Source organism: Mauremys mutica, chromosome 7 (assembly GCF_020497125.1).
Source record: "Mauremys mutica isolate MM-2020 ecotype Southern chromosome 7, ASM2049712v1, whole genome shotgun sequence".
NCBI classification, from domain to species: Eukaryota; Metazoa; Chordata; order Testudines; family Geoemydidae; genus Mauremys; species Mauremys mutica.
In genome coordinates, this window is record NC_059078.1 from 74963473 (window position 1) to 75090244 (window position 126772).

General features: G+C 41.4%; 2 protein-coding genes across 2 annotated transcripts in view; one reads left to right on the forward strand and one right to left on the reverse strand.

Moving 5' to 3' along the window:
* Positions 1-50967: 50967 nt before the first annotated feature.
* On the forward strand, positions 50968-110841 carry CDHR1 (cadherin related family member 1). Its single transcript, XM_045025425.1, has 17 exons — positions 50968-51028; positions 51774-51869; positions 61612-61757; positions 63143-63193; positions 64822-64911; positions 65607-65693; positions 68744-68860; positions 71023-71166; positions 75360-75438; positions 81920-82020; positions 83880-84083; positions 87459-87611; positions 90414-90578; positions 92652-92719; positions 96816-97044; positions 98078-98332; positions 110290-110841. The coding sequence occupies exons 1-17, from the start codon at positions 50968-50970 to the stop codon at positions 110839-110841; spliced, it is 2598 nt and encodes an 865-aa protein (XP_044881360.1).
* An 11859-nt stretch (positions 110842-122700) lies between these two features.
* Positions 122701-126772, reverse strand: part of LRIT2 (leucine rich repeat, Ig-like and transmembrane domains 2) — a 4130-nt gene continuing 58 nt past the window's right edge. Inside the window, exons 1-3 of the mRNA XM_045024895.1 lie at positions 126721-126772; positions 125579-126360; positions 122701-123663 (exon numbers count right to left, since the gene is read on the reverse strand). The exon at positions 126721-126772 is cut by the window's right edge and continues 58 nt beyond it. Coding sequence (XP_044880830.1) covers positions 122855-123663; positions 125579-126360; positions 126721-126772 — 1643 coding nt within the window. The 3' untranslated portion in view covers positions 122701-122854. The remainder of the gene's footprint in view (positions 123664-125578; positions 126361-126720) is intronic.

The following is a 126772-nucleotide window of genomic DNA, read 5'->3' on the forward strand; positions in this document are numbered from 1 at the left end:
TCAGATCATACTGTCACAGGTGAAGATTCAGTAGCCCATTTAGTGAGTCTTTCTTTGTTAATCTCAAATACAGTTACCATATAAATCATAACTTTTATTATATTCTATTGAATCAATACAGCTATGTGCAGGTGTATTCAGTTGGCTTTTATATTGCTCTATAACTGTCCTTTTTTCTATTAGGAAATATTTTATTTAAACTAAGATGTTTGTTACAAGCCGAGGAGGGAATTAAAACAGACTGGGAGTAATTTTAACTGTTCTAGTGAACTCTGGAGCACTGACATCAAAGGAAGTAACTAAGATAGCAAAAACCAAGAGAAAAGATGGGTGGCTGTCCAATCCCAAGACAGTTATAGGCAAGGCTTGTAAAAATCTCACTGGTGTAAGGATGATTTTTGTGGAAAACTGTTGGACCTAATGGCAGCCAATATCACTTCCTTGTTGTACAAAGTTAAACACAAGAGGAAGCAACCTCTTTGGCAAAGTTTGAAGTTACAGAGGCTTTGTACATAGTTCTTAGCCTGTACATAGAGAGAGAGAATATGGCCACATCCACTTCTTCAGCCTTAATTTGGATGGGGAGGGAGATATTTACTGCCCCCCTTCCATCCTCACCACCACTGGAAGAGATGTTTTAATGGCAGCCCTTGTGAACTATATTTGATTATAGTTGAACTGCAGTGGTGCATATATGACGGGTGACTCCACAATTGATTTCATAATCAGTACAGTCCTGTACTCTCCAGGATGTAGTGACTATAATAGGTTTACAAAAGACAAATCAGTGTAGAAACTGCATCTCTTCATATAATAAATGCGGGTAACTAATTCTAATTGGTTTGCCTCCTTGACTAACACCAGGTCCTAAAGTAAGATAAAGAATTTCATCAACGTATGCTACTTATTGGACAAGAATGAACAGCTAGCTGCCTTTGCCAAAAGAAAATTTGAGAGCTTGCTGTTGTACTATTCTGATTGAATCTCACCCTGCACTCCTGGATGAAGACTCCTAGTCTGTACATAAATTAAGAAAACAAACATGCTGTACTTTTAACAAGAACAAAAATATTACAGTTGGTATATTCAACCACTAACAAGTTTGTCTGCAGGGGTGGGGAAGGGTAGGGTAACTCTTGAGAAAATTGGTATGGGAAGTAAAAATGCTTTTGCCCATCTCAAAATACCAGTTGCATTGCTCAGGTAAACTGAGACAGACAGCATTAGTGACTTATTAAAAATTAACTACAACTGTATTTGACATATTCTGACAACTATTTCACTATAAGATTAATCCTGAATATCTTAATTTAAAGTGAGAAAATTCAGATGCTATGCTATCCTAGCTGTCCTTAAAGTAGCAGATGTACTTGTTCTGTTTTGTTCTACTACACAATACTGCATTCCAAAAGCCCAGTACAAGTGAAAGTTGTGATGCTGAAATCACAAGTCGTGTTTTCATGACCTCTTTAGTATGTACTTTACACAAGTATCTCACTGGTTTTGATCAATAAATCTTCATGTACTGCTCATCACATGGAATTATGTGCATAATCCAAGCTAGTTCATAAATTTGTTACCAATAGTTCTTTCGTTTTTGACCTTACCAATGAGGAGTGTTGAGACATTGGAACATAAGTAGTACTCAACACAATCTTCTGCAGAAAGGATATTTTTCTTTGTCCAATTATTTCTGGTAAATATTTGATGCAACTCAAATTTTTAGTAGGAAACAACCTTAGCTGCTTTTTGCTATAGCTCATGGATGTTTCAGAAAGTATGTAACTCATGTGAATAGCAACAATATCAAAGCAGATACAGTTGAAGAAAAACTAGATTGTTTTGTGTAAAATGCTGAGTAATGGAATAATTTTACCACTCATCAAAAAATAAAAATTGAATTCTGCCAAGCCTATCCTACATATTGGTTATTCAAGCGATCTCAGATGACCCAAAGAGCTCTTACAGCTACATAAATGTATTTTCATTTCTGATACCAAGTTATGCAATGTTTAAGTGTGTAAAGTCCCAGTGCTTAAACCTTGACCCCCATGTATCTATCTCATCTACCTACATTCTTATAGCCACTATTCATGCTTCTATCTGAGCACCTTCAGGGATTATTCAAACCTGTCTCAGGTAAGCACTCATTGAAAGTTTCATCTGAGTAGGGATGTAAGAATTTGTCCCTTTGTGATTTACTTAGAGGGAGGAGGAATCCCTTGGCTGAACAGACTAACACTGTTATAAACACAACAAGGAGTCCGGTGGCACCTTAAAGGCTAACAGATTTATTTGGGCATAAGCTTTTGTGGGTAAAAAAAACCTGACTTCTTCAGATGCATGGTGCATCTGTTAGCCTTTAAGGTGCCACCGGATTCCTTTTTTTTTTTTTTTTTTTTTGGTGGATACAGACTAACACGGCTACCTCCTGATCTTGACACCATGCAAGGCATTGTTATAAGTACTGATTGGTGACAGAACTTTGATCGGTCTTCTGCTGTGGAAACAGAGAGCCCCAATCCTGCAAAGATTCGAGATGGGGAGTAATGTTACTCACCAGAGTAGTCCCAATGATTTAGTGGGAGGTGCTGTGTCTTCAGCAATAACTTTGTAAAAGTAATAGTCTTAGTATGAGACCATAAGGATTTTTGGTTTTCATGAAGTTAGAACATGTGAGGTTCAAGAGTGTTGTGTAGGGTTTCAGTTTGCAGTTTTGACCAGTAGATGGCGAGAGTGGAGTAAAGAGGAAAAGGTGGTATGCATATTCATTAAAGGGGCAGGGCTTTTCCTCTGTATGCTATATGCCATAGTCTGCAGCAGGGGGAGAAAGTGGAGAAAATGTTTCTGACAAGTAGCTGTGTATGAAGGCAAGATTATTAGTGAGTAAGTGACTGTTGTAGATCAGACTCTCAATAATGCTGAGAAAATCTTATAAAGGTAAGACACAGGGAGCTGTCTTCCTTCCACATAAAAATCCACTGGCACCAGCAGTTCAAGGGATTGAAGAAGCTTTGGAACTTTATCATAAAGCCAACCTGAAACAAGATGGAAGAAGAGGGGATGCAGGAAAAATAAATTCTGCGCAAGCCATGCAACTGGGAGAAGAGCAATACATGAGGTTTCCTATCTCCAAAATCCTCCCCGATCCAGGGAAACACCAAAAAAAAAAACCAGCTCACAATCCAAAAACTAAACTTAAATAACTTCTATAAGAAAGTGAAGCAAAACTGTCTATGCAGGCGTATTTGGGGAAGAGTATGCATGTGCATAGAGACAAGGAACATGGTTTTTAAAAGCACCGAATTGATTTAGGAGGTTAAATCCTATTGAAACATGAGCTCCTATGTCACTTAGGTACTTTGAAAGTTTTACACATTTTGGCCAACTGGGGGATAGTTTGGTCAAAAGAGCAGTAGAGATTTGCTTCTGGATTGAGCTGGGGTCGTCATCATTTTCCAGGGCCTGTTCCAGACCTACCAAGGATTAAGTGAAAAGATGGAAGCGTCCCAAAGTTCTCCCCTGACTAGAGTGTGAGACTAGTATTGCCAAACCCACGTGTTCAGAAATGAGTGAGACCCACCCTCCAAATCATGTGATTGTTAAACAAGAACCCCAAATGTATTCTGTATCTTCTGTTCTTTTAACTTTTAGGTGATGCTCAGGTCACATTTTCAAGTTCTCTCTAAGCATGATGACTGGAACTTTGTTTTTGAAATACAGCTGAGATTGTTATGTATCCACATGAGCTCAGGAGCAGGGGCTTTAAGAAATACACCAAATGCAAGACTTGTGATAAAATGTGAAAGTTGGTGACACTGAGATGTACCTGTACTTCACCTGGGAGCGCTCTCCCAAACAGGTTGGGAGGGCTGAGACCGCTATTTGTGCCAGGGATATGAAACAGCTGGACTATGATCTTGTTAAAATTGGAAATAAAAAAACCTTAACTAGTGTTTTGGGGAGAGGCTGAAGAAATTGCACAACAAATGTATTATTGATGCAATCCGAGTGCAATTCTGTGGAATTGGTAAAGTTACATCCGGGATTAATTTGGCTCATTGTTTTCAATTTTTGAGGAAATTGCAGATGATATAGTTTCATTTTGAGGAAAAGATGTAATGAAAGTGTTGAACATTGTAACAAATAGAGTTTTGGAATCAGGGCTACAGTGTAAGAAAATGCAAGAACAGCACTTTCTCATAGCCATTTATGGTAAATTAAGAATTACTTGGACAACTCCCCTGGAGTACTCAATTGCGCAAAGTTTCCCTCTGCCTTACTCTGAGTTTCTCCGAAGCATAGTTTTTATATCTTTGTAGAATTGCCTTCTCTGGAGCTCAGATATGTTATAGAATTGATTGCCTATGTATTACCTTGTAGTTCCCCTCTTCTTTGTGTTCTGTTTGCGCTCTCTCCTGGCAGCTCCCTCTTAGTTTTGTTTATATATCAAAACTATCCCTCCCAATTTGCCAGTTTTCCATTTGCTTTGTACTCTAGTAGGGTTTTGTCAAAAAAAATTCACTAATTTTTAACCACTGCTTCAATCTCTGAATGAGGGAATGATAGTATTGTTTCACTCATTTTCTTAAGCAATTTCAATTTTCCCTTTATTTATAACTAGACAGATTATTTGTATTACAATAGTAGCTAGAGATTCCAACTGAGATCAGGGCTATAATACCTGGCTTCTAAAGGACAGCGGTGAACAAAAGTTTTGTGCCTATATCATTCAATCCCAGTCCAAAAATATTCATGAAAGATATAGTATTTAAAAGATGAGAGCTAAATAAGAAAGCTCATTTCATATGTTATGCCTTATAATAATGCTAACAAGGGTTTAAAAGAAGCACAAGCAAAGCTTGCTGGTTTCATTCATTGGCACCCCATGCTTAAAGCAAAACCTATTATTCTGGTTAGTAAATTTAATAAATAATTCTTGAGATCCAATCTGCTTGGGACTCATAAAAAATAAATACAAGAACTGACCCTTCTGTAGTAGTCGGGATGATCAGAAGTATCTTGGTAACCATCTGGTTATGCAGGTACTTATAGCCATGTTCCTACTATGGTTCGTTCTTATGTACAATGAAGAAAATGCATGCAGCCTAAATGTGAACATTTTTCCTGTCCTCTCTTATTAACCATGGTTACAAAGACACCAGTTATCCTTTACTCTCCATCACTGAGAAATCTAGTATTGTTCCTTGCCTTTTTCCTCAATAAGTTGGTAAGAGAATGCAAAAGCTTCTTGGGTTGAATTTAAGAAGATGTGCTGTCAAGCCTAGTGGTCAGTTAAGCCTAGTTAAGAATTATGCTGTCAAGCCTAGTGGTCAGAGTCCAAATGCCAGCAGTAAGGTTTGAGGCAGAGCCAAAGATCAGAACCAGAGTTGGAAACCAAATGCCACAGCCAAGGGTCAAGACAGTGTCAGAGTCAGGAATCAGGCCTGAGTCAGAGAGAGATTACCAGGAGGGCAGGAGAAGGGCAGGCTCTTGGCTGGAGCTGTGGTAGAGCAGAACAGGAGCAGAGTTTGGCAAGATAGACAAGCTCAGGGAGGCAGAGTCCATGGGCATTTGAACAACCAACGAGGAGCTGCTGCTGAGCTTAAGAATTGGCTTTCTAGCTTCCTCAGCCAGTTGGGCAGGGTGCTCCATCAGGCAGCCTAGCTGGCTCGGTAGGGTGCCAGGAGTACTGAGCAGGCACATCTGCAGTGCCTTACTCCTGACATAAACTAAATGGTTTTATAACACATCTTTCTTGTAGAATAATTCAACTGGCCACTGCTTGCTGTTTATCTGAAGTGAAATTACCTGTTCCAGGAAGTATTACATCTTGTAATTAGAGAATGACATATGCCCGGGGTTCTGCCAATTTAGCAGGGTTTGGGTTTTTTCTTTGCCTAAATTCATAAGCTGCTGCACTCCCAGAGCTAGCTCTCTGAAGAGAAAGCACAGTGCAGCTGTCACCCTTCAGGGCTTTGAGGAAGACTAATCTTCATGTAAATAGTTTATTAAAAACTCAGATCAATTTGAAAAGTGATGGACTGATAGCAATGGTTTGAGGCAGGGTTAAAGTGGGAAGTTTCTCATCACCACTCCTGGCAATATACCTCAATTCTGTTAGTGCAACACACCTGCTGATCCTGTGTAGACCCATGAAAGGGCCAGTGATCCCATATTGCTTGGCAGTTTGGGTAACATGCTGTAATGCACTCTTTTTCGCATATGATCAGATATCCAGAATTTGAAGCTAGATCCTGAGAGGTGAGAGGCTAATGCTGTCACAGCTCCTATTTTTGTATGAATTTTAACTCGTTTTCTTTCCCTATAAAGAAAGGTAATCTGAGGAGTATTCTAGTCCTCCATTTATTATTACTGTTTTGTTTTTTGTATTGAGGTAGCACCTAGGAGCCCCAGTTGTGGAGCAGGACCCCATTGTGCTAGACATGGCACTAACACAACAGACAGTCCTTGTCCTGAGTGGGGAAAGAGAAAAGTGTTAAAGATAGTCATAAGTAGTCTAGAGTTTAAAGCCAGAAAGGACCCATCAGATCATCTAATCTGACCTCTTGTATGTCAGAGGTCACAAACATCACCCACACTAAACCTAACAACCAGAATTAGACCAAAGCAATACAGCTCACAGAAGACTAAACTTTTACGTGTCACAAACAAAGGATAGGAGGGACCAAGCTGCACCAATGCCTGCGGCCCCTGCAAGGGCAGGGAATTGATTTATTTAGAGAGACCCAGGTAATCTTTGTTAGTGCCCCAGACTGCAGAGCTATGCTAAAAAAACAACAAGCTGGCCCTGCCAATCTGACCTTCCTTCCAGACCCCACATGTGGAGCTCACTTAAACCCACCAGTCAAGCACCTGAGAGAGAATTCTGATTACCACCTCAGAGCATTGGCTCACTCCACCCAGTGTCCCATCACTGACACAACTTTTGCAGGTCAGTTGGCTTTGTTCATGAGCAAGATTTTTAATTTAGGTGGAAATTTGGGGGGGAAATTATATTTTGGGAAATTCCACGGAGGCACTTGTGGAACATAGCCTTGCCTAAATCTATCCTTCCGATCAGAATAATAAATAAGGGACTTTTTTTCTTTATTTCAGGGCCATTCCCCTTATTATTCCCCTGTAGCTTAAATTTTACTTATCAGTACATCTGTTTCATGAAATTCTCACATCCTCTTACAAGTTCTTCAAAAAAACATAGTTGAGCAATACTGCTTTAACAAGCACCTTTATTTGTACTTTATTATTTGAAACATTTGTTCTGTAAGGATAAAGCTTTTTTATTTTAGAAAAGCAGGGCTGGACCACTCACTGGGATTGATAATGAAATACAGACCCCTTTACTTCTGGGTCACCACTTCACCTCTAGATCAGGTCAGTCAGTAGTGGCCAAAAGTTGATCTCATTTGATGTCTGTTTCAGTTGCCCTTGTGGAACAAGAGTGGTGATCTCAGTCTAGTTTTCAGTGAACAGGCATCCACAGCACGAAATCTATCACCTTAATCAGAGTGAATTGGCACTCTTGTTAGTAGTCTCACCAGAGGGGACAACAAATGAATGGCCTGTGGATCATGAACAGGGATTTCTCCTGGTCTCACAACCAGTATTGAAACACGTTGGCAAGACAACATGAGAGGTATGTTCTTCTGTTTCCAGATCCATTATGTAGCATTTATCTATGTGTTGGTTACATATGATGTCCACAAGCTCAAGTTTTTTCAGCAGTAGATGTCAAACTGTCAATAGCTAAAACAATCATGGCTAGCAAAACTCATAACTTTCAAGAAGCAAACACTGTCATGGCACTCTTTTGAAACACGCTCTAGCATTTAAAATTCATATTAATTCATTTTAAGTGGTGTCTTGATCATTGCAAAGGAATGGCCTCACGTTGTTAAATTACTCATTTAAAGAAAAACAGCTTTTCAGTTTGAGTTTAGCTCTTCTGTGCATTATAACAAAGGGAAAATACCTCACTGGGGCAAAAGAATTGTTCGGTACATTAATACAGCTGTTTGTGGCAACAAGCTTGTGATTGTTAACAAAAGTACGGTGATCGGTGTTATAACTAGAACTAAAAACAACAGACAAGGTAGCAGCTCCAGCAACCCTAACTATCAGCAACCCTAACTATCACCCCTTCCATATTAATGCTCTCGATCAGAGTACCTAAACTGAGAGGTGAGATGATTAGCCAATATGTTTTTCTTTTTCTCAAAGAACATGTTCACATCTCTGTATCACTTTTTTCAGATCCAAAAGATATGTAGATGTAATTAGGTAACATATCATTCACTGCTCTTTGAGGTAAGTAGTTAACTACTTTCCTATCACAAGAACTTGGGCTTGTCTACACTGGCACTTTGCAATACTGCAACTTTCTTGCTCAGGGTGTGAAAAAACACACCCCTGAGCACAGCAAGTTTCAGCACTGTGAAGTGCCAGTATAGACAGTGCACTGGTAGCTATTCCCCTCGTGGAGGTGGGGTTTTTTTGAGCTCTTTAACGTTGCTAGTGAAGATGTGCCCAAGGGCAGATGTATTGTGTAATACTACATGAAGACAACGGTGACAATTGACATTTGTAGAAGGCACCTCAGTGTGATGAAAAACTGATTAATAGATCTTTTGTGTAACAAAAGATATCATTGACTAGCTGTTGGGAAATGTTGGAGGGTTTGGTCATGGGATATAGAGCCTTTCATTGTCAGCTCATCAGTGCAAATCCAACTCCAGGGTAGTAACAAATGAAAGTTGTGATCATCTGATAGCTCTCATGTCTCATAGGAATTGAACTTGTGGTTCAGATGACAGGTTTCCACAGCAACAAAACACAATTGCTGCTAATAAACACCCATCTTGACAATTTCTGCAGAAATAAAGCTAAGGATTCACTGCATAGAAAAATTACATTAGTCTTTCAGTGTAAGAAGTCACCCTTCCTGCACTGTGGAGGAGCTGTGCTGGTTTCATAGATAAAGATATCATTCCCATATTTGGCTCTTTGTGTGAGCATTACATTGACTAATACTGGAAATAACTTGAGGATATTGCACCATCCTCTGATGAAAAGATCTAGAATAAGAAACGGATTTAATTACAGCATAAATATATGCCAAGACTCTAATGGTCCTTGGCATGTACACTATAATGTGAAATTCCCTTAGCGGGAAAGGTGGGGAATTTATAAGAAATTTGGGATTACATGTAATTAAAAATCATATCTATAGCACTATAAACTTACATGAAGTTTTACAAACAGTTGGGTATGTTTCCTGTCCGGAAGATATAAAATAAGGCAAACAAAGGCAAGGCACAGTCCAATAGTGTGAGAAAGAGAGGAGTTGGGAAATTAGAGGTGGTGAGTAGGTGAATTCTTGGAACAAGGGAGTTTCAAGAAGGGAGTGAACTGGAATAGGGAGAGAGCCATTGGCAGATGATAATAGGGAGAATGCCCTGTTAGAAAGGAGGCAGAGAGTGATGGAAAGAGATGAAAGGAGCAGTAAAGCAAGGAGATTGGGGGGAACAGGAGGAAGTCAGAGCAAAACATACAGGGAAGCAAAATTATGTAAAGCCTTGTGCATGAGGATGAGGGACTTAGGTTTGATGCACAAATAGTTAAGATGGCTAGATGGGGCTTCCAGAGTGGGTGACCTGGACAGATATTGGAAAGATATTTTAAACAGTGCCCTTTAGAATAGACTGGAGTGGGAGAAATGAGGTCAGAGATTTATTACTACTCCAGGCAACAAGTAGCCAAGACCTGGGCAAGGGTTTACCAGTAGAGTAATGAGGAAAGGGCAGAATGGGTGGTATCAAAGGGCAAAAAGGAACACAGCACATTGAGAAACTGGGTGTTGCCGGCACAGAGTGCCCGAGGGGGGGCAACAGCAGGGTTCGTTGTCTGGTGTGCATCGCCCCAATAAACACACCAGGGTGGAGAAGCTAACACAAGTTTATTTGAGCTCAAATAAGGTGCAAGGGAGAAATAGCAATCTCAAATCCTGCACACCCGCCCACAGACGGGGTCCCAGTATTTATACCCCCTTTGTTTTTCTCTTTCTGTACTTTCCCACTGTGTGGGCTACTTTCTCATGCATATAACCTTGATTACAGCATTTGCTTTCCGCCTATTTTATCTAGTATTGGCTGCATCTAGTGCTAACTGGCCTTGCAGCTGCTAGCAGTCAGCACATAGCACAGGAGGTTACAAAAGTTTAGTAAGGCTAACAGAAGCGCTTAACATGGAGGTACTTTAGTTCATATAGGCCTAGAGTAAGAAGACTTCATCAACACTCGTGGTCTTCCATCCTCCCAAGTTACCTAGATTTATGCCTAGTGACACCAACATGGGCATGGCGAGAGGAAAATAGAGGATGTGTGCCCAGCGGATGGGAAAAATGCTGAAGTTTTCATTTCAGGAAACAATTGCTGGAGGAAAGAATCTCTCTCTCTCTCCAAAACTTAACTTGATGGCAGCATTCTCCATGGTCTCCTCTCTTCCTGAACCACTGCATATGTTATGAGTTTCTGGTCATGGTGCATCATGGGAGATGTAGTCTAGCTGGGGAATCCAAGAAGAATGAGGGAATAGGGCACCCAAACTAGAACTGCCATAAGTAAGGCTACAATTTAGTCACTGTCATTTTTAGTAAAAGTCATGGACAGGTGTCGGGCAATAAACAAAAAGTCACAGTCCCTGACCTGTCTATGACTTGTACTATAAATACCCCTGACTAAATCTCAGTCCAGGGCACCACCTCTGCTGCTCGGGGTGGGGTGAGGGGGCGGATTGCTGCCACTGCTGCTCGGTGGGGTCAGGGGAGCGCTGCTGCTTGGTGGTGGCGGGGGACAGCCCGGGGCACTGCTGCTGCTCAGTGGTGGCAGGGGGCGGCCCAGGGCGCTGCGGCTGCTCAGTGGGGGGGGGCGGCCCGGGGCGCTGCTGCTGCTACTCGGTGGGGGCGGCCCAGGGCGCTGCTGCTGCTCGGTGGGGGTGGGGGGCAGCCTGGGACGCCTCTGATGCCGGTGAGGGCGGGGCAGCCTGGGGCCCCGCTGCTGCTGCTATGTGGGGATGGGGGGCAACAGCCCCAGCTGCTCAGGATGCCCTGGGGTCAGCCGAATTGGCCACTGCAGAAGTCCCAAAAGTCCCAGAAAGTCACAGAATCTGTGACTTCCGCAGCCTTACCCATAAGACAATGCAGAAGCATTTCGGAAATTACATTTTTCAGCCAAAATCTGAAAAATGTAAACTTTTAAGTTTTTGGCTGTTTGGTTTTTTTCAATGAAAAGTCAGGATTTCTTCAGAAAGCAGACATTTTTTCATGAAAAATTTCATTGAGTTGAAAACCCAATTTTCAGTCAATAAACAGTTTCAACTGAGTTTTTTTGACCATCCTTAGGCAGGATATGGAAGAGAAGAGGGGGAGCAGGACAAAGGCTGGTGGTAGAGAAACAGATACAGGAATAATCTCGATAGGGGTGTCAGAGGAAACGGTGGAAGTACGTGAGGGTGTAAAGAGTGAAAGGGTACAAAGAGAGGAGGAGAGAACCCAAATAGAATTCTGGAGAACACTAACAAGTAGGGCACAATTAAGGCTTAGGACATGCTGCAGGAGCAGCCAGCTAAGCAAAGCATAAGCAAGAGAGCAGAATTATACGCAGAAACCAAGAGAAAGATGAGGAAAGGGAGAATAATCAACTGTGTCAAAGCTACAGACAGATCATGAGAAATAAAGGTTAGAGAAGTGAGCTTTTCATTTGCCGTGGAAGAGGTCATTGGTGTCCTTTGTAAGAGCAGTTTTATTGTAGTGGAGAGGGCAGAACCCAGATTGTTGATTCTGAATGAATTGAAGAAGAGGAAGTACAGAAACTGATATTAACGCCATGCTCTAGCACTGTGGAGTCAAAGGGGAGAAAACCGATAACTTGATCCCCCTCGCCTAGTAACAACCATTGTGAGTTTACTTTGGTTTCTCCCCACCCCAAGATGAGGAATACAGGACTAGGTTTGAAGGCAGAGGGAAAATGGTCAGAAGGGAGAAAACAATTAAAAATCCCCACTCAGGCTGGAAAGCAGGCAGCATGAGGCAGCTGCCATTCCCTCAATTCCCTGTGGGCAGGCAGAGAGGGGGAATGGGTGGGAGGAACCTTGACTCTACTCCTTCCTCCAGTGCATCAGCCAGCACTTGTTTCCTGCCCTGCTCAGCACCGATTGTGGTTATAATCTAGTTCTTTTATGTTTAAGCAAACTGTGTCTCTAAACCTCACCCATCATCTTACCACGATAGATTGTCTCTTATAAACATCTTACAAAAAGGTGTTTCTTCCTTTTAGGAATATAAATTGGGAGCTGCTGCAGTGTGTTTAAAAGGAGTCATAGTTCTAGCACTATTTCTTATAGTTTAATGATTTAATTAAACACACAGGTCTGGGACTGTCCAAGTTTGCTGTTGGAACTAATTTACTGGTAAGCATCAAGTACTAACATGGCCTGATTTCTTTTATTTTTTAACCTCTTATTTATTGAATGCCAGTCTTTCTTTGTTTGCTCTGTATACAGGAAATGGCTAGTAAATTGGGTTAAAGCTCCAAAAGATCCTTTGAAGATTACATTTATAGGGCTTTGTGGTGTACATGCCTTTTATGAGTTTTTCTCCTGTACCCTTACATTTTAAAGGCATCTAGGCAAGAGTGGCAGAGTTGATGCAGCACGTCACAAAAAGGGAGGTGCTGTGCTCTCATTGTGACATTATTTTTGTTCTTTCTTGTTTTACTGTTTTTTCTCATGTTAAGTAATTCAGACTGGAAATATATGGTCACCGTGTAAGGAAAAAGCTAAGAGGACTATGGCTATGGCTACACTTGCAGATGTAGAGTGCTGGGAGTTAAACCCTCGGAGACAACAGCAGGGAAAGCGCTGCCTTGTGTTTACACTGTCAGCTGCAAGCGCAGTAATGTGGCCACATTAGCAGCTCTTGCAATGCCACAGAGAGCAGTGCATTGCGGTAGCTATCCCAGTGTGCAAGTGGCTGCAGCATGCTTTTCAAATGCGGGGGTGGTGGAGTGTGACAGGGAATGTGTTGTGTGTATGTGGGGGGAGAGACAGTGTGTTTTGGGGGCAGAGAGTGTGTCAGCATGCTGTCTTGTAAGTTCAGACAGTGGCAGAGGGAAACCCCCACATCAGCCCGCACCCCCATCCCCCACCTCTCTCATGCACACACGCCTGCCTCCGCTGCAGCAGCATTCTACAGTAATGGTTTGCTTTGTGTCCCAGAGCAGATAAGCATGCCGGATGTCAGAACAGAGCTTTGAAAGGGGCTCTCCGTATGCCTGCAGCCGAGTTCAAAACAATGACCAGAGTGGCCACTTGACTTCAAGGGATGTTTCCAGAGGCCAATCACAGCACAGTAATGCAACACATCATCTACAATGACACCCGGGCATTTCAGCCAGGGCGCAGCAAGCTCTGTGCTTCTCGTTGAGGTGGATTACAGGAGTGCTCCAGTTGCAGAGTCCAGGCACTCTAAGTGCCTTGCCAGTGTAGACACCTCAGGAGTTAGGGTGCCTGGGACTGATTTAATGTGCTCTAACTTGCAAGGGTAGCCAAGCCTTAAAGCTTAGTCTCTCTTACACTGGTGTAAATCAAGAGTAGCCCTATTTAGGTCAATGCAATGACACCACATTAAGTTGGTTTGAGAGTAGATTCAACCAATCCAATTAAGTTCAGCTATGACTTAATTTGCATAGCTGTCTGCACCGTGAGCCTTGTTTTCATTCTCAAATTTCTAATTCCTACCAACAGAAATAAGGTGAATTTTCTATTGTCTACCTGTTCTATTACTAACTAGAGAAGTGGTTCTCAAACTTTTGAATTGGTGACCCCTTTCACATAGCAAACCTCTGAGTGCAACCTCCCTAATAAATTTAAAATACTTTTTTATATATTTAGCACCATTATAAATGCTGGAGGCAGAGCGGAGTTTGAGGTGGCGGCTGACAGCTCGCAACCCCCCATGTAATTACCTCAAACCCCCAGTTTGAGGACCCCTGAACTAGAGAAACAAATCTTGCAAGTTATGTTATCTAAAACTAAAATAAGTAGTTTTATGTCATGCCAACAACAGTCAAATTCAGAAAATAGTTTCAGTTAAAAAAAGATGTGAAAAAAGTCAGTGTTCCATTTCAACATTTTTTAAATGACACAGTTGACTTTTCATTTCAAAACAATGTTTCATTTTGAAAATTTATCTATGTTGTGTTTTTTTTTAAAGAGTAAAAAACACTCAAATGAAAAAAAAGAAAAAAAATAGTTTCAGGTTTTGTTCAACCTAAAATTAATTTGTTTTTGTTTTAGTGCGGAAAAGCCAAAAAATGTCCATTTCAGGTTGAATTTCCATTTTTTAAAATGTTTTTGGTTCAGCAAAAAAATTAAAGCAAAAATATCAGTGATTCACTCGGTTCCAACTGAGTGCTCTGTAATTTCCGAAGCATTTCTTATCCACTTATTACATTCCATTTATTTCTTTATGCAAAATCTTTGCTTACTGTGCCATTATTATATGTTCAAAGCTCTGTGGGTCTGATCTAAAACCCATTGAAGTCAAGTGCTCTATGCTTATATTATTCTTACACTGGAAAACCACATGCTCATCATCTGTAAATAAAACCTCTTATACTAAGGTACCCATTATGTGTCCCAAGACCAAATGTGGGCTGCAGACCACCCTCTGACCACTGATTCCCTGGAAATGCAGATTGCTAGCCAGCTGCAGGGTTTTATTTCTGTGTACATAAGCCACAAACAGTTTTTATTCCCCTTGCTAAGAAGACACATTTCAAGTGAATATTGTGGTGCCCTTTTATTTTTGATTAAAAACAATAATGTAAATGTACGTAAAGTAACAGGATAATGATATTTAGCTCTTATATAGATCTTCCCATGAAGTGGTATTTCACAACACAGATGGGAAGTGGGGGCACAGAAAAGTTAATGGAGAGTTTAGCAAGTTGTGGGGTGCGATGTTCATTCTCTAACCTCTGTGACTTCCTGAGCTGGGGGAGCAGGTTGAACAGTGCCACAGAGATGCATTTCTCACTCCACAAGCAGAGGGGGAGAGCCTCTCTTCCACACTGAAGAGGAACAGACCCTAAATAAGAACAATCTGTAGTAAGCTGTGAGGCCATCAGGAAGTGTTGTGCTCTCCTCCGCTGTCTCTAGGCTCTCCCCAAGCCAGTTCTTTCATACAAGTTTTTCTGTCTATTTTTTGATACCTTGTGACTTTGATGCTTTGTCAGTCTTGAATTTTTCTTTAGTATCTATCAACGTAATAGCTAAATTCTCTCTAAATTCAATTGTTTCTAGCTAATTCTCTTGCCAGTCTTTTTCTTGTACTCTTCGGGATACTTCTGCTTCCCTTTGATTTAAAATGTTGCTCCTCTTCTGAGACCTCCTGGCCAGGAGTATATTTTCTATTTCCTTGTCTATCACAGGCATCCTGAAAGTACCCATTACTGCTAATATTACTCCCTCCTCCATGTTGTTTTTTACTGCTTGGAAATCCCAAGTCTCCCAGTGTTTTGCAAAATCCACATTTATTCATGAGCTTGGCCTGTAATTTTCACGGGCGAGAGAAAAGGTGAGATAAGAGTTTGAACTAGATGAAAAATCCCTAAATTTCCTACTTCATTAAATATCTGCTTCAGAAAATCATCTCAACTTGATTTGAATAGAACGCCACAGAGAAATGCGCCTCTCTTCCTAGTACTTAATTCTATCCCCATTTAAGTAAGTATCAAAATTTTAGCTGACCTCAGAAGAAATAGGATCAGATGCCCAGTGATTTCCCAGATCTTAATGATTTTTATATCTTTGGTATATTTTTTCCTGGAGAAAAATGCCAAGTCTATTTGCTCTCTTTTGTCACTACAAAGTTTTGGCATATCCAGTTAACTGAGAGATCTTTATATGTTCTCTCCAGAAGCTGCAGATTATGACAAACCTGCTCCATTGCAACTACAGCAGAATCGCCTATTGCTTTCCTCTGGTTTTGTTTTAATTTGACCCGCAGGGAGCTAATTGCAGGAGATGCATGCTGAGCTTGATTTTAACGTACTTGGGATGTCAAATGTCCCTGTTTTCTCACCATGATCATAATGTCTTTGTTGAAGGTGAAATAACACATATTTTGCCTCATTATCAATATTACAAAGCTCAGTTTGAACACCAGAAGGAATTAAAATGTTTTGAAAATTTGCATATTGAATCTGAAGGTCCTTAATTTTCTTCTTTGTTTTATTTTCCTTCTTGACCCTTTAATTCTGAGAGGATTTAGCAATAAGAAATGATTCCCATAATATTGATGGCAATGTCACTTACCAAGTGTTGCTTTCTAGAAAATCTAAAACTTCAGCTTTTTTACTTTGGTTCAGAAAAACATTCCGATTCAGGAAAGCAGTTAACCATGCTGTTATTAAGCAAGTGCTTTCCTGAACTGGGTTTTGAATGACTGTACTGCATAAAGGTTGAATGGACACTCTCTTGAAATACTTTTCAGCAGCACTTATGGTCAGCACAAACAAACGCACGCACACAAATCAGTTTGAAACTGAAACTGAATTTCTTCATTTTTTCTTGCTGAGATGAAAAGCCAAAATAATTTTGTTCAGGTCAAACAAAATGTTTTGAATGTCAATTCAAATCAAAGTTTCATTTTGAAAATGTTGTTTTGAATCAGCATTTCATCTAGACAATGCTGATTCAAAATGAAGTCTTGAAATGGTTCATTTTGATATTTTTTAAACAAACCCTGTGAACATTTGATTTTTTTTTCATTTTTTCCACTGAAACTATTTATTTGAATTCAACTCACATTCACTAATAGATTCAGTGCTCTCCCCCACCCCGTGCATTTTTTTTAGTGAATTTACTATTTGCTGAAAAAAGTCACCCAACTACAATCATAAGTAATGCAGCCACCCCAAACTCGTGCTGATAAGACCTTCAGCATTAAACCATATAGGTGTTTCTTTTTGTGGATTCTAAGAGTGAAAGACAATTAGAAAATAGTCTCCCCATCAGTTGTTATAAGCTCACCATGGTATCTGCCTGCCTTCCAAGAGACATCAAATAAAAATATTTTTAATCTCTGCTAGCCAGAGCAAGTTTAAAGTTATTGCTGGGATTTTTCAAAATGTATTTTTATTAATTGAAGTCAACAGAACTACATTATACCAGGCAGATAAAGCATAAAGATGCTGATGTGATTGAAAGGGTTATTTGGGGAAAGTTAAATTGAAGAGATTCAGCTCTTAAACTATTTGATTTAAAGCAGTGCTCTAAAATATGAGCTAATTCTGCTCTCAGATTAGCTTTAATCTAGAACAACTCACTGAAGTCAATGGAGTTATTCCATTTTTCTGTTGGTGTAGCTGAAACCAACTGTGAAGACATTTCCAATCAAGAGTACCTCCTACAGTACCGCCTGATGGTTTAAATGTAATAGCTTTGCTTTTGTCATTTATGATGCAGTTTAAAGAAAACAAAAAAATTGATTTGACTAATGGGGTTAGTGGGTTGGGTTTTGGTTTGGGTCTGTCCTTTGAAAGGAAGTGAGTTCCTAGAGAAGAGAGACAGTACTGAGAATTGAGAACTATGAAGTAAAAGATGAGTTGCAAAAAGCCATGACTTTGCTTGTTCCACCATGATCCAATGATCTAAGTAGTATAGGGATAAACCTATGATTGTTAAAATCAAAAGCAAGACTCCCAATGAGAGTGGTGCAGGATCAAAGTTTATATGTGTACCCTTGTGCTATCGGTGGACAAGCTGAGAATATAGCACTGTTAAGCAGCAACAAGCCTCTGCTGTCCAGTTTTTCTTCCTCAACAACATTAACTGAACTGTAGAAAGCCTTGCATCATGAAAGGCTTTAGCAGTGATGCAAACTGAAGAGTTTACGGCAGGCTGAACCAGTAGAGTTTTGGCTGTCTAATTTGCACCATTGATGAGGCATGAATATTTGTAAAGCACTTTGAAAATAACATTGCTATGTGGAGTAAGTGCTGTTACTTCTTTTATTTTTGTTGGTGGTGATGGCAACTCTGGCAAATCTCAGTATCAAACAATGACAATTAGATTTTCTAGATATATCAAGATACATTAATCAATGTTCTTCCACACTGATTTGACTAGCAAGCTCTAAAATGCATATAAGTAGGTAGTCAGATTTGAAACTGTAACACTTGAACACTGGCGATAGGTCAAATCCAGAATCTGGATTCTGAACCTCCTTGAATTTCAACATATGTGTATGGGAAGAGACATCAGAGTCCCTGGATTGGAAATGTCCACTCTAGTTTCATTTGCAAGCAGATCCAAGTCCTGAAGGAGTCAGTGTTCTACTTCAGATTCTAAAGCAGCTGAAACCTCATAAGAAGAGCTGGTCTCATGAAATTTCTACCATTTGAAGGACAAAATTTTCAAGGATAATGTTTGAGATTTTGCCGCCATCGGACCCGAATCCCCACCTGATCTCAAGCTGAATACGGCTCCACAGCTCATCCCTTCTTAAAACTGGAAAAGACATTCTCAGTACATGCCTTCTGGACCTTGATACTCTATTGAGTTTGATGGATATCTTTATCTCAGCTGTATTTGCAGATACATAATGATGCAGATATGATAACTATCGAGAAGTTAATAATAAACTCAAAGATACACTGCTTGATCAGAAGTCTTAGTATTTTGTTGAGCTGACAGCACTATAGACAATAATTTTTATGTAGACACCAGGGTGATTTTTTTTAAAAGTTCTTCCAGTACTAATCACCTCTCAATACTTCTCATCCATAGCTCACCCAGACAATTCTCGAAGCATCCATCAGAGCTTACACAATGTTGTTCAACAAAGCTGGTACAGTCCCAACAAAAGAGGGGTCCAAAGCTGAAACCCTGAATGCTCTGTGCTCAAAATCCAGAATCCTAGTGTTGTACATTAGGCCAATCTCTAATGCAAATGGGACTTCTTGGCAGCCAGTCATTTCTTACCTTGGGAAGGGCTGGTTCTTTCTGTCGCCTGAAGGGAAATACAAAGGCCAAATCCCCACCCATTATGAGCACAGCATTCTTCCTTTAGTATACCTTATAAAAGCACCAGTTTATATCTGAAAGCAGACTAAAACATTGCTTCAGTCTCACTTCAAAGAAACTGCCTGACTAGCTGGAAGAATGAAGCTCTTCACACTCTTTGGCTTGCTGTCTGTCTTGATCCTGTGCCTCAGTGTTTTCTCTGCAGAAGGTACAGTAACCTCCTCCTAGCCATATCCGTGATGCTTTTATTTTTTTCTAGTCTTACATATTTTCTATTTTTAGGCTGATTTCACAGTCTCTAAAACTACCAACACCTGGTACTCTGAGATGAGCAATTAACTTTGCAAAGGAGTTAGACCTGAAGAACTTGGTCTTGTACCAGAGCTTTCCATTTGTTTTATACTGCCATCTCTGCACTGCAGAGCCACCTGTCTTGCTCTCTGTTGCACAGTGTGTAGTATGCTAGTTTAAATCTTTCATCAGCTAAGTAACCTATTGTTGTGTTTCCCAGAGAACACCTGTTTGGCAGTACTTTCATGTGAACGCTATTATAATCATATATTTTCTGATTAGTTCACACTGTGGTGTGCACAACAGGGGGCAGGCAGGGATATGCCCTCCCCAAAAATCAGTGCGGTCACAGAACTCCTCTGGCCCAAGACCACTTTATTGCAAAAGCAACTGTTAGAACTAGCACCGGTCCTAGACCAACGATGGGAGAATTTCTGAAAACATTGGGTGTACATGTGGCATCTCCTGCTGATCCTTCACCTTTCTCAGACTCTCCTCTCACCCTCCAGTCCTCAGACTCACTTCCTGTCCTACAAGTTCACCTACTTTGCACCTTGTGACTGTCTCTGTAATGGATTTGAATGAAGCATACTGTATTAAAAACAAATCTTATTGTACAAGAGCTTGGTATGCACTGTTCTGATCTAGTGATCAAGGAAAAAACAAGGTTTAAATGGCTAGGTCTCTTCAAAGCAATTCTCCCTACTCTCCAATGTGCACTGAAAATCTATCATTTTTTTGCCTAAAGCAGTTTGTCATGCATTGACTGTATTGACTGCCAACATTTGACTTTCCAAGAGAGAGAGAAAATCTTTGTGATGTACTTAGCCAATTGTATCAACTAGCAATGATGGATGAGCAGCAAACTCCATTCCTGTTTCCTGCTGGTGATCAAGTTCTACACTGAAGCATCGCTTCTGATGACCCTTTTACTACGTGTTCTGCTTCACAGTAAAGCTCCAGCTATCTTTGCTCAAAGATTTTCTATAAATGAAATAAAATCAGTATCTATAGATTATATTCAGATATACACATGTGTATATACTCCATATCCTTTTGGTAACATGTTATTTTTCATCCATAGGTCAGGACAGACAAAAACTCTGCTGCAGATGGATTAAAAAAACGCGCACAGGTAATAATATATCTGAGTTTTTTAGGTAGATTAATTACTTGGTATTTCTAAATTAATCATAATACCTAGCACCATAGTACTTTTTATCTGTAAATCTGACAGCACTTTAGCAAAGGTAAGTAAGCAATATTATCCTCGCTGTACAAATAGGGAAAATGGGGCACAGAGAGGTTAAGTGACTTGCCAGTATCATGCAATAAATCAGAGGCTGAGCTATGAATAAAAGTCATGTTTTCTGATTTTCAGTCCTGTGCCTTATCCAGTGGATAACATTGCCTCCACTTGAACATGTTAATTGCTAGATAAGTTTTAGTGTTAGTATTAGCTCAATAGAAAGAGGAACAACAAAAAACTCTAGTATTACTGGTATGAGATGTGTGTGCTCTTCTCAATATAATCAGCTATCCTCAAACCTTCAGTCTTCTACAGGAATTTGGATCCATCACAATATCACCATGTGTAGTTCACCTTTCTTTCTTCCATGCATAGTCCTTTATCAAGCTTTTGCTTTTTCTCCCCATCTCCCAGCTAACTCCTGTCGTAATAAGTTGGAGTCTTGAGCTTTGGCACAAGTTTTAAAAGAGTGGGTGTATAAGAGAAATAAAAATATATATACATGAGATGTAAGCATACCTTTTTCCACAGCATAAGAGTGAGTAGAAATGAAACCACTTTAGGCCAGAGAATAAAACAATCAGAGAAGGCTAATTCACTCCTGGTTTAATGTGTAAATACCATGTATCGGTACATGCTATGCAAAAAGTGTTGCTATTGTTTTGAAGGTAGGTGTAACATTTTTCTGATATCAGTGTTTCTTATAAATAAGAAAAAAAGATAACCCACAATGGCAAATAGGTCATTCTGTGGTTTGTATGGTCCTTCTCTTGTCCTTTGCTCAGGTCCCTCTTAAATGTCCACTGAATTCTCAGTGCATATTTTATTATAGATTAAATAAAGCACATCTCTGTAAATCAAATAATTTTATTTTGTTTCTGTTAGGCTTGCAGCTATTCCTGCACCCTTCAGCTTACAAATATCCAACTCAGCCTTAGCAGGGAAGTTAAAGAATTGTGTGGGCAGCAGTGCACTCATATTCAGATAGAACTGAAATATTTATAATAAGATGCATTTCCTGCTGTGACACACTGAGAGCACGTTCCGTAGGGAAATGGGAAAGGAACATTGTTTAGCATGAGCAAGACATGGAAGTATTCACAATTTTAGCTATCTTGGTCAGTAAGACACACAAACCAAGATTTTCAAAAATGAAAAATGCTGGCCACTCACCCTCACCCTCTAGTTGAGCACCCAAAATCATTAGTCATTTTTTAAAAGCTTGACCATAGCTCTATGGTATTTTTGAGGGTATTGGTGTTTAGTGTCAGAAGCTGCATCTACATTTGGAACTGGGGGTGTGATCCCCAGCTTGAGTGCGAGCACATGCACTAGCTCTCATAGAGCTGGCATGCTAAAAATAGCAGGTGTAGGGTATACATGGGGTGGGTAGCCCATGCTACCACTCATCACTGCCGTGCTGTTGCAGTCACACTGCTATGCTTAGTGCAGTAACTCGATGACAGTTCGCCCAACTATGGCTACTTGAGCTGGGAATCACCCCCGCCCCAGCTACAGGTGTAGACACAGCCACAGGGTATGGCTACACTTACAGCTGTACAGCGCTGGGAGTTACAGCTGTCTTCATACAGCTGTGTAGGGAAAGCGCTGGTGTGTGGCCACACTCACAGCTACCAGCGCTGCAGTGTGGCCACATTTGCAGCATTTGCAGCGCTGTTGAGAGTGGTGCATTATGGGCAGCTATCCCAGCATTCAAGTGGCAGCAACGTGCTTTTCAAAAGAGGGGGGTGGGGTAGAGTGTGACAGGGAGCGGGGGAGAGAGCGTGAGTGGATTTTTGGAGCTGACACTGTGTGTCAGATTTTGCAAGCCAGGGAGCTGAACATTTCCTCGACCCCTCATTCACTCTTAACTGCAAATAGCCTGCAGACTAGATAAGCAGCTGCTCCAACGGACTCCCCCCCCCCCGCTGTTTCTCTCCTCAAGCAAACACTCATCCCCCTGCCTGCCTCATTCACAGCAAGGTAGTGGGTTATCTCAATTGATTGTTCACTGTCAGTTACAGATTGATCACAGCAAACAAGAGCTGTGTTTGTTTTTTAGATAAGCAGCTCCTGGAGCCCCGAGTTCACAACAAAACAAAGAGAGGCCTCATAGCAAAACAAAGAGAGTAATTTAGTTAAAAGCATTCTGGGATATCTCCTAATACCCTGGAGGCCAATAACAGCGCTGGTGTGTGGCCACACTTGACGAGCAGCGCTGCATTACCAGCGCTGCACTCGTTATACCCCAAGCAGACCAGGTGTACAGCCAGCACTGCAGGCAGGGAGTTGCAGCGCTGGATGTGCCTTGCAGGTGTGGACAGTTACTAAGTTGCAGCGCTGTAAAGCCTTCACCAGCGCTGCAACTCTCCAGTGTAGCCAAGCCCACAGTCAGGATCTCAGCGTAAGTATTCACATCTACAATTAAGCATTCACTTTGTGCATTCTCTTTTATTTGTTTAAAATTTCCTGTATTACCTACCCATTCTTGCCAGTAAGCTCACTTGTTGGGATGTTCACAAAATGTGAACATGCAAAGCGTGTATTGATGTATTTTCCCAGGTCTAGTTAACGATATTTTTGGCAGCTAAAGAAATATTTCCTAAAGAAGAAATACATTTTCAAAGCTGCTTTTCAAAACATCTGTCTCCATTTCACTAGTTAGTGAATGTGGTGGTTGACCCAAAATAAGACCCTGCTCTTGAGAATACTCAGTGCTTACCTTTCTGCATGTCAGTGGTCTCATTAACATAAATGAAGCACATGCATAGGTCTTTGTAGATCAATCTCTGTATTCTTTAGAAATCATTACATATATAAAGGGCAAGAGTAAATATTGCAGAATAAAGTTTTTAATTTTAAAATGTTTTCAAATTAATTTTGAAATTACCCTTTTGTTTACATTTCTTAAATTGACCTTTTGTTAAGGTTAATTTGTTTGTTTAGGTTTAATATTTCGTTAAAGGTTTTGTTAAGGTTTAACTTTGGTTAAATTCCAGTTCCATCTTATCTGGGTAGCGTGAAGATGTGATTCTCTCAGAAATGTGGTTTAATTATCGTGCAGAATGGAGCCAGAGGATTTTTTCCAGATACTGACTCAGTTACGCCCTGCAGCATTGCCAGTGCATTCCCAGGCAAGCCTGAACACACTTGGCAGTGTTACTCTCCTTTTCAGTGTAGGTCAAAGAGAGGAAGAGTTCATTCTTTGGTTGGGATAGGCGGGAATGGATGCTTTGTCCCAGTTGAATCTATTATCTCTCCAGAGCACTGAACTGAAATCTCCAGTCTTTGTTAATCTGACTGAGAAATCTTCTAAGGTGTCAAGTATCAGTGGGTAGCCGTGTTAGTCTGTATCCACAAAAACAACAAGGAGTCTGGTGGCACCTTAAAGACTAACAGCTTTATTTGGGCATAAGCTTTCGTGGGTAAAAAAACCTCAGTTCTTCAGATGCCTTCTAGGGTGTGAAGATCTAACAATTTCAAACTTCATTTGTAAAACAGTCATTTGCTCTTTCTGATTTGTTTTTGGAGGTGCTAATGGAGTAGAATGTCCCTCAGGCGAAGGCCTTTTCATTGTGCCCCTTTACAAATTCTTAGGTCTGCTGTTTTCCATGTGCAAATACCCATAGATTTCATGGATCACTGGAGAGGGCTCTGCTGGGAAAAAGAGGTCCATGGAAGGAGCTCCTCATAACAATCTACAAAGCCACCACATTGTCCTTAAACTTCTGCTCTGCCATGATGCCTACAAAACCTCATTGATGGTTAGACTGACAGCTGGTATGCTGTGACCTCTGCTTCTCGCATTGTTTATCTCTCACTGTTCCCTCGTGCTCCCCATAGTCTGTCTGTCTGTATCTTTCTGTTGTCTTTTGCCACATACTCAGATTGTAATCTCTTCAGAGTATGGGTTTGCTCAGTTCCCAGCACAATGGGCCTCCTAAATAATTATCAGCAGCTCCCCTTTCTCCACTGCTCAAAGTGTGCCTCTTAATTATTGGTTCACCTATACAAAAACACCAGATCTGAACCCACTCTGATCCTGATCTAGAGACAAACTTTAGTGCTCAGTCTTGTCAAAATTGGTCAGACCAGCATTCAAATATGATTCTGGAGCTGAACTTTCCAGCCTAGGCCCATCTCTTCTGTGTTCATATTGAATTACTGGGGTAATGGTAGATCTTGTGTCATAGCTTGCCTGCTGCTTTCTCTTTAAGTAAGTGATTTTTTTTAACTTTTTAAGACATTTTGAACAAAAACAAGATAGTTGTTCCTTAAACATTCCTTGATTCCTCAGATCAAGTCATTTTCCCCAGATCAAGTCATACTCATCTGAGGTTTGGTCTACGCTTAAAACTACCAGCATAGCTGTCAGTCAGAGGTGTGAAATAAACCACATCCCAGACTGACATAGCTATGCCAGCAAAAACTCCAGTGTAGACACAGCTATGCCGACATAAGAGTGCTCCTGTCAGCATAGCTAACATCATTCAGAGAGATAGTGTTTCTATCCTAGCAGAAAATCTCCTTCTATTGCAGTGTACGTTGTGTCTATACAGTTACCATAGGACCATGTCTGCAAAGGCCTTAGTGCAGACATAGCCTGAGACATCGGACAACCAGATCTGGGGATCCAAATGGAGAGTATGACTTTAGGGGGGAAATAAGCGACCAGTTTCAGATTAAATTTTAACAAACAAAGATCCTGATTTCCTAAATATAGTTCTAATACCAAAACTGAGGCAATAAAAATTATGGAAAATATAAAACGTTCAATATTGTCAACCAGATAGTTCATTCTAAGTGGGCTGGAGGGTGTGGTGGGGTGAGCCAGCATGCACCAGTTCATTTGCTGTGAGTCATGAGTTAGTCAGGGGTCATTTTGTCCCTATGCCCATCCAGTCCTTTGCCTTTCTGCGGAGACGGCCAACAACAATGACAAATACAATGGCAGTTTCTATGATGGGGCATCTGTCCATTGGGAATTAGTCACTTCCATCAGCCAAATGGTGAAAGACTTTGCATTCTATTATCAATCTCCTAAAATATCCAGTCATTCTTCTTTTGGATTGTGGAGTATATATAGTAATGGGATATTTTCAGATCACTGATGTTCTTAATGCTAGGCTGTCAGGGCCTGATCCAAAGCCTGTTCAAGTCAATGGGAGACTTTCAGGTGACTTCAGTAGACTGTGGATCAGACTCTAGTGTCGATTATTCTGATTTAGCAGGTTGGTATCCAAAGACTGAATTTTTTGGGACAAGGTAAAGGCTTCAATTTGTTCTGTTACTAAAAATGTACACATTTCTGCATGCTTGTAGTTAAACATTTCCTCCTTCTCTCTCTCCTTTCCATCTGTGTTTTACAGACATGGCTGGTCAACAAAAGAGACGCCACTGCAAACCATGTAATCACCCAAACAGAATCCCTCTGCCTCCTCGGAAAGCAGGACCGCTTCCTCAGAGTTAAAGTGAACAGCCTCAGCATCGCGTAAAAGGCCTATAGTCCATAGGAGTCTGTCTGTCGCCACATATCATAATGCTTTTATTTGGTCTGGGGCCCTCTGTGGGGGAACCATCCTTTCAGTAGACAAATCAGGAGTGTATGTGCTTTTCAGTCACTAATGTTCATCCATTCATAGCGTTCTCTCCTCTCCTTTGCATAAGATTAAAACTCTCCAGCTGTGGTGCTAAAGCCTTTCTGTGAAGTGAGCTGTCACTGGTCTTCAAGCTTTCTGCAGTTACACATCAGCCCTCCATTCCATTAGTGGATCTCTCCCAACAAGTGGTAGAGTGAACAGATCCAGCTAGAAAGCCTTCCACACCACCACTCTGTGTGACATAATTTTGGCACCTACATCTGTGCTGGTTGGGGAGGAGCAGTTTGTATTTCCTTTCGTCATTCAGTTTTTTTCCCTAAACCCACGTTTCTGGAAATGATTTATCTTAGATCAGCAAATGGATCACAATTTTAGACAGATGTCTGGGTGCTGAAATTTGCCTCTATGCAGAGGACCAGGATGAAGCCCATCAAGGCAACACTTAAGTCTTGCATGAGTGCTTAGAATTTGTGCCAGCCTTCTCCAGAAAGCTGAATTTCTTCCACGTGAGAAAGAGCTCCGCCTTTTGAGCAGAAGCTGATAACCACGACAGAGGGCCAAACAGGCCAATTTGAAGTATTCATTAAGGACCTGATATAAAGCCAGTGGAAAGCTTTCCACTGACTTCATTGGGCTTTGGATCAAGCTCTTAAAATGCAGACGCCTTCTCTCTAGGAGAATGGCATTACTTGGTTGATGAGCAATATTCAGAAAATGCCTTAACATTAATTATTTAACCCTGTTCTTTCTGAAATTCTAGGGCAATTGTTCCTCTAAGTACTCCTGAATTTAGTGTTTCATGGCACATAAACAAAAGCACATTTTGAAAGGGTGGAATAGAATGATACCAAGGCAGTGGAAAATTGAGGACAACAGAAAGTGCACTCAGACCTGATTGGCAGGGCTCCTTTGCAGTTAATTCTATAAGTACCGTGGTTCCCAGTTCAGACATTAGATGGATTCCATCATTTCTTACATTTACATTTTTGCTTGGTGTTTAATATTCTCATTGTAATATAGGCTCCCTATCTCCATGCTCAGGAACTAAAGAATTTGGCTTTCAATGGAGATAGACAAGTGCCAAATATCATTAGTCTCAGAGGTCAGAAATGTGAATCAGCTATTTGAATGTTCTAGTTCTTTGGCACATACGTTAATTTCAGTTTTGTCATTGTTTTGTAGTTTGCTGAATGAATCTTTCTAATACAAGTAAATGTAACACATGTATCTTGGATTGTGAGCTGTTTGGGGCAAGGAGGATGACTTATTGTCTAAAAATCACCATATACATTTATAGATGAAGAAATGATTTTAGTAGTAGTAACCAGTACTGGGATTCTGGTCTCTAACATTAGTTTAACTCCATTTGTTTTCATCTCAAAGCAAGTGACATGTTTCTCTGAAAAAATTAGCCCTTTAAAACAATGTATTTGAAAATTAGTGCCGCTGGGACAGATGATGATGGTGGATGCTTCCACAATAACCCAATCCCAGTTGATGGGAGAAGGGGAAGAAAGAGAGTTTGAAACTGGATAACAAAAACTTAAGTTCAAAAATACATTAGCAATAGTAGAAAAATATATTCTGTGGAATTTTTCCCATTAAAGGGCCTGACTCTGCAAACTCTTACACATGTGAGTTACTTTATTTACATCTATAGTCAAACTGAACTCAGTAGGACTACTTGCATGAATAAAGTTACTTGAGTGCAGGAACATCTTCAGCATCAGGCTCTAATCCTGAAAGGGCAAACTAAAGTATTTTTACTACGTAGTAGCATGCAACTAGAATCTGCATGTGGCATAAGTTACAAGTACTTGTTCTTCCCTTCCCATTCTTTTCTCTTGGATTATGTATGTTTGGCATTACCTAGATCTAAAAATATTTTACTTACTGCATTTAAAATAGGCCAATAAATATATTGTACAAAACCTAGGCTGACCAGATAACAAGTATGAAAAATTGGGACGGGGGTGGGGGGTAATAGGAGTCTGTATAAGAAAAAGCCCCAAATATCGGGGCTGTCAGGACATCTGGTCACCCTAACAAAAGCTATCCTAGCTTATCTTGCAAATGTATTAGCTTAAATATGTTTAAGCAGAACAATCATGTACCCTACAAGTTACAATAAAGATATTTTTAAATGAATAAATGTTGGACTCTGAGATTCTGTGATACCTGGAGTGATCCATAGGATAGTTCAATAACCAGAAATTTGAAGGAGGGTAGTATGAGCGGTAATATTAGAAAGTAAACATCATGACACAGGCAGGAGTCTTTACTGAAAAGGAGGAAGAAGGGTTCTGACTTCTTTCAAAAGCAGTTATTAGAAGAAATAAGATGGTATACAATCATGTTTCTCTTATACTTGAAGGAATGAAAAGAAGATTATTATGTAGCCACTGGTTATTGTGTGTTGTTTGTCCCCCTCTATATTCAGTCCACAGAGGATGAAAGTCTGTTACCTCTCAGTGCTCAGTTCTTTAGCTCAAGTTGTAGAGATTCATGATTTTAGCTTTGATGGTCTCCAGTTTGATTCCTGCTGTTGGCCAAGATGGTGGCATTTACAGCTGTGTCTGCTGACTTAACCACACTATTATACATGGATAACATTTCCTCTAATTGCTGTGCACGCTCATCAGAGTAAAGGAACAAAATCCATTCTCTTCTCCCTTACTCCACCAAAGGATAAGCAAGTTATAGTTCATATACTAATTAAGAGCAATGAGTGGTAAATTAAATATACAAGGACAAAAGGGTCAAAAAAAAACCCACTGCTTTTTGGTCAACAGGCCTTTTAAGTACAGAAGACTCGAGGGGTGAGATGGGGGCCAGGCTACCCCATTCCAAATAACACCAACTGTACAAAATCCCTGGTGACAGGAGGAGCAGACAAAGGAGAGAGGAAGTGGTACCAAGGTAAGACTGAGTCTCAACAAGAAGAGACAGCTGTCTCTTTAAGGATCCAGGGCCAGGAGCCTTATAATGAAGGGTAGAGTAAGGTTCCCCTCTCTCCCAATCAACCAATTAATTCCCCCAGCCAATCAAAACAAATCCCTATGGGGGAAAGCAGTACTTAAGACTCCCTGCTCTCAGTGAGGGAGGGCTCCTGGAGGGAGACACTGCTCTGCTGGTAAACTAGCAGCCCCCTGGAAGTCTTCATCCCAGGCTGTGGACGAACAATGAGAAACTACTCCAGCCAGAAGACACACTGGCTGCTTTCAAGGTTTGAGTTTAAAATAATTATGATTTTATAAGACATTGTCAGCCAGGCCACATGGGGCTGGTACCAGGAAATGTAAAGAGCCCACCAAGGAACAGACAGGCTCCAGGCAGTAAGCCCACTGCAGTCTCGATCCAGTTCACCAATGTACAGATACAGAACAAGAGTGCTGCCATCTTACTTCTCACTAAGAACTTGACCCAGAGCACAGTGAAATCAATAGAGAGACTCCCATTGATGTCAATGGACATTGGATCCAGCCCTAAGTGCTCTCCTTATGATTCCACTTCATGCATCATTGCTATGGCACACATCATATTAATAATCTCACAGTTGAGCACAGCAGTCCAACACCAGCTGAGCACAGCAGTCTGGGAATTTTTAAATGGTGCACTATTAAGAAAACTCATAGAATCGTAGGACTGGTAGGGATCTCTAGAGGTCTTCTAGTCTAGTTCCCCTGCACTAATGGCAGGACTAAATATTATCTAAACCATCCCTGACAGGTGTTTAGCTAACCTGCTCTTAAGAATCTCCAATTATGGAGATTCCACAACCTCCCTAGGCAATTTATTCCAGTGCTTAACCACCCTGACAGGTAGGAAGTTTTTCCTAATGTCCAGCCTAAACCTGCCTTGCTCCTTGTCCTATCCTCAGAGGTGAAGGAGAACATTTTTTCTATCTCCTCCTTGTAACGAAACTTTTATGTACTTGAAAACTGTTGTCATGTTCCCCCCTCAGTCTTGTCTTCTCCTCCAGAATAAACAAACCCAGTTTTTTCAATCTTCCCTCACAGGTCATGTTTTCTAGACCGTTAATCATTTTTGCTGCTCTTCTCTGGACTTTCTCCAATTTGTCCACATCTTTCCTGAAATTTGGTGCCCCAAACTGGACACTAGACTCCAGTTGAGGTCTAATCAGCGAGGGATAGAGAGGAAGAATTACTTCTTGTGTCTTGCTTATAACACTCCTGCTAATACATCCCAGAATTATGTTTGCTTTTTTTGCAACAATGTTACACTGTTGACTCATTTAGCTTGTGACCCACTATGACCCCCAGATCCCTTTCTGCAATACTCCTTCCTAGGCAGTCAGCTCCCAGTTTGTATGTGTGCAAGTGATTGTTCCTTCCAAAGTGGAGTACTTTGTATTTATCCTCTATTGAATTTCATGCTATCTATTTCAGACCATTTCTCCAGTTTGTCCAGGTCATTTTGAATTTTAATCCTATCCTCCAAAGCACTTGCAATCCCTTGCAGCTTGGTATCATCTGCAAACGTGATAAGTGTACACTCTATGCTATTATCTAAATTATTTACAAATATATTGAACAGAACTGGACCCAGGACTGATACCTGTGGAACCCCACTCGATTTGCCCTTCTAGCTTGACTGTGAACCACTGATAACTACTCTCTGAGAATGGTTTTCCAACCAGTTATGCACCCACCTTATAGTAGCTCCATCTAAGTTGTATTTTGCTAGTTTGTTTGAGAAGATCATGTGAGACAGAACCAAAACCTTACTAAAGTCAAGATATACCACATCTACCGCTTCCCCTCATCCACAAGGCTTATTACACTGTCAAACAAAGCTTGGTTTAACACAATTTGTTCTTGACAAATCCATGCTAATTGTTGCTTATCACCTTATGATCTTCTAGATGTTTGCAAATTGATTGCTTAATTATTTGCTTCATTATCTTTGCGGGTGCTGAAATTAAGCTGACTGGTCTGTAATTCCCTGGATTGTCCTTATTTCCTGAGCAACAAACATCCAGGAAGTTTACCCACCAGGAAGGGATGTTTTTCCTCATTCCATTGGAAAAACCTTAACTGATAAGCTCTTATCTCCCAAATCAGACAGCTGGACCCACCAGATATACACAGTTTGATGAGTCACTGATACTTCATTTGTAGAACTCTGAAATATTAGTTCCTCTCTTTCCAGTGCCTGTGGGGGAAAGCGAGCATTCCCCATGCAACTCACCCACCATGCTATGACTTCTTCTCACTGCTCTCCTGTGGTACGTTTTCTTTTTCACCCCAAAGTCACTTGTGCTCCGATTCAGAGCCTGTAATTAATACTGTAAGATTTAGTACTGAGCTATCAACTTTATTGATTGTGTCCTGCCTGGCTGATGATCTATATAGTACTGCATAAACACCACTAAGGGGTCCTGTCTTTCCAGGTGCTGAAGATTCTGATCTGGCAGCTATTGGCACTGAAGAAATCCCCTAAGTATGAGTTCTATCCCCTCTAGCATGTAGGTGCAGGAGTGAAAGCATTCTCTCTTTCCTGGAAAAGCAGAAAGATGGGTTTGGGAATAGGGTTGAAGTTTGAGCTCCTGAGTCATAGCCCAACCCTCAATATTTATTTTTGTCTCACATGCATTTCCTTATAAACGCCTTCAGGTGAAGGAAGATTAATGTCACATTTTCTACTTGACTCACCGTCTGTGCGGGAATGGCTAAGGACAGGGATTTGCTGTGGGATAATCATCTTATAGTCATAACACCATCTGTCCAGCCTACAAAAGTGTAAACCAACAAATTGGGTCACTGAGTGTCATTGAGAGCAGCCAAACTGAGAACATACTCATCTTGCTGTATGCAGTGTTGTTGTAGCCGTGTTGGTCCCAGGATATTACAGAGACAATGTGGGTGAGGTAATATATCTTATTGGACCAATTCTTTAGTGAGAGAGACAAGCTTTCCCATCATGACCACACACACACATTCTGGAATTGCAACATACTGGTTCCAATTTCTGAAGATGAGTCAAACAACCTGCTAGTCATGTTCCTGAGAGCTGGTTAGCACTTGTTATAGAAATACAAAGCAGATGTCCATGGGGGAGTTGAATGTCTTTCCTCCATCATGAGTAACTTTAAGACCAAAGTTGCAGAAAAGGAAGGAGGAATTAGTTTGTATGGAAAAAATAGATGCACAACATGTTTCCATAATTACAAGTGCAAAATGGGCTGTTGTGAATGGAACTAGACAATTATAGCCTGCTAAACTACCATTTGCATGTGCAACTGTGGTAAATGTAGTATTTGAGTACACTGAAGGGAACAAATATTTCCTGAGCCCTAGGCTCTCTGAATACAAATGTTAACTTTATCTAAATGTTAACCATCTTCCCCTTCCCTACTTATAAAATGGCTGTCTGCTATGAGTAAAGGGGCTTCAGTATTCAGCAATGTCAATCCAGCAAATTTTGCTATCCTAACACTTTTGAAAGGGGGACTATCTAAAGGTCATTAGGAACCAAGGCCCTCAATTAAAATCTATCAGAACTTATTTTTGATTGTACTTTTCTGAATTAGGTGGGCAGGAGGTTCTCCTCACTTTTGCTTTTTGTTCCTCCTCCAAAGGCTTTTTATTGTACTGACCCAGCCAAGGATTAAACACAAATCCCTCCAGGGTTTATCAAAGCTGTTCATGGGCAAACACAAAGGGCTACCTTGAATGAGGAGATGTTCCTCTTATAGTGTATTCACCTCCCAAGACAGGTCAGAGCCCAACACACTGCCAGCCCCCCACAAGAGATTGTTAACTGACCATCTTTCCAGCCTACACCTCCATGCCATGGCTACACTTAGAGCTGCACAGCGCTCCCGCGGCAGCGCTTTGAAGTGTGAGTGAGTGAGACAGCTCTCCCAGCGCTGCACGTACTGCACCTCCCTGTGGGGATTAGTTTACAGTGCTGGGAGCTGCGCTCCCAGCACTGAGGCACTGGTTACACTGGTGCTTTGCAGCGTTGTAACTTGCTGCTCTCAGGGGGGTGTTTTTTCACACCCCTGAGCGAGAAAGTTGTAGCGCTGTAAAGTGCCAGTGTAGCCAAGCCCTAATAGTATTAAGATGACTTCCTGGGTAATATTTGCATAAGGTCTAATCTGTAAAGTGAAGATTTCCCCCATAATTATCTTCCATTTCCCCCACCACAAGCTCCTCATCAATAATCCACAAGTATAACTTTGACATTTCCCCCCAATTTCATTGTGTACTGTGTTCACATGTTTCTCAGTAGATTTATTACAGCAGCTGAATAGGTAACTATGCCTCTTTGATGAGCCTACTGGAAAGTTCCAGCAGTGGTGGTGGTTGTTTGGTTTGTTTGTTTGTCTTTCCTTGTAGATCTTGCTCATGCAACCTTCCTGTGTAGCAGCAGGAAGAGGAGGCTTCCTTTCATCTTAATAAGGAAGAAATGCAATCGTTGTTAAGAAGCTGGAAAGGAATATTGCTGATTTCTGGTGAGTTTTTATTGAAAGAGAGTCATTTCTCTAAGTCCCAGCCAGAAATCATGTATGCTGAGTAAATGCGAAAGTCAGATTTAAGAGCTTTGGCTTTTCATATGTAGAATGTAGCTATTTTCATAATAAAGCATTAGGTCAGGTAAGTGCTGGCCATTTAACCATCTCCATGTCTCAGATGAACTAGTTAGGCTCAACAAAGGAAAATATGCCCTAAGAGAGAGTTGGGATATACTAGCACAGAGCAACTATATGCTCTCACTTCCTGACGCTTTATGGTCTGGCCTTTATTGCTTCATGTACCTACCAAGGGTGTGGCTGGGGTTATCTGAGTTTTATAGCTCCAGGGGTACAGACTCAGGTGTTATTTCAGTCAACTGTACATTATTGTGGTAGCTCTAGGGCCTGTTTCAGCAGGGGCACAAATATAAGGTACCAGGGACAGCAGTTCTATTCTTCTTGATTCCATTCCCACCCAACCTTTGCTGCCCTGAGAAACCAGCAGCTCCTCCTCTCTGATCACATTTCCTGCTGGTGAAGGTTTTTAAGGTGGTTTTATACTCATGCTCTGATCTCACAATAACATCTAAGCATGGATGGCTATGAAAATAAACTTCTTATATTAGGAACAGGAGGTACTGAAACCCAGTGCCATAACAAGGCAAGGCGAGTGAGGCACTTGCCTCAGGCGCACAAAGCTGACGGGTGCAGCTCTACCGCCGAAGGGAAGGACCTGCTGCTGAATTGCCACCGCTGCTTCATTCATTCTTCGGCGGCAATTCAGCAGCAGGTCCTTCCCGCCAACGGACTCAGGGACCCACCCCCGAAGAGCCTGGAGCCGGGCCTTGCCTTGGGCGCAAAAATTCCTTGTTACGGCTCTGCTGAAACCTGTAAAGGCTTCCTGGGTAACCTTTGCTGGAATCCCCTTTAAGGCCTTTCTATTACAGTTTTGCTTCTGAATATTAGCTAGATTCAAAACACTTGTTAAAAGATTGAATGCAATAATAAATATGTGCACACAGAAAACTTGTCTCTCATTAACCCCTACCAGAGCACAGGCCATAGTCAGTTCAGGCATCTCTCTCCTGTTCTTGTGTTCATCACAACTATAGTTAAACTTAAACCTTTTCAAAGGGAATATCAGTGGAAGAGGCGCAGGAATGTGAGAGAGAGGGAGTTAGTTCAGACCCATTGCACCTGCAGCTGATATAGACATCCTGGAATTAATTCATTTTATACCTGATCACTGTTTGTTTGTTTTTTCTTCCAGATTAATGAGAAAACAATTACTGAATTGGAAAACTGAGATTTTTAGAAATCTTTAAACCTGTCAAATGAAACTCCGATCCAGCCACATTTTATGCCTGTTCTTAACTTTGCATAAGTGGGTAGTCCCAGTGAAGTCAATGGGTTATTCATATGCATACTGTTAAGCACCCATAATTGCTTTAGAAAATCTTGGCCTTTCTGTTTAGACCCTTAAGCCATTCCCTTGACCACTGTGGCAGATCCCTGTCTGAATAAGTGCAGTGACTCTCAATCATTTGATTTTTCAGTTTTCACCATGGAAATGCTGCAGTGTTGTAAAGTCAGAATCACTATAAGATCTCATAGGAGATGAAAATGTGAAGGCAGAAGCCTGTGTTAATAATACAAATATCTTTGTTAATTAAGAAAAGTAGTAAGAAAAAGGAAGAGACCATTCAAAAGCCCATAAATGGGATGAAGTTTACCGCTACAGTATCTGGATGATTTTTACTAGTGTAAAAGTCCCTCGTTAAAAGTTGTATTTTGTTTTGTTTTTTTTAAATGTACTAATTTTTTGTAATGGTTATGTTTCTATTGCTCCAGAGGACACTAGCTATGGGTTTAGAATGGCTGAAATGGAGTATATTATTGATCTCTTATCTCCATTGTTAAACATAGCAAAGGTAAGCAAGTAAGCACTAAACCCAGATTTAACTGTGCCTCAGATAAAGTTGTATTGACCCTTCATATTCCGATAGTAAACATCTTTAGCTAAGTGACTGGAAGACAGAAAACAAAAAGCAGAATGACAGCCTCACCTGAAAGCCTCACCAGCAAAAGTGCATAAGCATGTGCTTAACTTTAAGGCATGTAGCCCCATTGACCCATTTTTTTAAATCAACTCTCTTTGACTTCTGTGAGAGTAAAGTTTGGCCAGTGCTGAGCGTTTTTTAAAATCCTGCCCTGAACCTTGAAAACGGAGATCAACTGGATTGTTGTGACTATAACCTGAAACTCTCTCTTTGGACTTATTTCAGAGTAGCAGCCGTGTTAGTCTGTATCCGCAAAAAGAACAGGAGTACTTGTGGCACATTAAAGACTAACAAATTTATTTCAGCATAAGCTTTCGTGGGCTACAGCTCACTTCTTTGGATGCATAGAATGGAACACACAGACAGGAGATATTTATACATACAGAGAACATGAAAAGGTGGAAGTATGCATACCAACTGGAAGAGTCCAATCAATTGAGATGAGCTATCTTCAGCAGGAGAAAAAAAACTTTGAAGTGATAATTGAGATGACCCATAGAAGGTGTGAGGAGAACTTAACATAGGGAAATAGATTCAATTAGTGTAATGACCCAGCTATTCCCAGTCTCTGTTTAAACCTCAGTTAATTGTATCTACTTTGCATATTAATTCGAGTTCAGCAGTCTCTCTGTGGAGTCTGTTTTTGAAGTTTTTTTGTTGCAAAATTGCCACCTTCAAGTCTGTCACTGAGTGGTTAGAGAGGTTGAAGTGTTCTCCCACTGGTTTTTGAATGTTATGATTCCTGATGTCAGATTTGTGTCCATTTATTCTTTTGCATAGAGACTGTCCAGTTTGACCAATGTACATGGCAGAGGGGCATTGCTGGCACATGATGGCATATATCACATTGGTAGATGTGCAGGTGAACGAGCCCCTGATGGCGTGGCTGATGTGATTAGGTCCTATGATGGTGTCACTTGAATAGATATGTGGACAGAGCTGGCATCAGGCTTTGTTGCAAGGATAGGTTCCTGAGTTAGTGTTTATGTTGTATGGTATGCGGTTGCTGGTGAGTATTTGCTCCAGGTTGGGAGGCTGTCAGTAAGCGAGTACTGGCCTGTCTCCCAAGATCTGTGAGAGTGAGGGATCATCTTTCAGGATAGGTTGTAGATCTTTGATGATGCGCTGGAGAGGTTTTAGTTGGGGGCTCTAGGTGATGGCTAGTGGAGTTCTGTTATTTTCTTTGTTGGGCCTGTCCAGTAGTAGGTGGCTTCTGGGTACTCTTCTGGCTCTGTCAATCTGTTTTTTCACTTCAGCAGGTGGGTATTGTAGTTTTAAGAATGCTTGATAGAGATCTTGTAGGTGTTTATCTCTGTCTGAGGGATTGGAGCAAATATGGTTGTATCTTAGAGCTTGGCTGTAGACAATGGATCGTGTGTATCCTGGATGGAAGCTGGAGGCATTTCATTATGTCCCTTTGACAGGCCTGTCAATATTATAATCCACATTAGCAGTAGTAACTTCTGTTAAACAAATTAGATGTTTATTTATTAGTTGATTGATTGGATAGCAACATCCCATTCCCTCAGAATAATAAACAATAGTTACGCAGGCAGAACAATAAAAGAGAGCAATTCTTGCAGGCATGGCCTTGGACATGCTCCTAAATGGAGTCATTTAACCAAAGCCATAGCACATTCCATTGCACCACATCCATCATTGGCCATGCTGCCAAGTGCCCTGGGGTATTCCAGAAGCCATCCACTGTTTCCCAGTCCCCGTCACATCGAAATAAATGGAGCCATCTCTGTCACTGATGTTTATCTTGAAAAATAACAAGACTGCTGAAAATGTAAGTGAATTTTGCAGGAGCCCCTAAAAATTCTCTCTCCTGCAGCAAGGTGTTCATTATTGAGCTCAAGTGGCAAATATTACCTTTTTCTGCAAGAATATAGACTATCACTAGAACACTATAAACAGCTAGCAAAATGTAATCAGGATGAAGCACATGGGAGCTGAAATGCCAGCAGAGATACTTCTGCCCCTTCCTCCCCTACCCAGAATGAATGATTATGCTGAAAGAACAGGTTGTGGACAGGTGGTCTGAGATTTTTATTGCTGCTACTTTGGCAAAATTACCAAGGGGTGGAAATTTAACCCTTTTGTGCCAGTCATGACCTATAGCTGCCTCACAAGTATGTTGGAACGTGTATTTGATTGTTGCATGAAAATAACTCTAGAAATGCAACATCTTTTTTCTTAAGCATTTGTCTTTTTCTAGTCTCCCTCTGTTTTGTCCTCCATTTGAAGTTCATTAGTTACTTTGGAAACAGGGACATCTCTGTTCTGGCTTCCTCCACAAGAGCTGTTTGCACCATGGTTTGTGAAATACCAGTGCTCCCTGATGTGATCGGAATACATTTTGGATACTGCAAGCAGAGAGGTCTAAGGAGCCAAGTGTAAGTTGTATTCATTGACAATCACTCTGTTTATTTACTGTGTTACCTAGGTGGATTTGTTGGTTCCTGATGTAGTACAGTGGGTATTTGCACACAGTATGTGCTAAGGTAGTGCTATATCAACAATCCAGTATAGCAACTTGCATCCAGAATGTTCCCAAAGAAGGAAAGTATGATGCATTTCCAGATTATGATCCAGCTGAAATATGAAGTGAGGTTTGAGGCATTAGAAGAGGAACCCATAGCTATTTTGCAATCTGAAATACTGATTGTAGGTGCTCATGTTGTACCTCGGCCTCATACTGAGAATATTTAAGTTATAAAGTGAATATTTACTCCTGCAAACTTTGGCTGTAAAGTCGTGAGAAGATTTACTTAATTGTAAGTGTTTTTCTGGTTACAGTTCTATTTAAGATTAACTGAAGTAATATATCTCATGTTATATGGCTCCTTTCTTTGCTCTTTCATCTTGGTCTAACTGAGTGCAAATAATGACAGGTTTCAGAGTAGCAGCCGTGTTAGTCTGTATCCGCAAAAAAAACAGGAGTACTTGTGGCACCTTAAAGACTAACAAATTTATTTTAGCATGAGCTTTCGTGAGCTAAAGCTCACTTCTTCTTCTATGCATCCGAAGAAGTGAGCTTTAGCTCACGAAAGCTCATGCTAAAATAAATTTGTTAGTCTTTAAGGTGCCACAAGTACTCCTGTTTTTTTTGAGTGCAAATAAACACTTTTACAGCCAGGTGGAACTCAAATTCTTTCCTGTTTAAAATCTCTTCTCACCAGACTTGGTAATATCTACACAGGGCAGTTCAATTAACTCTGTGGGGTGGGAGGAGAGGGACTATGGATTTTGTTTGTTTCTATTCACAGCAGTACTTCATTTGTAATGAAAGAGGTGCCCGGGATCAAGGAATTTTTTTACTTTCATAACTTATATAGCAAGCCGAGAGGTGCTAGGGCGATGAACTGCCAAGCTTAGAGGTGCTGGGGCTCAGCCCTGGCAAACTCTGGCACAAATTAAGCACTGCTTGACTGTTATTCTAGCTAGTCACTGTTAAATAAGGGAGGATATCTGGCATGTCTATTTTATGCTGTATCCATGGAACATATACAAGATACATGATAACCTGGAAAACATATGTTTAAAATCAAATCCACACATGTTGCAAATGTCTAGGGACCTCATCTCTTGTGGAGGGACTATTCTAAAACAAAACGGGGGCAGGGAAGGACCTATATGTGATCTCCACTGGGCTATAGGCAGCCTTTTCCTCCCAAGCAGGATAGTTGTGTGGGGCACAGTACTCCAGGTCAGTTATGTACTTTCCTTTTTCTTGCAATTGTGGTAGATGCCTTTGAGGGATGCTGTTGGAATCTGTCTCACTATAAAAAAAGCAGGCTCAGCAATATTTTTTTCTACTTAATGTCTGCAGTTAGGGGAAGTAGCCACACCCCCTTGTGGTGGCAGCAAAATAGCACAGCCTCTAGTGAATGAAATGAGATTAATGGGTATCTAGAGTATGTAGAAAGGACTTTCCTATTATCCCATTCACCTCCATTCCCTTGGTGTGTATGAACCAAGGATACTGTCATGGGTAGGAGAATGGACATATAGAGGAAGGGTACTGTAGATACAATTCTAATAGGTGATACTGGCAGTAGAACGTCTGGGCATAATCAGGTGAAGAATGTGAGTGAAGCCAAACAGCAAGAATTAAGATGTTTGTACAACAATGTGAGGAGCCTAGGTAACAAGATGGAGGAACTAGAGTTACTGGTGCAGGAAGTGAAACCGGATATTATAGGGATAACAGAAACATGGTGAATAGTAGTCATGACTGGAATGCAGGTACTGAAGGGTATGTGCTGTATAGGAAAGACAGAAATAAAGGCAAAGGTGGTGGAGTAGCATTGTATATCAATGATGAGGTAAACTGTAAAGAAATAAGAAGGGATGGAATGGATAAGACAGAGTCTGTCTGGGCAAAAATCACATTGGGGAAGAAAGCTACTAGAGCCTCCCCTGAGATAGTGCTTGGGATGTACTATAGACTGCTGGGATCTGATTTGGATATGGATAGAGATCTTTTTAATGTTTTTAATGAAGTAAACACTAATGGGAATTGTGTGATCATGGGAGACTTTAACTTCCCAGATATAGACTGGAGGACAAGTGCTAGTAATAATAATAGGGCTCAGATTTTGCTGGATGTGATAGCTGATGGATTCCTTCACCAAGTTGTTGAAGAACCAACAAGAGGGGATGCCATTTTAGATTTGGTTTTGGGGAGTAGTGAGGAATGGTTGTAGGGGACAACCTTGGTTCGAGCGATCATGAGCTAGTTCAGTTTAAACTAAATGGAAGGATACACAAAAATAGATTTGTGACTAGGGTTTTTGTTTTCAAAAGGGCTAACTTTAAAGAATTAAGGAAATTAGTTAGAGAAATGGATTGGACTGAAGAACTTGTGGATTGAAAGGCAGAGGAGGCCTGGAATTACTTCAACTCAAAGTTGCAGAGACTATCAGAAGCCTGCATCCCAAGAAAGGGGGAAAAATTCATAGGCAGGAATTGTAGACCAAGCTGGATGAGCAAGCATCTCAGAGAAGTAATTAAGAAAAAGCAGAAAGGGAATGGAAGATGGGAGTGATCAGCAAGGAAAGCTACCTTATTCAGGTCAGAACATGTAGGGATAAAATTAGAAAGGCCAAAAGCAATGTAGAGTTTTCCCTTGCAAAGGGAATTAAAACTAATAGTAAAAGGTTCTATAGCCATATAAATAAGAAGAAAACAAAGAAAGAAGAAGTGGGACCGCTAAACACTGAGGATGGAGTGGAGGTTAAGGATAATCTAGGCATGGCCCAATATCTAAACAAATACTTTGCTTCAGTCTTTAATGAGGCTAATGAGGAGCTTAGGGATAATGGTAGGATGACAAATAGGAATGAGGATATGGAGGTAGATATTACCACATCCAAGGTAGAAGCCAAACGCGAACAGCTTAATGGGACAAAATCAGGGGGCCCTGATAATCTTCATCCAAGAATATTAAAGGAACCGGCACATGAAATTGCAAGCCCATTAGTAAGAATTTTTAATGAATCTGTAAACTCAGGGGTTGTACCGTACAACTGGAGAATTGCTAACATAGTTCCTATCTTTAAGAAAGGGGAAAAAAGTGATCCGCGCAACTACAGGCCTGTCAGTTTGACATCTGTAGTATGCAAGGGCTTGGAAAAAAATTTCAAGGAAAAAGTAGTCAAGGACATTGAGGTCAATGGTAATTGGGACAAAATACAACATGATCTTTTAAAAGGTAGATCATGCCAAACTAACCTGATCTCCTTCTTTGAGAAAGTAACAAATTTTTTAGACAAAGGAAATGCAGTGGATCTAATTTACCCTGATTTCAGTAAGGCTTTTGATATGGTTCCACATGGGGAATTATTAGCTAAATTGGAAAAGATGGGGATCAATATGAAAATTGAAAGGTGGATAAGGAACTGGTTAAATGGAGACTACAATGGGTTGTACTGAAAGGTGAATTGTCACGCTGGAGGGAGGTTACTAGTGGAGTTCCTCAGGGATCGGTTTGGGGACCAATCTTATTTAATCTTTTTATTACTGATCTTGGCACAAAAAGTGAGAATGTGATAATAAAGTTTGTGGATGATACAAAGCTGGGAGGTATTGCCAATAAAGAGAAGGACCAGGATATCATACAGGAAGATCTGGATGACCTTGTAAACTGGAGTCATAGTAATAGGATGAAATTTAATAGTGAAAAGTGCAAGGTCATGCATTTAGGGATTAATAACAAGAACTATTGTTATAAGCTGAGGAGGCATCAGTTGGAAGTAACAGAGGAGGAGAAGGACCTCGGAGTATTGGTTGATCACAGGATGACTGTGAGATGCCAGTGTGATATGGCTGTGAAAAAAGCCAATGCGGTCTTGGGATGCATCAGGTGAGGTATTTCCAGTAGAGATAAGGAGGTGTTAGTACCATTATACAAGGCACTGGTGAGACCTCCTCTGGAATACTGTGTGCAGTTCTGGTCTCTCATGTTTAAGAAGGATGAATTCAAAGTGGAAGAGGTTCAGAGAAGGGCTACTAGGATGATCCGAGGAATGGAAAACCTATCTAATGAAAGGAGATTCAAAGAGCTTGGTTTGTTTAGCCTAACCAAAAGAAGGCTGAGGGGAGATATGATTGCTCTCTATAAATATATCAGAGGAATAAATACCAGGGAGGGAGAGGAATTATTTAAGCTCAGTACCAATGTGGACACAAGAACAAATGGATATAAACTGGCTATCAGAAAGTTTAGACTTGAAATTAGATGAAGGTTTCTAACCATCAGAGAAGTGAAGTTCTGGAACAGCCTTCCAATGGGATTAGTGGGGGCAAAAGACATTATCTGGCTTCAAGACTAAGCTTGATAAGTTTATGGAGGGGATGGTATAATGGGATAGCCTAATTTTGGCAATTAATTCGTCTTTGACTACTAGAGGTAAATATGCCCAATGGATTGTGATGGGATGTTAGATGGGGTGGGATCTGAGTTACTACAGAGAATTCTTTCCAGGCTATCTGGCTGGTGAGTCTTGCCCACATGCTCAGGGTTTAGCTGATAGCCATATTTGGGGTCAGGAAGGAATTTTCCTCCAGGGAAGATTAGCAGAAGCCCTGAGGGGTTTTTGCCTTCCTCTGCAGCGTGGGGCACAGGTCACTTGCTGGAAGGTTCTCTGCACCTTGAAGTCTTTAAATCATGATTTAAGGACTTCAATGGCTCAGACACAGGTTTGATACAGGAGTGGGTGGGTGAGATTCTGTGGCCTGGATTGTGCAGGAGGTCAGACTAGATGATCATAATGGTGCCTTCTGACCTTAAAGTCTATGAGTCTACGATTTAGTGCCATGATATCCTCTTCCAGGGAAGAGGTACGGTTCTCCTGCTGGTGGAATGGGAAAGGGCATGAGCCAAAGGGGACTCTAGAGATTAGCTTTGTTCTGCCAGCGAACATAGATTCAGTTCAGTGAGACTGTAGGAATGTGTGCGGAGCCAGAGGGAGGTTCGCACAGTGCTGGAAGGAGGGTTGAAGTTTGTTTCTCTGCTTTTCTTCCTTGTTCCCATTTCTCACCCTCTTCCAGCCCAGCTGGGACTGTGGGACAGCTGAACAAGGTACCAGTCCACTCCTCTTCCCAAGCCAGTCCAAACAGCACTCCTCATTCTTCCTGATGCCTGGGGCCAAAGCAGGGAGCCTGTCTGTTAAAGAGTCCGTAGAGTTGGGGAGAAACTAAGGAGTTTTTCCTGCACAGAAAATTTAGAGAAAATAGTTGTTTGTTTATTTTTCACTGAAAATGTAGACATTTCTGTTAAATATATATTTCTGTTAAAAAAATTCAATTTCAAATGGTACCTCCATGCTTCATGGGAGTTGTAGTTCAGGTCTAATACTCCCAGTCTCATTTATGGGCCAGGGATTTTAGCCAGACTACATCTCCCATAATGCTCCACTTTCTTTGTGTGGGGAGGAGAGAGTGTCTTAATAGTCCCTGGCCATGGTGCATCAAGAGAGATGTAGTTTGGCAAGAGGGCCCGGCCCATAGAAGAGAATGGAAGCTTAAATCCCCCCAAGTACAACTTCCATGAGGTACAGTGGCATCATTTTCAATTGAAATATTTTAGTTTTCAGATGAAAATAAAACTCTTCTCAGTTTAGGCATTTGGTTTTTCAACAAAGTAGTGAAATTATCCACAGGCAGTGGATACTTTTCACCAAAATCTTTGTTTAGTTTAAAACCCATTTTTCTGTTTAAAAACAAAACAAAACAGTTTTGATGGAAAAATGTTGACCAGCCCTAAGAGGCCGGAAGGTTTTGACTAGCCCAAAACATAACCTCAAGTTGCTAATTTTCAACGTACTGCTGCCTTTATTTATAAATTATACACAGTTTATTAGTGAAGAAATGGATCAAAATGCAATATGTTGAGCCAGTAAAAAAAAATCACAGATGGTCCAAAACAGAGAGTAATTAGGAAATGATTAAAAAGAAAAGCAGTAGCAAACCCCCACTCTTCAAAACTCACATATACTGAGGGAAACTAACCCTTTCATTAGTTAATTCCAGAGATTAAGATAATCAACTGTATCCTTCCTGAAGCAGTTTCAGTACATGACAAAAACATGTTTTTTTCCTGTTTTCTCTAAAGCAAAAAAGCCAAGAATTTCCAAAGTAACTAATAATTTGGGTGCCTCAGTTTTGGCTGCCCTACTTGAGAAGGTTGAGACCTGAATTTTGGACTCAGGTTTGTTTTTGGGGGGTTTGTTTTGTTTTGTTTTTTTAATCTGGTCCCTTTAAGGTGTCTTAAGTTGGACACCCAAAAATGGAGGCACCCAAAATCTCTAGTCACTTCTGAAAATTTTGGTCATAATTCACTGCCAGTCAAGTAACTTTTTTTTTCTTTCTCTCTGGTGTATCCAAGAGCCCTAAGGGAAAGAGAGGGTGTGGCTGGGAATAAACCCTTGCCCAAGCAATTCTGTGTCTTAGCAGTAGCATGACTTAATGCATCCCTTCTAGCTTCCCCATCCTGTGTCTGCAGCCATACTTGCCCCCAAAGCTCCTGAATAGGGAAGGCACAAACTGCTTCCTCTCAAGCAGCAGCACAAGGGTGAATTGGCCCCTCTGTATATATGTTAGGGCTCAGTGAAAATAATCATCGGATTATAAAATGTTTAACTCTAAAGGGTTTCTGTTTTCTTGTGATGTTACAAAAATGTAAGTTTTTGTGAAAAACATGCAAGTTTTGGACAGGATTTTTGCCTTGCGAATAGGATTTTTTTAAAAGTTCACCTAAAAATGGTCCCATTTTAGAGCAAAACCCTCAACATTTGGAAATTCCTTTTGGTCCAAAAATCAATTTTTGCATATTTCAAGAGAGGAAGGGGATTTTGCAAAATGTTGCAGAAATGCAAAACTTAGCAGGTGCAAAATCACCCACAATTAAATTGTAAAAATGTTCACCCAAAACATTCTTGAAAAATTATTCTAGTTTTGCACCACCCTAATTTTACTCCCGAGCCTTGAATCTTGGGACAGAGTGACATTGCTCTATCTCAGATATCAAGCTCTCCATTGATACGCTGGGTGCTGGTTGGTTTTTTGGACTAGTACTTTTTATGCTGTTTTTGTGGATTGTGCTTTTACTCCATATCAACCCTGGGTATGCTAAATCAGCTCAGCTGAATCAAGAGCAATATTGTCTAGCAATGTAGTGAAATGGGAACTTGCATGCAAGTACTGAAGTGAAATTTGTCACACCTACTGTACCTTAGCACTTCCTGCTGCAGACATGTGGAGAACAGCTTGAACCATACACACTCATGCAGTTTTGTGAGAGTTGTTAGTGAGATGCAGTACACGATTCCTCTGAAAACAATCTGATATACATTTGCAGCTACACCAAGCTGAACCATATAGGGCATAATTCTGCCTTGTCCTGCATGGATGTGGGAGGCACATCCTCCCCCATTCTCCCCTCACCTCCTCCCCGAACTACCAAATGGCTATCCTCTCATTCTCTAGGAAGGGACATGCCTGATAAACCTGGTGGCTTCAGTGGGAAAAGGTCAGGTTCCATCCCCTCCCTCCCAACTACTGGCACTGCTGATTGTGCTGCTCTGTGCCATTCTGCCTCACATAGGCAGAATGGCTCCAGGAACCTCTGCTTGGCCTTTACAGCTTCTTCTGCCCTTCACATGGCCCAGACAGGAAATGCAGGGTGTAGCCTCAACTCATTCTTGAGATTTTTAAATACAGTGCAGAGCGCACTTACCTGCTGAATTAACTTTAACACGCATAGTGAAGAAAAGATGCAATTTTCCTCTGGAAGTTTTCACCAGATGATCTGTCATGTGTATCCAGTACAGAAAGAGAAGGATTATGTAGAAGGTGGTGTTTCAAGCTATTTATTTTGAATGATTTAATATGAATATACATCTTTTCACTCATAAAAAGGTACAGAGATTAAAGCAGGTGTGTGTCTAAACCTTATCCAAGTGAAGGCTGCATTAATAACTTGCAGAAGACTGAAGGCCACATTTAGTCCACATGAAGCAGAGCAGAAAGCCGATACCCTCTACTCCCTTTTTTTGTTTGTGTCTCTCTTTAAAGTGTATACTTTAATTTAGCGCAGGTGAAAGGGACCAGATTGGCAACCAAGGAAAGCAAAATCCTGTATTTACCCACTGAACAGGTACAGCATGGGCAGACTTCTCTATAACATCTGGCTAATGTGATGTGCTCTGGCATGGAGTGACCACCTATGATGCTGAAAATATACTTTATCTCCATGCCCATTCAGCCTTTGGCCTCTATGCTGAGACTGCCAATGCAGGTGACAATTAGTGCCTCTTGTGGTGATGGTGACTAATCTGGGCACTTGTTCATTGCCCTCTGAACTCTAGTACATCTCCCTTCTGTGAACAAATAACCATCCAAAAGAGTCTCCCTATACCCCATTATGGGAACTGCTGTTGCAGAGAGACGCTTGAGAGTAATATCGTACCTCTCCTGATAAAAAGAGTTTTTATTTGTGCTTACTATGCTCAGATGGGCTGGGGCTTCAGGGAGGTTTTCATTCAACTGCAGGAGTGTTGACTGCAGCTGTTACCGATGTTACATCCTGTTTCCTCTGCTTTATTCGTTTGTCTTCCAGGGCGCTAGCCATGAGGTCCTGGAATGGGACATGCTCACACAGCAATGTTAGCTGAAATATAGTAGGTATTAGAAATGGTTGGATAATTGGTGGGAGAGAAGAAAGTTTCCAAAAATGTTTGACTTTTTTTTTCTGGTTTCCATCAATTTCAAAACATTCCACATTTTCCAACCAGCTCTGCCGGGTGTAGGTAGGGGAGGGTGTACACACAAAAAGGGTATTGGCTAGGGCAGGGCTTGGCAACTTTTCAGAAGTGGTGTGCCTAGTCTTCATTTACTCACTCTAATTTAATGTTTCACATGCCAGTAATACGTTTTAACATTTTTAGGTCTCTTTCTATAAGTCTATAATATAACTAAACTATTGCATGTAAAGTCAATAAGGTTTTTAAAATGTTTAAGAGATTTCATTTAAAATTAAATTAAAATGGAGAGCCCCCCGGACCAGTGGGCAGGATGTGGGCAGTGTGAGTGCCACTGAAAATCAGCTCACGTGCCGCCTTTGGCACACATGCCATAGGTTGCCTACCCCTGGGCTAGGGTTTCCAAACGAAATTAGGGGCACAAATCCATTCAAATTCAGTGGGAGTTTGGTCCCATGCTTCTTCATGTTTGCCTGCAGTCCCATGCCTGCGGGAGGTCCTCCGAAGCCGCGGGACCAGCAGACCTTCCGCAGGCAAACCGCCGGAGGCAGCCCGCCTGCCGCCCTTGTGGCACCGGCAGAGCGCCTCCCTGCGGCTTGCCACCCCAAGCACGCGCTTGGCGTGCTGGGGCCTGGAGCCGCCCCTGGTGCTAGCTACCTGAGCTGGCACCATTGCCCTTCCATTTGAGCTACATATGCCTCAGTTTTCTCAGCCAACCAACACTGCAACTGGCAGGCTGGTTTTCTTCTCCTCTCTTGAGTCACATGGTTCCTGCTTGTAGGCCATTTTGTATATGTTGCGATACTGTCACTGTTGGGTTAGTATTGTTGTTATTGTTAATAAGCTAACTTGTCTCACTGATAGTAATTATTTAACAGCACCCTAGATTTACACAGAGCCTTTGCTAATAATACTCCACTAATTTTAATGTAATTTTTACCATGCTGAGGCCTTACAGTTCACTTGTCCTGCAGGAAGAGTGTCCATACAGGAACACAATGTGTTCCAGTGGGATTCCCCCTGCAGGCCAGAAAACCCTGTGTTGGGGTTTAATGCTCGAGGACAGTGTGTTTCTGGTGCAAAGATGTCTCTCTTCTGGATTCTGTATCTTTGCTCTGGCTTCTGTTTCCCTGGCTGGTGATCTGCATGTGACTATCTGTATAGATAACAGGCTCTAATCAGCGGTGCCCTTTGTATTGTGGAAAATGCATAAAATAAAGTATATTGGGCCAGATTGTCCTCTCCACATCTGTGGTCAGAGAGGATGAAAACCTGGTGGATTCAAGCAGGAAGTGAGGCAGGCTGCGTCTTCAGCACCATCCTCCCCTGCTTCCCACACTGCAGAATACCCCAGTGGCTGCTTTGCAGTGACCAGGCTCCATGAGCAGAGAGGGAGCTGTTTTGTCCATGGAATTGTCCCCATGGAAAATCAGAGAATAAGGTCATGCTGACTCTCAGCATTCATTTCCTCACTGTTCTGAAACTCCCTCTGAGGGTGGTATTAAGGGGGAAGGGATAGCTCAGTGGTTTGAGCATTGACCTGCTAAACCCAGGGTTGTGAGTTCAATCTTTGAGGGGGCCACTTAGAGACCTGGGGCAAAAATCAGTACTTGGTCCTGCTAGTGAAGGCAGGGGGCTGGACTCAATAACCTTTCAGGGCCCCTTCCAGTTCTGGGAGATTGGTATATCTCCAATTATTATTTATTACCTTATCAGGGGGCAGCAGCTGCCAGCTGGATCCATGCTTCCAGATGCCTAGAAGCTTAAGGGAAAGGGTCAGGAGGTTGTGAAGCAGCTCAGGCCTCTGTAGAGGTGACCGTAGCTTCTGACTGGTCCCCAGAAGTCTATGTGTTTGTTGACCATATCCCCTGCCATTTCCTTGAGTGGGATGGGAAACACTTACTATCCACAGAGCAATATAGAAAGAACTCTGTCTGATCCTGTAGGAGTCTTTCCAGTGACTTCAGTTGGCTTTGGATCAGGCCCTGTGAGTAGCAACTTGAAGATTTTCCTGTTTCTTCTGCAAGAAGAACATACACGGGGGCAATTTAACCCTTTGTTCATTAAACCAAGCCTGGGAGTTCCAGGTAACAAGCTGGGCCGAACCCATGGCACTCATATGTTTCAGAAATAATTCATGTGCTTTTCACCCACTCATGGAGCCACATCCTGCACTCCTTGCTCAGGCAAAGGTCCCACTGAAGCCAATAGGAGTCTTGCTGAGTAAGGAGTCGGCGTTTGGCCTGTCTAAGGCAGCTGGAAAGGACAGAAAGCTTGTTCCAAATGCTTAGTTAATAATAGTAAAATGAATGGAATGATCACAAAAGTGCTGACAAATGGAGTACATCCACTGGGGCCCAGTCTGCAGCTGCTGCATGGTTGGGCCCTCTAGGACATGGACAACACAGTGCAAATTATTCCCACCAAGGATCAGTCCTACTCCCATCGGCAATGGCTTCCATCCAGCAAAGCACGGAAGTGTGTGAGTAATCCTAGTGAAGGTAAGCACATGCGTAAATGCTGTGCTTTGGATCCAGACCATGGGGTATGATTTAGAGAGAACTACCTTTAGGAAGAGAGAGATTATTTCATTCTCCATGATCAGTTGGTATTCTCTGCCTTTACTGAGAGCTCCTAGCAAGAGTGCCTAGATAGTGCAGTTGTGATGTGTGGGTATGGTGACGTGGCTACCTGTCCACTGGAAACTGGACTGATCTCACTAACGCCGTCACTTCCAATTCACTTTCAGTCCCAATGTATATAGTTCATGTCTGCCAGAAGAAAAAGTAACTTTGATCACACCAGAGTAGCAAAGTAGTTTATTTAAAAAAATAAAAATCCTGGGCAAAGAGAAAAAGGACTTGTGTTAATTTCTTGCTAACTTCTGAGGGGGTTGTTTTTTGTGTGCTGTTCTGTAAATTCAAAAACATCATTAAAATACATTAGAGCATTCTTAAAGGGAAAGAATTCTGCATCAAGCTGACAGCTAGAAGGCTGCTTAAACATCTCCCTTTAGGAATTATTACCATTTGCCAAGTTTCTCTTATGTTTTGTTTATATGCATTTTCCAGTGTGGGTTTCTTTCCCCCCGAATTTACTGAATATATATATATTTGTGTAGCATGAAATACACTTTTAACTGTATGAAACAGAAAACAAAGAGAAAAAAACCTATTTCGTTAATATTTTCTTTGGAATGCTTTTTTTTTAAGTTTCAGGGTGTTAATTATAAGTTATATACCAGCTATAAAAGATGCATCAAAAATTTAACTGAAATCCAGACATTTAGAAAACAAATCTTTAGGCCATCTCATGAATAAAAAAAACCCATTGCTGGCTTCTGTCTATGATATTTTCTGTTGTAATTGATGACTGTCCTCCTTTAAAGTATTGATATTAAAGTATTGATGCTTAATGTACCATGCATTTGTTTTGAGTTCCTACCCCTTTGTTTCTCAATGAAGCCAAAATCTAAAATAAATAAAAATCCCTCTTAGCTCTGAAAAGCAGAGGAGTAAATTAGAGAATAAGACATATATTTTTAAAAATTCAACTTTACCTGCCTTCTGGCTTCTATATTCAAGCAGTGAAGAATGGCTCATTAGGCAACCTAAACACAGTGCAAACAACCGATCCTGTGAGAATGATGTTGATTCCTCCCAACCTTGTATCAGAAATGAGTCCCACAGCTCCTTGCAAAGTAATTGGTCTAATTAGGTGGTAGGAAGGAGCTTCTTTAAATTCCTCAGAAATTAAGACGTGTCATCCGCTTAACATCTTAACATCTGTTACTGCCTCTTGCACATTTCACCACCGCACAGGTCTGAAGGAGACTTTGCAAGTCCCTTTAGACAAAAAAAACAAACCAAAACACCTTTGAAACAGAGAAGAAATTAGCCTTTCCTTCAGTGGGATGAAGCATGTAAGGCATTTCGCCCCATCTTTATTTCTCAATTTGGTGCATGTTTGCCTGGGTGAGTACGGCTTTCTCTTTGTTAATAAACAAATAGAAGGACATGGCATATCCTATAGTAATCCTTACTGATGGGATAATGTGGTCCTGAAATTGTTTCCTGAGAGACTGATCACTGTGCACGTTACCCCCTCCTCCTGTTTGCATATTTGAAATTTTGTTTCAAATGGGCTATTTTGATTTTTAATTGAGAGTGATTAGAATGACAACTAATTTGCTTTCTTTTTTTTTCTTTAACTTTATTGTCTGGCAGCAAGTAAGTAACTATTTAATTATGGCTTATTGCTCATTCAGTAGGTGTAATTTCAAAATATATTTAGAATATTGATAGGTTATTACTTAGCCATTGGCCAGGTGTCAGACATATACACACAGAGTGTATGGGAACTGCATACAGAAATGGTGAATGGGCGTGAAGGTTACTTTGCAACACGCCGTTTCTGAATGTTTGAGGCTCTTTAAACATATCCTGTTTAGTTCTTTTTTTCTACACTCATATTCTTTAAATGCTGCTGTGCGGTATTTATGTGAATTATTGGTACAACACCATAGGGGAGCAATTTAACATATATATAATTTAAAAGGTAAAAAGTTCATGAGTGTAATTGGATATGTTACATACGAACTCACATTATTTCCCAAAGGGCTCATCATTCTTTGTACACAGACAGAGGCAGGATAGGAAATCTAAGTTACTGCAGTTTATGAAATGCTTTTCTTTGGATTCTGCTTTGTTTTAATTGCAGCTCAGGCAAATTATGCCCCCTACTTCTTTGATAATGGAGCCAGCAGCACTAATGGGAACATGGCACTTCTCAGCCTTTCAGAAGACACACCTGTTGGTCAGTATCACAGTAAATGTGTTTAAATAAATTCTAAAATTGCTGTCCTTTGTTGCCTGAATCATTACAAAGGTATGGGAAAGCATACAATTTATTTTGTTACAGTGTCCATTAACATATGCCCAAAATGTTCTAGTAGCTTTGCCTTTGATGGACTTAAATGTTATTCTTTCTCTCTTTATAGACCTTGCTTCATTTAAAATGACTTGTTTGAATGCAAACTGCATTTTAAAATCGTTATTCTTCTCTCACACACTATTGGTCACCTGATTCAACCAGAGCATCCGAGCATGAGTGTTGTGAGGTCATAAATGATTTGTGATATTAAGAGAGATTCTTGTCTGCCCAGGCAGATGCTTATGGGAAGAGAACAGAGTTGTTGATAATTATTAATGACAGCTTAACTGTACATTGAAATGAAAATAAGAGAGAACACACACGAGGTTTTTCTTCAAATAATTATCATCCTTTTTATGTTTAAAGTAGAAATGGTTGAATATTTACTGTCACAATATTTTTGTGATTTTTTTTAACTAACTGGGGTAAAAAAAATCCCTTTTTTTTATTGAAAATTTTGGAGGTTCTATTTCCCAACCAGCTCTACCTTAAAGGTTTTATGGTTTAAAAAAAAATAGCAAAGCAATGCACCCAAATGCAGCACTGGAACTCTGTTTTGTGTTTACTCTTGTCTGGCTGTAGTTACTAGCTTTTGAATGAGCCCCATAAAAGGTAGGCACTATCTGTTCTGGTTGGAATTAAAGTGAGTGAGATTTTTAAAAAGTTCTCAGCCTGGGCCTAATTCTGCTCCCATTGTCATCAATGGCGCAACACCATGCTTTGGAAAATTTCACCCTAAAGTTTCTTTGGCATGTTTTGTAACAGGAGGTGTTTGTCATGGTGTGGTTGGGAAAAGTATCCCCAGCCCACTCTTGTTTGGAGTGCTATGTACTGGTTACTTCTACTCCAGACACATCTGCATTTCAGTGGTGGTGAAGATATAGCCAGTGGAATTTCACTCTAACAGGAAAGGACCAATGTTGCAAAAATTATCCTTCTCTTCCTTTTGGGATTGATGGCATGGATTCTCTTCAGTTTCTGCAGCTGTAGGACAAAGGGCCACTCCTGGTGGGGCAGACTCCAGCAACACCAGCCTGAGGTCTGGTCTACACTTAAGTTTTAGGTTGGATCATGAATTTTAGGTTAACATAGTTACATTGCTCAGGTGTGTGAAAAATCCACATCCCTGAGCAATGTAGCTATGCCAACTTAAACTCCAGTGTAGATGAAGGTAGGTCAATGGAAGAATGCTTCCATTAACCTAGCTACCACTGCTTGAGAGGTCAGTGGTCCTACAGTGATGGAAAAATCCTGTCCGTCGCTGTAGGCCGTATCTACACTAAGAGGTTATGGCTGCATAGCTATGGTGCCGTATCTGTGCTGCTGCAGTCCCCATAGTGTAGACGTAGTCTGAGTCTTCTTTACTCCTTCCTGGGCTCTGTGACATGAGGGATCAGAGTTTCTTCTTCAGCTCTTCCCACCAATGGGAGAGTGGCAACATCGACCAGAGAAGAGGGGAAGGAATGATGATCCTAGAAATGTACCATCTAGCACATAGCTTATAGTGTTAAGTGATGCATTTTCCAGTGGAATTAGCTCAGCTGGAGACTGCCCATGGTGAACCTGAGTTTCACTATAAGCAGACTGAAGCTGCAGAGCCAGTGGGAATTTGCTCTGACTCCAGCAATCGAAGGCCAGCACCAGTGTACCCACACCAAGTAAACCCCCCAGTGCAGTCAGGAAAGCTGTGATTTGCACCAGTGGATACTACCCCTGACACTCAGGTAGATCCCAGCTTTTCTTGTCTACACTTGGGGTTTGTTCTGGGGAAGCTACATCAGTGGCTGGCCAGTGACTACTGTAATCGAGGCAAAATCCCAACATAGACCAAGCCTACAAGAGGACTGAAAATCCATTAGTATACAATGAAGCAAAATGTGACTCTTGTGCCATTTCAGACAGGATGAAATTCACCCTGATGCTAAGGGTTCACTCAAAAATAATCAAATCACTTAAACCCCAGGTAGGGGCTGCAGGTTGGTAGATGGTTAGGAGCGGGAGAGAGAGGTGTTTTTTTGGCTTAGATCTCAGGTGGTCTCAGAGTCCCAGCTAGAAGTGCGTCTCTGATAGGCAATTAGCTAGGCTCAGAAACTTAAGAGGATGCTGGGCAGCTCTCATAAGGGGAGACATGGGATTGCTGTCCAGAAGCCAGGAGACGGTGACCCTACCATTTAAGTGCTTCTCCAAGCCTCTCTGGTCTGAGATTTCCTTGTCTGAGTGGGTTGGAAGTAGCGTGAAGACCTCTATTCTGGCAGTACTTTGGTATGTTCCTTTCCAGTCTTGCTTAGAACTTGGATGTGCCATGAAGAAAAATGAGAAAATAAAATCAAATTTACCAGCAGGCCAATTCAATGCATTCCTCTGTTACTAATTTAACAGATAGTCTAGATGTGTAATGGGTTGAAAAAACTCAGAGTAATTTCAATGGTTCACTGTCAAACAGGAAGGAAATATCTAGTGGGGTCCTGCAGGGAACTGTCCTATGTCCAGTGCTATTCAATATTTCCATGGATGACACCAATATTTTACGGATGACACCAAGCTGGAATGGGTTGCAAAGCACTTTGGAGGACAGGATTAGAATTCAAATGACCTTGAAAAATTGGAAAATTGGTCTGAAATCAATTAGATGAAATTCAGTAAAGACACTGTCAAAGTACTTCACTTAGGAAGAAAACATCAAATGCTAACTACAAAATGGGGAATAACTGGCAAGGCGGTAGTACTGCAGACAAGCATCTGGGATGATAGTGGATCTCACACTGAATGTGAGTCAACAGTGTGATGCAGTTGTGAAAAAGGCAAATGTCATTCTGGGGTGTATTAAGAGTATCATATGTAAGACACGAGAGGTAACTGCTCCTATCTCTTGGCACTGGTGAGACCTCAGCTGAGTACTGTGTCCAGTTTGGGGTACCACACCTTAAGAAAGATGTGAACAAATTTGAGAGACCAGAGGAGAGCTACAAAAAATGTAAAAGCTTTAGAAAACCTGACCTATGAGGAAAGGTTGAAAGAATTGGGCATGTGTAGTTTAGAGAAGATAAGGCTGAGGAGGGACCTGATAACAATCTTCAAATATGTAAAAGATTGTTATGAAGAGGATGGTGATCAATTGTTCTCCATGTCCACTGAGGATAGGACAAGAAGTAATTTGCTTAGTTTGCAGTAAGGGAGTGTAGTGAGGCGGCCTGGCTCCCGACGGCCCCAGAGAGGGAGGAACCGGAACAGCCACCTCAGTGGGCGGAGCCACTGCCACCTGTTCCCGCCCCCTGGAAGTCAAGGGGCGGGACAGGAAGTATAAAAGCCCGGCCTCAGCGCTCAGTTGGAGCCCAGCGGCCGGAGAGGACAGACGTTCCTGATCGGGCTCCTGCTGGACCGAGCCTGCCCCGAGCCAGGTACCCTGACGCGGACGGACCGAGCCTCCCTCGAGCCAGGTATCCTGACGTAGACCGACCGAGCCTCCCTCGAGCCAGGTACCCCGAGGTGGACTGGCCGAGCCTGCCCCGAGCCCGGTACCCCGAGGAGCGACCCGAGCGTCCCCCTGACCCGAGTCCGGAGGAGCAGCCCGACCTAGACCGCCTTCAGCACGCCGAGGAGCCCATGGTGTGGGACCCCGCTGCCGAGCCCAGCGACGAGCAGGTACCCGAGGAGGGGGAGATGGAGTGTAGCCCGGGGGTAGCCGAACCCTGTCCGGCTGAGGGCACTGACGTGCCCATGTCAGTGTGTTGCGGCCAGGATCCCCACTGACTGCAGCGGATCCACGCCGCTGCTAGGGCCCTGGGCTGGGACACAGTGGAGTGGGTGGGCCTGTGTCCCCCCTGCCACCCCACTCACGGGTGGCAGGCTCCCCCTCCTACCAGCGTTCAGGCAGAGAAGCCTGCACTTACCTGCTGGGGCTCAGCGCCTGCTACAAGGACCTGAGCCCCTGTATTGTTGTGACTGCTCAGCTCCTGGTACAAGGACCTGAGCCCTGAACTGTACCTGGTGTTGCTCAGCCCTGCCCGAGGGCCTGAGCCCCTTTGAACTATTGTGGTTGCCCCGCCCTGACCTAGGGCTTGGGCTTCGGACTGGGTTACTGCTCAGCTCCTGAGACAAGGACCTGAGCCCCTGAGACTATTATTACTGCTCAGCTCCTGAGGTAAGGACCTGAGCCCTAAAACCTAGTACTAAGTGTTTGGTGCCCCGCCCTGACTGAGGGCCTGGGCTTGCTAGTGCCCCTGTGTGTTCAGCTCCTGCTGAGAGGATCTGAGCTCAGAACTGCTGTGTTACTGCCCCGCCCTGATTGAGGGCCTGGGCGTAGCTTATTAACTTTGTTGTTGCTCAGCCTGCAGGAAGGATCTGAGCCCCCTGGACTCTTGTGTGCTGCCCCGCCCTGAGCTAGGGCTTGGGCCTACTAACTTTGTGATTGCTCCGCTCCGGCTACAAGGACCGGAACTTAGAACTGATTGGCTGCCCCGCCCGGACTGAGGGCCGGGGCCCATTGACTTTATTGGTGCTCAGCCTGCAGGAAGGATCTGAGCCTAGAACTAGTGTTTGCTGCCCCGCCCTGACTGAGGGCTGGGGCTCATTGCAGTAACCGTGTGCCTTTTGTACAGCCCCTGCCTGAGGGGCAGAACCCCGAGACCTTCAGAACCCGGAGACTGATTTGGGCCGTGTAGTGAGGCAGCCTGGCTCCCGACGGCCCCTGAGAGGGCACGGCCCCAACACCGGACTATTACAGGGAGATTTAGGTTGGATATTAGGAAAAACTTTCTAACTGTACTGATACTATAAGCACCTGAACAAGTTACCGAAGGAGGTTGTGGAATCCCCATCACTGGAGGTTTTTAAGAATAGGCTGGACAAACACCTGTCCGGGATGGTCTAGGTATACTTGGTCCTGCCTTGGTCAGCACAGCGGAGGCTGGACTAGAAGAACTCTTTATGTCTTTTTCAGCCCTACATTTCTATGATTTTATTATTCTAAGGCTCCCTCAAGTGAAGGATCCAAATGGGGCAGCTGCTTCAGTGCTAATGTGCTATTTATTGAGTGCTGCCTGTGTGCTGAGTGCTACACTAAGCAAAGATCCCTGCCCTCCCGGAGGTTGCAGCTAAAGGGCCAGATTGTGGCTTTATCAGTTACTGTTGTATTTTCCCCTGTCCCTATATGAATAATACTCTATTTGCTTCTGTTTATGACAAGAGGGGGCTGTTTGCTTGTACCCACTGATAGGATTTTGGTTGGATTTTTAATTTACTTCTTTTTCAGCAAGTGGAGTCAGCGTGCCTAGGATAGCTTTTTAATTGGCATTAACACTGTGCTGGGAAGTGTTCCCAGGGTGTTAATGATATGGAGAGCTTGTGCATGATATAACTCATCCAATATTAGGAGCTGATACTGAACTGGAAGAGAAATTGCAATCGAACAATTCAGTTTCAATGGCACATAACCAAGTGTATCAGTTATACCCGAAAAACCAGCTCAGGAAACAGTAGGGCATAAAGATCAATCAGCCCCATTGTTTCCTATTGGGAGACCTCAGAAATCTCAGACTTGACATGAATGTCAGTGTTTCATATTACCTTCAGCAGTAGAAATTTCCTGTTGCCCTTATAAGCAAGTCCCTAAAAGCTGCAGCAGGTAAAATGCTTCAATTACCACAAGAGATTTTTGATATGACTAGTGCATAGGCTTGCAAAGAAGATGCCAGATTGTATGGCTAATATTTGACTTACAGTGGTGTTCCCTCCATGCATATCCTCTTTTCCCCACATAAAGGATGAAAACTGCAAAGGATGAAAACCTTACTGGGTTTTTGAACACTCAGTTTCCATCCTGCAGATAGTTCAGTGGGAAGGGGTGGATTTGCACAAGTTCAGGTTGAAATACATTCTCACACACTTGCATAAAATTCTTCTTCTGTAGCCCTTATGCTGCATTGTCTACTGGATGATTGTGTTTCTTGGGAGTGATATTATTGTTGTTATTTATGTGTACTGGGGCAGTTCCTAGGAGTCCTGATGATGGAACAGGGTCCCATTATGTTAGGTGCTATACAAACACAACAAAAAGGAGATCCTTGCCTGAAACAGTAGTTAGTGTATTAGACTGGGAGCCAGGATTTCTAGGTTGCCACTGGCTTGCTGTGAGATCTTGGGCCTTTTTGACTTAGTTTCCCCATCTGTACAATGGGTGTATTATTTGCTGCACGGCGGTATTGTTGAGCTTAATTAAAGTGATTTGCTTTCCATAGATGAAAGGTATCACATATTGCAAATGTCAAGTGCTATTTTTATCACTAATGTTCATGGCATCTGAAACATCCAGTATAGCTTTTTAAACAGATAATACAACTGGAACAGCTGCCAGAGACAAATATGCTAGAAACCCACAGCAGGATGTCTCAGAGAGGTAGAAGAAATCAGCTGGAAGGCAGAAAAACAGTTACGCATTTGGAGAGGAAATAGACAGGATAGAGATATATAAGGTTGAAGAGACAGAGAGTGAGAAATATAACAGTGAGGCAATTAAAAAGTGGAAAGTTATAATGACACAAAAAAGAGTGAGAAAAAGACTACATTGACATTGGAGTCATTGGAGTCAATCCAGATATATGCCTGTGTCAATGAGAGCAGAATCTGGCCTGAAATGTGTGTAACATCAAGACAAAGATTTTCAGAAACAAAAACATTTGAAGTCAATGGGAGCTGCTGGATGTTCATCTCTTTTGAAAATCAGCTCCCTTATATAGGAAGCTAAGTCAGGATATAGACATCTCGCTGTGACACCCCATTTTTTGAGAAAAATCTCAGACCAAGTTTTTTCTTTTTCCCCTTTTATTTTGCAGTAAAGCAAAAATAACATTGACTCCTCTGCCTTTTCCTAGTTATTTGGTGAATTACAAAGTTATATTTATAATTTTCCTGGGAGTTTTTAAATGGAAAAGCCTAAGGAAAACATGATTTGGTTTGCAATTTTGTGTGCCTGTTTTCCAAACTCTTCGTACTCACTGGTGATGGGTTAAGCTGGATCTTGGCAGTGTGTACTACCAGCATACCTCTTGTTCCTCTGTTACTCTATGCAAAATTTTAACGTTTACTTTAAGAAAACACCACATTTTTAGCACTTCCAATAGCAGAGATTGCCATAAAAATGAGATCTGATGCACTGCAGTCTGACTGAATCTTCCAATAGCCTCTTAAAATAATCCCTCTATCTTTGTGGATAACCAAATACGCTGAGTGTCAACTTCAGATGCCATGTTGCTTGATGTTCCACAGCCCTTTAGCCCTCTGCTCCATTGTATTGTGCCTTCATAGGTTTAATTTCTATATCTGAAGAGTGAGCAAGTGATCTTTGAAAAGCTTTTATTACAAAACCTGAGAAAATACAAGAAAACATTCATGATGCATAATTGCTATTGACAGCACCACAATCTACAGCACATCAACTGTAGTTAGGGAGCTAGTAATCTGCAGCAGCATTGTCTATCTCTGCTGCTAAAATAACCACATGTGCTCTAGTGCAGACATCAAAAAGATATTGAACTGCTGCATGATTTTAAGATAACAGGGGTCGGCAACCTTTCAGAAGTGGTGTGCCGAATCTTCATTTATTCACTCTAATTTAAGGTTTTGCGTGCCAGTAATATATTTTAACGGTTTTAGAAGGTCTCTTTCTATAAGTCTATAATGTATAACTAAACTATTGTTGTGTGTAAAGTAAATAAGGTTTTTAAAATGTTTAAAAAGCTTAATTTAAAATTAAATTAAATGGGAGAGCCTCCCAGACCGGTGGCCAGAACCCAGGCGGTGTGAGTGCCACTGAAAATCAGCTCACGTGCCGCCTTCGGTACGTGTGCCATAGGTTGCCTACCCCTGCTTTATAACTTAGGGTAAAAATCTTGCAAAACTCAGTGTTTCTGAATGGTTTAAACCAGGAACAAGGCAAAACTTGGTGGTTTCATCAGACAATACACACTAACCTTGTGTGAATCCTTAAATCTGGAGCCCACCTCTGCCACATTTATTTTTAGGAGAGCACAGTTCACCTCTGTGGGCCGTGCTTGGATCATTCATGCTGCCACTGACAGAGCCAGGAAAAAAGATCTTCCTTCTAATCACCTTGCCACACAACTTCCTCAGCCACGATCCTTCCTTTAGGAGAAGGAGCTATGACTTTTTGTGGGCTGTCTGTGGTATAAGCAAATTTCACTGTTCACCCAGCTGGTAGAGTTACTCAGCTACAATACTTTTGCCACAATGTAAAATATAAGTTTCCATAAGCGTGGTTTTGTGTACTGAACCCTCAGAATTTCAAGGGAGAAAAGTTCTGAGCATAATTTTTAGAGTTGTTTGTGGTTCTTACTAGAAAGAATGATCTTCCTAGTGGTTAGAGCATTGGACTGGACCTCAAGACTCCTGAGTTCTACTTCTGACTCTGGCACTAACTTGTCGTATGATCTTGGGTAATTCACATAACTTGTTTGTGCTCAGTTTACCCATCTGTAAAATGGGGATAACACCACCTGTCAGGCCCAGTTAATTGATGCTAGAAAAGTATTTTAAGATTCTGGGATGAAGGGTGCTATATAAATGCAAAGTAGGATAATGGACTTTCAAGGATGTTGCCCAGTAAATGCCCCACAATGTTTTGAAAATGCAGTTCCCTCAGGAAATGTCACATTTGATAAAAAGAGTCAATTCACCACACAAGCTGGCACCATCTTCTCATGTATTTAAAAATAGAAATAATATCTCTTTTGACCATCTAGTAGGCGAATTAGACTGATTAATTTATAGGATTTATTCATTTGTGTGTGTGTGTGAGTGGATGGTTGGGTGTGTTGTGTAAGGAATTTAAATGAAGGGAAAGCTAAGTGGAAGAAAGGAGGTTGACATTTATTTAGTTCTGCGAATGGGTAAGCCTGTGATCATTCTGACATCTCTGTCAGGGGAGAGTTCCATAGTCCAGGTCTAGCTCTTGTGGAAGTTGTCTTCAGCATTCACGGGGCTCCACATATTTGACTTACAGTTCCATTGTTCCAGTGAGGCATAGCTGTCCTGTGAGGATGGGCAGCAGTCTTCCTGTCAGCTGCAGATGTAAGTAGGTATTTTAATGCTCCCATGGCCGGCTGGGCATCCAATAGCATTGAGGACCCCAATGGTGTGGACGAGTTTAACAATCTGTGGACAGTTACCCTCAATAGTGGGGAATGTTACAGAGGATACAAATCATTCAGAGCTCTTACTTCTTCCTACCAGCATCACCTCAGCCTTGCTTGGGTTCAGGGTTAGTCAGCTACTCTTCATCCAAATGAATTTTATGAGGGGAGAGGATTGAACTTTATGCTATTCTGCAGCTGAGGGCTCTGGAAGGGGAGGACCAGTTGCCCACACTGATTATCTGGGTTTAACCAATAGGCAGAATCGTAACTATTGAACTGTATACTTATGATCTGGTGTTTGCTTCTGACCTTAAACTCTGTACCTCTATGAATACATTCCTAGAAATCGGAGCTGGTTTACAAAACTTCACTAACCATAAAAAGGAACTAAATGCATAAGGAATAGTTCAATGAAAACATATCCTGGTTGAAGTTACCATTGGGAAGTCTCATGGAATGACTAAATCTCTTTTCAGGTACACATGTGTACACTCTGAATGGAACCGACCCAGAAGGAGATCCTGTGACCTACGGAATGACCTATGAAACTGGGTCAAGAAGTTACTTTGCCATTGACACAAACTTTGGAAATGTCACCTTGATTGAGGAGCTTGATAGAGAGGTAAAGTACAATGAAATGGTACCCATCTGCATGTTTCTATAATTGATTCAAGTTCTTAATTTGATTAGTAGTTTTAAGGGAGAGTGTCAGTTCAGACCCTGGTGTAAATGGTAACTTGAAATCTTTCAGTCATGATTTGAGGACTTGAGTTACTCAGTCAGAGGTTATGGGTCTGTTACAGACAAGGGTAGGTGAGGTTCTGTGGCCTGCAATGTGTGGGGAGGTCGGACTAGATGATCATGACAGTCCCTTCTGGCCATAAAATCTGAGTCTATTTGGCCTCCAAATCATGTAAACTTATTCTGCAGTCTAATTCTATCCATATTAATATAATACAGTATATTATTGCACCTGTCACCTCCTTTTCCAGTTAATTTATAACACTGCTTCTACTACAGAATCCTGGAGTACACAACTGTTAAACTCTTGCCAAGTAGAAAATTCACTGCTTATTCCTACGCTGTTTTCTGTCTAGTTCCTGATGCAGCTAAGGTTCTCTAATTCTAGGAGATGGAATCTGAATTTCTTTAGTATTCTCCCAGATGTAAGATGAGTTGGGTTCTCTGTAATTATTTTTCAAGGACAGATTGATTATGATACCAAAAATGAATATTGCTCAGCATATATGCTCTTTCCCACATACACACAAGCATATTTTCTTAGGGGTCAGACCCTCAATTAAGTGCCTGCTGCCGCTGTTGAATTTCCTTAAATATTTCATTTGGGACTGATTACAAATAATAGAAATAAAAGTTACTAAAATGGGTTAAGAGACATGTATCCAGTTAAATGAAAGCCCTTCCTGTCAGCTCAGGAAAGTCCCACCAAACATGGCATATTAGGCAACCTTGTTCCAAGATCAGATGCTCTAAACTCCTGATTTGACCTGTTTTGGGGGCAAATCCTTTTCAGGTGAGACTGCCCAATATTTATTAAATCCCTTAAACTACTGTGCACCAAATGAGCAGAAGTTTCACACAATACCTTTTGAGTTAGTATTTTCTTGAAAAATGCAAAAGTTGACTTCCAGCAGCTCACACATAGGAATTGCTGGATCAAATTGCATGGTCCATCTAGTCCAGCATTCTGTCTTCAACAGTGGCCAATATTGGATGCCTCAGAGGGAAATGCAAGAAATCCCACAAAATGTCGATGCAGGCTAATTTCTCCCCCTCCCCCATGAAAGACTCATCCTAATCCCTAATAGTTAGAGATCGTCTTATGCCCCAAAACATGAGGCTTTATTTCCTTTCCAGTACCCACTTTGTTAGTGTTAACTGTTATAACTCTGGGTATTCTTGAGAGCCATTTAAATACGCAAACCCTCCTTGAATAATTTTGCTAAATACTGGACCTCTGTTTAAATGAATTGTCTTTGTTTGCAGAAAGAAGATGAGATTGAAGTTATAGTCAGTATTTCAGATGGCCTGAGTACAGTGAGTATTCACATGTGCCAAAGCTTGTCAAGCTCACCCTTTCTGCATTAGCTACCTTTCAGACAGTATCTTGTTTTATAAGAAAACATGGCCCAATGAGGGTCTTATGCTCCTTATGCTCTTTGATGAAATCACAGTAACTCAGACCTAAATCCAACTCCTTGCAGTCATTTCAAACTGATTTTGGATTCTGTGGTCCAAGGCAAAAGTCTGACTCAAAGTAGGCTGTAAAACCATGGTATCTTTTCATACAAGGTGTCACCTCAGGCTGAGACCATAGTAGGTCTCAAGCCCAAAGAAGAGTTGGGCCTGGTCAATTTTTGAAGACCTCTAATGAAAAATTCAGTGTTGCAGGAGTTAGTGTTGGAGAATCAGTAGCTGGCATTCCGCCCTTTGAGTCACTACTGAACTTGCATGGTGTGGCATTGCACTAAGAAGCTCTGTGTTGCTTGGAGTGCTGTTTTTGTTTGTTTGTTTTGTTGTTGGTTTGTTGTTGTTGAAAGTCTGATTATTAAGGGCCTGATATCATTTTCATAAGAGTAATTGAAGTGACTGCACCAATATCCTGACCTAATTCCACTTGAGACCCATACATTTCCCTGTTGTTTTTATTTGTTTTAAAGATAGGAAGGATGGTTTTATGATTAAGGCACAGGACTGGTGGTCAGAAAACTTGGGTATTATTTCTGGATGTGCCACAAAACTATCCATGGGAACTTGGGCAAGTCACGTAGGCCCAGATCCTCAAACGTATTTCAGTGCCTAACTCCCATTGATTTCAGTGGAAGTTAGGCACCAACATACCTTTGAGGATCTGGGCCTTAATCTCTGTGTTTTCATTTTTCTCCTCTGTAAAACTGGAATAATGATACTCTGCAATGCTTCCTTACTCAGAGGAGTGTAGTGAGAATAAATGTTTAGGAGGCTCAGATATAATGAGCAGTGCCATAGAAATCTCCTTAAATAAAAGTATCTGGATCAAGTATACATCTTTACTTCACAAAAAATGGTGCAGTTTTGCTGGGAATTGATGTTAGCTACCGCATTTCATCCAAGAAGAGGTACCCTTTATGTTGGATGCCAGAGTGAGATTTCTAGGTATAAATGGGACCAGATTTTCAAAGTTAGCTGCATGCATTTGCACACACCCAGTTAATGCACCAGTGGTATCAAATGAGATATCTGCACATCATAGCCAGCTAGGCACCTATAGCCTTGCCTATGCACAGATATCTCATTTGTGTGCATGCATCAGGTATATTTTGAAGCTCTTGAAGAGTCTAGTAAGTGTGAAACTAACTGAAAATCAGCCCCATAATCTGTTGTTAATAGAGTGCCCTGAGAATTTGAAAGTCATTATATACATCAGTAAATAATACTCTCATGGAAAGCTTTACATTCTTTCTTTTTTGGGGGCGGAGGCGGGGGGAGGAAATTCTTTAAGAAGCCTATGATGTTCTCTCTTTCCATTTTCCTACTGAATGATGGTAGCTTGAGGACATTCCACAACAAAGCAGTTTTTCACTGCTATTGAACTTCTTAGCCAGTCGGGATCATAGTATGCAAATGAACAAGCGTATGGTGTAATTTAGTTTATTTCAATAAGTGTTCATCATATTCCACTCCAGGTTGCTGAAAAAGTCCGAATCCTTGTTACAGATGCTAATGATGAGAGTCCAGAGTTTATCAACACACCTTACATAGTCCAAGTCCCAGAGGTTGGTTGAGGGTTTTTTCCATGCTATAAGTATGTTTGAATGGGGAGCAGGGAAGAGAAACTAATGTGTTTTCTGTAATATACCATCACTAATGTGATTAACTCAGTGTTTAGCTGGTTAGGTTTTGAGTGTCACTAAAGTGTATGGTTAGTGAGGAAGTCATGCTGTGGTGTTCTCCACTGTCTGAATGCGCGTGGTCTCCCATGGGAAAGCTGTGATGCTTATTTGCACACTATTTTCCACAGGAAGCCTGCTCCTGCTCCCATTGACATCAATGGGGATTTTACCACTGACTTCAACGGGAGGAGGAGCAACATCATAGAAGAGGAAGATTTCTCTGTCTTCTTGACCCCTACACAGACATTTCTCTTTTCCTGTTTCTGCCCCAATCTTTCCCTTATTTTTAATATATTTTCTTCCTCTTTTATCCCATAATTTCCCTCACTTTCATCCCCACTCATACATGTGCCCATTCACTCTCCATCACATTCTGTGTTTCATTCTCTCCTGCCTTTCAATCACTTTTCCTTCTACCTTCTGAATCCCCCATTCCCACCTGCTTTTCTTTTTTAGGTTTCTCATTCCTTTGCTGCTTTCCATCCCTCTCTCATTCATTCCTCATTTCTTGCCTTTCTCATCTTTTCTCTCATTACTCTGCCAGTCCCCCTGATTCTAGTAACTGTTTTGATTCACAGAACACTCCCTCTGGGAGCAGTATCTTTAAGATCGAGGCAGTGGACAAAGACACGGGTTCCGGGGGAAGTATCACCTACTTCTTGCAGGTATTGGCATTACATGTATGTTTAAAAGTTGTCTCATTTACTGAGGCGCTCAGGCCCCAAGAGGATAAAAACAAGGCCATGGAGCTTGTTAGAAGTGTCACCATAACAGTAGGAGTGATCCCAGACAATGCATGAGATAAATAGATTCTAAATTAATATGCTCCTCCTAGGAAAAGGCTGGGGTGGTTGATTGTGGACTGGGAACTGTTAGCATTCAGCTTCAATTCAGGATTCAATCATCTTCAGCCCTACTCATGCCTTCTCTGATCCCTCCTCAGTCTTCCTCAGCTGCTTCTAGCCACACGTGGTTCTCTGCAGTGTTTCAGCTACAACACTCCTTCTGCTTCTCAGGGTTTTTTTGTTTTGTTTTACTGTAGTAGTTCTACTGGTACAACCTCTGGTGTAGATGCAGTTAGATCAGAAAGAGGTAGCTTATACCCCTATAGATTATTTCCCTTCCTCTCTGGGAATAAGCTTAATAATAATAATAATAATAAGCTACCAGTATAAGTACATTTACACCCATATAACTGCATACACAGTACGGGTGATGTACTGCTTTAACTATGCCAAGATAACTAAATCTGTGCAACTTTTATACTAAGTAAGGCCTTAGTGTGGGAGGAGGGAACAACACGGCTGAATTATCAGGTGGGTCAGAAAACTTCTGTTGCACTCCCGATAACTCTGGATAAAAGTCAGACAGCTGAGAAGGTCAGCGGAGAAAGAACTCTCCTGTGATTGGTTCTGCATTGTGATCTGATGGTGCAGTAGGGTCCATCTGCCAAAAAACTAATACGTACAGCTAAATATTTTTCTATTACCTCCATCAGATATATTCACACATCCTTTCATTTTTGCTGCTCTACTCCTGCTCATACTTGCAACATGATTAACTTATGCAGTGTTTTAAGGTTCTAACAGAACATCTGTCTCCTGCCACATCATTGGCATTCTCATGTTTCCTGCTTCCTTTTCTCTTCCCCACTTATTCTTGTTTATCGGGAGCCTAGGCAAGTAGCAACTATCACTTTTGCACTATCTCAGTGAAGAGAAGTACAAACAAGGGCACTGCCTTGGGTGAACTAATAACAGATATTTGAAAGGCATGTTTGAAAGGGTTGACCACGTTCCCTCGTTAAGACAATCCTGTAAAGAAAAGGTGGCTACAACCTGAATTACTGTTGCTAAAAGCTTAGCCTGCCACTGAATAATTTTGATTCTCCCCAGTAAGAGGAAGTGGTACACATAGACTAACTCATTCATTACAGTATTACTTAGACAAAAGTGAGTGCAGGAATCAATGTCTACTTGAGAAAATGCAAATATTTATGTAGAATTAAAGCTAATTGTCTTACCATGAGATAACTGAAAGAAAAAAACATCCTAAACCAAGTACTGTAATCAGCCAAAAAAGACACAAAAAGCAAACACAATGATCTTACTGCAAAGGAAATCTAACTCTTATTTAAATTCAATGCCACTTACAAATCCACTCTGCAATTCTGACAAGTCCCTCAGATCAGGTCACTATGTGAAAACCCATTTCTCTCACAGAAAGTGAGTCTCTTACTTTTTTTCACAGTCATTTTTGTTCTGCGGTTTGCCACTCTGTTCCACTTTTCAGATGCTAGTGACTCTCATTTTCTCCTTAGCAAGAGGCAGAGCTAGCAGACAATATGTTGCATTGTTTAATGTCACCCGTAGTCAGTCACTGAAGAGGCACATTATTTACAGAGCATTGTTATAATACCATGACAATTTTCACAGGCTATGCTTTTGTTTGACAGCATATTTCTATCTGTCCTATCCCCTTGTTAGGTGTTGCTCATTAACTCCTAAAACTTTCACCTTTGTGGCAGAAATTTTCTAGATTTGTGCTCTTTCTGAAGGTAATTTTTGTTAGTTTGAGGAAAAATTGGTTTAGTCATTTTTGAATATGAGGACACTGAACAAATGTATTTTCCCATTATAAAAAAATGATTGCAAACTTTTTGTGAACAGTGCTAAATGCAGCCAGGTTAGATGAATGTAGAAAATTGAAATTTGGCACAAACATAGCCTTACCGTTAAGAAAAACCTTTGAGTGCCCTGTTGAAATTTGCTTTTGATATGACCAAGTTATGATCCTTTGAAAATCTCATACGTAATTCATTTTGCGTAGGGTTTTTCACTAACCTCACAAAATGTGCAGCGAAGAAAGGCCGTGCCATACATGTATATATGCCTAACATATCAGTCTAGCAAAAAGTCCACTTAAAGTGTGCATTGGTTGAAGCAAAAGGCTCCGTGAGATCTATTGGCTCACTCCCTGAGAGCTCCCAAGTATCACATAACAGCGGCACGCTCTCTCTCACGTGTTGGCCTTTTACAATATACAGGATAGAACATTCTAGTAGTGGTGTCTACTCAAATATGTCAAGATTTTCAACACAACCAGTGAATTTTGGGTGCTTCAATGTTTGGTACCCACCATGAGACACCTTAAAAAGCCCTGATTTTCAGAGGGTAAATGCTCAGCACCTTATCAAAATCAGACTTCTTTAAAACACTTCAGATGAGGCATCCAAAATTCAGCAATCACCTTTGAAAATCCTGACAACTGTTCCAGATAATGGATTGTACATGAACAATTGCCAGTTTTTTGGAAGCAAGTAGAATTTTGAAGTCCTGAAGAGGGGGACAATTTTGTTGTGGGTTGGGTTTTTTTTTCATCTTTTTATTTTCTAAAACAAAAAACCCAACTAATTCCATCCAATAAATTGTTAACAGAATATTATGGCTACATAGTTAAATATTAAAGGCTGGGAAATGTCTTAAGTTAAGATTGCTGCATTATTTTGAATAATGAGAAAATTGTGATCTGTTCATAAATTGTTCCTGAACACAACAAGGTGAAATTAATCACGTGAATCATTCATTACAGACTGTTTACCCACCTCTGTTTATTATTCTAGTCTATATCTTTAGCAAGCTAAATAAAAGTCCAAATACCAATCTTGTTTCCATACCAGTAATCTTTCACCACTTCTCCTCTTCTTTTATTCTAGAACATCCGTACTAATAAGTTTACCATAGACCGACACAGTGGTGTTCTTCGCATCAAAACAGGGATCACTCTAGACTATGAAAAATCAAGAACTCATTTTGTCACCGTGGTAGCAAAGGTATCAAGCTCTTTCCTGAAAGAAGAGGCAGGGAGGGGAAGGACTTTAACTGTGGAAAGCCACAGCTGAGGATGGCCCAAAGAAGAATGGGGAAAAATTAGACCCAGAGGAGTATACCTTCAGAGTTACCCTCATTCTGGCTAGTGCGGTAATCCGTAGTGTGTGCGCTGTAGTAGGGAACCCACCATTATGAAGGCATGAAGCAATATCTAGGAGTCAGAGTTACCAGCACATAAAGTAGAGTAATTAACTGCAGTACTGGCAGTGTTTGTGTGCATCACTGCTCTTTGTCAGTACAGCAGGTGGAGAATAGTCATGCTGCAGAACAGAGGTGACACATCTCTTCTCCAAAAACCATATATTTTCTTCCCTCTCTTACGGGCTGACTAATGGACCATAGTTATTCATATCCTTTAGAGGCAGCTGCACATTCCACTCCTCTCCCCACTACTATAAATCCTATGGAGTCTGTGCTTGTGGCACTGCTGTAGACTCATAACAGACTGTAAAACTATTAAGTCTGAGTGTAGGTTTACACTTACCTTCCGGGTCGATGCGGTGAGTTCGACTTCTCAGAGTTCGAACTATGGCGTCTGATCTAGACGCCATAGTTCGAACTCCGGAAGTGCTGCGGTTGACTCCGGTACTCCACCACTGCAAACGGCGGTGGCGGAGTCGACGGGGGAGCTGCGGAGTTAGACCCCGCCGCGTCTGGATGGGTGAGTAGGTCGAACTAGGGTACTTCGAATTCAGCTACGCTATTCACGTAGCTGAATTTGCATACCCTAGTTCGACCCCCCTTCTTAGTGTAGACCAGGCCTGAGGTACAGAGACTTGCAGAAATATATGGGACCTGTAGTTCTGACAGACATGTTTGGGCAGGTGCTATGAGGTGACACAACTTCTGCTAGGCCACAAAGAACATTTTTGAGTGTTCTTGTGTTTTATGAGTAGAGGTTGGCCTGGGCATCATTTAATTTTTTGGGGCCAGACTTGATCCGGGGAGGAGTTTGTGGCAAAATGTAGTCCAAATTCACCTGTCTTTGTTATAGTGCAGAGTGGCTGGGATTGGGGGAGAGTGGACATATCCCTGCATAAAAGTGCTTTATTCTTGTTACAGTGGGGATGCAAAACAATTCACTGCTTTAATAGCCAGCATAATTGTTAAGGGGTTAAAATCTTCTCATATACTGAGTCGTCTCGCTAATTGGCTCTGTCGTGTCAGTAGCACAAACAGAGTTGATTGCACCGTGGCCACTTAACAATTCCCAGATTTATGCTCTTCCACACCTTTGACTGTGTCACAAGAGTCCTTAGTATCAGAGGGGTAGCCGTGTTAGTCTGGATCTGTAAAAGCAGCAAAGAATCCTGTGGCACCTTATAGACTAACAGATGTTTTGCAGCATGAGCTTTCGTGGGTGAATACCCACTTCTTCGGATGCAAGTCTTGCATCAGAAGAAGTGGGTATTCACCCACGAAAGCTCAAGCTGCAAAACATCTGTTAGTCTATAAGGTGCCACAGGATTCTTTGCTGCTTTTACAAGAGTCCTTAGGAGACTTTGATCACATACAGAATTTAATCTTCCCCAGCAATGCACTTCCTGGAGCAGTGTCTTTTGTTATGCCCTACATTTAGAATGAAAAGTTATAGATGTTCTTCCAGATTTGGCCTCTTCTTCTCACTCACCTGTTTCCTGCAAAGACTGATTTTCTTTCCTAGGTGGCATTGATAAATAGGAGCTCAAACGCAAAATAACACATGTGATTCCATGTACCGGCACAACCAACTTTTAATGTTAAAAATTACTCCAGGGAGATTCAGTACTGTCTGCTTAATAAAAGAGGGAACCAAACAAACCACAAATAGAGGGAATAGGACAGAGCAGAGTTTTCTATAACTCTTGGCATTCATTGATTAGCTCTAAAGCTATCTGTTTATCTGTTTCCACCTGTTATTGACCATTTTCTTGCTAAGATTAGAATAAATATCTCCACACATTCTTGTTATGATGATTCTAGCCCTGTATGTATTGCAGGAGATGCATTAGTTTTGGGAGTGCACTAATCAGGAGTGTGTGGTTCTGTGAGCTGATAAATCTCCAATCAGGAGTTCCAGTGGGTGAATTTCAGCATAATGACTTGACAATGCATTCTGTTGTAGGACGGTGGTGGGAAGCTCAGGGGAGACAACAAGGTGTTTTCAGCCACAACCACAGTCACTATCAATGTGGAAGATGTTCAGGACACCCCTCCCATGTTCATTGGGACTCCCTACTATGGCTATGTCTATGAGGACACCCTGGCGGTGAGTATCACTTTCACCTACAGGAGACCCAGAAGCAATGGAGAAACCTTTTAACATGACAAACCAGTGGGGCCAGGTGTCACAGTGGTTTACAGCACCAGCCTTCTGGAGACCTACGTTCACACTCTGACTTGAATCTTAAGTGAAATGAGTCAGGTAAATCTCATGCTGGTACTTATTTGTGTCCATCACAAAATCACAGAGAGCCTGCTCCAGCTCTCTTTGAAGCCAAAGCGATTTTTTACTTGTACAAGTAGGATCATGATTAACAGCCACTCCATGGTAGGGACTTGCAGTGCTTCTGAAAGCGTTTGAGAACTCAAATGAGCGATTCCCATTAACCCAACCAGCCCTGCAGAGGTCCTGCAGAGGCTTCTGACTATTGGTGCAAGTGGAGATCTTTGACCTAAATGAACCTGTACTTACCATCTGAGAGGTCTGTTTTGGAGCCATCAGCTAGGGTATGGGCCAAGGAAAACTCTATGACTGCCCTATAAGCTACCCGATCCCAGACATCGTCTCCCTTGGAGTCACTAGGGAGGAGGTGACCCTGACATGCTAATAATGTGGGATCTTCTCTGCTGAATGATGGCTCCGGAGGTGGAATGGGCCAAGCGGCCTTTACAGCTGGTAGAGTCAGCTGACAGCTCTGAAACCAAACTGTCAATCGGGCAAATAATTTGCAAGTGGAGAGAGGAGGTCAGTGGCTACACAGCAGGTATGTGACTGCCGCTGAGGAGATATCTCCATCAGGTTCCATTTCTATTCCATGGCCACACAGCCCAGGCAGACTGTGGAGCTTCTGAGTGCTCCATGATATGGAAGAATCCTGAGTAACAATTCAGGCACATGGAAACAGAAAGGGTATTAACCGTAGCATATAGTCCAAAGGGTATTAGTCATAGCCATAGTCCGTCAAGTCCACTATCCTGCTTCCAGCTGTGCCTTATACCAGATGCTTCAAAGAAAAGTGAAACAACCATATCTCTAGCCAATTGTTATATATGAAGGAGATGGAAATTCCTCCCTAAGCCCAGTGCAGACCTGCTTTCATTCTTAAGCATGAGATTTTGATTTACCCTCTTTTAGCACATATGACTACAAATGGTATTATTAGTCATAAAGTTACTGAGTTGTAGTCTCTGACTTCTAGTGACAGTGTGGCTACAGTCTGTCTACCTACATTTCCCTTGCAGTTTCAGTAGATGCAGTTTTCTTTACTTTATTCTGTCCTAAATTATAATTTAGCATTGCTGTCTGCTGTTAAATAGTTGCTGTAGTTCTTTACCTAAAGTGCTGCATTTCAGCAGGGTGGTGAGGTGGAAGGGATTACTGTATATATTGTAGGTAGTTTTTAAGGCACTTTGAAATCCTTTGGATTGAAAGAGGCTATAAAAAATGTGATATACACTAATTTACTCTATGTAGTTACCAAGCGATCTTGAAAGACCCATATCTATCAAGTGCACAGAGTACATGGTATTTACTGTGGAAACCATGGGTTAGTAAGTATTAATTACATCCAGTCTGAGCCCTGCAATTTACACTATTATGATGATATAATGATGGAAATACTAGTGTCCTTCCCAGCATGGCCTCAGCCATTACAGCAAACTTCACACAGAGAAACGCACTTGCTGCTTTCACTCTTACTTACACATTCAGCTTTAGTTCCATGAAGATGCTCCTTTTTTTTTCTGGGTGGTGCTGTTCTTGGAGTTAACATTTTTAACCCAGGACAAAGTGCTCTATCTCTATCCAAGGGATTGCACTGGTGTTCTTCCAATAGCCATTCTTTAAATCCATCTTCCAGCATAAAAAAGTTAGAAATAGAACACTGACATTTTCTGTGGCTATGTATCCATCTTTTTTCTCTTTGAATATCTTGTTCATCAATATGGCAAAGAAATTAAGTAATTCTTTGAGGAAGGGTTTTGCCAGCACATACGGTAAACTGTGTTATTGCTATTGCTCTGACAGAACCTTGCCATTGTTCGAAGTATACAGTTGTTGTCATGAAAATATTTCCAATCACTATTTACAACTATTTAACATTATCTCAGGGTTCCCTTGTTCTATGTTGATGTAGATTGAAATTTACAAAGGGGCCTAGAATGTGCCACCCTGGCTCATTGTGTTGAGTATTTTTACTCAGGGAACAGTCCCAGTTCAGTCAAGAGGCCTATCTGTGTGAGGCAATTGTGCAAAACTTATTGACGTTGGTAACCATCTACCCCACAGCAATGTTAATTAGGCAAAATGAAAGACTGTTAAAATTTTAAAGACAGCCACAAATGTTCCTTGTTGTTTCATAGCACTTACCAATCACATTGCCTTGGGATCCATAGGTTGCTTCTGCTGTCTATCTTGATTTTATTGGAGAGAACAGAAATGATCATCTGCTGTTTGGTGAATTACGTGGCAATCAGATGTTGCAATTCAAAGCACTGGAAACCTGTGGAGTAGTTACCTGTACATATATATTTGAGGTCTACAACAGTTGAGTGGCATTTCCAGGATCAAATCAGAGGACTTGAGCCTGCAAGGTGTTGGGCATTTCAACACCTTTGATATCATTAGGAACTGAGAGAGGACCTTGCAAGACAAGTACTAAGTGAGGAGTTTTAGGAAATGAAATACCCTCATTAAATGAATATAATGTCTCTGTGAGGAGCAGAGAGAAGAAATAGAGTTGACTTCCTCTGCTTAAAATCGGAGGTAGACACGAACCAAAAATCTTAAAACTGAGTTCTCTCAAACTTTTGGATGGCCAGGGAATTCCAATCTGCACCTGAATTTTGTAAGTGGCTCCAGTCTTCGCAATGTCATGAGCCTAACTAAAACCTAGAGGGTGAACACTCCCAAAGTGTGACTTAGAAGCTTTCATCCAAATGTATGGCTTGTGTCCATCTCTGGTTCTTTTTTACCAGGCTCTGTCCACTTAACATGGTGGTCTGTTCCCTGAGAAGTAAAGAGCAACAGTACTTAAAACCATTGCAGAATAGAATTCACTGCCTCAGTTTGGGCTAATGTACTCAGCATTGCCATGAAATGCTCACATGGGTTTAGTAACCATTCCACAGGGGAGTAGAGCAGCATTCTCTGATTCCATAGTTGCTCATAAAAGGCTGTCAGAAAAAGCAGAAGAGCAGGTGGGAAAAGGACAAGGCAGTACAGTATTTTGGCAACAGAAAGGATTAACAGTTGTGAGCCAGAGTTACACTTTGCCACAACTGTGTGACCCACAAGCCAGAAAAGTTGCTTCTGCCTTTCCTGTGGATCCTTACATTTTGCTGACACTAAAATGATTGGCATGATCTTGGCTCAGGATGCTACAGTAGGGATGCTCCCATTCTCAAAGAATGGCACAGATGGCACTGAATATAATCATAATCATCATCACAAGGAAAACCTAAAATAGGCCTTGCAGCAAGGGCTAGTTGCAGCTGATTTCCTGAGCACAGGGTATCCCTTGTTCCAACTAATAATTAGGACATCCCCTAGGTCTCCTTCAGTCAATCCCTGAACTAACTTGGTCTTGGTCAGCTATATTGCCTGACCAGCTAGCCTAGCCCATAAGCCAGAAAACATTCCATCTTGGTAATGAATAGTCCCAGGCCAAGCGCTTGCAGTCCTGCGACATTCCCATCTCCTGTTCACCAAATTCAATGGCATGGACATCCCCCATTTTAATTGTCACTTGACTCACACACGAGCTGACCTGTCAGCATGCAGCATTTCACACTGAGAATTTACCTGACCTTCCGTATCAACTCCCAGTGCAGAACAGGAAAGCGTCTACAAGCAGTACAGGCCTCACAATGGCCTGGAACAACCAGTCCCTCTGCTGCAGCACATGGATGGGCAAGTGGGAGTTTTACTGGTAGAAGAGTAGAGGCAAAAGAGCCCCAGATCCCTTAATAGGGGGAAGATGCCTGCCCCAAAGGCTAATCCTGAGCACACTCAGGGCCTGTAGCTCAACTAGTCAAATGGCCTGATACAAAGTCAGGCTGTGACTTATTTTCTGGCAGGAGCATGGGCCCCTGCTGTCGTCCTCATGCAGCCACAGCAAGAGCACCTATCACCTGGTTATAGGGGAGGAACTGGCTGGAGTGGATTTTATTAATATTCACTAGCAATTTCATTGCTCTTTGCTCTCACTGCCTAAGCTGTAATTCCTCATTTCTCCTTAGGACTCTGAGGTACTAACAGTCGTTGCTCTTGACGGTGACCGAGGAAAGCCTAATAATATTCATTACTGTCTTGTGAATGGTGAGTAGACAGAGTTGGCGCGAAATCCTAAGGGATGTCAAAGCTAGACATGACATTAAATCAGAACGTAGCATGCTAGAGTCTAGTAAAGCTGAAGATACCTCTCATGAAATAGGGTCAGACACCTGAAACTATTCCTGGCTCTTGTCTAGCTGGGAGCAGCCCAGAGATTATTCACTGAGTTTTAGTGTTTGCTTCATGGAGCTACATTGCTCATCTTGGAATCATTTATTTTGCTTATTTATTGTTTAAGAACCAACATTGTGCCTGGCACTTTACTAGACATAAATGATCCCTGCGCTGAGGGACTTTCCCATCTAAACTGGTAGCCAGCAGAAGAACACACTGGGAGACCCATGCAACTTCAAGGCCAGCAGATTTTATTCACGTTTCCATGTACATTGTAGTGAGGTTTCACTAGCAGGAAGTGGGGGAGCAGAAAGGAGAGGAGGGAACCAATCATGGTTCTGGAGTGGGAAGAGATGGAGACTATTCCGGCCACTCAAAGCCCTGGAGGTGGGGGAATAGGTATGGGAGGAAGAACACTGCCTTACTTCCTCGCACCCCCATGCAAACACTGGCCTCAATCAAGAGAGGCCCCTATTCTACACCTTGAGTTTGTGCTGTCAAAATGCAAGGAAACCATACATGCTATTGTTAATTATTTATGAATAGTAATTATTATTACACTTTTTGTTGAAAATCACTTTTTTGTTTTAAAAAGGAAACCTTAAGCTTCAAAATATGCTGTTGTACAGAATGTACATAATGTCACACTCTGAGTTACCAGTTTCCCTATGGTAATTGGGCAATATCATGATGTATCGTTGCTTGAAACAACTATTGACTTCAGCTTCTTCTCAGTCAGGCTTTACTTTTCAGGCTTATGAATCTTAATGATTTACTGCCACATACGTCTGTATCATTCAGTGTGGTGTCTAATGAACTTTAATGAAGTTGCGGGTATTGCAGATATTCACAAAACAAGGCATTATTGGACATTTTAAAATGAGCATTAAAGTCAAATTAGAGAGAAGAATGACTGGGCTTTCATGTAATCAGCCTTTATTTCTGAAGAAGCAGCAAAGAATCCTGTGGCACCTTATAGACTAAGAGACGTTTTGCAGCATGAGCTTTCGTGGGTGAATACCCACTTCGTCGGATGCAAGAGTGGAAATTTCCAGGGGCAGGTAAATATAAGCAAGCAAGCTAGAGATAATGAGGTTAGGTCAATCAGGGAGGATGAGGCCCTGTTCTAGCAGTTGAGGTGTGAAAACCAAGGGAGGAGAAACTGGTTCTGTAGTTGGCAAGCCATTCACAGTCTTTGTTTAATCCTAAACTGATGGTGTCAAATTTGCAGATGAACTGAAGCTCAGCAGTTTCTCTTTGAAGTCTGGTCCTAAAGTTTTTTTGCTGGAGGATGGCCACCTTAAGATCTGCCATTGTGTGGCCAGGGAGGTTGAAGTGTTCTCCTACAGGTTTTTGTGGGGCCATGCGGGTGCCCAGAGCGGTGCCACTGATCTGGAGATATATATTGTCATCAAATGTGAGGATAAACACACAACTATTTCAAATTTGATGACAATATATATCTCCAGATCAGTGGCACCGCTATGGGCACCCGCATGGCCCCACAATATGCCAACATTTTTATGGCTGACCTGGAACAACGCTTCCTCAGCTCCCGTCCACTCACATCCCTTCTCTACCTACGCTACATTGATGACATCTTCATCATCTGGACCCATGGAGACTCTGGAAAAATTCCACCGCGATTTCAACAGCTTCCACCCCTCCATCAACCTCAGCCTGGACCAATCTACATGGGAGGTCCACTTCCTAGACACCACGGTGCAAATAAGTGATGGTCACATTAACACCACCCTATACCGAAAACCTACCGACCGCTATGCCTACCTTCATGCCTCCAGCTTCCATCCCGGACACACCACAAGATCCATTGTCTACAGCCAAGCACTGAGGTACAACCGTATCTGCTCTAACCCTGCAGACAGAGACCAATACCTAGAAAATCTCCACCAAGCATTCTCAAGACTACAGTACTCACACGAGGAAATAAGGAAACAGATCAACAGAGCCAGACGTGTACCCAGAAGCCTCCTACTGCAAGACAAACCCAAGAAAGAAACCAACAGGACTCCACTGGCCATCACATACAGTCCCCAGCTAAAGCCCCTCCAACGCATCATCAGGGATCTACAACCCATCCTGGACAATGATCCCACACTTTCACAGGCCTTGGGTGGCAGGCCAGTCCTCGCCCACAGACAACCTGCCAACCTGAAGCATATTCTCACCAGTAACTGCACACCGCACCATAGTAACTCTAGCTCAGGAACCAATCCATGCAACAAACCTCGATGCCAACTCTGCCCACATATCTACACCAGCAACACCATCACAAGACCTAACCAGATCAGCCACACCATCACCGGTTCATTCACCTGCACATACACCAATGTAATATATGCCATCATATACCAGCAATGCCCTTCTGCTACGTACATCAGCCAAACTGGACAGTCTCTAAGGAAAAGGATAAATGGACACAAATCAGATATTAGGAATGGCAATATACAAAAACCTGTAGGAGAACACTTCAACCTCCCTGGCCACACAATAGCAGATCTTAAGGTGGCCATCCTCCAGCAAAAAAACTTTAGGACCAGACTTCAAAGAGAAACTGCTGAGCTTCAGTTCATCTGCAAATTTGACACCATCAGTTTAGGATTAAACAAATACTGTGATTGGCTTGCCAACTACAGAACCAGTTTCTCCTCCCTTGGTTTTCACACCTCAACTGCTAGAACAGGGCCTCATCCTCCCTGATTGACCTAACCTCGTTATCTCTAGCTTGCTTCTTGCTTGCTTATATTTACCTGCCCCTGGAAATTTCCACTCTTGCATCCGACGAAGTGGGTATTCACCCACGAAAGCTCATGCTGCAAAACGTCTGTTAGTCTATAAGGTGCCACAGGATTCTTTGCTGTTTTTACAGAACCAGACTAACACGGCTACCTCTCTGATATTTCTGAAAAGGCAACTCTTCCAGGTTTGAGTTTTTCTTTTCAGTTTGATTTCCTTGCAGCAACAATGGACCTGTCCATGAGTGCCTGGGCTCTGCCACAAAACCCAATTCATGGCCAGATTTCCATACATGCTGCAGAGCAGGGAGAGAAATATCCGGCGTAAGTCTCCCTTTCAGACTAATGAAGTATTTTCAGTCAAGCTCTTTTCCTGTGCCTTCATTTCCTACCTGCTTTCTTCATGCAGCAGGCTACCTTTATCAGAGGAGATGGGGCAAAGATGAGGCAGCAAGCACCCAAGTGATTATTATATTTCCAGAAGCTGCCTTCTGCTTCGCTCGGCGAATTAGCCATGTCAGAAAGGGAGCATAGTACAAATGGTGCAACTGATGCTCTGCCTAGACACATGGAAGAGTGGGTTTGCTGAAATCAGTACATAGCCCTACCAGCTCCATCAGCCAGATTCTGCCTGTGAGCCTCAGTGGGTGTTCAGGTCAGAATTTGACCCTATATCCACAGAAGGCCTTTTTACACAGTATCATCTTTTAAGAGGTTGAGTTTTTAAATGCCCAGCTATCTAAGGCCCCTAGAGATATATGCTGCAGAAGGAATGACTGTTTTCTGGTTAGATTGTCAGACTTCTCACTTTAGCTGATATTAGCGAGAGAGGGTCTTGTTTTTGCAGAGGCATTATTAAGTATTTGCTAATTAAACTGAGAAGGCTCATTTTTATTTCTGTCTGCATATGAAATCAGTACATACAAAAGTGACTGGTAATTTTGAATATCCAACTTCAGACACCTTAATGGAAACTGAATTTCAGCACTTTGTGAAAATCACGCCTTTTTAAGGCATTGCAAGCACGGAACCCAAAATCAACGGTATCCAAAGCACGGTTGAAAAATGTGTCCGGTGAATCCCATTCCCATTTTATCCCCTCTTTCTAACACAGAAGTACTGTTTTGTTGAGTTTATTGTGCGTCTGGAGGATAGTGTTACATAGAAGGAGAAATGCTGTTGACCTTGCTCCGATCTCCACCCTGATGTAGAATCCCTTCTGTATATTGTGCATATCTCTCTGATCTTTCTTTTGCTAACTAACTATTAGGAACCCCACATCCCTTTGAAAACAGATGGCACAGTTTTGGAAATTTTGGGAAATATTTAGCCCCAGGTGATATATTTTATGCATTTTCCTCTACACTTTTGCCTTTGGTTAAAGCAAAAGTCTATAGACACAAGACAGCATGAGCTTATTTGTACCATGTAACACATCAAAATATGTGTCAGTATTTGTAGAATAGACTGATTTGAGAAGTTTGTCCTGTCTGCTATTTTATATTTTATGAATATTGGCTACTGTCCAATGATTCCTGCACCAGCAACTGATGTTAATACAGTGTACACTATGATGAAACAGCTTCAGGGTATGTTTCCCTCTCAAATCCAAAACTGGACCTATGGTGTGTATCATGAAGCAATCTACTGCAACACTCAGTTGATTAAATGGTGGAATTAACATGAATTTGATCATGACCACCTTCAGATGGGAAGCATGCATCATGCAATGAATTTCAAGGGTGATACAGGCAGTCTGATGCAGGCAAGTGACATCCTTGTGGAAGCAAATCTGTGGTGTTTCAGTCATCAGCCATGCTCTAAGAGTGAAAGTATATAACTGTGGCATTAGAATTCACAAACTTATGAATAAGGCAATGAATGGTTTGAAATGGATGGCAGCTAGTGATTCCATAAACAATTATGTTCTCCCAGAAGATGAGAAGAGATGCTTCTTGGAGAAAGCGCCAAATGGATTGAAGCATTTGAAGATGTAGAGAAGGCACACAGAGAAAACAGTGGAAACACAGAATGCTCTGGCAGGCAGACATCATGAACAGCATCCAATCACCCTTCCAGCTCATGGATATTTATATTACCCAAGGAAAAAAAATGTTCAGATACATTTCTCTTCTGGGAAAACTATTTAATAGATTTCTCCCAACTGCTGATGGATTACATAGCAGCAAAGAGAGAAGAAAACCAGTCGATGTAGCTTGAGATATTGGTAAAGATTATTCCACTTGACTTCCAGTATGGTCATGTGAATTATGCTAAATAGGGTTGTGTAAATGTAGCAGAACACAGACTTCTTCAGGAAGAGAAGCCAGATATATATTATAACCTAATTGATAATGGAGGAGCAGTACACTAGACTGCCAGACTATTTAGTGTTATATGGCATGAGCATCAAGCAATCACTCAACAAGCACTGTGGGAAGCATCAGCATCTCTGCACAAAAGATAAGGCTCTGAGCAAGTATTATCTGACTGCACATTTATGTGTTTTTTGCAGTGTTGTTGTAGCTATGTTGTTCCCAGGGTACTAGAGAGACAAGGTGGGTGAGGTAATGTCTGTTATTGGACCAGCTTCTGTTGGTGAAAGAGAAAAGCTTTCGAGCTAGATGGAGTGCTCCAGAGTTTGATAACGCCCAAGGGGTGTTTCATTAGACATTCAGGAGTTCATAGTGTTATGTAGGGATTACATAAGAGTACGTTATTATACTTTGTAATTCACATGATATAGTCATACAAGACATTCTACAGCCCTCTTACCAAGAGTCATTGCTGTTACATAAATAGTTTACATATATCATCATTGTGTTCAGTGATTGTAAAAAGATAATTACATTTGTATCGTGGGTGCTTTAGACTTATGCTTCTGGGCAAGCAGATATCAGAAATATATGTTTTATTATTAGGGGGTAGAAAGTCTTATCTGCAAAACTTCACAACTCAATCCATTGCACAAATAATGACAAATATTTTGATGTATTACATGGTACAAATGAGCTCAGACTGTCATGTGACGAGCTCAGACTGCCGTGTTTTAATCAAAGGCAAAAAGAAAGTATGGGAAAATGCATAAAATATCACCTGGGGCAAAATATTTCCCAAACTTTCTAAAACAGTACTATTTTTGAGTACATAGTTGCATTATCAATTGTATTTAGACGCTTTCTGCCAATTTGGGTTAAAAATTAAATTGTTTCTATGAGTTATGGCCGTTTGTATGATTTTTTTGCTCAATAATATTTAAACGTTACATGATACAGAAAAACTGCACCACTTCAAGCATCTACATTCACCCTGCTGATGACCACCAGGTATATGCCTAAAATGTGGTAGCAATGAAATTTTTACCTCCTTACTATCCAAAGTGAGTTCAGGCCGGTAAGTTACTACTCCTTGCAGAGGCTGCGCTAGGTGCCCTACCTCACAGTCCATTGTCATCTAGTGGCTAGACAGTAACTACAACTTCTTTTTTATACAAAACACTGTACATTTTACTGCTCATGTTTTTTTAAGAACCCTTCTTTTTCAGGAAGTTGGAAACTGTGATCACCATAATCAAATGTCCCTCTCTCTTGTGACAGGAAGTGAAGGATCTTTTGAAATAAATAATACGACTGGAGCTATTTCTGTTATAAAAAACCCAAGTAAACTAAAGAAAGAAGTGTATGAACTAAAAATTCAGGTATGCTCCATAGTTTCCCTGTGCCTATGATCTACTAGCCATGAATGTCAATCTGTGTTAAAAACAGGTAACATGACCCAAGTCCTAAGTGCTACATGTTGTATTTGTATGTTCAAAGGTCAGATCATCACCTCATGTAAATCAGCATAATTTCCCATTGTTTGCCCGGATATTCAAAATGCCCCCAATTTCCTCTTGGAAATAAAATCTAACAGTCACAAATTAATTCCCAGCTCTACAGTCTTCTTTCCCTTAGATGGTTGTCTGCTCACTCTCTATTTTCAATTTTTATTACTGAGTATGGAAATTAATGAATTATTAAATCCATATCTGCTGGAGTGGATTACTATTAAATCTATCATCATTGAGAGGGTTAGGATAAATGATGCTGAATAGTGGATCATAGCTATTAAATCCATATCCACTTGACTGGGTCTCTAACACAAAAGTTTGACACACACGTCCAAGGTTAGAATTGAAAAGAGAACAGAATTTTAAAGAGACGGGATATGAATGTGACATGCTGCCTAAATTTACACAAGATTCTAACGATCAACATTTTAATGGCACTGGGTCACATCATTAGGCCCTTGTCAATTTTTCCTCACACAAACATGCATAGAAAGCAATGGCAATTTTCCTGAATAAGAACTAGATTATGTCTTTAGAAGGGCCTTGTGACTTAGCCCAAAGATAGATAAATAAATGCTGAACAATAGTAAAGGGCCAGATTCTTAGCTTGTGTAAATTGGTGGGAAGCTATTGACTTCAAGCTTAGAATCTGGCTCTACATGCTCGGAGATTTAAGACATAAAAACCTCTAGAGAAATTCATGTTAAAATCATGTTGCATCACGCTGTACCATCCAGTTAATTGATGCAAGTGGAACAAAGGTTGAAATATTGGGCCATAATTGGTGTTGGTTTGAACACCCTTTGACTGAAATGGGTGTACACCAGGGATTAATATAACCAGTTAGGGTTTGATTCCTCAGTTACTGGTAAGCAATTTCTTACACAAAGCAGCAGCTAGAGTTTCCTCTGTAGTGGAAGAAACATCAGAGGCACAGTCAATGAGAGAGTATTGATTGGGTGAACCTCAACAAGTCTGGTGGTTCAGTTTGGTTGCCTGTCCATGGGGTCAGCAAAGCAGGGCTATAAATTTGAGAACAGTCTCTCCAGAAGGAAATTTCTAGTACTTTCTTCTTCCCATATGCCCCCCAAAGACTCCAACAGCACAGTTCTTCTCACAGTGCTTCAGCACTCATGCCCTCTGCCAGAACCAAGAAGAGCATGGGTACCTGAAAAATAACCTGGAGGAAAAGTCCAAGTTTTTTGGAACTTCAGAGAGTTTTGGGTTCCTATTCACCTTGCACCTTCATTCTGGGCAAAAGTTCAGATCATTTCTTATTTTATGTCAATTGGATAATTCGTCCCTAGAAAGCAGTTTTCATTCTAGGACAGAGGTGGATTGTGGAGCTCTTTTCTGATGACTTGGTCTTGTGGCCAATGCAGGACCATTGGTTTTGTTAAACTTTTGGATGTCTGGGCACAAATATGACTTTCTGCAAATTTGTAGCTCTTTAGAGTGAAATCCTGACCTCACTGAAAGTCAGTGCGATTTGACTTCAATAGAACCAAGATTCCACTCCTAAGCTTCAGACCAAGGTTTCTAACATGAATTTAAAAATATAGACAAATGTAAAAGCTTCCAGCATACTCAACTCATGTACAAAATTACCTTTAATATCAATGTGATTTGTTCACACAGGGCCTGAGGGCCTGAAAAAAGAAACATTTTAATTGAACTGATAGTTCTCCACAAAGAAAGCACTACAGTTTTTCTTTTACCTATCACAGGCATCAGAAATAAGTCTAGATGGTGATGTGACAGCATATGCTTTTGCCACAGTGACTATAAGGGTCGTCGACCTCAACAACCACCCACCAACTTTTTATGGAGAAAATGGGCCCCAGAATCGGTTTGAATTGACAATGTATGAGCACCCACCCGAGGGTGAAATCCTGAGGGGCCTGAAAATTACTGTCAACGATTCAGATCAGGTGAGTTTGTGAAGAGTATCTATCTAGTCTGGCTCTTCTAAGGGTTTTCTGCAGCACCTTTCACTGTAATATCTGGGCACCTACATTTTGGGGAGGAGCAAGGATAGGTTATTCATATTATAATACGATTGCCCATTAACAGTGCTGTGAATGCTTAAAAGACAGGTACGGTCTATTGGCTTGAACCCCATGAGTTCTAATCCCAGCTCAGACACTGACTCCTGCTGGGCCTAAGGCCTTGTCTACACTATGTGGGAAAGTCGATCTAAGCTACACAATTTGAATTACATTAGTAGCGTAACTCAAATTGACGTAGCTTAGACCTACTTACTGCGGGGTCCACACTATGCTATGCTATGTCTCCCATCGACTCCACTTACTCTTCTCACTAGACCCACTAAATTGACCACCGATATATCAATCGCCACTCGTCGATCCCCCCAGTAAGTGTATGCAAGTCCTTAGACATTTTAGGCCCTATTTACAATCTCAAACTAGTTTTACCAGTAGTATAACTCCATTGAGTTCAGTGAAGTTGCACATGATTTACAATGACATGGGATCAGCATCAGACTCGTCACCCCTCTCACTTAGTTTCTCCATATGTAAAATGAGGATAATACATTCTTGCATAATTCCTAGAGGTAATAGGAGGACTACTTAGCATTTTACAACTTCAAAATGCTTTACAAATAGTAGCTTTATTACTGCTGTCTCCCACAGCCTTATGGAGACAGTACAGTCCTTGTCCCTTTCATTGCTTCTGTTAGTAAAACCTACAATGTATCATTCTTCTGGCCTTTATTCTTTAACATGAGTTGCAGTGCATGGTTTGATAAAGCTTATACCCCAAGAAGAGCATCCTATAGCCAGACAAGGAAGAAGAACAAAGACTCCATGAAGCCCACTTGGGACCTCACCCTGTAGTTCTAACTGACCTAAGAAGCACTTAGATACTATGGCAATAGTTGCTATAGGAAACCCTAAGATAGCTACTGTTCCACTGGCCTCCATTTGAGTTAGCCTGAGGTTTAGGGAGTGACAACATCTCAGAACTGTATTCTGTGAACAGCAATGCTCTTATGTCACTGTACTCAGTATTGTGCTGTTACTGTTGTATTGCTATCAAACCCAATGGCTTCCCCCTGCTGCTCTGCAGCAAGCTGATAAACGACTACTTACGTATGAGTGCCGAGTCAGTCCTGTCATTGTCACTGCTGCTGCAGCAACAGAAGGAAGCAAACTGAAAAACTGTTATGCTGGCTTTTTCTCTACTTGGAGGTAAAAAAAAAAGTCACGTAGGTTACAACCAGACTATAAAATATACAGAAAACATTTGTACCTATATCGAATATATTTCTGAACATGTTTACTTCTGCACAGTGTCACACAATGTGTTTTTCTTTTAAAGGCCTAAAGCCAAATTATTCCCCTTCTGCACACCACTCATTCAAGGCAAAATGTAAAGTAAACAATGTTTCTTACTTTACATACCAAGTCCTTGGCTCACTTTGCTTAGTGGTGGTGTGGGATGGAGCTGGAGGTACAGCCTCTAATTTCTGCAAAGCCTGAGGAGTATGGAGTGGAAGCCCATCTGGAGTCGCAGGCATCTTTGCCTGGCTGGGAAGATAGCATTCCACATTGCCACTGCTCTTACTCATTCCATGCACATCAGTCACATCCAGCTGGTATTTGTATGTGTCACTCCACTCTCCACTGCAGGCAAAAAGGAGCCAGTGGGCTATCCTTTAATTGTGGGAGTTTGGATTCCAGTGCAACACAAGCCGCTGAGCTTGAACCTGAAAATATTCAGATTTGCTTTGGGGATTAACATTGGCATTTTTCCCCTTTGTGATGGGCAAGTAACTGAAGCAGTGATTGCCCAGGCTTAGTCCACCCATGTGTACATCAGCATGTGGGGGCTTTCCTGTTTCTACATCACCACTACTAGAAGTACTGCATCCTGGAGGGACATCAGCATCAGCCAATCAGAGATTGTGGCTGGTGGCGACAGTTGGGAATCACAGCTGTTGAGAGATTGGTACCTGCTATTAGTTAATAAATCACATTCAGCTCATCTTGCCCCATCCTCTATAGGATATAAATGTCTGCCAGATTAATGGCTAAAACGGCTATCTGTATGAACCTTCCTTCTTTTGCCATTCCCCTGCCATGTTCAGATAAAACTTGACAGAATTGTCCTGGTGTACAATAGCTTGATCTTTTATCACGGTGCATGGCAGAATGCCCTAGGTTGATGCCTTTTATGTATGGTTATTGTTCAGTGATTTCACTTATTTTCCACTGTTCCACCACTGGGTCACCCTTTACCTCCAGTCACCTGTTCTCTGCAGGTTAGAGGGAGCTTCCTAAACCAAAAACAATGAGACAAAGCAGTGCAGCACATAAAAAGCTTCATTGCTCTATATACACATACCTGCAGTACTGACTAAGTCCTGTCCAGCAATGCATCAATCACACTGCAAAGCACAGGATGGATTCTCTGGAAACCCTTGCTTCTTTGGTTCTTATAATCAGGGGCGGCTCTAGGAATTTGGCCACCCCAAGCAGTCATGCCTGCGGGAGGTGCACCGGAGCCGCAGGACCAGCGGACCTCCCGCAGGCATGACTGCGGAGGGTCTGCTGGTCCCGTGGCTCCAGGGGACCTCCCGCAGCTGCAGAGGATTCGCTGGTCCCGCGGCTCCGGTGGAGCATCCGCAGGCATGCCTGCGGGAGGTCCACCCGAGCCGCGGGACCAGTGGACCCTCCGCAGTCATGCCTGCGGGAGATCGACTGGACCCGCGGCGCCGGTGGAGCATCCGCAGGCATGACTGCGGAAGGTCCGCCGGAGCCGCCTGCCGCCCTGCCGGCAAAATGCTGCCCCAAGTGCGCGCTTGGCGTGCTGGGGTCTGGAGCCGGCCCTGCTTATAAAATCCTGGTCAGGAAGATGGAAGGGATAAATCTTACTAGACTATCCAATCTATGTGCTCCTGGTTCCTTGGAACACAACCAGCTTAGGGGACACAAGCCTTGAAGCTTAGTCAAAGCCTCTTTCTCACATGAATTGCCCACCTAGCCACCCTAGTGCAGTGTTTTTCCATTGTAATTGGAGGAATAATTAATCTATTTTTTTTAAAAGCCATGTGTGCCCTGTGACCAGAGCTGCAGCGATTACTTTAGTAAGCCTCTTAGCATTCTCTTACCCAGGAGTTGGAGAACAGAAGGTTCTAAGCAGTCAGACACACATTCTAATTATACACGTACTGAATAAAAACAGAGCCTGTGCCATGCAACAGTAAATGCAGCCTTGCTGCTGAAAGCAAAGCAACATCACTTTGTACTGCTTTTACTTTCATACCTATGCTTTGTTCCCAGGGGGCCAATGCTAAATTCAACCTCCGGCTAGTTGGACCCGGTGGCATTTTCCGAGTTGTTCCCCAAACCGTCCTGAATGAGGCTCAGGTTACCATAATAGTGGAGAACTCTGCTGCCATAGATTATGAGAAGTTCCAGTTGTTAACCTTTAAGGTATAGTATGTTCCTTGCCTGCTCCAATTAAAAGGTTCATATACATGAGGGTTTTTTACTTCTGGTTTCAACTGGGGCTGTCTAACTGAATGCTAATGCTGTTATAGCCCTGTAAATGAAGCTCACCAAGCCAAATTCTTCCCTCGGGTCATTGACTGCTGCGGTGTTTAATGAGTGTAACTGAGGACTATGGGCTATCTTTGGCCCAGTGAATGCAAGGAGTTCTAGCTGTTACATTTGTATAGAAATTTCATTTTGTGATGTTTCTGAAGCACTGTAGACTATGCACATCAGGGTGACTATTTCGCTTATGCCAATAAGCTCATTAGATGCAATCCTGGCCCCACAGATTTTAGTGAATCCAGGATTTCACCTACTCAGTCTTAGTCACATGGTCTTGCTTTACAGTATGTTATTGCTGAAACTGGTGGAAGACCCCAGCTGATGGGTAATTAGTTTTCTATTGTAGCTCGTTGCCTTCAGTGCCTTGTTACTCGTAAAATATTTTATCCAAGTTATAGTTCGGTACTAATGGGCTCTGTATGTTTTGTATATAAAGAGGCAGTTTCTGTAATGATTAGAGGGAGTAGTGTGGGAGTCAGATTTCCTGGGTTCTTTGCCCAGGATTTGCCATGAGACCTCAGCAAGTCACTTCACTGCTGTCTCTCAGTTCCACCATTTGTCATGTTTGTAAAGCACCTGGTGCTCCTTAGATTCAAGGTGCTCTAGAAATACAGCATATTATTATTGTATTCAGATGGAAGCTTCATGGCCAATTATAAAGCATTGCCAAAATCAGTTATAAGTAGTGCAGATTTATTCATGGTAAGTTACTAAAAGACTACTAAAGAAATTACACAGCTCATGAATACCTTGAATTCTATATTGAACCAACCAGCTCATGAATATTGAAAAAATTCAGGTGAATGCTATTGCAATGAACACCAAAAGTAGTAATTACAAGTGAAGAGGATTTTTTTATTCCCTATGAGATCTCTCACTTTGTTTGGATAAAATGATTTGCACAAGAGTTTTAAAATGAACTGCACAGATTTTGCTGAAAATGCAAAGCCTGTTTCTAAATTCCCTATTGGGAAAGGAAGGTGGTGAGAAAATCAGATATCCAGGTTTGAAATGTGGCAATTTTTTTTCAAACAACTCACTACCTGTCTTATAGACTTGACAAGTTCAAGCCACTTGCTACCCCCACTACCAGAATGAGTTCTTTCAGTTAACATTTTAGACAAGATTTGGGCTGGTTTCTGTTCTAATGCCTATCCCCAACAGTTCATCAAAACTGTCATACCTTCCCTAATCAGTGATTAACAACTTCCCTGCTAGTTTCTGCCCCATTAGCATACCATAGAAATCAATGACACATTAGTCTGCCCTTAGTGTATACAGCAGCATGCCAGGTCCATTCTCCAGGATGTGGGTGGAAAGCACGACACCCAAGGAGTGATCTAGAGCTGTTTGACCAGAACACATTCTGAGGAATTGATAAAGACAATGGCTTAGTGGAGAGCTTCTGCCCTCCAGTTCTCAGAGTGATTCACCCTTTGGGGCATTTGCTAGATTCTCCAGTTCTCCTGGATACCCAGTTAGCAGCACAGTGGCCAGAAACATCTTTTTTTTTCAAATGACCAGACAAATAAGCCCACTCCTCTAGGCCTGGAGCCCATTGTAACCCAGGCATTTGACACCTCCAAACTGGACTGTTACAATTTAAACTTACAGTGGGCTAATCTAGAAGGCCACTTAGCAGCTTGATCAGTGCAGCATGCAGCTGCTTGCCTTTTCAGAAGGGCAGAACGATAACATATCACATTGACTAGTGCTCTGTCTAGCTGTCCTGGTGCAGTAGTTCATTTCAACATGGAATTCAAGGTGCTGGTCGCTATCTAATAAAGTCCTAATTTCTCAGGCCCAGTAGTCACAAAGGCTGTCTCTTCCCCTAAGCTTCACCAGGACATCTACACTCAGAAGGTATGATTCAGATAGGTTGAAGCTCAAGGGAATTTGGGCTAGGCGTTCTTATTAGTGGAACCTCTGGAATTTGATCCTGCTTTAAATACATGACTCCCAGCCTGGCTGCATTTATGGCGAGATGTAAAGTGCATTTCTTGTTCTAGGCTTTTCAATGACACTGGGTTCTGCAGGCCCTGATATTTTATCTAGTAGCTGCTGTATCCCATCCTGAGTCCATCCAAGGAAGTTAAGTCACCTTCTGTGAATAGCTGCAGAACACTGGAGTGGTGCACATAATCTGATGAATTTAGCCTCTGTGTCTGCAAAATGTTCACCAGCAGATCATGCTTCTGTCATTTTATTCCTCATTTAAGCTAATTCAGTGTATTTGAGACATTTTTTAAAATCTGGAACAGTTCTCTGCAGATATTTCATTTTCAATACGCACTCTCTGAGCTATGCTGGAAACTGTGATTAGTCAGACAGTCAGGCAAGCACTTCTACTGTAAATAATGACACATACAGATTTAAAATTTGATTTCTGCACATTCTTGGAATTCCCTTCCCACAAAAATTCAGATGGATTGCTCAAACTTTCAAGGAAAGCAAACACAAAGTGGGCACGGACATAGCTGAAGTTTATTTTTAAATGTTTATCAATTTAAGAAATGAGTTTGATTTTTTGCATGATTTGCCCAGTTACACAAAGCATGCTTTCCTTCTTGGGGTGTTGGTTTCCATTCTAACTGGGATAAAATGCACCTAGGCATAGCGATAGATGCCTCCCAAATACTTGCAATAATAATAGTAGAATTCACTATTTTATCTTCTTAGCTTCTTGCCATAGAGGTGAACACTCCTGAGAAATTTAGCTCAACAGCGGATATAGTGATACGTCTCTTGGACACCAATGACAACGTCCCAAAGTTCTCATCTGACTATTACATTGCCAGGATTCCAGAGAATTCCCCAGGGGGGTCCAACGTAGTGGCTGTAACAGTAAGCTTTATTCAGTCTTCCAGAGATGTATCTGATCTAACTATCTGTCTATGGAAACTGCCAAAGCATGTCAGTGGCTCTGTCCTCCTAATAACTTCTTTTTCTTTATAAGCTCTATTCTACTCCCATGCTGAATTCAATGGGAGTTTTGTCATTGACCTCAACATGGGTCGGAGTCATTCCTGTGTTTGTTGGCTGCTCACCTGCTGAAACATCTTTAAATCAATGAGTAAAACAAAACCAGCTCTTGCAGTCTCATAACTAAGTGCATTTGGAATCAAGGCCATGTGGACTCACAGCTATCACCATAGCTAGAATAGCAGGTATATTAAGCTCTAATGTGTAGAGCCACTCAGTGTCTGATATGGTTATGTTAGCACACAATGCTCAGCAAGGTAGCTGTTGTTTCAGCAAAGCCTTTTCAGACAATGTGTCTGAAGTGCCATTTTTATTTTACTTTGTGTTTTTTTTAAGCCACAAAAATGTCCCACACTCCAGCTGAAAGATTCAGTGGTAGCTGAGTGAGGCTGGCATTGTTGCAAGAAAGACTTGGATTTGATTGAGGTTGAACAAAAAGAAAGGAAAATGGCTGCTAGTGAATTTCTAGTCCCATCTTCCATAGATTGCCAAGGTGACATGATTGCTACATGCATAATTATGCTGTTCACGAGCAAGACTATAAAAAAGCACCAGATTTGGAAAAGAATGACCCCAATGTAAGAACTGCTTTCATGTGTTCAGAAATGGGAAGAATTTGTTTATACATTTACCAATATCTCACACTGCTAGAGGAAGAAAAGCAAAATGTCAGAGACCCTATGAGCACTGAAGAAACATTTCCAGCCCAAAAGGAATGTTATACATCTGTTTAATACAACCACTAGAGTCAGAGCTAGAACCCATAGATCAGTAAGTCACACAAAGCTGAGGCAGTCGACAGCCACGTGTAAATTTGGGAGTGATACAAGATCCCATAGGGCTGGGCACCAGAGGCGTAGATGCCTGAGGCAGGATGCTAAGGGAGCCCAAACTAGTCTGTGTGCTGCAGAGGCAGTGAAATGACACAAATGCTACTGATATATATGCTAACTGATATATATGCTAAACTCTATATAGGGAAGAACATCAAAACAAGAAAGAAGAGGCTCACCATAAGACACACTGGCACCAAGGCAGCACAGCATAGAGATTATCATGTTCCTCACTGTAGTAGTCAGAAGAAGAACAGCGTCCAACACTGAGGTGGTCTGCAGAAAATGTTAAAAAAAAAAATTAAGCAAGGGAGGGAGCCAGTTATATACTCAACAGCGCCCCTGCCTACATCACATATCTCTGCATATAGAGGTAGATGGACAGACATACTGATGTAACAAAAAATTCCCCATAGGTACCAAAGAAAACAGAAATAGCTCCCTCTGGCAAGTTAACTGCTTCTCCCAACCCTGAGCCCATGGAGAAACTAATAAGAATGCAGAACAAAGTTGCAACATCTGAAGAGAGATCTGCAACGCAACCTGGGCCCACAAGCACAAGAATGATCGAAACACCAGCCAGAATGAAACAATGTTATGTACAAATATCAACTAAATATACCACAGTGGAGAGTCTTTTTAAAAAAATCTCAGTGTTGTTTAAAAGACAGTTTTGGCCAGGGACAATGCACTCGTATTTAGCTGATCTCTAGTAAAGTTTGAGAATGAGTTGTTTGTTTGGTCAGTGCACCAACGCACTCCTTACTCCTATGAAAGAAAGGATGTTACAAGATAATGTCAAATGCCTAAGAATGGAGTACCCAATAAGCATTATAGATTTTACTGCTTATGTTCATGTAGAGTGCTTAGGATGTGGTTATATGAAAAAGCTTTGCTGTATCACTCATTACCATTTGATTTTGTAAGATTTTGCCAACTTCCAAATGCAAATTGTTAATGAAAATTCCATAAATATACTGACAAAATATTTTAAAGGGGGAAAAATCTGTTTGGCTTTCAGAGTGCTGTTATTAGGCACAACAGGAAAATATACTTTACTACAGGTTAATAAATCAGGACTCCTTTGAATTCTTTTCTTAAGGCTACAGACCCAGATTCGGGACTCTGGGGAGAAGTCAAATACTCCATATATGGAACAGGAGCTGATCTGTAAGTAAAAAAGTTAACCTCTGAAATACATTAAAAGGAGAAATCACTACTGACAAAATAAGAGGGTTAAGACAGCAGCTGGCATCTCAGACTAATGCATGTTGAGATTATCTGAGGGGGAGGCACTTTTATCCTATGTCTTTTTCCTGAGTTGTTTCTGTTAAAATATTTTCTCCTGCAAAAAACAGGCAAAAACTTGTTGTATGAGTCTATGGTGTTTTACCCACATGCCCCTAAAGAAACATAGGGCAGCTAAGTGACAACGCATAGCGTCTGTTCAAACTATCATTTAAAAATACTTTTTGCAGGAAGAAGGGTTGTTTGTGCTGGTTATTGTGAAAGTTCTGTGGACCACACACACCCCCACACACCCCTGTTTAGCTACAAAAACGGTGCCATTTCAACACTCAACCCGATGTACAGAAAAGACCAAAAATTCATGGGAACCATCTCTACAAATTCCCACAACATTCTCTGAGGTCTGACACTATTAGCACTTCTAGCATTGGTGGCTGGCACCACTGGATATTAGAACTGTTGCTTGCATGTAACACTAGTAGCAGCAGGGCACGGAGGAAGGGAACAGGATGTTCACCGGGTCTCTAATAGATACCTAGCTCCTGCTTCCTGCTGTAGGAGAGATGAAAATGAGCACTCATTTGATCAGCTCTCCAACCCCACCCCAGTTATTGCAAATGTAATAATTGGCTCGGGCTCCTAGCCATCTCAAATATGGCTGCTCATCTCTCACGGTTCTGCTGAACCCCTCACCCCTATGACTTAAGAGGTTGGAGAGAAGAACTTGCAAATGTGTATGTTGTCCAGACTCTCATCCCCCTCTTCTGCAAAATTTTATTTCTTCTCTACAGTCTCCACCTGGTTTTAAAGCTCTGCTCCCCACTTTGAGTAGGATGCTAATTATGGCAGTCAAATCCAGAATTTCAGGGGTTTATTGGGAAACATCCAAACAAGGGCGCACATACAGGAGCTTCTAAATCACGGCTTATTTTGAGCTTCTCACTAAATCCTCAAGCAAGCTGTTAATTGGGTAGAAGCAAGCAAGCAAAGGCCATCCGATGCACTCAGACCTATTAAGTTTAAAATGTAACAGCTGGTGCCAAAAAACTTCTGAAGGCTTGGGGAAAAAAAGATGTTGTGGGGGAAAAAAAAGTGTGTGCAAATTTATTCTGATTCTCACACTCCTAAAGCTAAAATAGAATTTAATCAGGGAAATGAGGTTGCTGTGAGGTTTTTTGTTTTCCTAAACATGGAACTTTTTTGGTTAAGGCACTGGATTGAGACTCAGGAAATCTGGGTTGAATTTCCAGCTCTGCCACAAACTTCCAGCGTGAGCTCAGGTGCATCACTTAGGCTTGTGCTACATGCAATTCTTGTACCAATTTAACTGTTTCAGTTAGGGCTGTGATGTTTCTGCCAAAGCAGTTAAATTGGTACATCTCCTAACATGGATGTAGTTGTACTTGTATAAAGGTGCATTATACTGGAATATTCCTCCTCCCAAATAGGAATGGCAATGTCCGTATGTGAAAGGGTCGACTCACCACTGGCACCTCCTCCTGGCTGGGTGTGGTATAGCAGCACTCTGTCCACTGGGGTCTCCTGCCACTGGCTGCTCTGCCTCTGTGGTAGCCTGCCTCTTCCTGTGACTTGGCCCTCTGGTCAGGTCACTTCAAAGTCTCTCCCCTTCCAGGGTAGTTGGTGAACAAAAAGCAGGGGGAATTAATGCAAATAAATGGAGTTAGTAAAGGATAGAGAGGAGTGACTCCATCTCAGCATGTATCCAGATCTATCCCTCCCTTCCCTCAGGCAGGGACCATCAGGTAGTGGTTATCTGGGAAGCTCCTGCCTTCCAGGGCCGGCTCCAGGCACCAGCAAAGGAAGCAGGTGCTTGGAGCGGCCAATGGAAAGAGGCGGTACGTCCGGATCTTCGGCGGCAATTCGGCGGTGGGTCCCTCAGTCCCTCTCTTCCTCTTTGAGCTGCCGCCGAAGTGCTGCCAAAGAGGAAGAGAGGGAGCAAAGGACCCACCGCCGAATTGCCACCGCAGAATGAAGCAGGGCGATTGAGCTGCCGCCAAAGTGCCGCCGATCGGCTTTATCTTTTTTTCTTTTTTTCTTTTTTTTTTCGCTTCGCCACTTGGGGCGGCAAAAAAGCTGGAGCCAGCCCTGCTTTCTTCAATCAGCCTTTCCTTGAGAGCTGAGGGTTGAAGATCTGTTTCTTTTGACCTGGTCTGACAACAAGTGAGCTGTTCTGCCCCCCTTTCAAAGCTCCTCCTCCAGCCTGTGCATTTCTTGCAGGTGTGACCAGGTGGGAGTGGCTGAGCCCAGACCAGTTCCTTAACCCCTGGTTGTCCAGTGTGGGGTTTGTCTACCCCATCACACAGTATAACTCTGCCTTATACCAGTATAGCTGAGCCCCCACCAGGATGCTGAACCACTTTAACTATATTGATATAGCTAAAATGATACAATTTTTGTGTGTAGACAAGGCCTCAATCTCTCTGTGTCTCAGTTCCCCATCTGTAAAATGGAGATAATAAAACTACCTTTTGTAGTTCTTGTCTTTTTAGATCGTAAGCACTTCAGCACAGGGACTGTCTCGTTCCATTGATTTGCACCACACTCAGCACAATAGGGTCTGTCTCTTCATTAGAGTTTGTGGGTACTATTGTAATACAAACAAATCATAAGCATAGATAATAACAATGCCAATTTTATAATAATTATATATTGAGCTCAAAATTGGAATGCACAAAAATATTTTATTCTATTTTGCATTAATTACAGGATATGTAAAACCTTTCATTTTTACAAAACCTGCATTTGGGGCCTAAACTGACAGGGTCCTTTGAAAAGATAGGATGTTGGCATCTTTAAGTGAAATTCAATCTTTTGCCTGTCACTCTTGCCAGTGGCTCAGTAATTAAAAATGCAAAGAATTGAACTCACCCTGGATAATTCTGAATATCTGCAACCTCCCAGTACCAGTTTATGAAACAGTGATTAGTTTTTGGAGGACACAATCTCTCTGCACATTTTAGGGGGCTTAGCGGAACCATTTAGCTTACCCATTCTGAGACGCTAACTAAGAGCCAAATATTGTATGCAACACACTTTCCTCTGCTATTCAGCTGGGATCAATCAATCTTATTTTATTCAGGACACGATCTAATACATTGTACTTATAACCTGGATAAATGTGCAGTTCTCTAATGTTTCTACACAAAGAGATCACATTTGGGAAAAAGCCATCACACTGAGCATTACATGAGTACAAAAGCTTCTACGAAATGCAACTGAAAGGGCTAACACATAAAGAATAAAAGAACACCACATAATAATAATTCTGTTTTTTTCAAAACAAAAAGGACAAGCAAAAATATGTAGGGTCAGTGATTTGGGATCTGTCAGGTTTTAGGTCTGTTTTCGGAACAGGCTCCCAGCTGCATAAATTCCAGCATTATACCACTACCCACATCTTTAAATACTCCTCTGCATTAGACCATAACTGAACTGTACTGTACAATAGGCTCCGTTCTCAGCTAGGCAGAGTTTACACTCAGTGCAGCTGAGAAGAATGTGGAGGAAAGCTGTCTCTAGTCTACCTTCCCACTACCTCAGTCCTGGGCTGAGGCATCCAGCATAACTTAGAGCAGTGGCCAAAGATCTGGTGAAGTGTTATGTACTGCACCTTTTCTGTGTCTGGTGCGAACCCCCACCCCCAACAAAGCCCTGCCCATCCTGGAGGCACCACCCTGCATTGCAAGGCAGGGAAATGGGTGGCATAGAACAAGCTATGCCAACTTTGTGCCCTACAAGCTTTCCCAATGTCAGAGGAAACCCTCAACTGCTTCTTTAGGGGGCCTATGTGTTTGTCAATTGACTGTTTAGCCTTTGGTGTAAGCCATGTGACACCACTGAGCCTATGCAGAGGGAACAAGACAAGATATAAATTAACTTGAGCTTGCATCTTTTCTGGGTACCAATATCTGACCTCAGCAGTTCAATAATCTAGACTAGGATGTGAGCGTCCTCAAAGTGACACTCAAAATGCTTGTTTTTCATGCATCTCCTCCAGATTTCTAATCCATCCATCAACAGGAATTATTTATACCCAGCCATGGGCCACATTAGATGCTGAAGTCACTGCAAAGTACAACTTCTATGTGAAGGCAGAAGACACAGACGGGAAGTATAGCTTGGCTGAGGTATTTATCACTGTGCTAGATGTCAATGACCATTCTCCGGAGTTCAATGAGAACATCCAGGAAAAGACTATGATCATTGGATCACCAGTGAAAATAGAGGTGAGGAATGAAACAATGTCTGCTTTGAACATCCTACCCCAAAGTGTGCATATGTGGGATGAGGGTGAACAAACACATTTGTTTCCCTCTAATATATTTTAGTTTGCCTGTTGAGTGTGGCAGTGTAGAACAGAGATCTAAAACATGGACTGATAATATTTTACATACTGTTCAAAAGGGTAAATGCATCAAAAGAAATGTAATTCTGTAAAAAATAATAAACCCAAGTTACATCATTTAAATTATCAGTTTGCACATAGTGTGCTGTATAGTGCTAGATTTTAAAATAAGTCCATCACCATCACCATTGGCACAGATGCCATGGAGCGAGTAAGTGTGCATGGGGATTGAAACCGGGCTACCCTTCAAAACAAAAATCAAGTCCATTGTGTGGGGATACTTGCATCTGTCCGTGTAGTTACATTGGTTCTGTAATGAGAGGGCTTCAGTGTCCAAGTAGTGTATGTAATGCTGTGGTGTGGAATATGAAAAAAAATGCAGATGTCATGTACAGTTAAATGAGAATCTGCCTAAAATATATATTAGCAAACATACATTAGCAAGTCTGATGACAAGAATATACATATGGTTAGCAAAAGTAAATATTGAAGTATAATAACAAAAACAAATGTAGTTTGGTGGTGTACAGAGCTAGCTCACTGTCAAATTGTTTTCTGTCAACTTCACCTGTAAGAGTAAAGTGTTCCGTCTAGTCTGGCTGCAGGGAAATACCCATTAAATTAGTACAAGATGCCTGTTATTATAAAGTGAATCATTTATAACCATCACATCCATGGATACATAATATTTGGACTTTCTTTCTTGTTTACTTTAATCTAAAATAAAAATTGTTCAGATGGAAAGTATTGCTAATTTTGTCGTCTAAGGTCACACAGTAATATCTCAGTATTCTCACAGCAGATGCTTTGACTACCCCTAACGTGGGCAAATACATGCCCAGGAACTTTTACATTCTCCTGTCACCCAAATTCATCAGCAATACATGTCTCTTTTCAACATTTCTCCTGAACAGGCTATAGATCAAGATGCAGAAGAACCCAACAACATTGTAGACTATTCCATTATGCAAGCTGATCCAGCCAATGTATTTGATATAGATCAAAGCACTGGGGAAATAAAGCTGAAGTCCTATATCAGGTCCCTGGATATCATTCACAACATCACCAAGAACAAAGACTGCATATGGTCTGTAGTAGTCCAAGCCAAGGACCGGGGCTCCCCTTCATTTAGCACGACGGCAGTGCTGAAGATTGATATCACAGAAGAGGTAAGCAAATATTGACCAGAAGTGACCAGCCTTGGGAGATGTTGGGTGGAACCAAAGAGGAGTTTCCACTCACACCATTTCTAAAGAGCACTGTTTAATATTTCAAGAGTTGATAATAGCAAAAAACTAAAATAAAATGCCAGCCATCAGTTTTCCCAACAGATTTTTGGTAGCTCCATCGTTTAATGCCTTTCCAGAACCCTGAGGCCCAACCAAGTTCTGTGGACTCAGAGGCCTAAGAAAATCCTGACTGGAGGAGAGGAGAAAGGGCCGGGGTGGGTTAAAATCTGGCTGGGAGATTAGTTCCTTTCATCTGATGTCAGACAGTTAAGGATCTATGTGCCCCTGAGACCAAACTTCAGTCGGACTACTACATTTCTGAACTTTTGGTCAAGAGAGATGAAAGGGAATTGGACCAAAAGTTGCCCTACGGCTTGGAGAGCAGGTGATCAGAACTGGGATTGTTGGGGCAATCAGGCCAAAGACTAACTGTAATCCATCTCTCTCCCCTGTGACAGCAGCATTGCCCTCTGGGTGTAGTAACCTTCATAATCTCAGTGTGGGTAAAAGAAAGAGGTGAATGCATAGAAGGTACTTGAGAAGGCAGAGAACTCAGAACGTTCTCCCAGCTCCTCCAAGAAGCTCCACACTTAGCCACTGCTGAAGGACTATTCCTAAGAACTTTTAGATACCAAATTTAAGTTTTATAAATATATATTAAGATATATAGAGATCAGTCTAAGGAATATCTGTGTGGATTTCCTATGACTAAAATATTTTCTTGATCTTAAAAAATAATTCAGTATCAGCAGCATTCTAAAAAGTAAGCAGACGCCTGCAGCAGAATGATCTTCAGAGCATGAGAACCAGAAAATGTTACTGATTGGAAGTTGACTGGAGACAAATAAATGATCCAGTTTAATTTCATTGTTCAGCAAAAGTGAAATGCAAAAAGTAAACGTACAAATGCATGTTTAAAAATAAATTAGTTTTTATGTATTTTAATAATCCTCAGTGGTGTTAGTAATCAAAACAAAAGGACTTTAAAATATACAGTATTATGCATTTGTTGGCAGTGTCCCTTCAATCCAACTTGTTTATATGTTAAAATCAGGCTTGAAGTGCGCTTTCATTTATGATAAACCCCTTATACTCTGTACTGGGACCTTAAGGGGGGTGTCAGAGAGGTGCAAATGAGCTTTGATGCAAAAGAGACCGACCTCTTGCCTTTTACTATCTGGACCACATCCACGGGGCATAAATGCAAATCTCTTCATGCTAACAGTGACTGGCCTTCTCTTGCTTTTGTCCAAAATGCAGCCAAAGTTCTGTATCCTTTAAATATTAGCATCTCTCTCCTTTTCTCATTTTTTTCTGTTTCCCCTCTCATGTTCCCGTGATATCAATCACCCAAGGTAAAGGGATTTGTGCACTACTGGAAGCTCCCTGTGCACATATTCTGAGCCCGTTGATTGTTATCCATCTCATGACAGATAAAAGGCTTCATCAGAGAAAACTCATTTTAACTATCTCTTTAAAAATGATAAACCAGATTCTGCTTTGAGTGATACCTGTGTAAAACTAGAATAACTCTACAGATACTCTGAATTCATACCACTACCACTCCTAGAAGAATCTGGTCCAACATGTCAGATGTTTGATCGTTTCTGAGTTGTGGAATATTTCTACAGCAAACAGGATAAAGTGCTTAACCCCATGAAGCAAATTGCAGTTATCTGTGGCAGCTTATCGTTGGTGATAACCTGTGCCTTAATTAGAATAAAGCATTCCACTTCCATATTTAATACCAGGTGACATGGAACTACGTAATATTGAATTTTGAGCCACCCATTAATTCTAAGAACATTTCCAGTTCTTCTGATGTAAAATAACCATTAACCCATCCTTTCACACAATTTCTAGCCATAGAGTATGGATGGACTTAGCTACTGACCTCATAGTAATGTGTTCCTGGCTATTAGTCCAGCAAGCTACAGCTGCTGAGCAAGAGACATCACCGAAATCCGGGCCTTGACATCAGTCAGCATATTGGAGGTACCGAGCCAGTGAGCTCACAAGGGCCTATGACTTGTCATCAGCACAACAAGCTAGACAAGCTGAGCGAGATTAAAAGAAGGGAGAATGCGCTGGCGAGCAATTCCCCCTGCTCTGCTAAAAGTAGTGGGAGAGTTCCCTCCTTTCTCTATCTTCTGTGGATTGGGAACTGAGCTCCCCCATGTCCCCTGTCCATCTCCCTCTCTTGAACTTGGGGAGGTCAGCTCCCCAGACCTCCCCATTCTTCTCTCTGGTCACTGGCTGGCAAAAGGAGGACTCCTCAGGTGAGAGAATCTGAGGAGGGAATGGCAGGAGAAGCTGCTGGTTGGCTGGTTATCTAAAGGTTCCAAGAATTCCTGCCAGTGGGTGAAGCAGCTTTGGTTCCTAATAAGAGAATGTGTCCATTTGGGAGTTCCCTGCCTGCCTCCTGTGGAAAATATCGGTCCCTCAGCAAGTTTCACCTCCCCTCCCGAGGTGCAGAGAGGGATGGAGAGAGCACCTGCCACTTCCAGTTCCCCCTGCTCCTCCAGGAGAAAAGGCAAACCTGCCACCAGCTTTTTCTTCCCTAGGCAAAATGCAGGGGCAACAGAAAAGTCATGTGAGTGTCCTCTCCCCTCCTGGAATTCCCTAGTGGGGAGTGTTGGCGAGCAGAGGTGGGGAAAGTAGCTGGGAAACCAAGAGATGTTGTTCTATGTATTTCTACACCCTGCATGTGCTCATGCACTTTGGGCCTGCTATATTTTCTACATTAACGACTTCCTGCTAGTAGGCTGACCAGACAGCAAGTATGAAAAATCGGGAGAGAGGGCGGGGGGTATAGGCACCTATATAAGACAAAGCCCCAAATATCGGGACTGTCCCTATAAAATCGGGACATCTAGTCACCCTACCTGCTAGCAACCTGCTGATATTGTGTTTCCTCCATTCAGTCCAACTCCAGATAGAATGATTTTCAGTGTTCCATCTCCCAAGCATTGAATTTATGGACTTCAGTCCACTATATTCCACTTAGAATTATAGAACTGGAAGGGACTGTGAGAGGTCATCTAGTCCAGTCCCCTGCACTCATGTCAGGACTAAGTATTATCTAGACCATCCTTGACAGATGTTTGTCAAACCTGTTCTTAAAAATCCCCAATGAGAGAGATTCCACAATCTCCCTAGGCCAGTGGTTCTCAAAACTAGGGCCACTGCGATCAGCCAAACCTGCAGACGCGGCAGGTAAACAAACCGGCCCAGCCCGCCAGGGGCTTTCCCTGAACAAATGGCGGCCCTAGTTTGAGAACCACAGCCCTAGGCAATTTATTCCAGTGCTTAACCACTCTGACAGTTAGGAAGTTTTTCCTAAAGTCCAACCAAAACTGCCCTTGCTGCAATTTAAGCCCATTGCTTCTTGTCCTATCCTCAGAGGTTAAGAACAATTTTTCTCCCTCCTCCTTGTAACAACCTTTTATAACAACCTTTCATAATTAGCCCACTCAGACAGGAGCTACAAAATGAATCTTGTAGCACGCCCTACAGAAAAATCCTTGCACAGTGCTTGATCGCTTCTTACATCACTTGTAGTTTTTCAGTGGTGACCAGAGTTACTTGCGAAAAAGACTCTCAGATTCAGCCTGTGGGGGAGATTCAAATTTCCAAATACAATATCTGCTGTGGATGGGTTCTCATTTGTGACCACCTCTGCTAAGTTTCTGTCCTGTTAGCACACTGAAGAGTCCATCTGGGTTGTCTCTCTTTTGTCTGAGGTTATAACTGGTAGAAAAGAGTCCATATAGCATCTAAAATCTAGTCTGGACAATACAATCTTAATCATGTGGAGGAAACAGTCTTTTGTTAGGATCATGCACCAGCTACACACAGGCTATAGGTGAATGTGTCTTTTCTCTCTCTTCTCTGTGCATACACCATCTCTGTATGCTGAGTGATTTTTTTTTTTAACTACTCACTTCTAGATGCAGAGTTTTTCTGACAGCATAACTAGGGGTTTCTCACAGTGTTAATCACACTGAGTAATTAAACAGGCATATTTTTCTGATTAACATGTACCATTGCAATTAGTGCAAGGCTGTGCCCTTCGTGATAGATGCCTTGAGGCTAAGTGCGTCAGTAGAGCACATCAAAAAGACCTTTTGCTCTTTGAATAATACAGCAATAAAAAAACCCAGAAGCTGTTTAATTTAACCGAGTCTGGTTTTATGGAAATTGGTATTGATTGGTGCCCAGTGCTTTTCTTTATCCTTGCTCGACAGACTAAGAAACATATGCTGAAGAAGCAACTTTTTTCCTTTATTTTTTTTCCATTATGTCTGCTTAAAATTTATTCTCTAGGGCCAATATTTTCAAATGTGAGTGACTAAAGCAAGGCGCCTAAGGCTCCAGTTCTGTAGGGTGTTCCACATGGATGGATCCCTGCATACATACAGAACCCCATTAACTTCACTGGGACTCTGCAAATTTATGGGGCTATTTGGACACAGCTATTTGCAGGACTGGGCATAAGTCCATATTTAGGCTCCTAAAATCAGTGATATATTTGGGCATTCAGCAGCTTGGGCATTTATTTAGACTTCTGAAATATAGATGATGATGACAGAACAAATATATAATGGATAATATGAAAAAGTACAGGAGATAAGCCTATACATTAGGCATGAGAGACGAGACAAGGTGTAATAAGGTAGAAATTTAAAATGGAAACATTTTTATATAGGAATTAAGAAAGGGTTGTTGTTTTTTTTAACACCAGGATGATCAGGGAAAGAGAGAGCCTGCCACAATAGCTAGATATTTATAGCATTAGTATACGTAAAGAAGTTCTTAAAATCAGTTTCCACAAATGTAAGGTGAGGCTAGCAATCAATGAATGCCCAGTGATGTGACAGAATTTCTCTCACCTGGATTGACCTTACCTTTGGGAAAGGCCACTTAGATTGTCCTTTGGAAATAGCTTAATGATGAGTGGTTATTATAAAATGGCATGCAGCGAGATTGCTCTTGAACAACTCATTTGTCATAAAGCACATTATCTTTTATTTCTCTGTGCTTTATAACACACCCTAGGCACCTTTATCCAAAACTAGTTACCACATCCTGAATGTGTCCTATTGCCTGGGGAAACTGGCAAAGGAATTGTATTGAAGCTCAGTGATGCCTCATCCACCGACGAGTTTTCATCATGATGAGCAAGACGGTACATGCAATGTTCCCAACATTAAAATAGAGATGAGTCTGAACTAGAACCCAAGATATGAACTCCCCAAAATTTTAGGGAAGTTCAGATACAGATGTAAATTTTGCTGCTCAGGCTCATCTCTGTGTCGGTGTGCATTTAATTCCCCACACATGAAAAAATTCTACCCCGATTTACTTAACTGTATATGAAAGTTTGATGAACTAAGTGTCAGATAAACCTTGCTAAGTAGTACATGACTTGAAATGAGTTCCATTAATTATGAGTGTTTGTCAAAATCAATTCTGTAGCATGACACTGAAGGTTGCATAGTTATAGGAACAACAAAGGGAGAAAAATTACATACACTGAAGAAAGAATGAGGCGTCCTTGTGGCACCTTAGAGACTAACAAATTTATTTGAGCATAAGCTTTCATGGGCTAAAACCCACTTCATTGGATGCATGCAATGGAAAACACAGTCAGAAGATATATATATACACAGAGGACATGAAAAAATGGGTGTTGCCATATTAACTATACTGAGAGTAATCAATTAAGGTGGCAAAGAATCCTGTGGCACCTTATAGACTAACAGACGTTTTGCAGCATGAGCTTTTGTGGGTGAATACCCACTTCGTCGGATGCAAGAATTAAGGTGGTCTATTATCAGCTGGAGGAAAAAAAAAACTTTTGTAGTGTTAATCAGGATGGCCCATTTCCAACAGTTGACAAGAAGGTGTGAGTAACAGTGGGGAGAGGGGGAATTAGCATGGGGAAATAGGTTTTACTTTGTGTAATGACCCATCCACTCCCAGTCGTTATTCAAGCCTAATTTAATGCTGTCCAGCTTGCAAATTAATTCCAATTTTGCAGTTTCTCGTTGGAGTCTGGTTTTGAAGTTTTTTTTGTTGGAGTATTGCAACTTTGAGGTCTGCAATTGAGTGACCAGGGAGGTTGAAGTGTTCTCCGACTGGTTTTTGAATGTTATAATTCTTTACGTCTGATTTGTGTCCATTTATTCTTTTGCGTAGAGACTGGCCTGTTTGGCAGAGGGGCATTGCTGGCACATGATGGCATATATCACATTGGTAGATGTGCAGGTGAATGAGCCTCTGATAGTGTGGCTGATGTGATTAGGTCCTATGATGGTGTCCCCTAAATAGATATGTGGACAGAGTTGGCAATGGGCTTTGTTGCAAGGATAGGTTCCTGGGTTAGTGTTTTTGGTGTGTGGTGTGTGGTTGCTGGTGAGTATTTGCTTCAGGTAGGGGGGCTGTCTGTAAATGAGGACTGGCCTGTCTTCCAAGATCTGTGAGAGTGAGGGATCGTCCTTCAGGATAGGTTGTAGATCCTTGATGTTGCACTGGAAGGTTTTAGTTGGGGGCGGAAGGTGACGGCTAGTGGCGTTCTGTTACTTTCTTTGTTGGGCCTGTCCTGTAGTAGGTGATTTCTGGGTACTCTTCTGGCTCTGACAATCTGTTTCTTCACTTCAGCAGAGGGTATTGTAGTTGTAAGAATGCTTGATAGAGATCTTGTGTTTGTCTGTGTCTGTGGGGTTGGAGCAAATGCAGTTGTATCTTAGAGCTTGGCTGTAGACAATGGATCGTGTGGTGTGGTCTGGATGAAAGCTGGAGGCATGTAGGTAAGTATAGCAGTCAGTAGGTTTTTGGTATAGGGTGATGTTTATGTGACCATCATTTATTAACACTGTCGTGTCCAGGAAGTCGATCTCTTGTGTGGACTGATCCAGGCTGAGGTTGGTGGTGGGATGGGAATTGTTGAAATCGTGGTGGAATTCCTCAAGGACTTCTTTTCCATGGATCCAGATGATGAAGATGTCATCAATGTAGCGCAAGTAGAGTAGGAGTGTTAGAGGACGAGAGCTGAGGAAGCATTGTTCTAAGTCAGCCATAAAAATGTTGGCATACTGTGGGACCATGCGGGTACCCAGAGCAGTTCCGCTGACTTGAAGGTATAAATTGTCCCCAAATCTGAAATAGTTGTGGGTGAGGACAAAGTTCAGCCACCAGGTTTGCCGTGACATTATCGGGGATACTGTTCCTGACAGCTTGTAGTCCATCTTTGTGTGGAATGTTGTATAGAGGGCTTCTACATCCTTAGTGGCCAGGATGGTGTTTTCTGGAAGATCACTGAAGAGGTTGCTATTTATTCTTCTTTCTTGCGTTAATCCCATCAAATGGGGTCCGCTCTATGAGACCACTGCCTCCGAAGTGCTCGTTCAATGCCATATCTTCTGTCATTCCTCATGCTAACATATCTTTGTTTATGACATCCCACCACTTCTTCTTGGGTCGGTCTCTGTCTTTTTCCTTGATCTTTTACCCACATAGTTGTCAGGACTCCACTAGACTTGACCAAGCCATCTGAGATGACACATTCCTCATTTTTTTCTTTCTGGATGTTACTTTGAGCATGTCTCAAATATACACATTCCTTACATGATCTTTCTTGCTTACACCATGCATCCATCTCAATATTTGCATTTCTGTGGAATAGATCATTTGCTCTTGTTTCTTCTTTGTTGTCCAACATTCAGTGCTATGCATTAAAAATGTACGAACCATCATTTTAAAGACTTTCTCTTTTAATCTCACCTGTATCCTACTGTCCCATACTACACCACTTATCTGTTTCCATTTGAGCCAGGCATTTATTATCCTAGCTCTAATTTGGTCCTCTGTTTCCCCAGATCCTGGAACTCATACTTCTGGATACTTGTAAACTTTGTATTTTTTATATTGTCCGCCCAGCTAGTTTCATGGATAATTCTTCAGTGTTCACAATATTAAAATAGCATACCATATATTCTGTTCTTCCTCTGCTTAGTTTGAGCCTGTGTCTGTCCAACACATATCTCTATTTATCAAGAATCCTCTTCTAGACTATCTATCATCTGTAAACAGCATGCACTAAGCTATGCACCTTGTGCAGGTACCCAGCATGAGGCTAAACAAGAAAGGGCTCACTGTTGATCCCTGATGCACTCCAATAGTTCATCCGTTTTACCATGGGGAACTGTTGATTTCACAGCAGTTAGTAATAATGACTGTGTTAGAGATTCCTTTTTTACTCATCAGTCAGATAAACTGAGGATTATAAAGGAAATTCCATCAGTAACTAGGAAAACAGAACACGTAGTAAAAATTAATAATGAGAAAGTATTTTCCCTCCAAAAAGGAGTTTCTTTGTCTCACACCCTATAAAAGAACAGAGGTTTGAGGAGTTAGACTAAGAATGAACCCTGTCAGTATTCCACTAGGTACAGTGAAAGGGACCAAACTACCCTCTCTTCACCACCTACAGGGTTATGTCTTCTTTCTGTATTCTGTATAGTGCAGTATTAATCTTTGATTAAATAATTCCATTTGATCCTATTTGACAATTTCAAATCATTATTAAATTCAGATACACAACAGTTCATGTTAGAAGATTCAGAATTTAACTCCCTAGAACTGTCTTCCATCTCACTGAATTTGGGACCTGTTCAGAGCATTTATATTTATAATAGCTTGCTTTATGCCAAAACTAAAACATCACTGGTTTAATCAGATTCAGCTTATATTGAAAATATTTTCTTTCCTAAGTATTTGTTATATTCTTCATCATTTGTATGGTTTAAAGTACATACGAGAAGATGGATTTTTCTAATTTCATATTGAAAATATTATGCATTTTGCCACTCTCATATGGTACATATACATTTTGCTAATGTCAGGACATTTACAGGAGACGTAAGAAACAACATGTAAAAATATACTGGCATGGAATTCTCAGCCAATCAAAATGGCATGACTATAATAGTTGGGGTTTTAACCACTTATATAATCAGTTGCGGGTGCCTGATTTGCATAAGCACTCTGGCCCAGTTTGTGTGATTAACATACAAACCAACCTTGGGAGTGGAATGGAGCTACATAACCCCAAGGGGAAAGTCAGGAAGTATTTAGGCCCTGGAGTTTAAACATTTTGGCCTCAGACCTATCCAGCTCAGATATGATTATTAAACATGAAACATCCTCAAGTTGTTATACTGGAAACGAAATGAATTGGCCAATGAAAACTGGCCAGCTTTTTAATACTTTGTAGATCAGCACATAGGAAGGAGTATGAAAAATATTACTGTAATTTCTTCAGATATGAATATTAAGCAATAGTATGGTGTTGTATGTTTGAGATCTTCAATTCAGCTTGTACACATGAAATATATGCATACACAGAATTTAAATAATTCTAATCCCGAAAGCTTCTGTAGTATTTTCACAAATGTGAATTGTTCTGCATGTTTAAATAGCCCAGTCTTCTCAAGTTTAAGTAGGAAGGAAGCTAGCCCTTAACAATTCTTTCACAGCACATCAAAGGAGTTAAAACACCAATTTTAACGGGAGAAGATGCTTTGATGTCTACTGCTGTGATTTTCACAGTTACAATGAGAAAACTAGCCAGTGAGGAGCTGTGAATAATTATAGGGCTAATGAAACATGGCAAAAGTTTCAAGGTTTCTAAGAGGTTTATAACAATTTTGAAGAATGGAAAGCTCCAGTCTGGAACAAGGTTTACTTTGAAAAGAATAAATAAGCTGTTAAGAACCATTTCTATTCTTTAGTTATCTGCCTTTGCCTACTACCTGTTGTGCTGATGATTCTTGTACTGCCCAAGTGTTTTAGAAATAGTGGCATAGCCTATACGTCTGCCAATGACAGTTTAGGCTTGAGTCACCTTCACAAGTCTCAAATGGTAAGTAGTATTAACAGAGAGACAAAGTGGGTGAGTTGATATCTTTTATTGGACCAACTTGTGGTGGGGAAAGAGACAAGCTTTTGAGCTTACACAGAGCTCTTCTTCAGGTCACTGAAGTTGATCCAGTAAAAGATATTACCTCGCCCACTTCATTTCTCTAATGTCTTGGGACCAACACAGTTACAACTACACTGCAAACAAGTATTATTATTAGTCTTTTAAGTTCCATATTTGAACAGCGTGTATGGTGAAGATATACTATTGTGATGTACCAGGCTTTTTCTTCCTGTCCTTCCCTGTAGCTGGGTAAGGCTTTAATTAAAAGAACATGAGCATGCCATATCAGATTAATATGGCCTCTTACAGACTAAAGTGTGAGCTAATTTTCTTGGTGTTTTTCCCTATGTGATACTTTGCCCCACACATCCACCACTCCTGATCATTTTAAAGGAAATTTCATTTTGTGTATTCACCAATGTGAAGCTTTCTAGCTTGTGTAGAATGATATTAAGGAGAGCCTGGTATGTTTTTGTTCCGTGAGTTTGTATATGATGTAGATATTTGTATGTTTATGAGCAACTCAGACTCTCATTCCAAGGAGCTGTGCTCTTACTTGGGTAGACCTGTGAGGACACTCAGTAAGCCCTCACCCTCATGCAGATGTAACTGTTGTTGGGGTGCTGGGGATCATTCAGATCACATGAATCACCAGTTGCATGATGCCCTCCCATGAACATGTGCCAATGCTAGGGGAGAACATGAACAATGGAGGGGTGGGAAATAATCCGACTGCTCTAAAACAGTGAATAGGAATCTTTTGTGTTCATCATCTACCACAGTTCTCCTGGCTGTGGAGCTGGTGAGGGATGGGCAAAATGTAGGATTAGTTCACACAGTTGGCAATTTTTATTTTAGCTGGTATGTAGGATAAAGATTTACATCACACACTGTTACCTAAAATTAGGCATTATGTGTCTCCAGAGTGCTATGCCCAAATTTACAAATTGCCAGTTTCTTTGGAATATAATGGTGCACAGGTTGATAAGTTCTCTTTATTTTTGACATTTCCAGATCAAGTCAAGGGTAAAATCCTATATTTTAGGCCTCAAGAAGCATCCATGGACAATATTTGGAATTTGCATGAGTGGCGTCCTTTCCACCATTTCTGTAACAATGGTGATCTCCACCATCACATATTGGAAAAGTGTGAAAAGATCCAGACTTCATCCTCAGGGCAAAATCCGAAAAATTATACGGGGACCTCCAAAGCACTCAGTGTGCTGAGCTGCAAAATGAACTGTTCATTCATTTGTCCTTAATATGCCATATATAGTGCACATTAGCTCTTATTTAGTTTTTTTAAAACAAAAATCTTGGTCAACTCAGGTCTGTTACCTCAAACAGTTTTGTTATGTCTGTAAAAGAGTACTAGAAAACAGAATGCAACACAGATCTGCTAGAGACTTATTGTGTACCTTGCAATCAAAAAAACACAGTTGCCTCAAAATATCTTTAATGCCATATTCAGTAACAGTCCCATAAACTGTATCATGTGCAGATCGTCTCAAAAGATTGTGTTCCACGTATTGGGATTCAACAGTATTGTTCTTTCTTTTAAATTAATCCTAAAATACAGCATAACAGTTCAGCTGCATATTGCAGAGATAATTCTCTTAAATACTCCAGTATCACACAGGATTGATCCAAATCATTGCAGTAACATCATGTAAGCTTCGGTGTTTGGCCATTACAATACAATACTGTAGGGATTTCTTTTTGTCCAGTTTGATATTAAATCTAAATGACCCAAATTCAAAGATAAAATAATCAAATTGGTTATTTATTTATTTACAAAAAGACAACTTATCTTGGTCAGCCCTCATAATTACATATTTTGGACAAATGAAATTATAGAATCTCTGTCTGTCCCATAGAGTAAGTCACATGTTCTCTTTGTACTCTTTTACAGACTCTTCACAAAGGGCCAATGGCCGCCTTTTTGATGCAAACTAAAGATAACCCCATGAAAGCCTTAGGAGTGCTAGCTGGTGTCATTGGCGTAATGGTGGTGATCACAATCATGATCTCTACTGCCATGTTTTGGCGCAATAAGAGATCCAACAAAATCATGCCGGTGAGACGGATCATAAAAAAGAGACAGATCCACCAACCCAGGACGGTCAGGATGGAGTGGCTGAAATTCAAGTGGTCCAGCAATCCTGCCGAGAAGTTTGCCATTGAGGATGACACAAAGAGTCTGCAGAATGAGAACAGCAACAATAACGTCCAGGTGCCCTCTCTGCCACCTACTGCCCCAGCCCTGCCCCCTCCCCCAGTTTTAGCGCCCAAGATAAATACCACTGAGTGGAGAGTGACCACAGTGTCAGGCTCCCTAAGCCCCAAGGTTATAAACAAGCTGGGGAAGAAAAGGGGCCTCAGCAGCACCCATAATGCACTGGTGTCAGAGCTCAAACAGAAGTTTGAAAAGAGGAACATAGCCAGCAACAACCCCCATATCTAGTGCATCTGCAACAGCCACTCATGGAGATCACATAGCCATGCAGTGTATGGTGCATGGTGTGATTGAGCTTTTCCATTGCTTTCAATACAAAAGGAACTAAAAGCAGTTCCCCACTGCTACAATCACCTGTTACTTTGCACAAGTATTACATGCTAGTATATTTTGTAATGGAATTAGTTCATATATAATATCGGTGTCAGTTGCTAGAATTTTATTCAGATCATTTCTAAAAACTAGTTTCCTCCCTGCACTGTATGACCAAGGTGCTAATTGTCTTGATGGAGACCATAATTTTCAGGAGGGGCCAGTGATTTTGGGGATGTCCAACTTGAGGTTCTTTCAAGAGACATGATTGTCAGAGGAGCTATGCACCCCCAACTCCAGTTGATGTCAGTCCTTATCAGGGCTGGAAGATAGCCACCATGGTGCCTAAAACTGGGCATTTAAAATCACACCACACTTGAAAATGTTGACCTTCTTGTGGAACCAGGAGCATATCAGCATAGGAGGTTATTTTTTTTTTATTTAGGCAAGCTGTTATTCTCTGAGTAAATACATTATGAATGGATAGTTACACTCTTAGGTGTACGCCACATTTTGCAACAGCTTGTGAAGCGATGTGCTTAGAACTTAAGTATCCTTGATCCCAGATATGAACAGCCAGGCTTTGAGAAGTTTTTTGTTTTCATGCAGCTTACACTGGATTTTGCCAGAGCAGCTTTGACATAATGCTTTCCTCCATTTCCCAGCCAAACATCCCTGCCAAAGGCAAGTCCCACTCATTCGTTCCAAAAACAGTTGGTGATGGGTCCAAATATGGAAACTGTAGCATCTGCAAGAGGTGGGGCTAGTGCTAATTCAATGCTGCTTCCTGCAGGTAGGGCACCCAACAATGGGGGAGAAGCAAGAAGTGATTAAAGCAGGAAGATTGAAATGTAAAAACTGAGCAAAAAGATAGACATGAAAAGTACAAGCAGCCTCCTGGAAGCTGGGTCCATCAGTCAGGAGCGTGTCTTTAAAAAAAAAAAATTCCTTTTCCTAGATCTTGGGAAAGTGTTCTTCCTAGCATAGAGTGTTGGTGTGACATGTTTCAGCATCTGTCATGGACTGCTGTAGGGGGCTGTCAGGTGACATAAACTTTCCATTTTGACCCAAAACATTAGTGTCCTAATTATGCTGCAGTTAAAAAGCTACTCTCATTTGCATCTGAAGCACCTATTTTTTTCTGCAGTTTGCAGCATGGCAATAAAGGGTCTAACCTAGGCTTACCCTCTTTCATTAGTATTGTTAAAGGAAAGCTCTTTACTCATTTCTGAATGCGTGAAATTAACAATGCAGAAGGGAGCAGGTAAAGCTGTTTTTCTGTATTCCTGAAATGAGCACTGAAGTACAGTCTGGCTTCTGCTTTGGATCAATCCAGCAAAGCAGCTGTAACTGCAGTTTAACTAGATGCTTAAGGCAGGTTAATAGTGCCTTTGCCTTGTTGATTTGTTAAAAAGCAGCTGGCCAGTACTACTGAGTGTAGCACCTTGTTTCCAACTCCAAGGATGAGGCCAAAGGTGACACTTTTAAAAGTTTGCCCTCCCGGACACAGTCATTCTGTGGGACATTGTACCACAGTGCGCTAATGCTATGACACAAACATCACAGTGTCATGTTACATTGGCTCCAGAGATATTTCAGACTCCTCTTGGTGTCATTGAGGCATACAGGGGTATGCCATGAAAATCAGAATGGGTGGCAACCCCAAGCCAGAAGAAGGTGAAGTATTCTGAATAACCATCTCTCTTCTAACCTACTATTTTGTTGGATTATATTGCATCTGCTGCTGACCTACAGACCTGCTGGACCAATTGGTCTGACCTAGTTCCTGGGTCCATGGATCCCTCCTTAACTCCTTTATCCCTAAACCATCATATAGTCCCTTTTCTCTACATCTGTCATCCCTGCATGACTGCCTATTGCATCACATTTTCTCCATCAGGGAAGGTGAGATGAGCCATGTGCCCTCAGGCAATGTTTATGCCACACCTGAAATGACTCAACAGCTGGTGTCATAGAGCACTGTGATTCTCTATATGTTTCCTCCTGTCTGCCCACATCTCTCCCACCCCATCAGCTCAAAAACAGTATGGCTTGAAGACTGCAGCTGAGCTCCCACAGTCCCTAAAAGGATTGGAATGTGTTGCCTAAACTAGAGCCTCAAATAATTGTAAAAAATCTTGGCCCACAATCATGTATTGATTCTTGGCAGCAGTACCAGGAATTATAAGTGAACGTGTAATCTTCAGTAGGCCGTTCCTATAACCACACTTCGCTGCCTGCTTTTAGGCCCTGTTTAAAGCCGTGTATTCTTTTCAGCAGCACAATGAAAAGACCTTTGTCTTGATTCAGACCTTTGTAAAATAGCCATTTGAAGTCACTCTGTTGTAGGTTTGACAGTTTGGTTCAAGCAGGTACAATGAAACTTAGCTTCGCTTTCAAAGTATTCCCTTTGGGTCGACCTGTCTAGAAAAGACAAACACTATGTCAGATGCTTTGGCTGGAGCTCACAGCCGTAGATGTGCACGATAACGAAAGAAAGCAGTGGCACAGAAAACCCTTTTGAAATGCACTTAGAGACAGTTTAACCAGTTCCCTTGCAAATATATTATAAATCTTGGCTGTGATTTCCACCCATTTCCACCAATGTGACGCCATTGGCTAACACCTGGTTTAGCCTGGCAGGCAGAGAAGCAGTTCCATCCACACTGTGAAGGCTCCAAACTATTACTACTTCTACTAATTTCTGGATACATTTCTCATAAAAGGAGGGAATATTTTATATTTCACTTTTTGAGTTGAAGCAAGTGGTATTTCCAAAGGGCTAGAGATAGGTATACAATATACTGTGAGAAATTGATATACATAGTACTTTGGGACTATGGGCCTGAGTCTATTCCATTATATCGCTACAGCGACATTGACCTAAAACTGGTATAGAGGCTGGAGAGTCATACCTTATATAAAAACAATGTGGAGTCCTTGTGGCACCTTAAAGACTAACACATTTATTTGAGCATAAGCTTTCGTGGGCTAAAACCCGCTTCATCAGATGCATGGAGTGAAAAATAAAGTGAGCAGTATAAATATTACAGCACATGAAAAGATGGGAGTTGCCTTACCAAGTCAGGGGTCTGTGCTAAGGAGGCCAATTCAATTAAGGTGGAAGTGGCCTAGTCTCAACAGTTGACAAGAAGGAGTGAATATCAAAGAAGGAAAATTTGTTAGTCTCTAAGATGTCACAAGGACTCCTCATTGTTTTTGCTGATACAGACTAACACAGTTACCACTCTGATACCTTATACAGCAATAAAAGATAGGATTTCTGCCTATCTACCTGCAAAGCAATAGTTTACAGCCACCAGTATACTAATTACTGGAGCTATTTCTGTTTGAATTCTTACATTGAAGGCTGTGGGGAGATTGCTTCACTGAAGTCTAGAAATGAGGATTACAGCATACCAAGTGATACCAGTGTGGATGTTTTATTATGCAAAACAATTAAGAAGCATTTGCTGTGAAGTAGAACTGTGCAAAGAATGGTTGAGTGGGAAAATGTAACTTTGAAACGCTTACTTAAAACAGAGTTTAATTTGGCTTTTGCTATTCCTCACTAGGCAAATTTATAGAAATGGAGCATGTTTTAAAATAAATAGTGGCTTGAAACAGTGGTGACGACTGAGCCTCATAGCACACAACACTACAGGCAAAATTCTCTGCTGGCATCCCTCCACTAAGTCAGGGTGGCAAGCCTATTTTTTTTTTCTATTCAGCTCTGGTTGCTATTGTCATTGCTGTTGCTGCTGGCAACTTTTCCCCTGGTTCTTTCATTTCTTCATCTTTGTTATCTGGCACAACGCACAACAGTATATTGTTTGCTCTTGTTCTTTGGGTTGTGGCTAGACTTGAAGGACCAGTTCATCAGCTTGTGTAAATCAGCCTGAGTTCAGATGAACAAGGCCAGTTTACACTAGCTGACGATCTGGCCCCATGTTCCAGCCGATTGCAACCCTAGCATCTCCACACAATTTTTGCCTAAATGTTCAGCTTCTTTAGGGCACCATTTACTAAACAACGAGCAGTGTTTGCACAGCTCTACTCTAGAGTCCAGACCCTGCCCCCACGAACAGTGAGGTAATATCAGAACCGCACAGGGAGGAGAACTCTGTATTGGTACACAAATGTCTGTGATGACTTGAAGTAATGATCTGTACATTTCATTTGTTATATTTCTGAATCTGTTTATACAACATTTCATAAAGGACCAAAAGCTAATAACTATTGTCTGGACCCCTGTCTTCATGATGATGTATTTTTGGCAGTATTTATTGTTCATTCTAATATGATGAAGCCCTGTAAGGACCATTTAATTAAATGAGACTTAACAGGAATTATAAGATAATAGTCTTAAAGAAACATTTAAGGAAAAAAATTGTTTATTATATATTGTGAGACTTTTTTCCCAATGAATACAGCTGTTCTTACCAGTTACACTGTATTCCATATGTTTTTATTAATAAAATCCATAAAAGGTACCCAACGATTATGGCATCAGTGTTTTCTGTTTCTCTTGGCAGTGGAATCTTTCCTATTTTTTGCTGCTTTTAGCTTAAGTTTTAGGACACTATAAAAAAGGCAACATCATGGTTGTCCTTTGTGCATCTGCAAGTCAGACAGTTTTCTTTGATGACAAAAATGAGGTTGGGGGAGGAGAGGGTTAATTCTGCAGCACCATTCATAGGAAAGTGATTCTCTTCTGCTGTCTGTCAACAGCAAAATTTGCAGGTTAAGCTCCATGTTGCAGAATCTTTTCTGCAGGTGATTAAATTGGAGGGTGAAGGGCTTTGAAAAGCTAGCTAAACTCTAAAAGGCAGACCTGGCAGCTAGGGAAAAAAACAGCTCTTGATGCAGACACTGAGCAAATTTGATACAGAAATTTGTATTATTACTATTATGTAATTATATTTGGAACCCCACTGCCTATGTACTTGTGATAATAGGTGTGTGTAGAGGTCCAGTTTCACAAAACCGGTTTATTTATTAAAAAGATGGATTTTTTAAATTGTTCTTTTTTTAATGACCTAGGCATGAGTTAATGGACTTTATTCAGTGTTTATTACTGTTTCACCTGTCTCAAAGTGGAACATGATAAATGGTTTAGAAGTGGTCTGTAATATGTATCGTCTATATATATATCCCTCTGTACCTGTATTATTTCCTGTAACCTCCACTAATATTGCACTAATATAGCCTACATGTCCTACAGTAGCATAACAACAGAGGGTCTGTTCTTTGACTTTGGCAGTGAGATGCCACCATCCAAAGAGTTAACTGATGAAAAGGGCAGAAATTTTGGTGGTGCTGCAACATCACAAGCAGATATTCTCTAGCATGCTGGGTTTCGCTCATAAGATTGACACTGTAGGCCCAGAGCCTGCCTTCAGCAGGGTTTAGCGACCCACTGACCAAGTACAGCAGCAAATTTGTAAAAAAATTATGTAATATACTGGAAATTGGGATAATTAAAGGTTCTGACAGTTCACGGATCTCACCACTTGTTATGGTGCTGAAGAGAGACAAGACTATAAAGTTTTGTGTTGAGTATATAAAACTTAACGGTGTCACGGTACTTGACACCTATCCTAGGCCCAGAATTGTTGACATGTTAGATGCTTTAGGCACTGCAAAAATACCTCACATACTGTGGCCTTGATTAAAAGCTATTGGCAAACACCTTCAGACAGTGAAGCATGGAGAAAATCCACTTTCATTACTGATAGGGACTTTGAATTCTTACCTTTTGAGTTAATTAATGCAGGAGCCACCTCTCAATCAAGTGTTAAATGCATTACAAGACTTCGCGGAGGCTTATATGGTGTATATATATTGCAATAGTTAGCAATGATTGGTCAGATCATAAAAAATACTTGGGAATTGTGCTACCACTACTCAAAGATTCAGGTCTTACTGTAAGGGTATCAAAATATAAAATAGGAGCTGCCAAAGTTCCTTATTTAGGACATTGGTATGGGGGTGGCCAAATTTTTCCCGCTCCCTGGAAGATAGAACCTATTGTTAAGTGGCCCAGTCTTTCATACGTTTGGTTAATATTACCACCAATTTGTACCTGGTTTTAGTGACATTGCTAGCACAAACTGGTGCAAAAAAATGAAGACAAATTAAATAATATGGACAAAGGTATGTCAGGAAGGTTTTGATAAGGTAAAGAAAAGCCTGTCAGAAAAACCTGTTCTAGCCAGGCCAAATTTTGACAAAATGTTTGAACTGTGTACTGATGCCTCAGACATTGGTTTGGGGCAGTACTAATGCAGTCAGTGGGAAGTAACAAAGAGCATCCCATTGCTCTCTTGAGTAAGAAACTGACACCCACTGAACAGAATTAGTCAGTCAAAGAAAAAGACTGTTATGCTGTAGTGTGGGCAGTCAATCAGTTAAGGAACTATCTAGTTAAGAGAAAATTTAGGGTCCAGACAGACCATTCTCCATCAAACCAAAGGTACCAATTCCACACTTACACTGGAGCATCACTCTCCAAGAATATGACATGGGAATTCTGTGTATTAAGGGGAGAGAATGTAGTAGCAGATGCCTTAGTCAGACAAGAGGGTTATGAACCAATGCCCAGCCAGTGGCTAACTCTATCACATCATTGTACAAGGTGAACGAAGTAAGAACCCCTCAATACTAACTGGCCAATGGTTCACTTGGTAACAGCAGCTCCTATTAGGCCTCACAAATTCACACTACCCAACACAGTGCTGTCATAGTATGCTGGCCATTAACATTATTGTGATCGTATGTACTGATTACATTTAAAAAGGCATGTATATCTCCTGAAAATACATCCTTAAGAGTGTTACTCCCTAGCAGAGGTAAAGAGCTGGTTTTGCCAGTGAAAGGGGTGTATATTCACGTTTAGGTTCATATGTAGATTAAGCATTGTACATGAAAACACAATGGCCACCACATTTGCATTTCAAATCAACATGAAGCTGTGAAAACAACATGGAGCCAGCATACTCAAGAAAAAACAGTGCAGTGCCATCCAGACTCTAGGGTAAAAACAATGAGTTTGAGCAACGTAAGGAGAAGCAAAAAGCCATTTTGTTACCTATTTACTGAGGAAACCCATTGTAGGGCAGGAAAATATTCATGAAAACTTGGATCCTGGTTTTGACTGAAAACTCCCTCACAGACTGAATCCTCAGGAGAAAAATCTTTATAAAATAGAAGAGGTAACCTTTAATAAGCATAGACATAGGATTGCATTTTATGTTTTATTTTCTATATGTAACCAGTTGTGTTTCCACTCATTATCCTTTCTCAGCATCTCTTAAATCTTAAGCTTTTTGAATAAACTTAGATTTGTTTTACTTTAGTAGATTACAATGCTGTGTTGCCATAAAACACCTGATCCTGAGTTGTACCAGTCAAGCTGTGTGTACACTGTCTCTTTGGGGACCGCTTTCATGGTAATTACACTAAGTGCCCAGTGACAGGGGCTAGGTACTACAGAGGGATGCTTCTGAGGAGTTCAGGAGGTGGGGTACACCGAGTGTTAACCAGCAAGGCAAAGTGGGGCAGAGCAGAGCCGTGAGGAGAGCACTTCAGTTGCTGAAGGGCTGGCAGTGTCAGGGAGCCGACAGCCAGTTACAACAAGAAAGGGTCTCTCTCCCTGGAGGCAGGGAGCAGGTGTAACATGGTGACTAAGAGTCCTGGACACCCTGAGAAAGTGTCACAGAATACTTTTAAAGTGCAAAATTCCCTTTTAAAATGTTTACATTGAGTGCTAAACCCAACACATGGGGACTTGGGAGTTCTGTCTGAATAAGGACCATGCTCCCCTACACAGAAAGGGAGGAGAACATTTTTGGTCAGAACCAATAGCCACAGATGTCCATGGGAGTCTTTCCACTGATTTCAATGGGAAGTGGATCAGGCTTTTGCAGCTGAGTTAGGTCTGCAGGATTTGAACTTAAGGCACCTACGAGTGAGTTGAGTAGCCTAGATTAGAATTGGGTACCCTCAGCTAGGCTTCCAAGTGTGAACGTTAGACCCATGGTTTAATTTCAAGACATAAGGGCTAGACTGCACCTTTTGGCACAGCCCCAAGAGGCACCTTTGTGAGGCACAATTCCCTTCCTGCTTTTGGAGATAGTGGTCTGCTAGTGCATATACTAGCAGAAATTACAGCAGCTGGCACACTGCGGGCAGAGCCAAGGCACAGTGTACAAGTAGCCTGTGCAGGAGCATAGGAGAGGTTCTTATTCCTCTGCACAGCGGTGTAGCTAAAGTCACAAGCTAACCCTTATGGAACAGCTCATCATTAGATAGCATAGGACTGCAACATCAAGCAGAACAGACTTGGTCATTAGCATATGCAACGGTATTGGCCAATGTTTCTTTTGTAAGAGGTTAGCTGGTCTCTGCCCTCTGGAGGGAGGATCACTCATTTTGCATTAATTTTAAGTAAATCCCTTTTCAAGACGTATTTTATTGCATACGTCAATGAGACATTTACAGTCCCAGTCATTTTTTAAAAGAACTCCATGTGACAAAATCACTTTGGTATGTGCTCTGTGCCTCAGTTTCCCTGCTCCATCTCCAGCCACTTCAGTGGCCCATTCTTAGATAGGCAGAGTCCAGTGCCAAATAATGTTCACTCCAGGGAGTAAATGAAAAATCCAATGCAACAATCATTCAGCCACCTCACATTGAGTCTTCAGTTCGAATGACACGCTCATTGGCCTTCATTCCTCACGTGTTCACACCTGCTCTAAGGAAACCCAGGCCTTCCTACTCTGGGTTCCACTCCAGGGACAACACCACAAGCAGCAATCCACCTGCCCAGACCCCCTTTGTTTGACTGCTTGGACCACTGCCTATATCAACGTGCCTTTGGGCCTTTCCCACAGCCTCTTCCGGGCCTCACTACCTCTTCCCTGAAGAAAGCCTACTAGCTCTTTCTGCAACCCATCTGGCTCTACTATAGGAGAGCCTTCCTACAGGGCTCACTGTTAATGTGGATCCCCTGCAGGAGCCTTCCTCCCTGCAAATCCCTTTTCCAACCAAGCTAAGCAGGCTCACTCTTAAAGGAAACCTCAACGTTCAGCGCCTGAAGAGAATGTTACCTTAGTGGAGGTGGGGGCTGAGCCCAACCCCTTTAAATGGCCAGCCCATCCTATGACATTCCTTCACGCATCAGCTGTGCAGTATAGATATTGTAAGTTGACATATAGGAAATTTTGGTGAGATCATGTAATATGACCTTATTTAATCACTGGCCATACAGGTTTCTTTTCAAATATGGCAAGTATATTAAAAAGACCAAAGATGCACAAGGAATGGGCAAAACTCTGGGTATTCTGAAAATCAATATTTTATTTTAAAACCATATTTTACAACTAAGAATTACTTGTCAAGCCTACAAAACCACTTAAAACAAACTGGAAAGTAAGAGTCAATGAACTAAACAGTTATAGACAAATATTTGTACAATCAACTATGACATAAATAAGCATTAGAGAAGAAAATGTAGCCTCATATTTAAAAAAAAAACCTATGAAAGCATTGTTTACTTCTTTTTACTAAAGTATTACCATAAAACCTAGAAGACGACAGAGTGAATCTCAGCCAATCTTATTAAGATCCATCTAAAGCACTGTTTTTAGCTCTGCTTCGTTTTCTGAGGACTTCTGCAGCAATCCATTTGCATGTAGACCAGATAGCCACAAATCAAGGCGTAGGCCAAAAATCAAGGGTCTTCCAACTCCTGAGAAACACAGCTGTAATTACACTGTTAAAAGATGTGTAACTGATTTTCCTTACAAGGAAAAACTTTAATTTTCAAATGTAAGGACATGCATTACTTGGATTGTAAGCTCTTTGGAGCAGGGGCCATCTTTCTGTTCTGTGTTCACCCAGCACCTAGCACAATGGAGGTCCTGGTGCATGACTGGGACTCACTCTCATGTGCTATCACAATACAAATTAATAAATGCATTTCCTTGGGACAGGAGATGTTTTTTCCTCCTATGTTTTGTGCAAGGCTGATCATACAGTTGGACCTCACTGTATGGATAACCATAATTTATAAGTTTAATGATTCTCCCCTTTTAAAAACATACTTTGTTTCAAAAATTCTGCAGGGAATACAGAGCTGCTTCAGTAGGAACAACCACTGTTCTTCTAGAAGTTCCACGATCCAGCAAACTCCTGCAGTCTGTGATGTGTCTGACGCCCTTTCTGTAAGTGCATTGAAATAAGGAGTGTGATGTCATTAATAATTCCCTGCCCGTACAAGTACCATGGATAGCTGCACAGTTGGAATTCTATTTATCCATTCGGAATTAAAGTTGTGAGCTGGATTGCACTACCAGACTAGTGTAAAGGGGCCTTAATAGAAATGAGTAACAGATTCTGTAAAAGAAATATGGTCCCCACTGAAGTCAATGAGAATTTTGCCAGGATTTCCCTGCGCATTTCAAATACAATATTTGTGGATGCATGTAGGTTTGTATATGCATACAAAAGGAAAAGGAAAATGGGAGAAACCTGAGCTTTAGCAATCTGGACTTTGGAATAACTGTCATGGCTGAAAACACAATTATTTGCCTAAATAATATTGCTGGATTTGATCCTTAATAGAGCTGGCTAAAAAATTTTCATCAAAACTGTTTTTTCAGTGGAAAAAAAGGCTTTTTGAGAGCAATGAACATGTTTGTGGAAAATGTAGATTACTTAAGGTTTGGAGTTTTCTTTGGAAAACCATAAAAAAATGTGAGAAATTTCAGAAAACCTAAAAAAGATTCCTACATAAGACAACTGGCATTTTTGCACCAGCTTTAGATTAGATCTTAACTAAAGACACATAGACCCAGAGCCTCAAAGATACATACCTTTGCGGTTCTGGGGCTTAGTTAGTACACTAGTAATGCAGTTGTTGATGTAACCCAATAATAGCACAGCTAAATATTTAACTTAACACTTTGTTTCAGACAATCAGAGACTATTCCCCTTTGAGGACTAGCTCCATGTGATGTTTAATGTTACAAAGTGCAGCTGTTTTTCAATCATCTATGTGCAAAATAGTTCTTAAATTTCCTTCGAAATGGAAAAAAAAGTGTTTATTTTCACATGGCGATAACTCAAAAACTGTTAACACTTTTTTTTTGCCTGTGAACTTATCCCAACAAAAAATAACAAAAATATATCAATTTGCACCAAGACCAAAGTCCTGGAAAGTTATAAGCAAGAGAAACAGGGTTGTAAGGAAAGTTATCTTGAAAGCGCTCATGTTCACTGTCCCCAAATGCTGCAATACATATGGATACTCCAAAGAGCACAAGATAAAGGCATGTATTTAACAATGAGAGATCAAAAATAATTCTTTTCCACTTCTGAAACTCTGTGGTCAGTTAAGCTATGCAAGTGAGAGACTGACTTAGAATTTCATTTCATCATTGGGTATCATTTTGTCTATCAGCATTAAGCTGCAGTAAGGGCTGAAGGAGCCATTTTTGTGGCTCAAATAGTTAATAGGCTGGGGATATATAGATAGATATAGATAGATATACATACATATGAAAATACTAGAATAAATTTATCTCAGTAATTTCCCCAAGTGTTGTCCATGTATGAATAATTTGTAAAGATTACAATGCCATGTATCTGTCCTCTATTTAATTGAATTTCCCAGGTAGCTGGAAGTATGTATATCGGCTCCCCTGCCAGCAACGTGCATGCCATGCATTACTCTCCTGCTTACCAATAACCCCATTTTTCCTTAAGGTTTCAGATGTTGCCAAAATCCTTTGAAAAACAAGGTTGTATGTCTGCATAGCAAGTTCTCAGTGTTTATGTAACATAGAGCCCTAGGTTTATGTATATTTTTGTTGGCCCTTCTATATTTAACTTGATCTACTCTAATATGGGATTGAATTTTTGTCAGCTAATAGAGATCAGCGCTATTTCTGTGATTAGGTTTGTGTTTGTCGGGCTTCTCCTTGTCCTCCGGAGACCTTGGCTTTCTCTTGTCTTCACTGGAGTCTCGGTAACACAGCCCCTCCTCGCTGCCAGTTGGCAAGCTGTCAAAGGTGTTTTCTTTGTTGCCTGCTCTCAGGTTCTTCTGCCCTTTGCGATTCTTGTGGCAGAATCCAGCGCACTTTTCCATGCAGTTAAGCCGGGTTTCTGTGGTGCACGCATACATCCCAGCGGGGACTGCCAGCACCATGGCACACACAATGATGATGATATGGATGAGCTTCTCCCTCTGCTCTAGTTCACTGATGTCACTGCCTGTGACAAACACAATGCATTGGCCCTTTCGGGGTGTCTGGTTCCTTAAGGTGACACACACCTCATACTTGGTAGCTGGGAGCAAGTCATTGACTGAGTATGTGTTGGTGCCCGGGCCAATATAAATCATCTCCTTCTTGGAGTCGTCATACTTCCCAAAGTGGAGGGTGTACCAAGTTTCTCCTGGATTCTCAGTCACTGCATACCACTCCAGCGTAATTCCATACACCGTCTGTTTGGCTATCCTAACATCAACATAGGCATTCTCTTCTGAGACAGAGGAAGAGAAAGACGAGGAAGAAGCTACCATTCTGGGAGCCTGGATTTTCAGGGAGATTATAGTAGAGGTGTTGCCAATGAAGTTGGCAGCCATGCAGGTGTAATTGCCCTCATCCATAAGGTGAGCTGAAGGAATCACCAACTCTGATTTCATTGTATCTTCACTGATGTGTGTAGTGGACACTGGAGAGAAAAGGAGATCAAGAGCAGACATGTCAGGCTGTACTACTCACCACCAGCTGTGTAATAGGCACAGGGACTCTAGGAATTCACTTCATCCCCTGACTGTGAGTTACTCTGAGGGAAATAAGGACTTCTTGGTAGATAGGGCTCAGGAAATTATGACTCAAAACCCCAAACAAAAACTAATCTCAGACATAAAATGTAATGAAAATATTGAGGCTGTTTCTTTTACCTATCCCTCCATTTTCTAACCAGTCTCACTCATTGAATAATGTTCCATCTCATGGGAACAGCATGACATCACATGACAAATGTGTGCTTTGAGAAGGAGGGGAGAAATAGGTCAGGAACACGGTAAACCACTTGCTTCATGAGAAATGCAGAACACAGGTGTTATGACTACATTAAATACAGATGAACAGCTAGGCCAGCAAAAAGTTACGTATGACCCAAGGTGTGGACATAGTGTATTGCTACCTAGGCTGCCCAGGCTTAGATATATACACAGCTGAGATTAACATTAGAGGAAAATGTCATGATATGTTTTTATCATTTTCAGATTCTTTGGTTGAAATCACTGTTTCCCTAGCTCCTTGGAAGCTAGTGATGATATTCAGTATCTTAATCGCATTTCTCCCATTGCCTTACTGGTTGTTATTGTACATTTGCTCATTAATGTGCTGGATTGCTGATGTACACACATACAGATTTTCTAAATACAGGTGAAATCATTAAAAAATCGAGGGGGAAAAGCACAAAGAGCTCCTATTTTTATTTCTCAGCAAAAGCCTCCTTATTCTTACATGCTCCGCAGTTCAAATGGCTTACATAAGTGATAATAAATCAAAGAGAAAGTGTTTTAATGGACCTGGACATGTATGCTGGGCTAAATTCTATCGTCCATTATACCAGACAAGGCAAATTTCAGCCTCAAAGGAATTTGTTGAAGAAAATTATGAGCAACATAAGGTGGATTGGATGGAAACTAAAAAACAATCTTAACAATAGCATTTGCTACTAGTTGAAAATATTCTGTCTAATCTATTTAGATATAGTGGTTATGGATATATGACGAGAGAATATATAGAATTGATGTAATATGTGGCTTGTTAAGGGAAAATGACAAATGCTGATAAAACATTAAAATAAAAGCAAATAATATTCTGGGATTCATGATTAACACTATTTCGTTTAAGTGTCAGGAGTCGTGGTGCCACTCAGAATTCTGTGTAGAAAATTGGATGCATTATAAAAAATGATCTTATGAAAATACATAAATTGTACTACTGAAGGCAGTCAGTAAGAGATGGAGTCTCTTAAGGATCTAAGCTATGGGGGAAAAAAGAGGAATGGTAATGAATTTTGGATTGTAGTCTTTGGAGAAGAGATGACCTCATTAAGAGAGATAAAATCCAGAAGGGAATAGAGCAAGCAGACTCTGTGACCTATTGTTTTATGCAAGAACCAGGGGAATATATTTTGGTATGTAGAAAAACTTGTAGGTTTACTTTATCAGTTAGATAACAGAGCTGCTGTATTGTCTGTGTGAAAAGCCATAAGAACATAAGAAACGTTAGGAACAGGAAAAGGCCTGTAAGCACCTGCCCTTGGATAATCTATCTTTTTTTTCCACAGTCTCCTGTTTTTCACCATACCTATGATCACAGAAAAGAGAGAAGCTTGTTGGTGAAAATCTCTGCTTCTCCCTTCCCAAATTGACTCTGAAATCCTACTTAAAATAGCTTTGCTGCACTTAGTCTCCATGACTGCTCTGCGCCATTTCTGACCCGAGCCTGCTAACTGTGTTATTTCAAATAATTGTAATGGTTAAGTGCTGTATGAATGACTCACTAGTAGGCAAGGAACTAACTCCCACTCCTTACATTGTAAATAAAAAATAGACACCATTGCTTACCATTAAATGCCCTTAAATGTTTTAGGCCATAGTTCCACCAGACTGCTGGGGAGGGGCTGCCCTGTACCAAGCAGACCATAGTAACATTCAATCCCACATGCACAGTCAGGTTGGAGTCAAGGGATGAGGTTATTGGCTTCATGCAACTGTTGAGCTCCACTTCATGAAAGAACTTCCCTGCCCTAAATTTAGGGCTTGAACAAGTTAAATAAGAATTCATCAGAATAACTGGTGGGCTAACAGATTTGATAAACTGGACAAATCCTCTAAGGCGACAGTCACAGATCCATGGGTTATCATGTAAAGCCAGGACAGCGTTGGAATTAGCTTCCATCTTCCTCTCAGACTGCTGGGTTTTCTGGTACACAGGCCAATTATAGAAGACATCCCTGGATATGACAGTAAGCTGATTTGAGGATAAGTCTAAGTAGGTCAGGTTGGGCAGATACCTGAGTGCATGCTCTGGAAGAACATCCAGTCTATTGTGCTTTAGATCCAATATTTTTAAAGCTGGAGTGTCTTGAAATGTTGTCCATGGAACTGAACTTAACTTGTTTCCCTGCAATCTCAGCTCTGTCAGATCCTTCAGGTATTCTAAGCTCTTTAGGTGCATAACTGTGATATTATTAAAATTCAACCAAAGGTATTCCAAGGCACTGGCATTGGAGAATGACCCACGAGGCAGTTCTGTTAGATGAGAGTTTTCTATTCTAATTTTTCTGATGTCTTGAGGGATGTCTCCAGGTATCTTTCTCAGGGATGTAGACATGCACAGCAAACTCCTAGAGAGGAAATCAGTAAAGCTTTAGCTAATACACTGTGCTCATGGGTAACAAACTGTTCTACCTAATATGTACAGTGGGAACTGGAAACAGGACATTCTCATAAGTACTGTATTATTAGATATGGTTAACCTCCCTCTCCCTGCAAAAGAAAAATTTAACCCAATAAAAACTATCTTAAAATACATATCCCAGATACCTTATTATTTACTCAAACTAGTAATACGCAAACAATATTACAGCTATCCACAACATACGGCCATCTATTACTGGCTAGTATTCACAAGACTGCCCAATCCACACTAAGAATTTCCAAAACACTCTTCTGAAGATTATTATTAAGATGCCAACATTTCTTACCTTCCAAAGCTATCACTGGAGCAGGAGCATCCTATAACACAATAAGAAAGAG

Excerpts from the sequence above, each read along its gene's own strand:
- CDHR1 (XM_045025425.1), top strand. The coding sequence starts at position 50,968 with ATGAAGCATGTAAGGCATTTCGCCCCATCTTTATTTCTCAATTTGGTG. Across the intron at positions 68,861-71,022 it reads TTGTCACCGTGGTAGCAAAG|GACGGTGGTGGGAAGCTCAG; the intron begins GTATCAAGCTCT and ends ATTCTGTTGTAG. Across the intron at positions 71,167-75,359 it reads TCTATGAGGACACCCTGGCG|GACTCTGAGGTACTAACAGT; the intron begins GTGAGTATCACT and ends ATTTCTCCTTAG.